The 144,179-nt window shown below is 33.3% G+C and overlaps 34 non-coding genes across 34 annotated transcripts; all 34 read right to left on the bottom strand.

Moving 5' to 3' along the window:
* Window positions 1–13,169: 13,169 nt before the first annotated feature.
* TRNAR-CCU (transfer RNA arginine (anticodon CCU)) lies at window positions 13,170–13,242 on the bottom strand. Its single transcript has one exon. It is a non-coding gene; the product is annotated as a tRNA-Arg (tRNA).
* A 14,661-nt stretch (window positions 13,243–27,903) lies between these two features.
* TRNAR-CCU (transfer RNA arginine (anticodon CCU)) lies at window positions 27,904–27,976 on the bottom strand. The gene has a single exon. It is a non-coding gene; the product is annotated as a tRNA-Arg (tRNA).
* Window positions 27,977–31,386: 3,410 nt separating this feature from the next.
* On the bottom strand, window positions 31,387–31,459 carry TRNAR-CCU (transfer RNA arginine (anticodon CCU)). Its single transcript has one exon. It is a non-coding gene; the product is annotated as a tRNA-Arg (tRNA).
* Window positions 31,460–32,886: 1,427 nt separating this feature from the next.
* On the bottom strand, window positions 32,887–32,959 carry TRNAR-CCU (transfer RNA arginine (anticodon CCU)). The gene has a single exon. It is a non-coding gene; the product is annotated as a tRNA-Arg (tRNA).
* Window positions 32,960–34,386: 1,427 nt separating this feature from the next.
* TRNAR-CCU (transfer RNA arginine (anticodon CCU)) lies at window positions 34,387–34,459 on the bottom strand. The gene has a single exon. It is a non-coding gene; the product is annotated as a tRNA-Arg (tRNA).
* Window positions 34,460–35,886: 1,427 nt separating this feature from the next.
* TRNAR-CCU (transfer RNA arginine (anticodon CCU)) lies at window positions 35,887–35,959 on the bottom strand. Its single transcript has one exon. It is a non-coding gene; the product is annotated as a tRNA-Arg (tRNA).
* A 1,427-nt stretch (window positions 35,960–37,386) lies between these two features.
* TRNAR-CCU (transfer RNA arginine (anticodon CCU)) lies at window positions 37,387–37,459 on the bottom strand. The gene has a single exon. It is a non-coding gene; the product is annotated as a tRNA-Arg (tRNA).
* A 1,427-nt stretch (window positions 37,460–38,886) lies between these two features.
* Window positions 38,887–38,959, bottom strand: TRNAR-CCU (transfer RNA arginine (anticodon CCU)). Its single transcript has one exon. It is a non-coding gene; the product is annotated as a tRNA-Arg (tRNA).
* A 1,427-nt stretch (window positions 38,960–40,386) lies between these two features.
* Window positions 40,387–40,459, bottom strand: TRNAR-CCU (transfer RNA arginine (anticodon CCU)). The gene has a single exon. It is a non-coding gene; the product is annotated as a tRNA-Arg (tRNA).
* A 1,427-nt stretch (window positions 40,460–41,886) lies between these two features.
* On the bottom strand, window positions 41,887–41,959 carry TRNAR-CCU (transfer RNA arginine (anticodon CCU)). The gene has a single exon. It is a non-coding gene; the product is annotated as a tRNA-Arg (tRNA).
* Window positions 41,960–43,386: 1,427 nt separating this feature from the next.
* On the bottom strand, window positions 43,387–43,459 carry TRNAR-CCU (transfer RNA arginine (anticodon CCU)). Its single transcript has one exon. It is a non-coding gene; the product is annotated as a tRNA-Arg (tRNA).
* Window positions 43,460–44,885: 1,426 nt separating this feature from the next.
* Window positions 44,886–44,958, bottom strand: TRNAR-CCU (transfer RNA arginine (anticodon CCU)). The gene has a single exon. It is a non-coding gene; the product is annotated as a tRNA-Arg (tRNA).
* Window positions 44,959–46,682: 1,724 nt separating this feature from the next.
* TRNAR-CCU (transfer RNA arginine (anticodon CCU)) lies at window positions 46,683–46,755 on the bottom strand. The gene has a single exon. It is a non-coding gene; the product is annotated as a tRNA-Arg (tRNA).
* Window positions 46,756–48,181: 1,426 nt separating this feature from the next.
* TRNAR-CCU (transfer RNA arginine (anticodon CCU)) lies at window positions 48,182–48,254 on the bottom strand. Its single transcript has one exon. It is a non-coding gene; the product is annotated as a tRNA-Arg (tRNA).
* Window positions 48,255–49,977: 1,723 nt separating this feature from the next.
* On the bottom strand, window positions 49,978–50,050 carry TRNAR-CCU (transfer RNA arginine (anticodon CCU)). The gene has a single exon. It is a non-coding gene; the product is annotated as a tRNA-Arg (tRNA).
* A 1,724-nt stretch (window positions 50,051–51,774) lies between these two features.
* TRNAR-CCU (transfer RNA arginine (anticodon CCU)) lies at window positions 51,775–51,847 on the bottom strand. The gene has a single exon. It is a non-coding gene; the product is annotated as a tRNA-Arg (tRNA).
* Window positions 51,848–53,273: 1,426 nt separating this feature from the next.
* On the bottom strand, window positions 53,274–53,346 carry TRNAR-CCU (transfer RNA arginine (anticodon CCU)). Its single transcript has one exon. It is a non-coding gene; the product is annotated as a tRNA-Arg (tRNA).
* Window positions 53,347–55,069: 1,723 nt separating this feature from the next.
* Window positions 55,070–55,142, bottom strand: TRNAR-CCU (transfer RNA arginine (anticodon CCU)). The gene has a single exon. It is a non-coding gene; the product is annotated as a tRNA-Arg (tRNA).
* A 1,724-nt stretch (window positions 55,143–56,866) lies between these two features.
* On the bottom strand, window positions 56,867–56,939 carry TRNAR-CCU (transfer RNA arginine (anticodon CCU)). The gene has a single exon. It is a non-coding gene; the product is annotated as a tRNA-Arg (tRNA).
* A 1,426-nt stretch (window positions 56,940–58,365) lies between these two features.
* Window positions 58,366–58,438, bottom strand: TRNAR-CCU (transfer RNA arginine (anticodon CCU)). Its single transcript has one exon. It is a non-coding gene; the product is annotated as a tRNA-Arg (tRNA).
* A 1,723-nt stretch (window positions 58,439–60,161) lies between these two features.
* Window positions 60,162–60,234, bottom strand: TRNAR-CCU (transfer RNA arginine (anticodon CCU)). Its single transcript has one exon. It is a non-coding gene; the product is annotated as a tRNA-Arg (tRNA).
* A 1,427-nt stretch (window positions 60,235–61,661) lies between these two features.
* On the bottom strand, window positions 61,662–61,734 carry TRNAR-CCU (transfer RNA arginine (anticodon CCU)). Its single transcript has one exon. It is a non-coding gene; the product is annotated as a tRNA-Arg (tRNA).
* A 1,723-nt stretch (window positions 61,735–63,457) lies between these two features.
* On the bottom strand, window positions 63,458–63,530 carry TRNAR-CCU (transfer RNA arginine (anticodon CCU)). The gene has a single exon. It is a non-coding gene; the product is annotated as a tRNA-Arg (tRNA).
* Window positions 63,531–64,957: 1,427 nt separating this feature from the next.
* Window positions 64,958–65,030, bottom strand: TRNAR-CCU (transfer RNA arginine (anticodon CCU)). The gene has a single exon. It is a non-coding gene; the product is annotated as a tRNA-Arg (tRNA).
* A 1,724-nt stretch (window positions 65,031–66,754) lies between these two features.
* Window positions 66,755–66,827, bottom strand: TRNAR-CCU (transfer RNA arginine (anticodon CCU)). Its single transcript has one exon. It is a non-coding gene; the product is annotated as a tRNA-Arg (tRNA).
* Window positions 66,828–68,254: 1,427 nt separating this feature from the next.
* TRNAR-CCU (transfer RNA arginine (anticodon CCU)) lies at window positions 68,255–68,327 on the bottom strand. The gene has a single exon. It is a non-coding gene; the product is annotated as a tRNA-Arg (tRNA).
* A 1,724-nt stretch (window positions 68,328–70,051) lies between these two features.
* On the bottom strand, window positions 70,052–70,124 carry TRNAR-CCU (transfer RNA arginine (anticodon CCU)). Its single transcript has one exon. It is a non-coding gene; the product is annotated as a tRNA-Arg (tRNA).
* A 7,278-nt stretch (window positions 70,125–77,402) lies between these two features.
* On the bottom strand, window positions 77,403–77,475 carry TRNAR-CCU (transfer RNA arginine (anticodon CCU)). The gene has a single exon. It is a non-coding gene; the product is annotated as a tRNA-Arg (tRNA).
* Window positions 77,476–80,403: 2,928 nt separating this feature from the next.
* TRNAR-CCU (transfer RNA arginine (anticodon CCU)) lies at window positions 80,404–80,476 on the bottom strand. The gene has a single exon. It is a non-coding gene; the product is annotated as a tRNA-Arg (tRNA).
* Window positions 80,477–96,545: 16,069 nt separating this feature from the next.
* On the bottom strand, window positions 96,546–96,618 carry TRNAR-CCU (transfer RNA arginine (anticodon CCU)). The gene has a single exon. It is a non-coding gene; the product is annotated as a tRNA-Arg (tRNA).
* Window positions 96,619–101,046: 4,428 nt separating this feature from the next.
* TRNAR-CCU (transfer RNA arginine (anticodon CCU)) lies at window positions 101,047–101,119 on the bottom strand. Its single transcript has one exon. It is a non-coding gene; the product is annotated as a tRNA-Arg (tRNA).
* A 23,748-nt stretch (window positions 101,120–124,867) lies between these two features.
* On the bottom strand, window positions 124,868–124,940 carry TRNAR-CCU (transfer RNA arginine (anticodon CCU)). Its single transcript has one exon. It is a non-coding gene; the product is annotated as a tRNA-Arg (tRNA).
* Window positions 124,941–127,842: 2,902 nt separating this feature from the next.
* TRNAR-CCU (transfer RNA arginine (anticodon CCU)) lies at window positions 127,843–127,915 on the bottom strand. Its single transcript has one exon. It is a non-coding gene; the product is annotated as a tRNA-Arg (tRNA).
* A 5,874-nt stretch (window positions 127,916–133,789) lies between these two features.
* TRNAR-CCU (transfer RNA arginine (anticodon CCU)) lies at window positions 133,790–133,862 on the bottom strand. The gene has a single exon. It is a non-coding gene; the product is annotated as a tRNA-Arg (tRNA).
* Between the last annotated feature and the right edge of the window lie 10,317 nt (window positions 133,863–144,179).

The raw sequence follows: 144,179 nt of genomic DNA, 5'->3' as shown, positions 1-144,179 counted from the left end.
CTTTTGCATTCCATTTTGTTGACTAACTAAAGTAATGTTTACAGTGCATATGAACCAAAGCAGCTGTGTGTACTGGTACTTAAAAACAGTCATGTTTGTGTTTTTTTTCTGCCTTCATATCAGGATGTTCAGGAAGCAGATGATAATCATTAACTGATGACATTAGAAAAAAAATTACATTTGCTCCAGGTGAGGCTTGAACTCACAACCTCAGCATTGCTCAACAGATACTGTCTTATAAGTCCTGCGCACAGACCGATTGCGCCACAGGAGCACATGGTTAAAGTGCATTATTTTTAGTTGAGTGATTATAGCATCGAGTTGACTAAGTAAATTAACTTGGTTTATTAATTTTAAATTAGTTACTTTTTAAATCCACTAAACTACTGCACCCAATACTAAAGTACCTAATAAAGACCTAATAGTGTGGACCCTCATGTTACATTGCAGCGAAACAGATTGATGCAACTCTTTTACCAATAAAGAGGTAGTCTTTTGCATTCCATTTTGTTGACTAACTAAAGTAATGTTTACAGTGCATATGAACCAAAGCAGCTGTGTGTACTGGTACTTAAAAACAGTCATGTTTGTGTTTTTTTTCTGCCTTCATATCAGGATGTTCAGGAAGCAGATGATAATCATTAACTGATGACATTAGAAAAAAAATTACATTTGCTCCAGGTGAGGCTTGAACTCACAACCTCAGCATTGCTCAACAGATACTGTCTTATAAGTCCTGCGCACAGACCGATTGCGCCACAAGAGCACATGGTCAAAACACATTATTTTTAGTTGAGTGATTTTAGCATCGAGTTGACTAAGTAAATTAATTTGGTTTATTAATTTTAATTTAGTTACTTTTTAAATCCACTAAACTACTGCACCCAATACTAAAGTACCTAATAAAAGTAATATACTAATCATAAGGTAATCAATTATATTGTGCATTTGTGTTCTTGCCCAGTTTTATGTTTCCATAGGTGTATATTGCAATGAATTCATCCCATTGTTGTACAGTTCAATATTATCAAAATTGTAAAATAATTCCTGTTTATTTATCTTAAATAATATTTGGTATAGATATATGTAACTTTAATGTTGCATAGGGAAAATATACACTATATTACCAAAAATGCAGTATCTTTAAATAAAAAAAAGTTCAATCTCACTTGTGCTCTATATTTAAAGGTAAACATTGTTTTTTTGGTCTGTAGCACCTAAATTGTCAGTAAAGTCAGTGTCCAAAGAAATATAAAAAGCAGAAAATTACCCTTTTGATGACAAGGATGAAAGGACTTCAAGAATCCATCAGCAATTGCAATAGACATTGTTATTTTGTAGCCACTCTGATATTAAATTGCAATTAAAACTTAATAGGTATGTTTTGGTATATATGGATTTTCTGCAATACCATTAAGACAGTCACCTGCATTGAAAAAAAGCATAACTTCTAGAATGAGTATGAGCAACAAAGGAACATGCATCCTAGATGGGACTTGAAGCCACTGTCCCAGGTGATAGTAAACTTTTCAGGAAACTAATCCACAATGTCATTAGGATAAATGTCTGCTTTTAGATACTGGGCCATAATTTTGCAAGCTGAACAGTTCCAGATTTTTAAGCAGATTAAAGTTTCTGGTGGAGCCGTTTGTGCAGTATGAAGCAAGAATAAAAGGAACATCTCCAAAATTATTTTAATGAAATAAAGCCTATCTCGCCAGATGGGACTTGAACACACAATCCCTGGCTTAGGAAGCCAGTGCCTTATCCATTAGGCCACTGGGGCTTAGTAACATCTTTGAGTGAAACTGATTTTTTCATTAGTATAATCATTAATTGTTGCGATATAGGAAATCCGTTTATTTGTGTTCTTTGCTTTACAAATCCCTGCATGAAATGTGATTGTACTATCCAGACCTAATAGTGTGGACCCTCATGTTACATTGCAGCGAAACAGATTGATGCAACTCTTTTACCAATAAAGAGGTAGTCTTTTGCATTCCATTTTGTTGACTAACTAAAGTAATGTTTACAGTGCATATGAACCAAAGCAGCTGTGTGTACTGGTACTTAAAAACAGTCATGTTTGTGTTTTTTTTCTGCCTTCATATCAGGATGTTCAGGAAGCAGATGATAACCATTAACTGATGACATTAGAAAAAAAATTACATTTGCTCCTACTGAGGCTTGAACTCACAACCTCAGCATTGCTCAACAGATACTGTCTTATAAGTCCTGCGCACAGACCAATTGCGCCACAGGAGCACATGGTTAAAGTGCATTATTTTTAGTTGAGTGATTTTAGCATCGAGTTGACAAAGTAAATTAACTTGGTTTATTAATTTTAAATTAGTTACTTTTTAAATCCACTAAACTACTGCACCCAATACTAAAGTACCTAATAAAGACCTAATAGTGTGGACCCTCATGTTACATTGCAGCGAAACAGATTGATGCAACTCTTTTACCAATAAAGAGGTAGTCTTTTGCATTCCATTTTGTTGACTAACTAAAGTAATGTTTACAGTGCATATGAACCAAAGCAGCTGTGTGTACTGGTACTTAAAAACAGTCATGTTTGTGTTTTTTTTCTGCCTTCATATCAGGATGTTCAGGAAGCAGATGATAATCATTAACTGATGACATTAGAAAAAAAATTACATTTGCTCCAGGTGAGACTTGAACTCACAACCTCAGCATTGCTCAACAGATACTGTCTTATAAGTCCTGCGCACAGACCGATTGCGCTACAAGAGCACATGGTCAAAACGCATTATTTTTAGTTGAGTGATTTTAGCATCGAGTTGACTAAGTAAATTAATTTGGTTTATTAATTTTAAATTAGTTACTTTTTAAATCCACTAAACTACTGCACCCAATACTAAAGTACCTAATAAAAGTAATATTCTAATCATAAGGTAATCAATTATATTGTGCATTTGTGTTCTTGCCCAGTTTTATGTTTCCATAGGTGTATATTGCAATGAATTCATGCCATTGTTGTACAGTTCAATATTATCAAAATTGTAAAATAATTCCTGTTTATTTATCTTAAATAATATTTGGTATAGATATATGTAACTTTAATGTTGCATAGGGAAAATATACACTATATTACCAAAAATGCAGTATCTTTAAATAAAAAAAAGTTCAATCTCACTTGTGCTCTATATTTAAAGGTAAACATTGTTTTTTTGGTCTGTAGCACCTAAATTGTCAGTAAAGTCAGTGTCCAAAGAAATATAAAAAGCAGAAAATTACCCTTTTGATGACAAGGATGAAAGGACTTCAAGAATCCATCAGCAATTGCAATAGACATTGTTATTTTGTAGCCACTCTGATATTAAATTGCAATTAAAACTTAATAGGTATGTTTTGGTATATATGGATTTTCTGCAATACCATTAAGACAGTCACCTGCATTGAAAAAAAGCATAACTTCTAGAATGAGTATGAGCAACAAAGGAACATGCATCCTAGATGGGACTTGAAGCCACTGTCCCAGGTGATAGTAAACTTTTCAGGAAACTAATCCACAATGTCATTAGGATAAATGTCTGCTTTTAGATACTGGGCCATAATTTTGCAAGCTGAACAGTTCCGGATTGATAAGCAGATAAAAGTTTCTGGTGGAGCCATTTGTGCAGTATGAAGCAAGAATAAAAGGAACATCTCCAAAATTATTTTAATGAAATAAACCTATCTCCCCAGATTGGACTTGAACACACAATCCCTGGCTTAAGAAGCCATTGCCTTATCCATTAGGCCACTAGGGTTTAGTAACATCTTTGAGTGAAACTGATTTTTTCATTAGTATAATCATTAATTGTTGCGATATAGGAAAGCCGTTTATTTGTGTTCTTTGCTTTACAAATCCCAGCATGAAATGTGATTGTACTATCCAAACCTAATAGTGTGGACCCTCATGTTACATTGCAGCAAAACAGATTGATGCAACTCTTTTACCAATAAAGAGGTAGTCTTTTGCATTCCATTTTGTTGACTAACTAAAGTAATGTTTACAGTGCATATGAACCAAAGCAGCTGTGTGTACTGGTACTTAAAAACAGTCATGTTTGTGTTTTTTTTCTGCCTTCATATCAGGATGTTCAGGAAGCAGATGATAATCATTAACTGATGACATTAGAAAAAAAATTACATTTGCTCCAGGTGAGGCTTGAACTCACAACCTCAGCATTGCTCAACAGATACTGTCTTATAAGTCCTGCGCACAGACCGATTGCGCCACAGGAGCACATGGTTAAAGTGCATTATTTTTAGTTGAGTGATTTTAGCATCGAGTTGACTAAGTAAATTAACTTGGTTTATTAATTTTAAATTAGTTAATTTTTTAAATCCACTAAACTACTGCACCCAATACTAAAGTACCTAATAAAGACCTAATAGTGTGGACCCTCATGTTACATTGCAGCGAAACAGATTGATGCAACTCTTTTACCAATAAAGAGGTAGTCTTTTGCATTCCATTTTGTTGACTAACTAAAGTAATGTTTACAGTGCATATGAACCAAAGCAGCTGTGTGTACTGGTACTTAAAAACAGTCATGTTTGTGTTTTTTTTCTGCCTTCATATCAGGATGTTCAGGAAGCAGATGATAATCATTAACTGATGACATTAGAAAAAAAATTACATTTTCTCCAGGTGAGGCTTGAACTCACAACCTCAGCATTGCTCAACAGATACTGTCTTATAAGTCCTGCGCACAGACCGATTGCGCCACAAGAGCACATGGTCAAAACGCATTATTTTTAGTTGAGTGATTTTAGCATCGAGTTGACTAAGTAAATTAATTTGGTTTATTAATTTTAAATTAGTTACTTTTTAAATCCTCTAAACTACTGCACCCAATACTAAAGTACCTAATAAAAGTAATATTCTAATCATAAGGTAATCAATTATATTGTGCATTTGTGTTCTTGCCCAGTTTTATGTTTCCATAGGTGTATATTGCAATGAATTCATGCCATTGTTGTACAGTTCAATATTATCAAAATTGTAAAATAATTCCTGTTTATTTATCTTAAATAATATTTGGTATAGATATATGTAACTTTAATGTTGCATAGGGAAAATATACACTATATTACCAAAAATGCAGTATCTTTAAATAAAAAAAAGTTCAATCTCACTTGTGCTCTATATTTAAAGGTAAACATTGTTTTTTTGGTCTGTAGCACCTAAATTGTCAGTAAAGTCAGTGTCCAAAGAAATATAAAAAGCAAAAAATTACCCTTTTGATGACAAGGATGAAAGGACTTCAAGAATCCATCAGCAATTGCAATAGACATTGTTATTTTGTAGCCACTCTGATATTAAATTGCAATTAAAACTTAATAGGTATGTTTTGGTATATATGGATTTTCTGCAATACCATTAAGACAGTCACCTGCATTGAAAAAAAGCATAACTTCTAGAATGAGTATGAGCAACAAAGGAACATGCATCCTAGATGGGACTTGAAGCCACTGTCCCAGGTGATAGTAAACTTTTCAGGAAACTAATCCACAATGTCATTAGGATAAATGTCTGCTTTTAGATACTGGGCCATAATTTTGCAAGCTGAACAGTTCCAGATTTTTAAGCAGATTAAAGTTTCTGGTGGAGCCGTTTGTGCAGTATGAAGCAAGAATAAAAGGAACATCTCCAAAATTATTTTAATGAAATAAAGCCTATCTCCCCAGATGGGACTTGAACACACAATCTCTGGCTTAGGAGGCCAGTACCTTATCCATTAGGCCACTGGGGCTTAGTAACATCTTTGAGTGAAACTTATTTTTTCATTAGTATAATCATTAATTGTTGCGATATAGGAAATCCGTTTATTTGTGTTCTTTGCTTTACAAATCCCTGCATGAAATGTGATTGTACTATCCAGACCTAATAGTGTGGACCCTCATGTTACATTGCAGCGAAACAGATTGATGCAACTCTTTTACCAATAAAGAGGTAGTCTTTTGCATTCCATTTTGTTGACTAACTAAAGTAATGTTTACAGTGCATATGAACCAAAGCAGCTGTGTGTACTGGTACTTAAAAACAGTCATGTTTGTGTTTTTTTTCTGCCTTCATATCAGGATGTTCAGGAAGCAGATGATAATCATTAACTGATGACATTAGAAAAAAAATTACATTTGCTCCAGGTGAGGCTTGAACTCACAACCTCAGCATTGCTCAACAGATACTCTCTTATAAGTCCTGCGCACAGACCGATTGCGCCACAGGAGAACATGGTCAAAATGCATTATTTTTAGTTGAGTGATTTTAGCATCGAGTTGACTAAGTAAATTAACTTGGTTTATTAATTTTAAATTAGTTACTTTTTAAATCCACTAAACTACTGCACCCAATACTAAAGTACCTAATAAAAGTAATATTCTAATCATAAGGTAATCAATTATATTGTGCATTTGTGTTATTGCCCAGTTTTATGTATCCATAGGTGTATATTGCAATGAATTCATGCCACTGTTGTACAGTACAACATTATCAAAATTGTAAAATAATTCCTGTTTATTTATCTTTAATAATATTTGCTATAGATATATGTAACTTTAATGTTGCATAGGGAAAATATACACTATAATATCAAAAAATGCAGTATCTTTAAATAAAAATAAGTTAAATCTCACTTGTGCTCTATATTTAAAGGTCAACATTGTTTTTTTGGTCTGAAGCACCTAAATTGTCAGTAAAGTCAGTGTCCAAAGAAATATAAAAGGCAGAAAATTACCCTTTTGATGACATGGATGAAAGGACTTCAAGAAACCCATCAGCAATTGCAATAGAAATTGTTATTTTGTAGCCACTCTGACATTAAATTGCAATTAAAACTTAATAGGTATGTTATGGTATATATGGATTTTCTGCAATACCATTAAGACAGTCACCTGAATTGAAAAAAATCATAACTTCTAGAATGAGAATGAGCAACAAAGGAACATGCATCCTAGATGGGACTTGAAGCCACTGTCCCAGGTGATAGTAAACTTTTCAGAAAACTAATCCACAATGTCATTAGGATAAATGTCTGCTTTTAGATACTGGGCCATAATTTTGCAAGCTGAACAGTTCCGGATTGATAAGCAGATAAAAGTTTCTGGTGGAGCCATTTGTGCAGTATGAAGCAAGAATGAAAGGAACATCTCCAAAATTATTTTAATGAAATAAAGCCTAGATGGGACTTGAACCCACAATCCCTGGTTAGGAGGCCAGTGCCTTATCCATTAGGCCACTGGGGATTAGTAACATCTTTGAGTGAAACTGATTTTTCATTAGTATAATCATTAATTGTTGCGATATAGGAAAGCCGTTTATTTGTGTTCTTTGCTTTACAAATCCCAGCATGAAATGTGATTGTACTATCCAGACCTAATAGTGTGGACCCTCATGTTACAGTGCAGCAAAACAGATTGATGCAACTCTTTTACCAATAAAGAGGTAGTCTTTTGCATTCCATTTTGTTGACTAACTAAAGTAATGTTTACAGTGCATATGAACCAAAGCAGCTGTGTGTACTGGTACTTAAAAACAGTAATTTTTGTGTTTTTTTTCTGCCTTCATATCAGGATGTTCAGGTAGCAGATAATAATCATTAACTGATGACATTAGAAAAAAAATTACATTTGCTCCAGGTGAGGCTTGAATTCACAACCTCTGGATTGCTCAACAGATACTGTCTTATAAGTACCACGCACAGACCGATTGCGCCACAGGAGCAAATGGACAAAGCGCTTTATTTTTAGTTGAGTGATTTTAGCATCGAGTTGACTAAGTAAATTAACTTGGTTTATTAATTTTAAATTAGTTACTTTTTAAATCCACTAAACTACTGCACCCAATACTAAAGTACCTAATAAAAGTAATATTCTAATCATAAGGTAATCAATTATATTGTGCATTTGTGTTATTGCCCAGTTTAACTGTATCCATAGGTGTATATTGCAATGAATTCATGCCACTGTTGTACAGTACAACATTATCAAAATTGTAAAATAATTCCTGTTTATTTATCTTAAATAATATTTGCTATAGATATATGTAACTTTAATGTTGCATAGGGAAAATATACACTATAATATCAAAAAATGCAGTATCTTTAAATAAAAATAAGTTAAATCTCACTTGTGCTCTATATTTAAAGGTCAACATTGTTTTTTTGGTCTGAAGCACCTAAATTGTCAGTAAAGTCAGTGTCCAAAGAAATATAAAAGGCAGAAAATTACCCTTTTGATGACATGGATGAAAGGACTTCAAGAAACCCATCAGCAATTGCAATAGAAATTGTTATTTTGTAGCCACTCTGATATTAAATTGCAATTAAAACTTAATAGGTATGTTTTGGTACATATGGATTTTCTGCAATACCATTAAGACAGTCACCTGCATTGAAAAAAAGCATAACTTCTAGAATGAGAATGAGCAACAAAGGAACATGCATCCTAGATGGGACTTGAAGCCACTGTCCAAGGTGATAGTAAACTTTTCAGAAAACTAATCCACAATGTCATTAGGATAAATGTCTGCTTTTAGATACTGGGCCATAATTTTGCAAGCTGAACAGTTCCAGATTTTTAAGCAGATTAAAGTTTCTGGTGGAGCCGTTTGTGCAGTATGAAGCAAGAATGAAAGGAACATCTCCAAAATTATTTTAATGAAATAAAGCCTATCACCCCAGATGGGACTTGAACCCACAATCCCTGGTTAGGAGGCCAGTGCCTTATCCATTAGGCCACTGGGGATTAGTAACATCTTTGAGTGAAACTGATTTTTTCATTAGTATAATCATTAATTGTTGCGATATAGGAAAGCCGTTTATTTGTGTTCTTTGCTTTACAAATCCCAGCATGAAATGTGATTGTACTATCCAGACCTAAAAGTGTGGACCCTCATGTTACAGTGCAGCAAAACAGATTGATGCAACTCTTTTACCAATAAAGAGGTAGTCTTTTGCATTCCATTTTGTTGACTAACTAAAGTAATGTTTACAGTGCATATGAACCAAAGCAGCTGTGTGTACTGGTACTTAAAAACAGTCATGTTTGTGTTTTTTTTCTGCCTTCATATCAGGATGTTCAGGAAGCAGATGATAATCATTAACTGATGACATTAGAAAAAAAATTACATTTGCTCCAGGTGAGGCTTGAACTCACAACCTCAGCATTGCTCAACAGATACTGACTTATAAGTCCTGCGCACAGACCGATTGCGCCACAGGAGCACATGGTCAAAGCGCCTTATTTTTAGTTGAGTGATTTTAGCATCGAGTTGACTAAGTAAATTAACTTGGTTTATTAATTTTAAATTAGTTACTTTTTAAATCCACTAAACTACTGCACCCAATACTAAAGTACCTAATAAAAGTAATATTCTAATCATAAGGTAATCAATTATATTGTGCATTTGTGTTATTGCCCAGTTTTATGTATCCATAGGTGTATATTGCAATGAATTCATGCCATTGTTGTACAGTTCAATATTATCAAAATTGTAAAATAATTAGTGTTTATTTATCTTAAATAATATTTGGTATAGATATATGTAACTTTAATGTTGCATAGGGAAAATATACACTATATTACTAAAAAGTGCAGTATCTTTAATTAAAAATAAGTTAAATCTCACTTGTGCTCTATATTTAAAGGTAAACATTTTTTTTTGGTCTGTAGCACCTAAATTGTCAGTAAAGTCAGTGTCCAAAGAAATGTAAAAAGCAGAAAATTACCCTTTTGATGACAAGGATGAAAGGACTTCAAGAAACCCATCAGCAATTGCAATAGACATTGTTATTTTGTAGCCACTCTGATATTAAATTGCAATTAAAACTTAATAGGTATGTTTTGGTATATATGGATTTTCTGCAATACCATTAAAATACCTGCATACCATTAAAATACCTGCATTGAAAAAAAGCATAACTTCTAGAATGAGTATGAGCAACAAAGGAACATGCATCCTAGATGGGACTTGAAGCCACTGTCCCAGGTGATAGTAATCTTTTCAGGAAACTAATCCACAATGTCATTAGGATAAATGTCTGCTTTTAGATACTGGGCCATAATTTTGCAAGCTGAACAGTTCCAGATTGTTAAGCAGATTAAAGTTTCTGGTGGAGCCATTTGTGCAGTATGAAGCAAGAATGAAAGGAACATCTCCAATATTATTAAAATGAAATAAAGCCTATCACCCCAGATGGGACTTGAACCCACAATCATTTAGGCCACTGGGGCTTAGTAACATCTTTGAGTGAAACTGATTTTTTCATTAGTATAATCATTAATTGTTGCGATATAGGAAAGCCGTTTATTTGAGTTCTTTGCTTTACAAATCCCAGCATTAAATGTGATTGTACTATCCAGACCTATAGTGTGGACCCTCATGTTACATTGCAGCAAAACAGATTGATGCAACTCTTTTACCAATAAAGAGGTAGTCTTTTGCATTCCATTTTGTTGACTAACTAAAGTAATGTTTACAGTGCATATGAACCAAAGCAGCTGTGTGTACTGGTACTTAAAAACAGTCATGTTTGTGTTTTTTTTCTGCCTTCATATCAGGATGTTCAGGAAGCAGATGATAATCATTAACTGATGACATTAGAAAAAAAATTACATTTGCTCCAGGTGAGGCTTGAACTCACAACCTCGGCATTGCTCAACAGATACTGTCTTATAAGTCCTGTGCACAGACCGATTGCGCCACAGGAGCACATGGTTAAAGCGCATTATTTTTAGTTGAGTGATTTTAGCATCGAGTTGACTAAGTAAATTAACTTGGTTTATTAATTTTAAATTAGTTACTTTTTAAATCCACTAAACTACTGCACCCAATACTAAAGTACCTAATAAAAGTAATATTCTAATCATAAGGTAATCAATTATATTGTGCATTTGTGTTATTGCCCAGTTTTATGTATCCATAGGTGTATATTGCAATGAATTCATGCCATTGTTGTACAGTTCAATATTATCAAAATTGTAAAATAATTCCTGTTTATTTATCTTAAATAATATTTGGTATAGATATATGTAACTTTAATGTTGCATAGGGAAAATATACACTATATTACCAAAAATGCAGTATCTTTAAATAAAAATAAGTTAAATCTCACTTGTGCTCTATATTTAAAGGTAAACATTGTTTTTTTGGTCTGAAGCACCTAAATTGTCAGTAAAGTCAGTGTCCAAAGAAATATAAAAGGCAGAAAATTACCCTTTTGATGACATGGATGAAAGGACTTCAAAAAACCCATCAGCAATTGCAATAGAAATTGTTATTTTGTAGCCACTCTGATATTAAATTGCAATTAAAACTTAATAGGTATGTTTTGGTATATATGGATTTTCTGCAATACCATTAAGACAGTCACCTGAATTGAAAAAAAGCATAACTTCTAGAATGAGAATGAGCAACAAAGGAACATGCATCCTAGATGGGACTTGAAGCCACTGTCCCAGGTGATAGTAAACTTTTCAGAAAACTAATCCACAATGTCATTAGGATAAATGTCTGCTTTTAGATACTGGGCCATAATTTTGCAAGCTGAACAGTTCCGGATTGATAAGCAGATAAAAGTTTCTGGTGGAGCCATTTGTGCAGTATGAAGCAAGAATGAAAGGAACATCTCCAAAATTATTTTAATGAAATAAAGCCTATCACCCCAGATGGGACTTGTAACCACAAACCCTGGCATAGGAGGCCAGTGCCGTATCCATTAGGCCACTGGGGCTTTGTAACATCTTTGAGTGAAACTGATTTTTTCGTTAGTATAATCATTAATTGTTGCGATATAGGAAAGCCGTTTATTTGTGTTCTTTGCTTTACAAATCCCAGCATGAAATGTGATTGTACTAACATGACCTAATAGTGTGGACCCTCATGTTACATTGCAGCAAAACAGATTGATGCAACTCTTTTACCAATAAAGAGGTAGTCTTTTGCATTCCATTTTGTTGACTAACTAAAGTAATGTTTACAGTGCATAAGAACCAAAGCAGCTGTGGGTACTGGTACTTAAAAACAGTCATTTTTGTGTTTTTTTCTGCCTTCATATCAGGATGTTCAGGAAACATATGATAATCATTAACTGATGACATTAGAAAAAAAATTACATTTGCTCCAGGCTTGAATTCACAACCTCAGGATTGTTCAACAGATACTGTCTTATAAGTACCGCGCACAGACCGATTGCGCCACAGGAGCACATGGACAAAGTGCTTAATTTTTAGTTGAGTGATTTTTGCATCGAGTTGACTAAGTAAATTAACTTGGTTTATTAATTTTAAATTAGTTACTTTTTAAATCCACTAAACTACTGCACCCAATACTAAAGTACCTAATAAAAGTAATATTCTAATCATAAGGTAATCAATTATATTGTGCATTTGTGTTATTGCCCAGTTTTATGTATCCATAGGTGTATATTGCAATTAATTCATGCCATTGTTGTACAGTACAATATTATCAAAATTGTAAAATAATTCCTGTCTATTTATCTTAAATAATATTTGGTATAGATATATGTAACTTTAATGTTGCATAGGGAAAATATACACTACAATACCAAAAAATGCAGTATCTTTAAATAAAAATAAGTTAAATCTCACTTGTGCTCTATATTTAAAGGTAAGCATTGTTTTTTTGGTCTGAAGCACCTAAATTGTCAGAAAAGTCAGTGTCTAAAGAAATATAAAAGGCAGAAAATTACTCTTTTGATGACATGGATGAAAGGACTTCAAGAAACCCATCAGCAATTGCAATAGAAATTGTTATTTTGTAGCCACTCTGATATTAAATTGCAATTAAAACTTAATAGGTATGTTTTGGTATATATGGATTTTCTGCAATACCATTAAGACAGTCTCCTGAATTGAAAAAAAGCATAACTTCTAGAATGAGAATGAGCAACAAAGGAACATGTATCCTAGATGGGACTTGAAGCCACTGTGCCAGGTGATAGAAAACTTTTCAGAAAACTAATCCACAATGTCATTAGGATAAATGTCTGCTTTTAGATACTGGGCCATAATTTTGCAAGCTGAACAGTTCCAGATTGATAAGCAGATAAAAGTTTCTGGTGGAGCCATTTGTGCAGTATGAAGCAAGAATGAAAGGAACATCTCCAAAATTATTTTAATGAAATAAAGCCTATCACCCCAGATGGGACTTGAACACACAATCCCTGGCTTAGGAGGCCAGTGCCTTATCCATTAGGCCACTGGGGCTCAGTAACATCTTTGAGTGAAACTGATTTTTTCATTAGTATAATCATTAATTGTTGCGATATAGGAAAGCCCTTTATTTGTGTTCTTTGCTTTACAAATCCCAGCATGAAATGTGATTGTACTATCCAGACCTAATAGTGTGGACCCTCATGTTACATTGCAGCAAAACAGATTGATGCAACTCTTTTACCAATAAAGAGGTAGTCTTTTGCATTCCATTTTGTTGACTAACTAAAGTAATGTTTACAGTGCATATGAACCAAAGCAGCTGTGTGTACTGGTACTTAAAAACAGTCATGTTTGTGTTTTTTTTCTGCCTTCATATCAGGATGTTCAGGAAGCAGATGATAATCATTAACTGATGACATTAGAAAAAAAATTACATTTGCTCCAGGTGAGGCTTGAACTCACAACCTCAGCATTGCTCAACAGATACTGTCTTATAAGTCCTGCGCACAGACCGATTGCGCCACAGGAGCACATGGTCAAAGCACATTATTTTTAGTTGAGTGATTTTAGCATCGAGTTGACTAAGTAAATTAACTTGGTTTATTAATTTTAAATTAGTTACTTTTTAAATCCACTAAACTACTGCACCCAATACTAAAGTACCTAATAAAAGTAATATTCTAATCATAAGGTAATCAATTATATTGTGCATTTGTGTTATTGCCCAGTTTTATGTATCCATAGGTGTATATTACAATGAATTCATGCCACTGTTGTACAGTACAATATTATCAAAATTGTAAAATAATTCCTGTTTATTTATCTTAAATAATATTTGCTATAGATATATGTAACTTTAATGTTGCATAGGGAAAATATACACTATAATATCAAAAAATGCAGTATCTTTAAATAAAAATAAGTTAAATCTCACTTGTGCTCTATATTTAAAGGTAAACATTGTTTTTTTGGTCTGAAGCACCTAAATTGTCAGTAAAGTCAGTGTCAAAAGAAATATAAAAGGCAGAAAATTACCCTTTTGATGACATGGATGAAAGGACTTCAAGAAACCCATCAGCAATTGCAATAGAAATTGTTATTTTGTAGCCACTCTGATATTAAATTGCAATTAAAACTTAATAGGTATGTTTTGGTACATATGGATTTTCTGCAATACCATTAAGACAGTCACCTGCATTGAAAAAAAGCATAACTTCTAGAATGAGAATGAGCAACAAAGGAACATGCATCCTAGATGGGACTTGAAACCACTGTCCAAGGTGATAGTAAACTTTTCAGAAAACTAATCCACAATGTCATTAGGATAAAAGTCTGCTTTTAGATACTGGGCCATAATTTTGCAAGCTGAACAGTTCCGGATTGATAAGCAGATAAAAGTTTCTGGTGGAGCCATTTGTGCAGTATGAAGCAAGAATAAAAGGAACATCTCCAAAATTATTTTAATGAAATAAACCTATCTCCCCAGATTGGACTTGAACACACAATCCCTGGCTTAAGAAGCCATTGCCTTATCCATTAGGCCACTAGGGTTTAGTAACATCTTTGAGTGAAACTGATTTTTTCATTAGTATAATCATTAATTGTTGCGATATAGGAAAGCCGTTTATTTGTGTTCTTTGCTTTACAAATCCCAGCATGAAATGTGATTGTACTATCCAAACCTAATAGTGTGGACCCTCATGTTACATTGCAGCAAAACAGATTGATGCAACTCTTTTACCAATAAAGAGGTAGTCTTTTGCATTCCATTTTGTTGACTAACTAAAGTAATGTTTACAGTGCATATGAACCAAAGCAGCTGTGTGTACTGGTACTTAAAAACAGTCATGTTTGTGTTTTTTTTCTGCCTTCATATCAGGATGTTCAGGAAGCAGATGATAATCATTAACTGATGACATTAGAAAAAAAATTACATTTGCTCCAGGTGAGGCTTGAACTCACTACCTCAGCATTGCTCAACAGATACTATCTTATAAGTCCTGTGCACAGACCGATTGCGCCACAGGAGCACATGGTCAAAGCGCATTATTTTTAGTTGAGTGATTTTAGCATCGAGTTGACTAAGTAAATTAACTTGGTTTATTAATTTTAAATTAGTTACTTTTTAAATCCACTAAACTACTGCACCGAATACTAAAGTACCTAATAACAGTAATATTCTAATCATAAGGTAATCAATTATATTGTGCATTTGTGTTATTGCCCAGTTTTATGTATCCATAGGTGTATATTGCAATGAATTCATGCCACTGTTGTACAGTACAATATTATCAAAATTGTAAAATAATTCCTGTTTATTTATCTTAAATAATATTTGCTATAGATATATGTAACTTTAATGTTGCATAGGGAAAATATACACTATAATATCAAAAAATGCAGTATCTTTAAATAAAAATAAGTTAAATCTCACTTGTGCTCTATATTTAAAGGTAAACATTGTTTTTTTGGTCTGAAGCACCTAAATTGTCAGTAAAGTCAGTGTTAAAAGAAATATAAAAGGCAGAAAATTACCCTTTTGATGACATGGATGAAAGGACTTCAAGAAACCCATCAGCAATTGCAATAGAAATTGTTATTTTGTAGCCACTCTGATATTAAATTGCAATTAAAACTTAATAGGTATGTTTTGGTACATATGGATTTTCTGCAATACCATTAAGACAGTCACCTGCATTGAAAAAAAGCATAACTTCTAGAATGAGAATGAGCAACAAAGGAACATGCATCCTAGATGGGACTTGAAACCACTGTCCAAGGTGATAGCAAACTTTTCAGAAAACTAATCCACAATGTCATTAGGATAAAAGTCTGCTTTTAGATACTGGGCCATAATTTTGCAAGCTGAACAGTTCCGGATTGATAAGCAGATAAAAGTTTCTGGTGGAGCCATTTGTGCAGTATGAAGCAAGAATAAAAGGAACATCTCCAAAATTATTTTAATGAAATAAAGCCTATCACCCCAGATGGGACTTGAACCCACAATCCATTAGGCCACTGGGGCTTAGTAACATCTTTGAGTGAAACTGATTTTTTCATTAGTATAATCATTAATTGTTGCGATATAGGAAAGCCGTTTATTTGAGTTCTTTGCTTTACAAATCCCAGCATTAAATGTGATTGTACTATCCAGACCTATAGTGTGGACCCTCATGTTACATTGCAGCAAAACAGATTGATGCAACTCTTTTACCAATAAAGAGGTAGTCTTTTGCATTCCATTTTGTTGACTAACTAAAGTAATGTTTACAGTGCATATGAACCAAAGCAGCTGTGTGTACTGGTACTTAAAAACAGTCATGTTTGTGTTTTTTTTCTGCCTTCATATCAGGATGTTCAGGAAGCAGATGATAATCATTAACTGATGACATTAGAAAAAAAATTACATTTGCTCCAGGTGAGGCTTGAACTCACTACCTCAGCATTGCTCAACAGATACTGTCTTATAAGTCCTGTGCACAGACCGATTGCGCCACAGGAGCACATGGTCAAAGCGCATTATTTTTAGTTGAGTGATTTTAGCATCGAGTTGACTAAGTAAATTAACTTGGTTTATTAATTTTAAATTAGTTACTTTTTAAATCCACTAAAATACTGCACCGAATACTAAAGTACCTAATAAAAGTAATATTCTAATCATAAGGTAATCAATTATATTGTGCATTTGTGTTATTGCCCAGTTTTATGTATCCATAGGTGTATATTACAATGAATTCATGCCACTGTTGTACAGTACAATATTATCAAAATTGTAAAATAATTCCTGTTTATTTATCTTAAATAATATTTGCTATAGATATATGTAACTTTAATGTTGCATAGGGAAAATATACACTATAATATCAAAAAATGCAGTATCTTTAAATAAAAATAAGTTAAATCTCACTTGTGCTCTATATTTAAAGGTAAACATTGTTTTTTTGGTCTGAAGCACCTAAATTGTCAGTAAAGTCAGTGTCAAAAGAAATATAAAAGGCAGAAAATTACCCTTTTGATGACATGGATGAAAGGACTTCAAGAAACCCATCAGCAATTGCAATAGAAATTGTTATTTTGTAGCCACTCTGATATTAAATTGCAATTAAAACTTAATAGGTATGTTTTGGTACATATGGATTTTCTGCAATACCATTAAGACAGTCACCTGCATTGAAAAAAAGCATAACTTCTAGAATGAGAATGAGCAACAAAGGAACATGCATCCTAGATGGGACTTGAAACCACTGTCCAAGGTGATAGTAAACTTTTCAGAAAACTAATCCACAATGTCATTAGGATAAAAGTCTGCTTTTAGATACTGGGCCATAATTTTGCAAGCTGAACAGTTCCGGATTGATAAGCAGATAAAAGTTTCTGGTGGAGCCATTTGTGCAGTATGAAGCAAGAATAAAAGGAACATCTCCAAAATTATTTTAATGAAATAAACCTATCTCCCCAGATTGGACTTGAACACACAATCCCTGGCTTAAGAAGCCATTGCCTTATCCATTAGGCCACTAGGGTTTAGTAACATCTTTGAGTGAAACTGATTTTTTCATTAGTATAATCATTAATTGTTGCGATATAGGAAAGCCGTTTATTTGTGTTCTTTGCTTTACAAATCCCAGCATGAAATGTGATTGTACTATCCAAACCTAATAGTGTGGACCCTCATGTTACATTGCAGCAAAACAGATTGATGCAACTCTTTTACCAATAAAGAGGTAGTCTTTTGCATTCCATTTTGTTGACTAACTAAAGTAATGTTTACAGTGCATATGAACCAAAGCAGCTGTGTGTACTGGTACTTAAAAACAGTCATGTTTGTGTTTTTTTTCTGCCTTCATATCAGGATGTTCAGGAAGCAGATGATAATCATTAACTGATGACATTAGAAAAAAAATTACATTTGCTCCAGGTGAGGCTTGAACTCACAACCTCAGCATTGCTCAACAGATACTGTCTTATAAGTCCTGCGCACAGACCGATTGCGCCACAGGAGCACATGGTTAAAGTGCATTATTTTTAGTTGAGTGATTATAGCATCGAGTTGACTAAGTAAATTAACTTGGTTTATTAATTTTAAATTAGTTACTTTTTAAATCCACTAAACTACTGCACCCAATACTAAAGTACCTAATAAAGACCTAATAGTGTGGACCCTCATGTTACATTGCAGCGAAACAGATTGATGCAACTCTTTTACCAATAAAGAGGTAGTCTTTTGCATTCCATTTTGTTGACTAACTAAAGTAATGTTTACAGTGCATATGAACCAAAGCAGCTGTGTGTACTGGTACTTAAAAACAGTCATGTTTGTGTTTTTTTTCTGCCTTCATATCAGGATGTTCAGGAAGCAGATGATAATCATTAACTGATGACATTAGAAAAAAAATTACATTTGCTCCAGGTGAGGCTTGAACTCACAACCTCAGCATTGCTCAACAGATACTGTCTTATAAGTCCTGCGCACAGACCGATTGCGCCAAAAGAGCACATGGTCAAAACACATTATTTTTAGTTGAGTGATTTTAGCATCGAGTTGACTAAGTAAATTAATTTGGTTTATTAATTTTAATTTAGTTACTTTTTAAATCCACTAAACTACTGCACCCAATACTAAAGTACCTAATAAAAGTAATATTCTAATCATAAGGTAATCAATTATATTGTGCATTTGTGTTCTTGCCCAGTTTTATGTTTCCATAGGTGTATATTGCAATGAATTCATGCCATTGTTGTACAGTTCAATATTATCAAAATTGTAAAATAATTCCTGTTTATTTATCTTAAATAATATTTGGTATAGATATATGTAACTTTAATGTTGCATAGGGAAAATATACACTATATTACCAAAAATGCAGTATCTTTAAATAAAAAAAAGTTCAATCTCACTTGTGCTCTATATTTAAAGGTAAACATTGTTTTTTTGGTCTGTAGCACCTAAATTGTCAGTAAAGTCAGTGTCCAAAGAAATATAAAAAGCAGAAAATTACCCTTTTGATGACAAGGATGAAAGGACTTCAAGAATCCATCAGCAATTGCAATAGACATTGTTATTTTGTAGCCACTCTGATATTAAATTGCAATTAAAACTTAATAGGTATGTTTTGGTATATATGGATTTTCTGCAATACCATTAAGACAGTCACCTGCATTGAAAAAAAGCATAACTTCTAGAATGAGTATGAGCAACAAAGGAACATGCATCCTAGATGGGACTTGAAGCCACTGTCCCAGGTGATAGTAAACTTTTCAGGAAACTAATCCACAATGTCATTAGGATAAATGTCTGCTTTTAGATACTGGGCCATAATTTTGCAAGCTGAACAGTTCCAGATTTTTAAGCAGATTAAAGTTTCTGGTGGAGCCGTTTGTGCAGTATGAAGCAAGAATAAAAGGAACATCTCCAAAATTATTTTAATGAAATAAAGCCTATCTCGCCAGATGGGACTTGAACACACAATCCCTGGCTTAGGAGGCCAGTGCCTTATCCATTAGGCCACTGGGGCTTAGTAACATCTTTGAGTGAAACTGATTTTTTCATTAGTATAATCATTAATTGTTGCGATATAGGAAATCCGTTTATTTGTGTTCTTTGCTTTACAAATCCCTGCATGAAATGTGATTGTACTATCCAGACCTAATAGTGTGGACCCTCATGTTACATTGCAGCGAAACAGATTGATGCAACTCTTTTACCAATAAAGAGGTAGTCTTTTGCATTCCATTTTGTTGACTAACTAAAGTAATGTTTACAGTGCATATGAACCAAAGCAGCTGTGTGTACTGGTACTTAAAAACAGTCATGTTTGTGTTTTTTTTCTGCCTTCATATCAGGATGTTCAGGAAGCAGATGATAACCATTAACTGATGACATTAGAAAAAAAATTACATTTGCTCCTACTGAGGCTTGAACTCACAACCTCAGCATTGCTCAACAGATACTGTCTTATAAGTCCTGCGCACAGACCAATTGCGCCACAGGAGCACATGGTTAAAGTGCATTATTTTTAGTTGAGTGATTTTAGCATCGAGTTGACTAAGTAAATTAACTTGGTTTATTAATTTTAAATTAGTTACTTTTTAAATCCACTAAACTACTGCACCCAATACTAAAGTACCTAATAAAGACCTAATAGTGTGGACCCTCATGTTACATTGCAGCGAAACAGATTGATGCAACTCTTTTATCAATAAAGAGGTAGTCTTTTGCATTCCATTTTGTTGACTAACTAAAGTAGTGTTTACAGTGCATATGAACCAAAGCAGCTGTGTGTACTGGTACTTAAAAACAGTCATGTTTGTGTTTTTTTTCTGCCTTCATATCAGGATGTTCAGGAAGCAGATGATAATCATTAACTGATGACATTAGAAAAAAAATTACATTTGCTCCAGGTGAGGCTTGAACTCACAACCTCAGCATTGCTCAACAGATACTGTCTTATAAGTCCTGCGCACAGACCGATTGCGCTACAAGAGCACATGGTCAAAACGCATTATTTTTAGTTGAGTGATTTTAGCATCGAGTTGACTAAGTAAATTAATTTGGTTTATTAATTTTAAATTAGTTACTTTTTAAATCCACTAAACTACTGCACCCAATACTAAAGTACCTAATAAAAGTAATATTCTAATCATAAGGTAATCAATTATATTGTGCATTTGTGTTCTTGCCCAGTTTTATGTTTCCATAGGTGTATATTGCAATGAATTCATGCCATTGTTGTACAGTTCAATATTATCAAAATTGTAAAATAATTCCTGTTTATTTATCTTAAATAATATTTGGTATAGATATATGTAACTTTAATGTTGCATAGGGAAAATATACACTATATTACCAAAAATGCAGTATCTTTAAATAAAAAAAAGTTCAATCTCACTTGTGCTCTATATTTAAAGGTAAACATTGTTTTTTTGGTCTGTAGCACCTAAATTGTCAGTAAAGTCAGTGTCCAAAGAAATATAAAAAGCAGAAAATTACCCTTTTGATGACAAGGATGAAAGGACTTCAAGAATCCATCAGCAATTGCAATAGACATTGTTATTTTGTAGCCACTCTGATATTAAATTGCAATTAAAACTTAATAGGTATGTTTTGGTATATATGGATTTTCTGCAATACCATTAAGACAGTCACCTGCATTGAAAAAAAGCATAACTTCTAGAATGAGTATGAGCAACAAAGGAACATGCATCCTAGATGGGACTTGAAGCCACTGTCCCAGGTGATAGTAAACTTTTCAGGAAACTAATCCACAATGTCATTAGGATAAATGTCTGCTTTTAGATACTGGGCCATAATTTTGCAAGCTGAACAGTTCCAGATTTTTAAGCAGATTAAAGTTTCTGGTGGAGCCGTTTGTGCAGTATGAAGCCACTAAACTACTGCACCGAATACTAAAGTACCTAATAAAAGTAATATTCTAATCATAAGGTAATCAATTATATTGTGCATTTGTGTTATTGCCCAGTTTTATGTATCCATAGGTGTATATTACAATGAATTCATGCCACTGTTGTACAGTACAATATTATCAAAATTGTAAAATAATTCCTGTTTATTTATCTTAAATAATATTTGCTATAGATATATGTAACTTTAATGTTGCATATGGAAAATATACACTATAATATCAAAAAATGCAGTATCTTTAAATAAAAATAAGTTAAATCTCACTTGTGCTCTATATTTAAAGGTAAACATTGTTTTTTTGGTCTGAAGCACCTAAATTGTCAGTAAAGTCAGTGTCAAAAGAAATATAAAAGGCAGAAAATTACCCTTTTGATGACATGGATGAAAGGACTTCAAGAAACCCATCAGCAATTGCAATAGAAATTGTTATTTTGTAGCCACTCTGATATTAAATTGCAATTAAAACTTAATAGGTATGTTTTGGTACATATGGATTTTCTGCAATACCATTAAGACAGTCACCTGCATTGAAAAAAAGCATAACTTCTAGAATGAGAATGAGCAACAAAGGAACATGCATCCTAGATGGGACTTGAAACCACTGTCCAAGGTGATAGTAAACTTTTCAGAAAACTAATCCACAATGTCATTAGGATAAAAGTCTGCTTTTAGATACTGGGCCATAATTTTGCAAGCTGAACAGTTCCGGATTGATAAGCAGATAAAAGTTTCTGGTGGAGCCATTTGTGCAGTATGAAGCAAGAATAAAAGGAACATCTCCAAAATTATTTTAATGAAATAAACCTATCTCCCCAGATTGGACTTGAACACACAATCCCTGGCTTAAGAAGCCATTGCCTTATCCATTAGGCCACTAGGGTTTAGTAACATCTTTGAGTGAAACTGATTTTTTCATTAGTATAATCATTAATTGTTGCGATATAGGAAAGCCGTTTATTTGTGTTCTTTGCTTTACAAATCCCAGCATGAAATGTGATTGTACTATCCAAACCTAATAGTGTGGACCCTCATGTTACATTGCAGCAAAACAGATTGATGCAACTCTTTTACCAATAAAGAGGTAGTCTTTTGCATTCCATTTTGTTGACTAACTAAAGTAATGTTTACAGTGCATATGAACCAAAGCAGCTGTGTGTACTGGTACTTAAAAACAGTCATGTTTGTGTTTTTTTTCTGCCTTCATATCAGGATGTTCAGGAAGCAGATGATAATCATTAACTGATGACATTAGAAAAAAAATTACATTTGCTCCAGGTGAGGCTTGAACTCACAACCTCAGCATTGCTCAACAGATACTGTCTTATAAGTCCTGCGCACAGACCGATTGCACCACAGAAGCACATGGTAAAAGTGCATTATTTTTAGTTGAGTGATTTTAGCATCGAGTTGACTAAGTAAATTAACTTGGTTTATTAATTTTAAATTAGTTACTTTTTAAATCCACTAAACTACTGCACCCAATACTAAAGTACCTAATAAAGACCTAATAGTGTGGACCCTCATGTTACATTGCAGCGAAACAGATTGATGCAACTCTTTTACCAATAAAGAGGTAGTCTTTTGCATTCCATTTTGTTGACTAACTAAAGTAATGTTTACAGTGCATATGAACCAAAGCAGCTGTGTGTACTGGTACTTAAAAACAGTCATGTTTGTGTTTTTTTTCTGCCTTCATATCAGGATGTTCAGGAAGCAGATGATAATCATTAACTGATGACATTAGAAAAAAAATTACATTTGCTCCAGGTGAGGCTTGAACTCACAACCTCAGCATTGCTCAACAGATACTGTCTTATAAGTCCTGCGCACAGACCAATTGCGCCACAAGAGCACATGGTCAAAACGCATTATTTTTAGTTGAGTGATTTTAGCATCGAGTTGACTAAGTAAATTAATTTGGTTTATTAATTTTAAATTAGTTACTTTTTAAATCCTCTAAACTACTGCACCCAATACTAAAGTACCTAATAAAAGTAATATTCTAATCATAAGGTAATCAATTATATTGTGCATTTGTGTTCTTGCCCAGTTTTATGTTTCCATAGGTGTATATTGCAATGAATTCATGCCATTGTTGTACAGTTCAATATTATCAAAATTGTAAAATAATTCCTGTTTATTTATCTTAAATAATATTTGGTATAGATATATGTAACTTTAATGTTGCATAGGGAAAATATACACTATATTACCAAAAATGCAGTATCTTTAAATAAAAAAAAGTTCAATCTCACTTGTGCTCTATATTTAAAGGTAAACATTGTTTTTTTGGTCTGTAGCACCTAAATTGTCAGTAAAGTCAGTGTCCAAAGAAATATAAAAAGCAAAAAATTACCCTTTTGATGACAAGGATGAAAGGACTTCAAGAATCCATCAGCAATTGCAATAGACATTGTTATTTTGTAGCCACTCTGATATTAAATTGCAATTAAAACTTAATAGGTATGTTTTGGTATATATGGATTTTCTGCAATACCATTAAGACAGTCACCTGCATTGAAAAAAAGCATAACTTCTAGAATGAGTATGAGCAACAAAGGAACATGCATCCTAGATGGGACTTGAAGCCACTGTCCCAGGTGATAGTAAACTTTTCAGGAAACTAATCCACAATGTCATTAGGATAAATGTCTGCTTTTAGATACTGGGCCATAATTTTGCAAGCTGAACAGTTCCAGATTTTTAAGCAGATTAAAGTTTCTGGTGGAGCCGTTTGTGCAGTATGAAGCAAGAATAAAAGGAACATCTCCAAAATTATTTTAATGAAATAAAGCCTATCTCCCCAGATGGGACTTGAACACACAATCTCTGGCTTAGGAGGCCAGTACCTTATCCATTAGGCCACTGGGGCTTAGTAACATCTTTGAGTGAAACTGATTTTTTCATTAGTATAATCATTAATTGTTGCGATATAGGAAATCCGTTTATTTGTGTTCTTTGCTTTACAAATCCCTGCATGAAATGTGATTGTACTATCCAGACCTAATAGTGTGGACCCTCATGTTACATTGCAGCGAAACAGATTGATGCAACTCTTTTACCAATAAAGAGGTAGTCTTTTGCATTCCATTTTGTTGACTAACTAAAGTAATGTTTACAGTGCATATGAACCAAAGCAGCTGTGTGTACTGGTACTTAAAAACAGTCATGTTTGTGTTTTTTTTCTGCCTTCATATCAGGATGTTCAGGAAGCAGATGATAATCATTAACTGATGACATTAGAAAAAAAATTACATTTGCTCCAGGTGAGGCTTGAACTCACAACCTCAGCATTGCTCAACAGATACTCTCTTATAAGTCCTGCGCACAGACCGATTGCGCCACAGGAGCACATGGTTAAAGTGCATTATTTTTAGTTGAGTGATTTTAGCATCGAGTTGACTAAGTAAATTAACTTGGTTTATTAATTTTAAATTAGTTACTTTTTAAATCCACTAAACTACTGCACCCAATACTAAAGTACCTAATAAAGACCTAATAGTGTGGACCCTCATGTTACATTGCAGCGAAACAGATTGATGCAACTCTTTTACCAATAAAGAGGTAGTCTTTTGCATTCCATTTTGTTGACTAACTAAAGTAATGTTTACAGTGCATATGAACCAAAGCAGCTGTGTGTACTGGTACTTAAAAACAGTCATGTTTGTGTTTTTTTTCTGCCTTCATATCAGGATGTTCAGGAAGCAGATGATAATCATTAACTGATGACATTAGAAAAAAAATTACATTTGCTCCAGGTGAGGCTTGAACTCACAACCTCAGCATTGCTCAACAGATACTGTCTTATAAGTCCTGCGCACAGACCGATTGCGCCACAAGAGCACATGGTCAAAACGCATTATTTTTAGTTGAGTGATTTTAGCATCGAGTTGACTAAGTAAATTAATTTGGTTTATTAATTTTAAATTAGTTACTTTTTAAATCCTCTAAACTACTGCACCCAATACTAAAGTACCTAATAAAAGTAATATTCTAATCATAAGGTAATCAATTATATTGTGCATTTGTGTTCTTGCCCAGTTTTATGTTTCCATAGGTGTATATTGCAATGAATTCATGCCATTGTTGTACAGTTCAATATTATCAAAATTGTAAAATAATTCCTGTTTATTTATCTTAAATAATATTTGGTATAGATATATGTAACTTTAATGTTGCATAGGGAAAATATACACTATATTACCAAAAATGCAGTATCTTTAAATAAAATAAAGTTCAATCTCACTTGTGCTCTATATTTAAAGGTAAACATTGTTTTTTTGGTCTGTAGCACCTAAATTGTCAGTAAAGTCAGTGTCCAAAGAAATATAAAAAGCAAAAAATTACCCTTTTGATGACAAGGATGAAAGGACTTCAAGAATCCATCAGCAATTGCAATAGACATTGTTATTTTGTAGCCACTCTGATATTAAATTGCAATTAAAACTTAATAGGTATGTTTTGGTATATATGGATTTTCTGCAATACCATTAAGACAGTCACCTGCATTGAAAAAAAGCATAACTTCTAGAATGAGTATGAGCAACAAAGGAACATGCATCCTAGATGGGACTTGAAGCCACTGTCCCAGGTGATAGTAAACTTTTCAGGAAACTAATCCACAATGTCATTAGGATAAATGTCTGCTTTTAGATACTGGGCCATAATTTTGCAAGCTGAACAGTTCCAGATTTTTAAGCAGATTAAAGTTTCTGGTGGAGCCGTTTGTGCAGTATGAAGCAAGAATAAAAGGAACATCTCCAAAATTATTTTAATGAAATAAAGCCTATCTCCCCAGATGGGACTTGAACACACAATCTCTGGCTTAGGAGGCCAGTACCTTATCCATTAGGCCACTGGGGCTTAGTAACATCTTTGAGTGAAACTGATTTTTTCATTAGTATAATCATTAATTGTTGCGATATAGGAAATCCGTTTATTTGTGTTCTTTGCTTTACAAATCCCTGCATGAAATGTGATTGTACTATCCAGACCTAATAGTGTGGACCCTCATGTTACATTGCAGCGAAACAGATTGATGCAACTCTTTTACCAATAAAGAGGTAGTCTTTTGCATTCCATTTTGTTGACTAACTAAAGTAATGTTTACAGTGCATATGAACCAAAGCAGCTGTGTGTACTGGTACTTAAAAACAGTCATGTTTGTGTTTTTTTTCTGCCTTCATATCAGGATGTTCAGGAAGCAGATGATAATCATTAACTGATGACATTAGAAAAAAAATTACATTTGCTCCAGGTGAGGCTTGAACTCACAACCTCAGCATTGCTCAACAGATACTCTCTTATAAGTCCTGCGCACAGACCGATTGCGCCACAGGAGAACATGGTCAAAACGCATTATTTTTAGTTGAGTGATTTTAGCATCGAGTTGACTAAGTAAATTAACTTGGTTTATTAATTTTAAATTAGTTACTTTTTAAATCCACTAAACTACTGCACCCAATACTAAAGTACCTAATAAAAGTAATATTCTATTCATAAGGTAATCAATTATATTGTGCATTTGTGTTATTGCCCAGTTTTATGTTTCCATAGGTGTATATTGCAATGAATTCATGCCATTGTTGTACAGTTCAATATTATCAAAATTGTAAAATAATTCCTGTTTATTTATCTTAAATAATATTTGGTATAGATATATGTAACTTTAATGTTGCATAGGGAAAATATACACTATATTACCAAAAATGCAGTATCTTTAAATAAAAAAAAGTTCAATCTCACTTGTGCTCTATATTTAAAGGTAAACATTGTTTTTTTGGTCTGTAGCACCTAAATTGTCAGTAAAGTCAGTGTCCAAAGAAATATAAAAAGCAGAAATTTACCCTTTTGATGACAAGGATGAAAGGACTTCAAGAAACCCATCAGCAATTGCAATAGACATTGTTATTTTGTAGCCACTCTGATATTAAATTGCAATTAAAACTTAATAGGTATGTTTTGGTATATATGGATTTTCTGCAATACCATTAAGACAGTCACCTGCATTGAAAAAAAGCATAACTTCTAGAATGAGTATGAGCAACAAAGGAACATGCATCCTAGATGGGACTTGAAGCCACTGTCCCAGGTGATAGTAAACTTTTCAGGAAACTAATCCACAATGTCATTAGGATAAATGTCTGCTTTTAGATACTGGGCCATAATTTTGCAAGCTGAACAGTTCCAGATTGTTAAACAGATTAAAGTTTCTGGTGGAGCCGTTTGTGCAGTATGAAGCAAGAATAAAAGGAACATCTCAAAAATTATTTTAATGAAATAAAGCCTATCTCCCCAGATGGGACTTGAACCCACAATCCCTGGCTTAGGAGGCCAGTGCCTTATCCATTAGGCCACTAGGGTTTAGTAACATCTTTGAGTGAAACTGATTTTTTCATTAGTATAATCATTAATTGTTGCGATATAGGAAAGCCGTTTATTTGTGTTCTTTGCTTTACAAATCCCAGCATGAAATGTGATTGTACTATCCAAACCTAATAGTGTGGACCCTCATGTTACATTGCAGCAAAACAGATTGATGCAACTCTTTTACCAATAAAGAGGTAGTCTTTTGCATTCCATTTTGTTGACTAACTAAAGTAATGTTTACAGTGCATATGAACCAAAGCAGCTGTGTGTACTGGTACTTAAAAACAGTCATGTTTGTGTTTTTTTTCTGCCTTCATATCAGGATGTTCAGGAAGCAGATGATAATCATTAACTGATGACATTAGAAAAAAAATTACATTTGCTCCAGGTGAGGCTTGAACTCACAACCTCAGCATTGCTCAACAGATACTGTCTTATAAGTCCTGCGCACAGACCGATTGCGCCACAGGAGCACATGGTTAAAGTGCATTATTTTTAGTTGTGTGATTTTAGCATCGAGTTGACTAAGTAAATTAACTTGGTTTATTAATTTTAAATTAGTTACTTTTTAAATCCACTAAACTACTGCACCCAATACTAAAGTACCTAATAAAGACCTAATAGTGTGGACCCTCATGTTACATTGCAGCGAAACAGATTGATGCAACTCTTTTACCAATAAAGAGGTAGTCTTTTGCATTCCATTTTGTTGACTAACTAAAGTAATGTTTACAGTGCATATGAACCAAAGCAGCTGTGTGTACTGGTACTTAAAAACAGTCATGTTTGTGTTTTTTTTCTGCCTTCATATCAGGATGTTCAGGAAGCAGATGATAATCATTAACTGATGACATTAGAAAAAAAATTACATTTGCTCCAGGTGAGGCTTGAACTCACAACCTCAGCATTGCTCAACAGATACTGTCTTATAAGTCCTGTGCACAGACCGATTGCGCCACAAGAGCACATGGTCAAAACGCATTATTTTTAGTTGAGTGATTTTAGCATCGAGTTGACTAAGTAAATTAACTTTTTTATTAATTTTAAATTAGTTACTTTTTAAATCCACTAAACTACTGCACCCAATACTAAAGTACCTAATAAAAGTAATATTCTAATCATAAGGTAATCAATTATATTGTGCATTTGTGTTCTTGCCCAGTTTTATGTTTCCATAGGTGTATATTGCAATGAATTCATGCCATTGTTGTACAGTTCAATATTATCAAAATTGTAAAATAATTCCTGTTTATTTATCTTAAATAATATTTGGTATAGATATATGTAACTTTAATGTTGCATAGGGAAAATATACACTATATTACCAAAAATGCAGTATCTTTAAATAAAAAAAAGTTCAATCTCACTTGTGCTCTATATTTAAAGGTAAACATTGTTTTTTTGGTCTGTAGCACCTAAATTGTCAGTAAAGTCAGTGTCCAAAGAAATATAAAAAGCAGAAATTTACCCTTTTGATGACAAGGATGAAAAGACTTCAAGAAACCCATCAGCAATTGCAATAGACATTGTTATTTTGTAGCCACTCTGATATTAAATTGCAATTAAAACTTAATAGGTATGTTTTGGTATATATGGATTTTCTGCAATACCATTAAGACAGTCACCTGCATTGAAAAAAAGCATAACTTCTAGAATGAGTATGAGCAACAAAGGAACATGCATCCTAGATGGGACTTGAAGCCACTGTCCCAGGTGATAGTAAACTTTTCAGGAAACTAATCCACAATGTCATTAGGATAAATGTCTGCTTTTAGATACTGGGCCATAATTTTGCAAGCTGAACAGTTCCAGATTGTTAAACAGATTTAAGTTTCTGGTGGAGCCGTTTGTGCAGTATGAAGCAAGAATAAAAGGAACATCTCCAAAATTATTTTAATGAAATAAAGCCTATCTCCCCAGATGGGACTTGAACCCACAATCCCTGGCTTAGGAGGCCAGTGCCTTATCCATTAGGGCTTAGTAACATCTTTGAGTGAAACTGATTTTTTCATTAGTATAATCATTAATTGTTGCGATATAGGAAATCCGTTTATTTGTGTTCTTTGCTTTACAAATCCCTGCGTGAAATGTGATTGTACTATCCAGACCTAATAGTGTGGACCCTCATGTTACATTGCAGCGAAACAGATTGATGCAACTCTTTTACCAATAAAGAGGTAGTCTTTTGCATTCCATTTTGTTGACTAACTAAAGTAATGTTTACAGTGCATATGAACCAAAGCAGCTGTGTGTACTGGTACTTAAAAACAGTCATGTTTGTGTTTTTTTTCTGCCTTCATATCAGGATGTTCAGGAAGCAGATGATAATAATTAACTGATGACATTAGAAAAAAAATTACATTTGCTCCAGGTGAGGCTTGAACTCACAACCTCAGCATTGCTCAACAGACACTCTCTTATAAGTCCTGCGCACAGACCGATTGCGCCACAAGAGCACATGGTCAAAACGCATTATTTTTAGTTGAGTGATTTTAGCATCGAGTTGACTAAGTAAATTAACTTGGTTTATTAATTTTAAATTAGTTACTTTTTAAATCCACTAAACTACTGCACCCAATACTAAAGTACCTAATAAAAGTAATATTCTAATCATAAGGTAATCAATTATATTGTGCATTTGTGTTCTTGCCCAGTTTTATGTTTCCATAGGTGTATATTGCAATGAATTCATGCCATTGTTGTACAGTTCAATATTATCAAAATTGTAAAATAATTCCTGTTTATTTATCTTAAATAATATTTGGTATAGATATATGTAACTTTAATGTTGCATAGGGAAAATATACACTATATTACCAAAAATGCAGTATCTTTAAATAAAAAAAAGTTCAATCTCACTTGTGCTCTATATTTAAAGGTAAACATTGTTTTTTTGGTCTGTAGCATCTAAATTGTCAGTAAAGTCAGTGTCCAAAGAAATATAAAAAGCAGAAAATTACCCATTTGATGACAAGGATGAAAGGACTTCAAGAAACCCATCAGCAATTGCAATAGACATTGTTATTTTGTAGCCACTCTGATATTAAATTGCAATTAAAACTTAATAGGTATGTTTTGGTATATATGGATTTTCTGCAATACCATTAAGACAGTCACCTGCATTGAAAAAAAGCATAACTTCTAGAATGAGTATGAGCAACAAAGGAACATGCATCCTAGATGGGACTTGAAGCCACTGTCCCAGGTGATAGTAAACTTTTCAGGAAACTAATCCACAATGTCATTAGGATAAATGTCTGCTTTTAGATACTGGGCCATAATTTTGCAAGCTGAACAGTTCCAGATTTTTAAGCAGATTAAAGTTTCTGGTGGAGCCGTTTGTGCAGTATGAAGCAAGAATAAAAGGAACATCTCCAAAATTATTTTAATGAAATAAAGCCTATCACCCCAGATGGGACTTGAACCCACAATCCCTGGCTTAGGAGGCCAGTGCCTTATCCATTAGGCCACTGGGGCTTAGTAACATCTTTGAGTGAAACTGATTTTTTCATTAGTATAATCATTAATTGTTGCGATATAGGAAATCCGTTTATTTGTGTTCTTTGCTTTACAAATCCCTGAATGAAATGTGATTGTACTATCCAGACCTAATAGTGTGGACCCTCATGTTACATTGCAGCGAAACAGATTGATGCAACTCTTTTACCAATAAAGAGGTAGTCTTTTGCATTCCATTTTGTTGACTAACTAAAGTAATGTTTACAGTGCATATGAACCAAAGCAGCTGTGTGTACTGGTACTTAAAAACAGTCATGTTTGTGTTTTTTTTCTGCCTTCATATCAGGATGTTCAGGAAGCAGATGATAATCATTAACTGATGACATTAGAAAAAAAATTACATTTGCTCCAGGTGAGGCTTGAACTCACAACCTCAGCATTGCTCAACAGATACTGTCTTATAAGTCCTGCGCACAGACCGATTGCGCCACAAGAGCACATGGTCAAAATGCATTATTTTTAGTTGAGTGATTTTAGCATCGAGTTGACTAAGTAAATTAACTTGGTTTATTAATTTTAAATTAGTTACTTTTTAAATCCACTAAACTACTGCACCCAATACTAAAGTACCTAATAAAAGTAATATTCTAATCATAAGGTAATCAATTATATTGTGCATTTGTGTTCTTGCCCAGTTTTATGTTTCCATAGGTGTATATTGCAATGAATTCATGCCATTGTTGTACAGTTCAATATTATCAAAATTGTAAAATAATTCCTGTTTATTTATCTTAAATAATATTTGGTATAGATATATGTAACTTTAATGTTGCATAGGGAAAATATACACTATATTACCAAAAATGCAGTATCTTTAAATAAAAAAAAGTTCAATCTCACTTGTGCTCTATATTTAAAGGTAAACATTGTTTTTTTGGTCTGTAGCACCTAAATTGTCAGTAAAGTCAGTGTCCAAAGAAATATAAAAAGCAGAAAATTACCCTTTTGATGACAAGGATGAAAGGACTTCAAGAAACCCATCAGCAATTGCAATAGACATTGTTATTTTGTAGCCACTCTGATATTAAATTGCAATTAAAACTTAATAGGTATGTTTTGGTATATATGGATTTTCTGCAATACCATTAAGACAGTCACCTGCATTGAAAAAAAGCATAACTTCTAGAATGAGTATGAGCAACAAAGGAACATGCATCCTAGATGGGACTTGAAGCCACTGTCCCAGGTGATAGTAAACTTTTCAGGAAACTAATCCACAATGTCATTAGGATAAATGTCTGCTTTTAGATACTGGGCCATAATTTTGCAAGCTGAACAGTTCCAGATTTTTAAGCAGATTAAAGTTTCTGGTGGAGCCGTTTGTGCAGTATGAAGCAAGAATAAAAGGAACATCTCCAAAATTATTTTAATGAAATAAAGCCTATCACCCCAGATGGGACTTGAACCCACAATCCCTGGCTTAGGAGGCCAGTGCCTTATCCATTAGGCCACTGGGGCTTAGTAACATCTTTGAGTGAAACTGATTTTTTCATTAGTATAATCATTAATTGTTGCGATATAGGAAATCCGTTTATTTGTGTTCTTTGCTTTACAAATCCCTGAATGAAATGTGATTGTACTATCCAGACCTAATAGTGTGGACCCTCATGTTACATTGCAGCGAAACAGATTGATGCAACTCTTTTACCAATAAAGAGGTAGTCTTTTGCATTCCATTTTGTTGACTAACTAAAGTAATGTTTACAGTGCATATGAACCAAAGCAGCTGTGTGTACTGGTACTTAAAAACAGTCATGTTTGTGTTTTTTTTCTGCCTTCATATCAGGATGTTCAGGAAGCAGATGATAATCATTAACTGATGACATTAGAAAAAAAATTACATTTGCTCCAGGTGAGGCTTGAACTCACAACCTCAGCATTGCTCAACAGATACTGTCTTATAAGTCCTGCGCACAGACCGATTGCGCCACAAGAGCACATGGTCAAAATGCATTATTTTTAGTTGAGTGATTTTAGCATCGAGTTGACTAAGTAAATTAACTTGGTTTATTAATTTTAAATTAGTTACTTTTTAAATCCACTAAACTACTGCACCCAATACTAAAGTACCTAATAAAAGTAATATTCTAATCATAAGGTAATCAATTATATTGTGCATTTGTGTTCTTGCCCAGTTTTATGTTTCCATAGGTGTATATTGCAATGAATTCATGCCATTGTTGTACAGTTCAATATTATCAAAATTGTAAAATAATTCCTGTTTATTTATCTTAAATAATATTTGGTATAGATATATGTAACTTTAAATTTGCATAGGGAAAATATACATTATATTACCAAAAATGCAGTATCTTTAAATAAAAAAAAGTTCAATCTCACTTGTGCTCTATATTTAAAGGTAAACATTGTTTTTTTGGTCTGTAGCACCTAAATTGTCAGTAAAGTCAGTGTCCAAAGAAATATAAAAAGCAGAAAATTACCCTTTTGATGACAAGGATGAAAGGACTTCAAGAAACCCATCAGCAATTGCAATAGACATTGTTATTTTGTAGCCACTCTGATATTAAATTGCAATTAAAACTTAATAGGTATGTTTTGGTATATATGGATTTTCTGCAATACCATTAAGACAGTCACCTGCATTGAAAAAAAGCATAACTTCTAGAATGAGTATGAGCAACAAAGGAACATGCATCCTAGATGGGACTTGAAGCCACTGTCCCAGGTGATAGTAAACTTTTCAGGAAACTAATCCACAATGTCATTAGGATAAATGTCTGCTTTTAGATACTGGGCCATAATTTTGCAAGCTGAACAGTTCCAGATTTTTAAGCAGATTAAAGTTTCTGGTGGAGCCGTTTGTGCAGTATGAAGCAAGAATAAAAGGAACATCTCCAAAATTATTTTAATGAAATAAAGCCTATCACCCCAGATGGGACTTGAACCCACAATCCCTGGCTTAGGAGGCCAGTGCCTTATCCATTAGGCCACTGGGGCTTAGTAACATCTTTGAGTGAAACTGATTTTTTCATTAGTATAATCATTAATTGTTGCGATATAGGAAATCCGTTTATTTGTGTTCTTTGCTTTACAAATCCCTGAATGAAATGTGATTGTACTATCCAGACCTAATAGTGTGGACCCTCATGTTACATTGCAGCGAAACAGATTGATGCAACTCTTTTACCAATAAAGAGGTAGTCTTTTGCATTCCATTTTGTTGACTAACTAAAGTAATGTTTACAGTGCATATGAACCAAAGCAGCTGTGTGTACTGGTACTTAAAAACAGTCATGTTTGTGTTTTTTTTCTGCCTTCATATCAGGATGTTCAGGAAGCAGATGATAATCATTAACTGATGACATTAGAAAAAAAATTACATTTGCTCCAGGTGAGGCTTGAACTCACAACCTCAGCATTGCTCAACAGATACTGTCTTATAAGTCCTGCGCACAGACCGATTGCGCCACAAGAGCACAAGGTCAAAACGCATTATTTTTAGTTGAGTGATTTTAGCATCGAGTTGACTAAGTAAATTAACTTGGTTTATTAATTTTAAATTAGTTACTTTTTAAATCCACTAAACTACTGCACCCAATACTAAAGTACCTAATAAAAGTAATATTCTAATCATAAGGTAATCAATTATATTGTGCATTTGTGTTCTTGCCCAGTTTTATGTTTCCATAGGTGTATATTGCAATGAATTCATGCCATTGTTGTACAGTTCAATATTATCAAAATTGTAAAATAATTCCTGTTTATTTATCTTAAATAATATTTGGTATAGATATATGTAACTTTAATGTTGCATAGGGAAAATATACACTATATTACCAAAAATGCAGTATCTTTAAATAAAAAAAAGTTCAATCTCACTTGTGCTCTATATTTAAAGGTAAACATTGTTTTTTTGGTCTGTAGCACCTAAATTGTCAGTAAAGTCAGTGTCCAAAGAAATATAAAAAGCAGAAAATTACCCTTTTGATGACAAGGATGAAAGGACTTCAAGAAACCCATCAGCAATTGCAATAGACATTGTTATTTTGTAGCCACTCTGATATTAAATTGCAATTAAAACTTAATAGGTATGTTTTGGTATATATGGATTTTCTGCAATACCATTAAGACAGTCACCTGCATTGAAAAAAAGCATAACTTCTAGAATGAGTATGAGCAACAAAGGAACATGCATCCTAGATGGGACTTGAAGCCACTGTCCCAGGTGATAGTAAACTTTTCAGGAAACTAATCCACAATGTCATTAGGATAAATGTCTGCTTTTAGATACTGGGCCATAATTTTGCAAGCTGAACAGTTCCAGATTTTTAAGCAGATTAAAGTTTCTGGTGGAGCCGTTTGTGCAGTATGAAGCAAGAATAAAAGGAACATCTCCAAAATTATTTTAATGAAATAAAGCCTATCACCCCAGATGGGACTTGAACCCACAATCCCTGGCTTAGGAGGCCAGTGCCTTATCCATTAGGCCACTGGGGCTTAGTAACATCTTTGAGTGAAACTGATTTTTTCATTAGTATAATCATTAATTGTTGCGATATAGGAAATCCGTTTATTTGTGTTCTTTGCTTTACAAATCCCTGAATGAAATGTGATTGTACTATCCAGACCTAATAGTGTGGACCCTCATGTTACATTGCAGCGAAACAGATTGATGCAACTCTTTTACCAATAAAGAGGTAGTCTTTTGCATTCCATTTTGTTGACTAACTAAAGTAATGTTTACAGTGCATATGAACCAAAGCAGCTGTGTGTACTGGTACTTAAAAACAGTCATGTTTGTGTTTTTTTTCTGCCTTCATATCAGGATGTTCAGGAAGCAGATGATAATCATTAACTGATGACATTAGAAAAAAAATTACATTTGCTCCAGGTGAGGCTTGAACTCACAACCTCAGCATTGCTCAACAGATACTGTCTTATAAGTCCTGCGCACAGACCGATTGCGCCACAAGAGCACAAGGTCAAAACGCATTATTTTTAGTTGAGTGATTTTAGCATCGAGTTGACTAAGTAAATTAACTTGGTTTATTAATTTTAAATTAGTTACTTTTTAAATCCACTAAACTACTGCACCCAATACTAAAGTACCTAATAAAAGTAATATTCTAATCATAAGGTAATCAATTATATTGTGCATTTGTGTTCTTGCCCAGTTTTATGTTTCCATAGGTGTATATTGCAATGAATTCATGCCATTGTTGTACAGTTCAATATTATCAAAATTGTAAAATAATTCCTGTTTATTTATCTTAAATAATATTTGGTATAGATATATGTAACTTTAATGTTGCATAGGGAAAATATACACTATATTACCAAAAATGCAGTATCTTTAAATAAAAAAAAGTTCAATCTCACTTGTGCTCTATATTTAAAGGTAAACATTGTTTTTTTGGTCTGTAGCACCTAAATTGTCAGTAAAGTCAGTGTCCAAAGAAATATAAAAAGCAGAAAATTACCCTTTTGATGACAAGGATGAAAGGACTTCAAGAAACCCATCAGCAATTGCAATAGACATTGTTATTTTGTAGCCACTCTGATATTAAATTGCAATTAAAACTTAATAGGTATGTTTTGGTATATATGGATTTTCTGCAATACCATTAAGACAGTCACCTGCATTGAAAAAAAGCATAACTTCTAGAATGAGTATGAGCAACAAAGGAACATGCATCCTAGATGGGACTTGAAGCCACTGTCCCAGGTGATAGTAAACTTTTCAGGAAACTAATCCACAATGTCATTAGGATAAATGTCTGCTTTTAGATACTGGGCCATAATTTTGCAAGCTGAACAGTTCCAGATTTTTAAGCAGATTAAAGTTTCTGGTGGAGCCGTTTGTGCAGTATGAAGCAAGAATAAAAGGAACATCTCCAAAATTATTTTAATGAAATAAAGCCTATCACCCCAGATGGGACTTGAACCCACAATCCCTGGCTTAGGAGGCCAGTGCCTTATCCATTAGGCCACTGGGGCTTAGTAACATCTTTGAGTGAAACTGATTTTTTCATTAGTATAATCATTAATTGTTGCGATATAGGAAATCCGTTTATTTGTGTTCTTTGCTTTACAAATCCCTGAATGAAATGTGATTGTACTATCCAGACCTAATAGTGTGGACCCTCATGTTACATTGCAGCGAAACAGATTGATGCAACTCTTTTACCAATAAAGAGGTAGTCTTTTGCATTCCATTTTGTTGACTAACTAAAGTAATGTTTACAGTGCATATGAACCAAAGCAGCTGTGTGTACTGGTACTTAAAAACAGTCATGTTTGTGTTTTTTTTCTGCCTTCATATCAGGATGTTCAGGAAGCAGATGATAATCATTAACTGATGACATTAGAAAAAAAATTACATTTGCTCCAGGTGAGGCTTGAACTCACAACCTCAGCATTGCTCAACAGATACTGTCTTATAAGTCCTGCGCACAGACCGATTGCGCCACAAGAGCACATGGTCAAAATGCATTATTTTTAGTTGAGTGATTTTAGCATCGAGTTGACTAAGTAAATTAACTTGGTTTATTAATTTTAAATTAGTTACTTTTTAAATCCACTAAACTACTGCACCCAATACTAAAGTACCTAATAAAAGTAATATTCTAATCATAAGGTAATCAATTATATTGTGCATTTGTGTTCTTGCCCAGTTTTATGTTTCCATAGGTGTATATTGCAATGAATTCATGCCATTGTTGTACAGTTCAATATTATCAAAATTGTAAAATAATTCCTGTTTATTTATCTTAAATAATATTTGGTATAGATATATGTAACTTTAAATTTGCATAGGGAAAATATACATTATATTACCAAAAATGCAGTATCTTTAAATAAAAAAAAGTTCAATCTCACTTGTGCTCTATATTTAAAGGTAAACATTGTTTTTTTGGTCTGTAGCACCTAAATTGTCAGTAAAGTCAGTGTCCAAAGAAATATAAAAAGCAGAAAATTACCCTTTTGATGACAAGGATGAAAGGACTTCAAGAAACCCATCAGCAATTGCAATAGACATTGTTATTTTGTAGCCACTCTGATATTAAATTGCAATTAAAACTTAATAGGTATGTTTTGGTATATATGGATTTTCTGCAATACCATTAAGACAGTCACCTGCATTGAAAAAAAGCATAACTTCTAGAATGAGTATGAGCAACAAAGGAACATGCATCCTAGATGGGACTTGAAGCCACTGTCCCAGGTGATAGTAAACTTTTCAGGAAACTAATCCACAATGTCATTAGGATAAATGTCTGCTTTTAGATACTGGGCCATAATTTTGCAAGCTGAACAGTTCCAGATTTTTAAGCAGATTAAAGTTTCTGGTGGAGCCGTTTGTGCAGTATGAAGCAAGAATAAAAGGAACATCTCCAAAATTATTTTAATGAAATAAAGCCTATCACCCCAGATGGGACTTGAACCCACAATCCCTGGCTTAGGAGGCCAGTGCCTTATCCATTAGGCCACTGGGGCTTAGTAACATCTTTGAGTGAAACTGATTTTTTCATTAGTATAATCATTAATTGTTGCGATATAGGAAATCCGTTTATTTGTGTTCTTTGCTTTACAAATCCCTGCATGAAATGTGATTGTACTATCCAGACCTAATAGTGTGGACCCTCATGTTACATTGCAGCGAAACAGATTGATGCAACTCTTTTACCAATAAAGAGGTAGTCTTTTGCATTCCATTTTGTTGACTAACTAAAGTAATGTTTACAGTGCATATGAACCAAAGCAGCTGTGTGTACTGGTACTTAAAAACAGTCATGTTTGTGTTTTTTTTCTGCCTTCATATCAGGATGTTCAGGAAGCAGATGATAATCATTAACTGATGACATTAGAAAAAAAATTACATTTGCTCCAGGTGAGGCTTGAACTCACAACCTCAGCATTGCTCAACAGATACTGTCTTATAAGTCCTGCGCACAGACCGATTGCGCCACAAGAGCACAAGGTCAAAACGCATTATTTTTAGTTGAGTGATTTTAGCATCGAGTTGACTAAGTAAATTAACTTGGTTTATTAATTTTAAATTAGTTACTTTTTAAATCCACTAAACTACTGCACCCAATACTAAAGTACCTAATAAAAGTAATATTCTAATCATAAGGTAATCAATTATATTGTGCATTTGTGTTCTTGCCCAGTTTTATGTTTCCATAGGTGTATATTGCAATGAATTCATGCCATTGTTGTACAGTTCAATATTATCAAAATTGTAAAATAATTCCTGTTTATTTATCTTAAATAATATTTGGTATAGATATATGTAACTTTAATGTTGCATAGGGAAAATATACACTATATTACCAAAAATGCAGTATCTTTAAATAAAAAAAAGTTCAATCTCACTTGTGCTCTATATTTAAAGGTAAACATTGTTTTTTTGGTCTGTAGCACCTAAATTGTCAGTAAAGTCAGTGTCCAAAGAAATATAAAAAGCAGAAAATTACCCTTTTGATGACAAGGATGAAAGGACTTCAAGAAACCCATCAGCAATTGCAATAGACATTGTTATTTTGTAGCCACTCTGATATTAAATTGCAATTAAAACTTAATAGGTATGTTTTGGTATATATGGATTTTCTGCAATACCATTAAGACAGTCACCTGCATTGAAAAAAAGCATAACTTCTAGAATGAGTATGAGCAACAAAGGAACATGCATCCTAGATGGGACTTGAAGCCACTGTCCCAGGTGATAGTAAACTTTTCAGGAAACTAATCCACAATGTCATTAGGATAAATGTCTGCTTTTAGATACTGGGCCATAATTTTGCAAGCTGAACAGTTCCAGATTTTTAAGCAGATTAAAGTTTCTGGTGGAGCCGTTTGTGCAGTATGAAGCAAGAATAAAAGGAACATCTCCAAAATTATTTTAATGAAATAAAGCCTATCACCCCAGATGGGACTTGAACCCACAATCCCTGGCTTAGGAGGCCAGTGCCTTATCCATTAGGCCACTGGGGCTTAGTAACATCTTTGAGTGAAACTGATTTTTTCATTAGTATAATCATTAATTGTTGCGATATAGGAAATCCGTTTATTTGTGTTCTTTGCTTTACAAATCCCTGAATGAAATGTGATTGTACTATCCAGACCTAATAGTGTGGACCCTCATGTTACATTGCAGCGAAACAGATTGATGCAACTCTTTTACCAATAAAGAGGTAGTCTTTTGCATTCCATTTTGTTGACTAACTAAAGTAATGTTTACAGTGCATATGAACCAAAGCAGCTGTGTGTACTGGTACTTAAAAACAGTCATGTTTGTGTTTTTTTTCTGCCTTCATATCAGGATGTTCAGGAAGCAGATGATAATCATTAACTGATGACATTAGAAAAAAAATTACATTTGCTCCAGGTGAGGCTTGAACTCACAACCTCAGCATTGCTCAACAGATACTGTCTTATAAGTCCTGCGCACAGACCGATTGCGCCACAAGAGCACATGGTCAAAATGCATTATTTTTAGTTGAGTGATTTTAGCATCGAGTTGACTAAGTAAATTAACTTGGTTTATTAATTTTAAATTAGTTACTTTTTAAATCCACTAAACTACTGCACCCAATACTAAAGTACCTAATAAAAGTAATATTCTAATCATAAGGTAATCAATTATATTGTGCATTTGTGTTCTTGCCCAGTTTTATGTTTCCATAGGTGTATATTGCAATGAATTCATGCCATTGTTGTACAGTTCAATATTATCAAAATTGTAAAATAATTCCTGTTTATTTATCTTAAATAATATTTGGTATAGATATATGTAACTTTAAATTTGCATAGGGAAAATATACATTATATTACCAAAAATGCAGTATCTTTAAATAAAAAAAAGTTCAATCTCACTTGTGCTCTATATTTAAAGGTAAACATTGTTTTTTTGGTCTGTAGCACCTAAATTGTCAGTAAAGTCAGTGTCCAAAGAAATATAAAAAGCAGAAAATTACCCTTTTGATGACAAGGATGAAAGGACTTCAAGAAACCCATCAGCAATTGCAATAGACATTGTTATTTTGTAGCCACTCTGATATTAAATTGCAATTAAAACTTAATAGGTATGTTTTGGTATATATGGATTTTCTGCAATACCATTAAGACAGTCACCTGCATTGAAAAAAAGCATAACTTCTAGAATGAGTATGAGCAACAAAGGAACATGCATCCTAGATGGGACTTGAAGCCACTGTCCCAGGTGATAGTAAACTTTTCAGGAAACTAATCCACAATGTCATTAGGATAAATGTCTGCTTTTAGATACTGGGCCATAATTTTGCAAGCTGAACAGTTCCAGATTTTTAAGCAGATTAAAGTTTCTGGTGGAGCCGTTTGTGCAGTATGAAGCAAGAATAAAAGGAACATCTCCAAAATTATTTTAATGAAATAAAGCCTATCACCCCAGATGGGACTTGAACCCACAATCCCTGGCTTAGGAGGCCAGTGCCTTATCCATTAGGCCACTGGGGCTTAGTAACATCTTTGAGTGAAACTGATTTTTTCATTAGTATAATCATTAATTGTTGCGATATAGGAAATCCGTTTATTTGTGTTCTTTGCTTTACAAATCCCTGCATGAAATGTGATTGTACTATCCAGACCTAATAGTGTGGACCCTCATGTTACATTGCAGCGAAACAGATTGATGCAACTCTTTTACCAATAAAGAGGTAGTCTTTTGCATTCCATTTTGTTGACTAACTAAAGTAATGTTTACAGTGCATATGAACCAAAGCAGCTGTGTGTACTGGTACTTAAAAACAGTCATGTTTGTGTTTTTTTTCTGCCTTCATATCAGGATGTTCAGGAAGCAGATGATAATCATTAACTGATGACATTAGAAAAAAAATTACATTTGCTCCAGGTGAGGCTTGAACTCACAACCTCAGCATTGCTCAACAGATACTGTCTTATAAGTCCTGCGCACAGACCGATTGCGCCACAAGAGCACAAGGTCAAAACGCATTATTTTTAGTTGAGTGATTTTAGCATCGAGTTGACTAAGTAAATTAACTTGGTTTATTAATTTTAAATTAGTTACTTTTTAAATCCACTAAACTACTGCACCCAATACTAAAGTACCTAATAAAAGTAATATTCTAATCATAAGGTAATCAATTATATTGTGCATTTGTGTTCTTGCCCAGTTTTATGTTTCCATAGGTGTATATTGCAATGAATTCATGCCATTGTTGTACAGTTCAATATTATCAAAATTGTAAAATAATTCCTGTTTATTTATCTTAAATAATATTTGGTATAGATATATGTAACTTTAATGTTGCATAGGGAAAATATACACTATATTACCAAAAATGCAGTATCTTTAAATAAAAAAAAGTTCAATCTCACTTGTGCTCTATATTTAAAGGTAAAAATTGTTTTTTTGGTCTGTAGCACCTAAATTGTCAGTAAAGTCAGTGTCCAAAGAAATATAAAAAGCAGAAAATTACCCTTTTGATGACAAGGATGAAAGGACTTCAAGAAACCCATCAGCAATTGCAATAGACATTGTTATTTTGTAGCCACTCTGATATTAAATTGCAATTAAAACTTAATAGGTATGTTTTGGTATATATGGATTTTCTGCAATACCATTAAGACAGTCACCTGCATTGAAAAAAAGCATAACTTCTAGAATGAGTATGAGCAACAAAGGAACATGCATCCTAGATGGGACTTGAAGCCACTGTCCCAGGTGATAGTAAACTTTTCAGGAAACTAATCCACAATGTCATTAGGATAAATGTCTGCTTTTAGATACTGGGCCATAATTTTGCAAGCTGAACAGTTCCAGATTTTTAAGCAGATTAAAGTTTCTGGTGGAGCCGTTTGTGCAGTATGAAGCAAGAATAAAAGGAACATCTCCAAAATTATTTTAATGAAATAAAGCCTATCACCCCAGATGGGACTTGAACCCACAATCCCTGGTTTAGGAGGCCAGTGCCTTATCCATTAGGCCACTGGGGCTTAGTAACATCTTTGAGTGAAACTGATTTTTTCATTAGTATAATCATTAATTGTTGCGATATAGGAAATCCGTTTATTTGTGTTCTTTGCTTTACAAATCCCTGCATGAAATGTGATTGTACTATCCAGACCTAATAGTGTGGACCCTCATGTTACATTGCAGCGAAACAGATTGATGCAACTCTTTTACCAATAAAGAGGTAGTCTTTTGCATTCAATTTTGTTGACTAACTAAAGTAATGTTTACAGTGCATATGAACCAAAGCAGCTGTGTGTACTGGTACTTAAAAACAGTCATGTTTGTGTTTTTTTTCTGCCTTCATATCAGGATGTTCAGGAAGCAGATGATAATCATTAACTGATGACATTAGAAAAAAAATTACATTTGCTCCAGGTGAGGCTTGAACTCACAACCTCAGCATTGCTCAACAGATACTGTCTTATAAGTCCTGCGCACAGACCGATTGCGCCACAAGAGCACATGGTCAAAACGCATTATTTTTAGTTGAGTGATTTTAGCATCGAGTTGACTAAGTAAATTAACTTTTTTATTAATTTTAAATTAGTTACTTTTTAAATCCACTAAACTACTGCACCCAATACTAAAGTACCTAATAAAAGTAATATTCTAATCATAAGGTAATCAATTATATTGTGCATTTGTGTTCTTGCCCAGTTTTATGTTTCCATAGGTGTATATTGCAATGAATTCATGCCACTGTTGTACAGTTCAATATTATCAAAATTGTAAAATAATTCCTGTTTATTTATCTTAAATAATATTTGGTATAGATATATGTAACTTTAATGTTGCATAGGGAAAATATACACTATATTACCAAAAATGCAGTATCTTTAAATAAAAAAAAGTTCAATCTCACTTGTGCTCTATATTTAAAGGTAAACATTGTTTTTTTGGTCTGTAGCACCTAAATTGTCAGTAAAGTCAGTGTCCAAAGAAATATAAAAAGCAGAAAATTACCCTTTTGATGACAAGGATGAAAAGACTTCAAGAAACCCATCAGCAATTGCAATAGACATTGTTATTTTGTAGCCACTCTGATATTAAATTGCAATTAAAACTTAATAGGTATGTTTTGGTATATATGGATTTTCTGCAATACCATTAAGACAGTCACCTGCATTGAAAAAAAGCATAACTTCTAGAATGAGTATGAGCAACAAAGGAACATGCATCCTAGATGGGACTTGAAGCCACTGTCCCAGGTGATAGTAAACTTTTCAGGAAACTAATCCACAATGTCATTAGGATAAATGTCTGCTTTTAGATACTGGGCCATAATTTTGCAAGCTGAACAGTTCCAGATTTTTAAGCAGATTAAAGATTCTGGTGGAGCCGTTTGTGCAGTATGAAGCAAGAATAAAAGGAACATCTCCAAAATTATTTTAATGAAATAAAGCCTATCACCCCAGATGGGACTTGAACCCACAATCCCTGGCTTAGGAGGCCAGTGCCTTATCCATTAGGCCACTGGGGCTTAGTAACATCTTTGAGTGAAACTGATTTTTTCATTAGTATAATCATTAATTGTTGCGATATAGGAAATCCGTTTATTTGTGTTCTTTGCTTTACAAATCCCTGCATGAAATGTGATTGTACTATCCAGACCTAATAGTGTGGACCCTCATGTTACATTGCAGCGAAACAGATTGATGCAACTCTTTTACCAATAAAGAGGTAGTCTTTTGCATTCCATTTTGTTGACTAACTAAAGTAATGTTTACAGTGCATATGAACCAAAGCAGCTGTGTGTACTGGTACTTAAAAACAGTACAGTTCAATATTATCAAAATTGTAAAATAATTCCTGTTTATTTATCTTAAATAATATTTGGTATAGATATCCGTTTATTTGTGTTCTTTGCTTTACAAATCCCTGCATGAAATGTGATTGTACTATCCAGACCTAATAGTGTGGACCCTCATGTTACATTGCAGCAAAACAGATTGATGCAACTCTTTTACCAATAAAGAGGTAGTCTTTTGCATTCCATTTTGTTGACTAACTAAAGTAATGTTTACAGTGCATATGAACCAAAGCAGCTGTGTGTACTGGTACTTAAAAACAGTCATGATTGTGTTTTTTTTCTGCCTTCATATCAGGATGTTCAGGAAGCAGATGATAATCATTAACTGATGACATTAGAAAAAAAATTACATTTGCTCCAGGTGAGGCTTGAACTCACAACCTCAGCATTGCTCAACAGATACTGTCTTATAAGTCCTGCGCACAGACCGATTGCGCCACAAGAGCACATGGTCAAAATGCATTATTTTTAGTTGAGTGATTTTAGCATCAAGTTGACTAAGTAAATTAACTTGGTTTATTAATTTTAAATTAGTTACTTTTTAAATCCACTAAACTACTGCACCCAATACTAAAGTACCTAATAAAAGTAATATTCTAATCATAAGGTAATCAATTATATTGTGCATTTGTGTTCTTGCCCAGTTTTATGTTTCCATAGGTGTATATTGCAATGAATTCATGCCATTGTTGTACAGTTCAATATTATCAAAATTGTAAAATAATTCCTGTTTATTTATCTTAAATAATATTTGGTATAGATATATGTAACTTTAATGTTGCATAGGGAAAATATACACTATATTACCAAAAATGCAGTATCTTTAAATAAAAAAAAGTTCAATCTCACTTGTGCTCTATATTTAAAGGTAAACATTGTTTTTTTGGTCTGTAGCACCTAAATTGTCAGTAAAGTCAGTGTCCAAAGAAATATAAAAAGCAGAAAATTACCCTTTTGATGACAAGGATGAAAGGACTTCAAGAAACCCATCAGCAATTGCAATAGACATTGTTATTTTGTAGCCACTCTGATATTAAATTGCAATTAAAACTTAATAGGTATGTTTTGGTATATATGGATTTTCTGCAATACCATTAAGACAGTCACCTGCATTGAAAAAAAGCATAACTTCTAGAATGAGTATGAGCAACAAAGGAACATGCATCCTAGATGGGACTTGAAGCCACTGTCCCAGGTGATAGTAAACTTTTCAGGAAACTAATCCACAATGTCATTAGGATAAATGTCTGCTTTTAGATACTGGGCCATAATTTTGCAAGCTGAACAGTTCCAGATTTTTAAGCAGATTAAAGTTTCTGGTGGAGCCGTTTGTGCAGTATGAAGCAAGAATAAAAGGAACATCTCCAAAATTATTTTAATGAAATAAAGCCTATCACCCCAGATGGGACTTGAACCCACAATCCCTGGCTTAGGAGGCCAGTGCCTTATCCATTAGGCCACTGGGGCTTAGTAACATCTTTGAGTGAAACTGATTTTTTCATTAGTATAATCATTAATTGTTGCGATATAGGAAATCCGTTTATTTGTGTTCTTTGCTTTACAAATCCCTGCATGAAATGTGATTGTACTATCCAGACCTAATAGTGTGGACCCTCATGTTACATTGCAGCGAAACAGATTGATGCAACTCTTTTACCAATAAAGAGGTAGTCTTTTGCATTCAATTTTGTTGACTAACAAAAGTAATGTTTACAGTGCATATGAACCAAAGCAGCTGTGTGTACTGGTACTTAAAAACAGTCATGTTTGTGTTTTTTTTCTGCCTTCATATCAGGATGTTCAGGAAGCAGATGATAATCATTAACTGATGACATTAGAAAAAAAATTACATTTGCTCCAGGTGAGGCTTGAACTCACAACCTCAGCATTGCTCAACAGATACTGTCTTATAAGTCCTGCGCACAGACCGATTGCGCCACAAGAGCACATGGTCAAAACGCATTATTTTTAGTTGAGTGATTTTAGCATCGAGTTGACTAAGTAAATTAACTTTTTTATTAATTTTAAATTAGTTACTTTTTAAATCCACTAAACTACTGCACCCAATACTAAAGTACCTAATAAAAGTAATATTCTAATCATAAGGTAATCAATTATATTGTGCATTTGTGTTCTTGCCCAGTTTTATGTTTCCATAGGTGTATATTGCAATGAATTCATGCCATTGTTGTACAGTTCAATATTATCAAAATTGTAAAATAATTCCTGTTTATTTATCTTAAATAATATTTGGTATAGATATATGTAACTTTAATGTTGCATAGGGAAAATATACACTATATTACCAAAAATGCAGTATCTTTAAATAAAAAAAAGTTCAATCTCACTTGTGCTCTATATTTAAAGGTAAACATTGTTTTTTTGGTCTGTAGCACCTAAATTGTCAGTAAAGTCAGTGTCCAAAGAAATATAAAAAGCAGAAAATTACCCTTTTGATGACAAGGATGAAAGGACTTCAAGAAACCCATCAGCAATTGCAATAGACATTGTTATTTTGTAGCCACTCTGATATTAAATTGCAATTAAAACTTAATAGGTATGTTTTGGTATATATGGATTTTCTGCAATACCATTAAGACAGTCACCTGCATTGAAAAAAAGCATAACTTCTAGAATGAGTATGAGCAACAAAGGAACATGCATCCTAGATGGGACTTGAAGCCACTGTCCCAGGTGATAGTAAACTTTTCAGGAAACTAATCCACAATGTCATTAGGATAAATGTCTGCTTTTAGATACTGGGCCATAATTTTGCAAGCTGAACAGTTCCAGATTTTTAAGCAGATTAAAGTTTCTGGTGGAGCCGTTTGTGCAGTATGAAGCAAGAATAAAAGGAACATCTCCAAAAATATTTTAATGAAATAAAGCCTATCACCCCAGATGGGACTTGAACCCACAATCCCTGGCTTAGGAGGCCAGTGCCTTATCCATTAGGCCACTGGGGCTTAGTAACATCTTTGAGTGAAACTGATTTTTTCATTAGTATAATCATTAATTGTTGCGATATAGGAAATCCGTTTATTTGTGTTCTTTGCTTTACAAATCCCTGCATGAAATGTGATTGTACTATCCAGACCTAATAGTGTGGACCCTCATGTTACATTGCAGCGAAACAGATTGATGCAACTCTTTTACCAATAAAGAGGTAGTCTTTTGCATTCCATTTTGTTGACTAACTAAAGTAATGTTTACAGTGCATATGAACCAAAGCAGCTGTGTGTACTGGTACTTAAAAACAGTACAGTTCAATATTATCAAAATTGTAAAATAATTCCTGTTTATTTATCTTAAATAATATTTGGTATAGATATCCGTTTATTTGTGTTCTTTGCTTTACAAATCCCTGCATGAAATGTGATTGTACTATCCAGACCTAATAGTGTGGACCCTCATGTTACATTGCAGTGAAACAGATTGATGCAACTCTTTTACCAATAAAGAGGTAGTCTTTTGCATTCCATTTTGTTGACTAACTAAAGTAATGTTTACAGTGCATATGAACCAAAGCAGCTGTGTGTACTGGTACTTAAAAACAGTCATGTTTGTGTTTTTTTTCTGCCTTCATATCAGGATGTTCACGAAGCAGATGATAATCATTAACTGATGACATTAGAAAAAAAATTACATTTGCTCCTGGTGAGGCTTGAACTCACAACCTCAGCATTGCTCAACAGATACTGTCTTATAAGTCCTGCGCACAGACCGATTGCGCCACAAGAGCACATGGTCAAAACGCATTATTTTTAGTTGAGTGATTTTAGCATCGAGTTGACTAAGTAAATTAACTTTTTTATTAATTTTAAATTAGTTACTTTTTAAATCCACTAAACTACTGCACCCAATACTAAAGTACCTAATAAAAGTAATATTCTAATCATAAGGTAATCAATTATATTGTGCATTTGTGTTCTTGCCCAGTTTTATGTTTCCATAGGTGTATATTGCAATGAATTCATGCCATTGTTGTACAGTTCAATATTATCAAAATTGTAAAATAATTCCTGTTTATTTATCTTAAATAATATTTGGTATAGATATATGTAACTTTAATGTTGCATAGGGAAAATATACACTATATTACCAAAAATGCAGTATCTTTAAATAAAAAAAAGTTAAATCTCACTTGTGCTCTATATTTAAAGGTAAACATTGTTTTTTTGGTCTGTAGCACCTAAATTGTCAGTAAAGTCAGTGTCCAAAGAAATATAAAAAGCAGAAAATTACCCTTTTGATGACAAGGATGAAAAGACTTCAAGAAACCCATCAGCAATTGCAATAGACATTGTTATTTTGTAGCCACTCTGATATTAAATTGCAATTAAAACTTAATAGGTATGTTTTGGTATATATGGATTTTCTGCAATACCATTAAGACAGTCACCTGCATTGAAAAAAAGCATAACTTCTAGAATGAGTATGAGCAACAAAGGAACATGCATCCTAGATGGGACTTGAAGCCACTGTCCCAGGTGATAGTAAACTTTTCAGGAAACTAATCCACAATGTCATTAGGATAAATGTCTGCTTTTAGATACTGGGCCATAATTTTGCAAGCTGAACAGTTCCAGATTTTTAAGCAGATTAAAGTTTCTGGTGGAGCCGTTTGTGCAGTATGAAGCAAGAATAAAAGGAACATCTCCAAAATTATTTTAATGAAATAAAGCCTATCACCCCAGATGGGACTTGAACCCACAATCCCTGGCTTAGGAGGCCAGTGCCTTATCCATTAGGCCACTGGGGCTTAGTAACATCTTTGAGTGAAACTGATTTTTTCATTAGTATAATCATTAATTGTTGCGATATAGGAAATCCGTTTATTTGTGTTCTTTGCTTTACAAATCCCTGCATGAAATGTGATTGTACTATCCAGACCTAATAGTGTGGACCCTCATGTTACATTGCAGCGAAACAGATTGATGCAACTCTTTTACCAATAAAGAGGTAGTCTTTTGCATTCCATTTTGTTGACTAACTAAAGTAATGTTTACAGTGCATATGAACCAAAGCAGCTGTGTGTACTGGTACTTAAAAACAGTACAGTTCAATATTATCAAAATTGTAAAATAATTCCTGTTTATTTATCTTAAAAAATATTTGGTATAGATATCCGTTTATTTGTGTTCTTTGCTTTACAAATCCCTGCATGAAATGTGATTGTACTATCCAGACCTAATAGTGTGGACCCTCATGTTACATTGCAGCAAAACAGATTGATGCAACTCTTTTACCAATAAAGAGGTAGTCTTTTGCATTCCATTTTGTTGACTAACTAAAGTAATGTTTACAGTGCATATGAACCAAAGCAGCTGTGTGTACTGGTACTTAAAAACAGTCATGATTGTGTTTTTTTTCTGCCTTCATATCAGGATGTTCAGGAAGCAGATGATAATCATTAACTGATGACATTAGAAAAAAAATTACATTTGCTCCAGGTGAGGCTTGAACTCACAACCTCAGCATTGCTCAACAGATACTGTCTTATAAGTCCTGCGCACAGACCGATTGCGCCACAAGAGCACATGGTCAAAATGCATTATTTCTAGTTGAGTGATTTTAGCATCAAGTTGACTAAGTAAATTAACTTGGTTTATTAATTTTAAATTAGTTACTTTTTAAATCCACTAAACTACTGCACCCAATACTAAAGTACCTAATAAAAGTAATATTCTAATCATAAGGTAATCAATTATATTGTGCATTTGTGTTCTTGCCCAGTTTTATGTTTCCATAGGTGTATATTGCAATGAATTCATGCCATTGTTGTACAGTTCAATATTATCAAAATTGTAAAATAATTCCTGTTTATTTATCTTAAATAATATTTGGTATAGATATATGTAACTTTAATGTTGCATAGGGAAAATATACACTATATTACCAAAAATGCAGTATCTTTAAATAAAAAAAAGTTCAATCTCACTTGTGCTCTATATTTAAAGGTAAACATTGTTTTTTTGGTCTGTAGCACCTAAATTGTCAGTAAAGTCAGTGTCCAAAGAAATATAAAAAGCAGAAAATTACCCTTTTGATGACAAGGATGAAAGGACTTCAAGAAACCCATCAGCAATTGCAATAGACATTGTTATTTTGTAGCCACTCTGATATTAAATTGCAATTAAAACTTAATAGGTATGTTTTGGTATATATGGATTTTCTGCAATACCATTAAGACAGTCACCTGCATTGAAAAAAAGCATAACTTCTAGAATGAGTATGAGCAACAAAGGAACATGCATCCTAGATGGGACTTGAAGCCACTGTCCCAGGTGATAGTAAACTTTTCAGGAAACTAATCCACAATGTCATTAGGATAAATGTCTGCTTTTAGATACTGGGCCATAATTTTGCAAGCTGAACAGTTCCAGATTTTTAAGCAGATTAAAGTTTCTGGTGGAGCCGTTTGTGCAGTATGAAGCAAGAATAAAAGGAACATCTCCAAAATTATTTTAATGAAATAAAGCCTATCACCCCAGATGGGACTTGAACCCACAATCCCTGGCTTAGGAGGCCAGTGCCTTATCCATTAGGCCACTGGGGCTTAGTAACATCTTTGAGTGAAACTGATTTTTTCATTAGTATAATCATTAATTGTTGCGATATAGGAAATCCGTTTATTTGTGTTCTTTGCTTTACAAATCCCTGCATGAAATGTGATTGTACTATCCAGACCTAATAGTGTGGACCCTCATGTTACATTGCAGCGAAACAGATTGATGCAACTCTTTTACCAATAAAGAGGTAGTCTTTTGCATTCAATTTTGTTGACTAACAAAAGTAATGTTTACAGTGCATATGAACCAAAGCAGCTGTGTGTACTGGTACTTAAAAACAGTCATGTTTGTGTTTTTTTTCTGCCTTCATATCAGGATGTTCAGGAAGCAGATGATAATCATTAACTGATGACATTAGAAAAAAAATTACATTTGCTCCAGGTGAGGCTTGAACTCACAACCTCAGCATTGCTCAACAGATACTGTCTTATAAGTCCTGCGCACAGACCGATTGCGCCACAAGAGCACATGGTCAAAACGCATTATTTTTAGTTGAGTGATTTTAGCATCGAGTTGACTAAGTAAATTAACTTTTTTATTAATTTTAAATTAGTTACTTTTTAAATCCACTAAACTACTGCACCCAATACTAAAGTACCTAATAAAAGTAATATTCTAATCATAAGGTAATCAATTATATTGTGCATTTGTGTTCTTGCCCAGTTTTATGTTTCCATAGGTGTATATTGCAATGAATTCATGCCATTGTTGTACAGTTCAATATTATCAAAATTGTAAAATAATTCCTGTTTATTTATCTTAAATAATATTTGGTATAGATATATGTAACTTTAATGTTGCATAGGGAAAATATACACTATATTACCAAAAATGCAGTATCTTTAAATAAAAAAAAGTTCAATCTCACTTGTGCTCTATATTTAAAGGTAAACATTGTTTTTTTGGTCTGTAGCACCTAAATTGTCAGTAAAGTCAGTGTCCAAAGAAATATAAAAAGCAGAAAATTACCCTTTTGATGACAAGGATGAAAGGACTTCAAGAAACCCATCAGCAATTGCAATAGACATTGTTATTTTGTAGCCACTCTGATATTAAATTGCAATTAAAACTTAATAGGTATGTTTTGGTATATATGGATTTTCTGCAATACCATTAAGACAGTCACCTGCATTGAAAAAAAGCATAACTTCTAGAATGAGTATGAGCAACAAAGGAACATGCATCCTAGATGGGACTTGAAGCCACTGTCCCAGGTGATAGTAAACTTTTCAGGAAACTAATCCACAATGTCATTAGGATAAATGTCTGCTTTTAGATACTGGGCCATAATTTTGCAAGCTGAACAGTTCCAGATTTTTAAGCAGATTAAAGTTTCTGGTGGAGCCGTTTGTGCAGTATGAAGCAAGAATAAAAGGAACATCTCCAAAAATATTTTAATGAAATAAAGCCTATCACCCCAGATGGGACTTGAACCCACAATCCCTGGCTTAGGAGGCCAGTGCCTTATCCATTAGGCCACTGGGGCTTAGTAACATCTTTGAGTGAAACTGATTTTTTCATTAGTATAATCATTAATTGTTGCGATATAGGAAATCCGTTTATTTGTGTTCTTTGCTTTACAAATCCCTGCATGAAATGTGATTGTACTATCCAGACCTAATAGTGTGGACCCTCATGTTACATTGCAGCGAAACAGATTGATGCAACTCTTTTACCAATAAAGAGGTAGTCTTTTGCATTCCATTTTGTTGACTAACTAAAGTAATGTTTACAGTGCATATGAACCAAAGCAGCTGTGTGTACTGGTACTTAAAAACAGTACAGTTCAATATTATCAAAATTGTAAAATAATTCCTGTTTATTTATCTTAAATAATATTTGGTATAGATATCCGTTTATTTGTGTTCTTTGCTTTACAAATCCCTGCATGAAATGTGATTGTACTATCCAGACCTAATAGTGTGGACCCTCATGTTACATTGCAGTGAAACAGATTGATGCAACTCTTTTACCAATAAAGAGGTAGTCTTTTGCATTCCATTTTGTTGACTAACTAAAGTAATGTTTACAGTGCATATGAACCAAAGCAGCTGTGTGTACTGGTACTTAAAAACAGTCATGTTTGTGTTTTTTTTCTGCCTTCATATCAGGATGTTCACGAAGCAGATGATAATCATTAACTGATGACATTAGAAAAAAAATTACATTTGCTCCTGGTGAGGCTTGAACTCACAACCTCAGCATTGCTCAACAGATACTGTCTTATAAGTCCTGCGCACAGACCGATTGCGCCACAAGAGCACATGGTCAAAACGCATTATTTTTAGTTGAGTGATTTTAGCATCGAGTTGACTAAGTAAATTAACTTTTTTATTAATTTTAAATTAGTTACTTTTTAAATCCACTAAACTACTGCACCCAATACTAAAGTACCTAATAAAAGTAATATTCTAATCATAAGGTAATCAATTATATTGTGCATTTGTGTTCTTGCCCAGTTTTATGTTTCCATAGGTGTATATTGCAATGAATTCATGCCATTGTTGTACAGTTCAATATTATCAAAATTGTAAAATAATTCCTGTTTATTTATCTTAAATAATATTTGGTATAGATATATGTAACTTTAATGTTGCATAGGGAAAATATACACTATATTACCAAAAATGCAGTATCTTTAAATAAAAAAAAGTTAAATCTCACTTGTGCTCTATATTTAAAGGTAAACATTGTTTTTTTGGTCTGTAGCACCTAAATTGTCAGTAAAGTCAGTGTCCAAAGAAATATAAAAAGCAGAAAATTACCCTTTTGATGACAAGGATGAAAAGACTTCAAGAAACCCATCAGCAATTGCAATAGACATTGTTATTTTGTAGCCACTCTGATATTAAATTGCAATTAAAACTTAATAGGTATGTTTTGGTATATATGGATTTTCTGCAATACCATTAAGACAGTCACCTGCATTGAAAAAAAGCATAACTTCTAGAATGAGTATGAGCAACAAAGGAACATGCATCCTAGATGGGACTTGAAGCCACTGTCCCAGGTGATAGTAAACTTTTCAGGAAACTAATCCACAATGTCATTAGGATAAATGTCTGCTTTTAGATACTGGGCCATAATTTTGCAAGCTGAACAGTTCCAGATTTTTAAGCAGATTAAAGTTTCTGGTGGAGCCGTTTGTGCAGTATGAAGCAAGAATAAAAGGAACATCTCCAAAATTATTTTAATGAAATAAAGCCTATCACCCCAGATGGGACTTGAACCCACAATCCCTGGCTTAGGAGGCCAGTGCCTTATCCATTAGGCCACTGGGGCTTAGTAACATCTTTGAGTGAAACTGATTTTTTCATTAGTATAATCATTAATTGTTGCGATATAGGAAATCCGTTTATTTGTGTTCTTTGCTTTACAAATCCCTGCATGAAATGTGATTGTACTATCCAGACCTAATAGTGTGGACCCTCATGTTACATTGCAGCGAAACAGATTGATGCAACTCTTTTACCAATAAAGAGGTAGTCTTTTGCATTCCATTTTGTTGACTAACTAAAGTAATGTTTACAGTGCATATGAACCAAAGCAGCTGTGTGTACTGGTACTTAAAAACAGTACAGTTCAATATTATCAAAATTGTAAAATAATTCCTGTTTATTTATCTTAAAAAATATTTGGTATAGATATCCGTTTATTTGTGTTCTTTGCTTTACAAATCCCTGCATGAAATGTGATTGTACTATCCAGACCTAATAGTGTGGACCCTCATGTTACATTGCAGCAAAACAGATTGATGCAACTCTTTTACCAATAAAGAGGTAGTCTTTTGCATTCCATTTTGTTGACTAACTAAAGTAATGTTTACAGTGCATATGAACCAAAGCAGCTGTGTGTACTGGTACTTAAAAACAGTCATGATTGTGTTTTTTTTCTGCCTTCATATCAGGATGTTCAGGAAGCAGATGATAATCATTAACTGATGACATTAGAAAAAAAATTACATTTGCTCCAGGTGAGGCTTGAACTCACAACCTCAGCATTGCTCAACAGATACTGTCTTATAAGTCCTGCGCACAGACCGATTGCGCCACAAGAGCACATGGTCAAAATGCATTATTTCTAGTTGAGTGATTTTAGCATCAAGTTGACTAAGTAAATTAACTTGGTTTATTAATTTTAAATTAGTTACTTTTTAAATCCACTAAACTACTGCACCCAATACTAAAGTACCTAATAAAAGTAATATTCTAATCATAAGGTAATCAATTATATTGTGCATTTGTGTTCTTGCCCAGTTTTATGTTTCCATAGGTGTATATTGCAATGAATTCATGCCATTGTTGTACAGTTCAATATTATCAAAATTGTAAAATAATTCCTGTTTATTTATCTTAAATAATATTTGGTATAGATATATGTAACTTTAATGTTGCATAGGGAAAATATACACTATATTACCAAAAATGCAGTATCTTTAAATAAAAAAAAGTTCAATCTCACTTGTGCTCTATATTTAAAGGTAAACATTGTTTTTTTGGTCTGTAGCACCTAAATTGTCAGTAAAGTCAGTGTCCAAAGAAATATAAAAAGCAGAAAATTACCCTTTTGATGACAAGGATGAAAGGACTTCAAGAAACCCATCAGCAATTGCAATAGACATTGTTATTTTGTAGCCACTCTGATATTAAATTGCAATTAAAACTTAATAGGTATGTTTTGGTATATATGGATTTTCTGCAATACCATTAAGACAGTCACCTGCATTGAAAAAAAGCATAACTTCTAGAATGAGTATGAGCAACAAAGGAACATGCATCCTAGATGGGACTTGAAGCCACTGTCCCAGGTGATAGTAAACTTTTCAGGAAACTAATCCACAATGTCATTAGGATAAATGTCTGCTTTTAGATACTGGGCCATAATTTTGCAAGCTGAACAGTTCCAGATTTTTAAGCAGATTAAAGTTTCTGGTGGAGCCGTTTGTGCAGTATGAAGCAAGAATAAAAGGAACATCTCCAAAATTATTTTAATGAAATAAAGCCTATCACCCCAGATGGGACTTGAACCCACAATCCCTGGCTTAGGAGGCCAGTGCCTTATCCATTAGGCCACTGGGGCTTAGTAACATCTTTGAGTGAAACTGATTTTTTCATTAGTATAATCATTAATTGTTGCGATATAGGAAATCCGTTTATTTGTGTTCTTTGCTTTACAAATCCCTGCATGAAATGTGATTGTACTATCCAGACCTAATAGTGTGGACCCTCATGTTACATTGCAGCGAAACAGATTGATGCAACTCTTTTACCAATAAAGAGGTAGTCTTTTGCATTCAATTTTGTTGACTAACAAAAGTAATGTTTACAGTGCATATGAACCAAAGCAGCTGTGTGTACTGGTACTTAAAAACAGTCATGTTTGTGTTTTTTTTCTGCCTTCATATCAGGATGTTCAGGAAGCAGATGATAATCATTAACTGATGACATTAGAAAAAAAATTACATTTGCTCCAGGTGAGGCTTGAACTCACAACCTCAGCATTGCTCAACAGATACTGTCTTATAAGTCCTGCGCACAGACCGATTGCGCCACAAGAGCACATGGTCAAAACGCATTATTTTTAGTTGAGTGATTTTAGCATCGAGTTGACTAAGTAAATTAACTTTTTTATTAATTTTAAATTAGTTACTTTTTAAATCCACTAAACTACTGCACCCAATACTAAAGTACCTAATAAAAGTAATATTCTAATCATAAGGTAATCAATTATATTGTGCATTTGTGTTCTTGCCCAGTTTTATGTTTCCATAGGTGTATATTGCAATGAATTCATGCCATTGTTGTACAGTTCAATATTATCAAAATTGTAAAATAATTCCTGTTTATTTATCTTAAATAATATTTGGTATAGATATATGTAACTTTAATGTTGCATAGGGAAAATATACACTATATTACCAAAAATGCAGTATCTTTAAATAAAAAAAAGTTCAATCTCACTTGTGCTCTATATTTAAAGGTAAACATTGTTTTTTTGGTCTGTAGCACCTAAATTGTCAGTAAAGTCAGTGTCCAAAGAAATATAAAAAGCAGAAAATTACCCTTTTGATGACAAGGATGAAAGGACTTCAAGAAACCCATCAGCAATTGCAATAGACATTGTTATTTTGTAGCCACTCTGATATTAAATTGCAATTAAAACTTAATAGGTATGTTTTGGTATATATGGATTTTCTGCAATACCATTAAGACAGTCACCTGCATTGAAAAAAAGCATAACTTCTAGAATGAGTATGAGCAACAAAGGAACATGCATCCTAGATGGGACTTGAAGCCACTGTCCCAGGTGATAGTAAACTTTTCAGGAAACTAATCCACAATGTCATTAGGATAAATGTCTGCTTTTAGATACTGGGCCATAATTTTGCAAGCTGAACAGTTCCAGATTTTTAAGCAGATTAAAGTTTCTGGTGGAGCCGTTTGTGCAGTATGAAGCAAGAATAAAAGGAACATCTCCAAAAATATTTTAATGAAATAAAGCCTATCACCCCAGATGGGACTTGAACCCACAATCCCTGGCTTAGGAGGCCAGTGCCTTATCCATTAGGCCACTGGGGCTTAGTAACATCTTTGAGTGAAACTGATTTTTTCATTAGTATAATCATTAATTGTTGCGATATAGGAAATCCGTTTATTTGTGTTCTTTGCTTTACAAATCCCTGCATGAAATGTGATTGTACTATCCAGACCTAATAGTGTGGACCCTCATGTTACATTGCAGCGAAACAGATTGATGCAACTCTTTTACCAATAAAGAGGTAGTCTTTTGCATTCCATTTTGTTGACTAACTAAAGTAATGTTTACAGTGCATATGAACCAAAGCAGCTGTGTGTACTGGTACTTAAAAACAGTACAGTTCAATATTATCAAAATTGTAAAATAATTCCTGTTTATTTATCTTAAATAATATTTGGTATAGATATCCGTTTATTTGTGTTCTTTGCTTTACAAATCCCTGCATGAAATGTGATTGTACTATCCAGACCTAATAGTGTGGACCCTCATGTTACATTGCAGTGAAACAGATTGATGCAACTCTTTTACCAATAAAGAGGTAGTCTTTTGCATTCCATTTTGTTGACTAACTAAAGTAATGTTTACAGTGCATATGAACCAAAGCAGCTGTGTGTACTGGTACTTAAAAACAGTCATGTTTGTGTTTTTTTTCTGCCTTCATATCAGGATGTTCACGAAGCAGATGATAATCATTAACTGATGACATTAGAAAAAAAATTACATTTGCTCCTGGTGAGGCTTGAACTCACAACCTCAGCATTGCTCAACAGATACTGTCTTATAAGTCCTGCGCACAGACCGATTGCGCCACAAGAGCACATGGTCAAAACGCATTATTTTTAGTTGAGTGATTTTAGCATCGAGTTGACTAAGTAAATTAACTTTTTTATTAATTTTAAATTAGTTACTTTTTAAATCCACTAAACTACTGCACCCAATACTAAAGTACCTAATAAAAGTAATATTCTAATCATAAGGTAATCAATTATATTGTGCATTTGTGTTCTTGCCCAGTTTTATGTTTCCATAGGTGTATATTGCAATGAATTCATGCCATTGTTGTACAGTTCAATATTATCAAAATTGTAAAATAATTCCTGTTTATTTATCTTAAATAATATTTGGTATAGATATATGTAACTTTAATGTTGCATAGGGAAAATATACACTATATTACCAAAAATGCAGTATCTTTAAATAAAAAAAAGTTAAATCTCACTTGTGCTCTATATTTAAAGGTAAACATTGTTTTTTTGGTCTGTAGCACCTAAATTGTCAGTAAAGTCAGTGTCCAAAGAAATATAAAAAGCAGAAAATTACCCTTTTGATGACAAGGATGAAAAGACTTCAAGAAACCCATCAGCAATTGCAATAGACATTGTTATTTTGTAGCCACTCTGATATTAAATTGCAATTAAAACTTAATAGGTATGTTTTGGTATATATGGATTTTCTGCAATACCATTAAGACAGTCACCTGCATTGAAAAAAAGCATAACTTCTAGAATGAGTATGAGCAACAAAGGAACATGCATCCTAGATGGGACTTGAAGCCACTGTCCCAGGTGATAGTAAACTTTTCAGGAAACTAATCCACAATGTCATTAGGATAAATGTCTGCTTTTAGATACTGGGCCATAATTTTGCAAGCTGAACAGTTCCAGATTTTTAAGCAGATTAAAGTTTCTGGTGGAGCCGTTTGTGCAGTATGAAGCAAGAATAAAAGGAACATCTCCAAAATTATTTTAATGAAATAAAGCCTATCACCCCAGATGGGACTTGAACCCACAATCCCTGGCTTAGGAGGCCAGTGCCTTATCCATTAGGCCACTGGGGCTTAGTAACATCTTTGAGTGAAACTGATTTTTTCATTAGTATAATCATTAATTGTTGCGATATAGGAAATCCGTTTATTTGTGTTCTTTGCTTTACAAATCCCTGCATGAAATGTGATTGTACTATCCAGACCTAATAGTGTGGACCCTCATGTTACATTGCAGCGAAACAGATTGATGCAACTCTTTTACCAACAAAGAGGTAGTCTTTTGCATTCCATTTTGTTGACTAACTAAAGTTATGTTTACAGTGCATATGAACCAAAGCAGCTGTGTGTACTGGTACTTAAAAACAGTCATGTTTGTGTTTTTTTTCTGCCTTCATATCAGGATGTTCAGGAAGCAGATGATAATCATTAACTGATGACATTAGAAAAAAAATTACATTTGCTCCAGGTGAGGCTTGAACTCACAACCTCAGCATTGCTCAACAGATACTCTCTTATAAGTCCTGCGCACAGACCGATTGCGCCACAGGAGCACATGGTCAAAATGCATTATTTTTAGTTGAGTGATTTTAGCATCGAGTTGACTAAGTAAATTAACTTGGTTTATTAATTTTAAATTAGTTACTTTTTAAATCCACTAAACTACTGCACTCAATACTAAAGTACCTAATAAAAGTAATATTCTAATCATAAGGTAATCAATTATATTGTGCATTTGTGTTATTGCCCAGTTTTATGTTTCCATAGGTGTATATTGCAATGAATTCATGCCATTGTTGTACAGTTCAATATTATCAAAATTGTAAAATAATTCCTGTTTATTTATCTTAAATAATATTTGGTATAGATATATGTAACTTTAATGTTGCATAGGGAAAATATACACTATATTACCAAAAATGCAGTATCTTTAAATAAAAAAAAGTTCAATCTCACTTGTGCTCTATATTTAAAGGTAAACATTGTTTTTTTGGTCTGTAGCACCTAAATTGTCAGTAAAGTCAGTGTCCAAAGAAATATAAAAAGCAGAAAATTACCCTTTTGATGACAAGGATGAAAGGACTTCAAGAAACCCATCAGCAATTGCAATAGACATTGTTATTTTGTAGCCACTCTGATATTAAATTGCAATTAAAACTTAATAGGTATGTTTTGGTATATATGGATTTTCTGCAATACCATTAAGACAGTCACCTGCATTGAAAAAAAGCATAACTTCTAGAATGAGTATGAGCAACAAAGGAACATGCATCCTAGATGGGACTTGAAGCCACTGTCCCAGGTGATAGTAAACTTTTCAGGAAACTAATCCACAATGTCATTAGGATAAATGTCTGCTTTTAGATACTGGGCCATAATTTTGCAAGCTGAACAGTTCCAGATTTTTAAGCATATTAAAGTTTCTGGTGGAGCCGTTTGTGCAGTATGAAGCAAGAATAAAAGGAACATCTCCAAAAATATTTTAATGAAATAAAGCCTATCACCCCAGATGGGACTTGAACCCACAATCCCTGGCTTAGGAGGCCAGTGCCTTATCCATTAGGCCACTGGGGCTTAGTAACATCTTTGAGTGAAACTGATTTTTTCATTAGTATAATCATTAATTGTTGCGATATAGGAAATCCGTTTATTTGTGTTCTTTGCTTTACAAATCCCTGCATGAAATGTGATTGTACTATCCAGACCTAATAGTGTGGACCCTCATGTTACATTGCAGCGAAACAGATTGATGCAACTCTTTTACCAATAAAGAGGTAGTCTTTTGCATTCCATTTTGTTGACTAACTAAAGTAATGTTTACAGTGCATATGAACCAAAGCAGCTGTGTGTACTGGTACTTAAAAACAGTACAGTTCAATATTATCAAAATTGTAAAATAATTCCTGTTTATTTATCTTAAATAATATTTGGTATAGATATCCGTTTATTTGTGTTCTTTGCTTTACAAATCCCTGCATGAAATGTGATTGTACTATCCAGACCTAATAGTGTGGACCCTCATGTTACATTGCAGTGAAACAGATTGATGCAACTCTTTTACCAATAAAGAGGTAGTCTTTTGCATTCCATTTTGTTGACTAACTAAAGTAATGTTTACAGTGCATATGAACCAAAGCAGCTGTGTGTACTGGTACTTAAAAACAGTCATGTTTGTGTTTTTTTTCTGCCTTCATATCAGGATGTTCACGAAGCAGATGATAATCATTAACTGATGACATTAGAAAAAAAATTACATTTGCTCCTGGTGAGGCTTGAACTCACAACCTCAGCATTGCTCAACAGATACTGTCTTATAAGTCCTGCGCACAGACCGATTGCGCCACAAGAGCACATGGTCAAAACGCATTATTTTTAGTTGAGTGATTTTAGCATCGAGTTGACTAAGTAAATTAACTTTTTTATTAATTTTAAATTAGTTACTTTTTAAATCCACTAAACTACTGCACCCAATACTAAAGTACCTAATAAAAGTAATATTCTAATCATAAGGTAATCAATTATATTGTGCATTTGTGTTCTTGCCCAGTTTTATGTTTCCATAGGTGTATATTGCAATGAATTCATGCCATTGTTGTACAGTTCAATATTATCAAAATTGTAAAATAATTCCTGTTTATTTATCTTAAATAATATTTGGTATAGATATATGTAACTTTAATGTTGCATAGGGAAAATATACACTATATTACCAAAAATGCAGTATCTTTAAATAAAAAAAAGTTAAATCTCACTTGTGCTCTATATTTAAAGGTAAACATTGTTTTTTTGGTCTGTAGCACCTAAATTGTCAGTAAAGTCAGTGTCCAAAGAAATATAAAAAGCAGAAAATTACCCTTTTGATGACAAGGATGAAAAGACTTCAAGAAACCCATCAGCAATTGCAATAGACATTGTTATTTTGTAGCCACTCTGATATTAAATTGCAATTAAAACTTAATAGGTATGTTTTGGTATATATGGATTTTCTGCAATACCATTAAGACAGTCACCTGCATTGAAAAAAAGCATAACTTCTAGAATGAGTATGAGCAACAAAGGAACATGCATCCTAGATGGGACTTGAAGCCACTGTCCCAGGTGATAGTAAACTTTTCAGGAAACTAATCCACAATGTCATTAGGATAAATGTCTGCTTTTAGATACTGGGCCATAATTTTGCAAGCTGAACAGTTCCAGATTTTTAAGCAGATTAAAGTTTCTGGTGGAGCCGTTTGTGCAGTATGAAGCAAGAATAAAAGGAACATCTCCAAAATTATTTTAATGAAATAAAGCCTATCACCCCAGATGGGACTTGAACCCACAATCCCTGGCTTAGGAGGCCAGTGCCTTATCCATTAGGCCACTGGGGCTTAGTAACATCTTTGAGTGAAACTGATTTTTTCATTAGTATAATCATTAATTGTTGCGATATAGGAAATCCGTTTATTTGTGTTCTTTGCTTTACAAATCCCTGCATGAAATGTGATTGTACTATCCAGACCTAATAGTGTGGACCCTCATGTTACATTGCAGCGAAACAGATTGATGCAACTCTTTTACCAACAAAGAGGTAGTCTTTTGCATTCCATTTTGTTGACTAACTAAAGTTATGTTTACAGTGCATATGAACCAAAGCAGCTGTGTGTACTGGTACTTAAAAACAGTCATGTTTGTGTTTTTTTTCTGCCTTCATATCAGGATGTTCAGGAAGCAGATGATAATCATTAACTGATGACATTAGAAAAAAAATTACATTTGCTCCAGGTGAGGCTTGAACTCACAACCTCAGCATTGCTCAACAGATACTCTCTTATAAGTCCTGCGCACAGACCGATTGCGCCACAGGAGCACATGGTCAAAATGCATTATTTTTAGTTGAGTGATTTTAGCATCGAGTTGACTAAGTAAATTAACTTGGTTTATTAATTTTAAATTAGTTACTTTTTAAATCCACTAAACTACTGCACTCAATACTAAAGTACCTAATAAAAGTAATATTCTAATCATAAGGTAATCAATTATATTGTGCATTTGTGTTATTGCCCAGTTTTATGTTTCCATAGGTGTATATTGCAATGAATTCATGCCATTGTTGTACAGTTCAATATTATCAAAATTGTAAAATAATTCCTGTTTATTTATCTTAAATAATATTTGGTATAGATATATGTAACTTTAATGTTGCATAGGGAAAATATACACTATATTACCAAAAATGCAGTATCTTTAAATAAAAAAAAGTTCAATCTCACTTGTGCTCTATATTTAAAGGTAAACATTGTTTTTTTGGTCTGTAGCACCTAAATTGTCAGTAAAGTCAGTGTCCAAAGAAATATAAAAAGCAGAAAATTACCCTTTTGATGACAAGGATGAAAGGACTTCAAGAAACCCATCAGCAATTGCAATAGACATTGTTATTTTGTAGCCACTCTGATATTAAATTGCAATTAAAACTTAATAGGTATGTTTTGGTATATATGGATTTTCTGCAATACCATTAAGACAGTCACCTGCATTGAAAAAAAGCATAACTTCTAGAATGAGTATGAGCAACAAAGGAACATGCATCCTAGATGGGACTTGAAGCCACTGTCCCAGGTGATAGTAAACTTTTCAGGAAACTAATCCACAATGTCATTAGGATAAATGTCTGCTTTTAGATACTGGGCCATAATTTTGCAAGCTGAACAGTTCCAGATTTTTAAGCAGATTAAAGTTTCTGGTGGAGCCGTTTGTGCAGTATGAAGCAAGAATAAAAGGAACATCTCCAAAATTATTTAAATGAAATAAAGCCTATCACCCCAGATGGGACTTGAACCCACAATCCCTGGCTTAGGAGGCCAGTGCCTTATCCATTAGGCCACTGGGGCTTAGTAACATCTTTGAGTGAAACTGATTTTTTCATTAGTATAATCATTAATTGTTGCGATATAGGAAATCCGTTTATTTGTGTTCTTTGCTTTACAAATCCCTGCATGAAATGTGATTGTACTATCCAGACCTAATAGTGTGGACCCTCATGTTACATTGCAGCGAAACAGATTGATGCAACTCTTTTACCAATAAAGAGGTAGTCTTTTGCATTCCATTTTGTTGACTAACTAAAGTAATGTTTACAGTGCATATGAACCAAAGCAGCTGTGTGTACTGGTACTTAAAAACAGTACAGTTCAATATTATCAAAATTGTAAAATAATTCCTGTTTATTTATCTTAAATAATATTTGGTATAGATATCCCTTTATTTGTGTTCTTTGCTTTACAAATCCCTGCATGAAATGTGATTGTACTATCCAGACCTAATAGTGTGGACCCTCATGTTACATTGCAGCGAAACAGATTGATGCAACTCTTTTACCAATAAAGAGGTAGTCTTTTGCATTCCATTTTGTTGACTTACTAAAGTAATGTTTACAGTGCATATGAACCAAAGCAGCTGTGTGTACTGGTACTTAAAAACAGTCATGTTTGTGTTTTTTTTCTGCCTTCATATCAGGATGTTCAGGAAGCAGATGATAATCATTAACTGATGACATTAGAAAAAAAATTACATTTGCTCCAGGTGAGGCTTGAACTCACAACCTCAGCATTGCTCAACAGATACTGTCTTATAAGTCCTGCGCACAGACCGATTGCGCCACAAGAGCACATGGTCAAAACGCATTATTTTTAGTTGAGTGATTTTAGCATCGAGTTGACTAAGTAAATTAACTTGGTTTATTAATTTTAAATTAGTTACTTTTTAAATCCACTAAACTACTGCACCCAATACTAAAGTACCTAATAAAAGTAATATTCTAATCATAAGGTAATCAATTATATTGTGCATTTGTGTTCTTGCCCAGTTTTATGTTTCCATAGGTGTATATTGCAATGAATTCATGCCATTGTTGTACAGTTCAATATTATCAAAATTGTAAAATAATTCCTGTTTATTTATCTTAAATAATATTTGGTATAGATATATGTAACTTTAATGTTGCATAGGGAAAATATACACTATATTACCAAAAATGCAGTATCTTTAAATAAAAAAAAGTTAAATCTCACTTGTGCTCTATATTTAAAGGTAAACATTGTTTTTTTGGTCTGTAGCACCTAAATTGTCAGTAAAGTCAGTGTCCAAAGAAATATTAAAAGCAGAAAATTACCCTTTTGATGACAAGGATGAAAAGACTTCAAGAAACCCATCAGCAATTGCAATAGACATTGTTATTTTGTAGCCACTCTGATATTAAATTGCAATTAAAACTTAATAGGTATGTTTTGGTATATATGGATTTTCTGCAATACCATTAAGACAGTCACCTGCATTGAAAAAAAGCATAACTTCTAGAATGAGTATGAGCAACAAAGGAACATGCATCCTAGATGGGACTTGAAGCCACTGTCCCAGGTGATAGTAAACTTTTCAGGAAACTAATCCACAATGTCATTAGGATAAATGTCTGCTTTTAGATACTGGGCCATAATTTTGCAAGCTGAACAGTTCCAGATTTTTAAGCAGATTAAAGTTTCTGGTGGAGCCGTTTGTGCAGTATGAAGCAAGAATAAAAGGAACATCTCCAAAATTATTTTAATGAAATAAAGCCTATCACCCCAGATGGGACTTGAACCCACAATCCCTGGCTTAGGAGGCCAGTGCCTTATCCATTAGGCCACTGGGGCTTAGTAACATCTTTGAGTGAAACTGATTTTTTCATTAGTATAATCATTAATTGTTGCGATATAGGAAATCCGTTTATTTGTGTTCTTTGCTTTACAAATCCCTGCATGAAATGTGATTGTACTATCCAGACCTAATAGTGTGGACCCTCATGTTACATTGCAGCGAAACAGATTGATGCAACTCTTTTACCAACAAAGAGGTAGTCTTTTGCATTCCATTTTGTTGACTAACTAAAGTTATGTTTACAGTGCATATGAACCAAAGCAGCTGTGTGTACTGGTACTTAAAAACAGTCATGTTTGTGTTTTTTTTCTGCCTTCATATCAGGATGTTCAGGAAGCAGATGATAATCATTAACTGATGACATTAGAAAAAAAATTACATTTGCTCCAGGTGAGGCTTGAACTCACAACCTCAGCATTGCTCAACAGATACTCTCTTATAACTCCTGCGCACAGACCGATTGCGCCACAGGAGCACATGGTCAAAATGCATTATTTTTAGTTGAGTGATTTTAGCATCGAGTTGACTAAGTAAATTAACTTGGTTTATTAATTTTAAATTAGTTACTTTTTAAATCCACTAAACTACTGCACTCAATACTAAAGTACCTAATAAAAGTAATATTCTAATCATAAGGTAATCAATTATATTGTGCATTTGTGTTATTGCCCAGTTTTATGTTTCCATAGGTGTATATTGCAATGAATTCATGCCATTGTTGTACAGTTCAATATTATCAAAATTGTAAAATAATTCCTGTTTATTTATCTTAAATAATATTTGGTATAGATATATGTAACTTTAATGTTGCATAGGGAAAATATACACTATATTACCAAAAATGCAGTATCTTTAAATAAAAAAAAGTTCAATCTCACTTGTGCTCTATATTTAAAGGTAAACATTGTTTTTTTGGTCTGTAGCACCTAAATTGTCAGTAAAGTCAGTGTCCAAAGAAATATAAAAAGCAGAAAATTACCCTTTTGATGACAAGGATGAAAGGACTTCAAGAAACCCATCAGCAATTGCAATAGACATTGTTATTTTGTAGCCACTCTGATATTAAATTGCAATTAAAACTTAATAGGTATGTTTTGGTATATATGGATTTTCTGCAATACCATTAAGACAGTCACCTGCATTGAAAAAAAGCATAACTTCTAGAATGAGTATGAGCAACAAAGGAACATGCATCCTAGATGGGACTTGAAGCCACTGTCCCAGGTGATAGTAAACTTTTCAGGAAACTAATCCACAATGTCATTAGGATAAATGTCTGCTTTTAGATACTGGGCCATAATTTTGCAAGCTGAACAGTTCCAGATTTTTAAGCAGATTAAAGTTTCTGGTGGAGCCGTTTGTGCAGTATGAAGCAAGAATAAAAGGAACATCTCCAAAATTATTTTAATGAAATAAAGCCTATCACCCCAGATGGGACTTGAACCCACAATCCCTGGCTTAGGAGGCCAGTGCCTTATCCATTAGGCCACTGGGGCTTAGTAACATCTTTGAGTGAAACTGATTTTTTCATTAGTATAATCATTAATTGTTGCGATATAGGAAATCCGTTTATTTGTGTTCTTTGCTTTACAAATCCCTGCATGAAATGTGATTGTACTATCCAGACCTAATAGTGTGGACCCTCATGTTACATTGCAGCGAAACAGATTGATGCAACTCTTTTACCAATAAAGAGGTAGTCTTTTGCATTCCATTTTGTTGACTAACTAAAGTAATGTTTACAGTGCATATGAACCAAAGCAGCTGTGTGTACTGGTACTTAAAAACAGTACAGTTCAATATTATCAAAATTGTAAAATAATTCCTGTTTATTTATCTTAAATAATATTTGGTATAGATATCCCTTTATTTGTGTTCTTTGCTTTACAAATCCCTGCATGAAATGTGATTGTACTATCCAGACCTAATAGTGTGGACCCTCATGTTACATTGCAGCGAAACAGATTGATGCAACTCTTTTACCAATAAAGAGGTAGTCTTTTGCATTCCATTTTGTTGACTAACTAAAGTAATGTTTACAGTGCATATGAACCAAAGCAGCTGTGTGTACTGGTACTTAAAAACAGTCATGTTTGTGTTTTTTTTCTGCCTTCATATCAGGATGTTCAGGAAGCAGATGATAATCATTAACTGATGACATTAGAAAAAAAATTACATTTGCTCCAGGTGAGGCTTGAACTCACAACCTCAGCATTGCTCAACAGATACTGTCTTATAAGTCCTGCGCACAGACCGATTGCGCCACAAGAGCACATGGTCAAAACGCATTATTTTTAGTTGAGTGATTTTAGCATCGAGTTGACTAAGTAAATTAACTTGGTTTATTAATTTTAAATTAGTTACTTTTTAAATCCACTAAACTACTGCACCCAATACTAAAGTACCTAATAAAAGTAATATTCTAATCATAAGGTAATCAATTATATTGTGCATTTGTGTTCTTGCCCAGTTTTATGTTTCCATAGGTGTATATTGCAATGAATTCATGCCATTGTTGTACAGTTCAATATTATCAAAATTGTAAAATAATTCCTGTTTATTTATCTTAAATAATATTTGGTATAGATATATGTAACTTTAATGTTGCATAGGGAAAATATACACTATATTACCAAAAATGCAGTATCTTTAAATAAAAAAAAGTTCAATCTCACTTGTGCTCTATATTTAAAGGTAAACATTGTTTTTTTGGTCTGTAGCACCTAAATTGTCAGTAAAGTCAGTGTCCAAAGAAATATAAAAAGCAGAAATTTACCCTTTTGATGACAAGGATGAAAAGACTTCAAGAAACCCATCAGCAATTGCAATAGACATTGTTATTTTGTAGCCACTCTGATATTAAATTGCAATTAAAACTTAATAATTATGTTTTGGTATATATGGATTTTCTGCAATACCATTAAGACAGTCACCTGCATTGAAAAAAAGCATAACTTCTAGAATGAGTATGAGCAACAAAGGAACATGCATCGTAGATGGGACTTGAAGCCACTGTCCCAGGTGATAGTAAACTTTTCAGGAAACTAATCCACAATGTCATTAGGATAAATGTCTGCTTTTAGATACTGGGCCATAATTTTGCAAGCTGAACAGTTCCAGATTTTTAAGCAGATTAAAGTTTCTGGTGGAGCCGTTTGTGCAGTATGAAGCAAGAATAAAAGGAACATCTACAAAATTATTTTAATGAAATAAAGCCTATCACCCCAGATGGGACTTGAACCCACAATCGCTGGCTTAGGAGGCCAGTGCCTTATCCATTAGGCCACTGGGGCTTAGTAACATCTTTGAGTGAAACTGATTTTTTCATTAGTATAATCATTAATTGTTGCGATATAGGAAATCCGTTTATTTGTGTTCTTTGCTTTACAAATCCCTGCATGAAATGTGATTGTTAAGCAGATTAAAGTATCTGGTGGAGCCATTTGTGCAGTATGAAGCAAGAATAAAAGGAACATCTCCAAAATTATTTTAATGAAATGTTGCGATATAGGAAAGCCGTTTATTTGTGTTCTTTGCTTTACAAATCCCAGCATGAAATGTGATTGTACTATCCAGACCTAATAGTGTGGACCCTCATGTTACATTGCAGCAAAACAGATTGATGCAACTCTTTTACCAATAAAGAGGTAGTCTTTTGCATTCCATTTTGTTGACTAACTAAAGTAATGTTTACAGTGCATATGAACCAAAGCAGCTGTGTGTACTGGTACTTAAAAACAGTCATGTTTGTGTTTTTTTTCTGCCTTCATATCAGGATGTTCAGGAAGCAGATGATAATCATTAACTGATGACATTAGAAAAAAAATTACATTTGCTCCAGGTGATGCTTGAACTCACAACCTCAGCATTGCTCAACAGATACTGTCTTATAAGTCCTGCGCACAGACCGATTGCGCCACAGGAGCACATGGTCAAAGCACATTATTTTTAGTTGAGTGATTTTAGCATCGAGTTGACTAAGTAAATTAACTTGGTTTATTAATTTTAAATTAGTTACTTTTTAAATCCACTAAACTACTGCACCCAATTCTAAAGTACCTAATAAAAGTAATATTCTAATCATAAGGTAATCAATTATATTGTGCATTTGTGTTATTGCCCAGTTTTATGTATCCATAGGTGTATATTGCAATGAATTCATGCCATTGTTGTACAGTTCAATATTATCAAAATTGTAAAATAATTAGAGTTAATTTATCTTAAATAATATTTGGTATAGATATATGAAACTTTAATGTTGCATAGGGAAAATATACACTATATTACCAAAAAGTGCAGTATCTTTAAATAAAAATAAGTTAAATCTCACTTGTGCTCTATATTTAAAGGTAAACATTGTTTTTTTGGTCTGTAGCACCTAAATTGTCAGTAAAGTCAGTGTCCAAAGAAATATAAAATGCAGAAAATTACCCTTTTGATGACAAGGATGAAAGGACTTCAAGAAACCCATCAGCAATTGCAATAGACATTGTTATTTTGTAGCCACTCTGATATTAAATTGCAATTAAAACTTAATAGGTATGTTTTGGTATATATGGATTTTCTGCAATACCATTAAGACAGTCACCTGCATTGAAAAAAAGCATAACTTCTAGAATGAGTATGAGCAACAAAGGAACATGCATCCTAGATGGGACTTGAAGCCACTGTCCCAGGTGATAGTAAACTTTTCAGGAAACTAATCCACAATGTCATTAGGATAAATGTCTGCTTTTAGATACTGGGCCATAATTTTGCAAACTGAACAGTTCCAGATTGTTAAGCAGATTAAAGTATCTGGTGGAGCCATTTGTGCAGTATGAAGCAAGAATAAAAGGAACATCTCCAAAATTATTTTAATGAAATGTTGCGATATAGGAAAGCCGTTTATTTGTGTTCTTTGCTTTACAAATCCCAGCATGAAATGTGATTGTACTATCCAGACCTAATAGTGTGGACCCTCATGTTACATTGCAGCAAAACAGATTGATGCAACTCTTTTACCAATAAAGAGGTAGTCTTTTGCATTCCATTTTGTTGACTAACTAAAGTAATGTTTACAGTGCATATGAACCAAAGCAGCTGTGTGTACTGGTACTTAAAAACCGTCATGTTTGTGTTTTTTTTCTGCCTTCATATCAGGATGTTCAGGAAGCAGATGATAATCATTAACTGATGACATTAGAAAAAAAATTACATTTGCTCCAGGTGATGCTTGAACTCACAACCTCAGCATTGCTCAACAGATACTGTCTTATAAGTCCTGCGCACAGACCGATTGCGCCACAGGAGCACATGGTCAAAGCACATTATTTTTAGTTGAGTGATTTTAGCATCGAGTTGACTAAGTAAATTAACTTGGTTTATTAATTTTAAATTAGTTACTTTTTAAATCCACTAAACTACTGCACCCAATTCTAAAGTACCTAATAAAAGTAATATTCTAATCATAAGGTAATCAATTATATTGTGCATTTGTGTTATTGCCCAGTTTTATGTATCCATAGGTGTATATTGCAATGAATTCATGCCATTGTTGTACAGTTCAATATTATCAAAATTGTAAAATAATTAGAGTTTATTTATCTTAAATAATATTTGGTATAGATATATGAAACTTTAATGTTGCATAGGGAAAATATACACTATATTACCAAAAAGTGCAGTATCTTTAAATAAAAATAAGTTAAATCTCACTTGTGCTCTATATTTAAAGGTAAACATTGTTTTTTTGGTCTGTAGCACCTAAATTGTCAGTAAAGTCAGTGTCCAAAGAAATATAAAATGCAGAAAATTACCCTTTTGATGACAAGGATGAAAGGACTTCAAGAAACCCATCAGCAATTGCAATAGACATTGTTATTTTGTAGCCACTCTGATATTAAATTGCAATTAAAACTTAATAGGTATGTTTTGGTATATATGGATTTTCTGCAATACCATTAAGACAGTCACCTGCATTGAAAAAAAGCATAACTTCTAGAATGAGTATGAGCAACAAAGGAACATGCATCCTAGATGGGACTTGAAGCCACTGTCCCAGGTGATAGTAAACTTTTCAGGAAACTAATCCACAATGTCATTAGGATAAATGTCTGCTTTTAGATACTGGGCCATAATTTTGCAAACTGAACAGTTCCAGATTGTTAAGCAGATTAAAGTATCTGGTGGAGCCATTTGTGCAGTATGAAGCAAGAATAAAAGGAACATCTCCAAAATTATTTTAATGAAATGTTGCGATATAGGAAAGCCGTTTATTTGTGTTCTTTGCTTTACAAATCCCAGCATGAAATGTGATTGTACTATCCAGACCTAATAGTGTGGACCCTCATGTTACATTGCAGCAAAACAGATTGATGCAACTCTTTTACCAATAAAGAGGTAGTCTTTTGCATTCCATTTTGTTGACTAACTAAAGTAATGTTTACAGTGCATATGAACCAAAGCAGCTGTGTGTACTGGTACCTTAAAAACAGTCATGTTTGTGTTTTTTTTCTGCCTTCATATCAGGATGTTCAGGAAGCAGATGATAATCATTAACTGATGACATTAGAAAAAAAATTACATTTGCTCCAGGTGATGCTTGAACTCACAACCTCAGCATTGCTCAACAGATACTGTCTTATAAGTCCTGCGCACAGACCGATTGCGCCACAGGAGCACATGGTCAAAGCGCATTATTTTTAGTTGAGTGATTTTAGCATCGAGTTGACTAAGTAAATTAACTTGGTTTATTAATTTTAAATTAGTTACTTTTTAAATCCACTAAACTACTGCACCCAATTCTAAAGTACCTAATAAAAGTAATATTCTAATCATAAGGTAATCAATTATATTGTGCATTTGTGTTATTGCCCAGTTTTATGTATCCATAGGTTTATATTGCAATGAATTCATGCCATTGTTGTACAGTTCAATATTATCAAAATTGTAAAATAATTAGAGTTTATTTATCTTAAATAATATTTGGTATAGATATATGAAACTTTAATGTTGCATAGGGAAAATATACACTATATTACCAAAAAGTGCAGTATCTTTAATTAAAAATAAGTTAAATCTCACTTGTGCTCTATATTTAAAGGTAAACATTGTTTTTTTGGTCTGTAGCACCTAAATTGTCAGTAAAGTCAGTGTACAAAGAAATATAAAAAGCAGAAAATTACCCTTTTGATGACAAGGATGAAAGGACTTCAAGAAACCCATCAGCAATTGCAATAGACATTGTTATTTTGTAGCCACTCTGATATTAAATTGCAATTAAAACTTAATAGGTATGTTTTGGTATATATGGATTTTCTGCAATACCATTAAGACAGTCACCTGCATTGAAAAAAAGCATAACTTCTAGAATGAGTATGAGCAACAAAGGAACATGCATCCTAGAAGGGACTTGAAGCCACTGTCCCAAGTGATAGTAAACTTTTCTGGAAACTAATCCACAATGTCATTAGGATAAATGTCTGCTTTTAGATACTGGGCCATAATTTTGCAAGCTGAACAGTTCCAGATTGTTAAGCAGATTAAAGTTTCTGGTGGAGCCATTTGTGCAGTATGAAGCAAGAATGAAAGGAACATCTCCAATATTATTTTAATGAAATAAAGCCTATCACCCCAGATGGGACTTGAACCCACAATCCATTAGGCCACTGGGGCTTAGTAACATCTTTGAGTGAAACTGATTTTTTCATTAGTATAATCATTAATTGTTGCGATATAGGAAAGCCGTTTATTTGTGTTCTTTGCTTTACAAATCCCAGCATGAAATGTGATTGTACTATCCAGACCTAATAGTGTGGACCCTCATGTTACATTGCAGCAAAACAGATTGATGCAACTCTTTTACCAATAAAGAGGTAGTCTTTTGCATTCCATTTTGTTGACTAACTAAAGTAATGTTTACAGTGCATATGAATCAAAGCAGCTGTACTTAAAAACAGTCATGTTTGTGTTTTTTTTCTGCCTTCATATCAGGATGTTCAGGAAGCAGATGATAATCATTAACTGATGACATTAGAAAAAAAATTACATTTGCTCCAGGTGATGCTTGAACTCACAACCTCAGCATTGCTCAACAGATACTGTCTTATAAGTCCTGCGCACAGACCGATTGTGCCACAGGAGCACATGGTCATGCGCAATATTTTTAGTTGAGTGATTTTAGCATCGAGTTGACTAAGTAAATTAACTTGGTTTATTAATTTTAAATTAGTTACTTTTTAAATCCACTAAACTACTGCACCCAATACTAAAGTACCTAATAAAAGTAATATTCTAATCATAAGGTAATCAATTATATTGTGCATTTGTGTTATTGCCCAGTTTTATGTTTCCATAGGTGTATATTGCAATGAATTCATGCCATTGTTGTACAGTTCAATATTATCAAAATTGTAAAATAATTCCTGTTTATTTATCTTAAATAATATTTGGTATAGATATATGTAACTTTAATGTTGCATAGGGAAAATATACACTATATTACCAAAAATGCAGTATCTTTAAATAAAAAAAAGTTGAATCTCACTTGTGCTCTATATTTAAAGGTAAACATTGTTTTTTTGGTCTGTAGCACCTAAATTGTCAGTAAAGTCAGTGTCCAAAGAAATATAAAAAGCAGAAAATTACCCTTTTGATGACAAGGATGAAAGGACTTCAAGAAACCCATCAGCAATTGCAATAGACATTGTTATTTTGTAGCCACTCTGATATTAAATTGCAATTAAAACTTAATAGGTATGTTTTGGTATATATGGATTTTCTGCAATACCATTAAGACAGTCACCTGCATTGAAAAAAAGCATAACTTCTAGAATGAGTATGAGCAACAAAGGAACATGCATCCTAGATGGGACTTGAAGCCACTGTCCCAGGTGATAGTAAACTTTTCAGGAAACGAATCCACAATGTCATTAGGATAAATGTCTGCTTTTAGATACTGGGCCATAATTTTGCAAACTGAACAGTTCCAGATTGTTAAGCAGATTAAAGTATCTGGTGGAGCCATTTGTGCAGTATGAAGCAAGAATAAAAGGAACATCTCCAAAATTATTTTAATGAAATAAAGCCTATCTCCCCAGATGGGACTTGAACCCACAATCCCTGGCTTAGGAGGCCAGTGTCTTATCCATTAGGCAACTGGGGCTTAGTAACATCGTTCAGTGAAACTGATTTTTTCATTAGTTTAATCATTAATTGTTGCGATATAGGAAAGCCGTTTATTTGTGTTCTTTGCTTTACAAATCCCAGCATGAAATGTGATTGTACTATCCAGACCTAATAGTGTGGACCCTCATGTTACATTGCAGCAAAACAGATTGATGCAACTCTTTTACCAATAAAGAGGTAGTCTTTTGCATTCCATTTTGTTGACTAACTAAAGTAATGTTTACAGTGCATATGAACCAAAGCAGCTGTGTGTACTGGTACTTAAAAACAGTCATGTTTGTGTTTTTTTTCTGCCTTCATATCAGGATGTTCAGGAAGCAGATGATAATCATTAACTGATGACATTAGAAAAAAAATTACATTTGCTCCAGGTGATGCTTGAACTCACAACCTCAGCATTGCTCAACAGATACTATCTTATAAGTCCTGCGCACAGACCGATTGCGCCACAGGAGCACATGGTCAAAGCGCATTATTTTTAGTTGAGTGATTTTAGCATCGAGTTGACTAAGTAAATTAACTTGGTTTATTAATTTTAAATTAGTTACTTTTTAAATCCACTAAACTACTGCACCCAATGCTAAAGTACCTAATAAAAGTAATATTCTAATCATAAGGTAATCAATTATATTGTGCATTTGTGTTATTGCCCAGTTTTATGTATCCATAGGTGTATATTGCAATGAATTCATGCCATTGTTGTACAGTTCAATATTATCAAAATTGTAAAATAATTCCTGTTTATTTATCTTAAATAAAATTTGGTATAGATATATGAAACTTTAATGTTGCATATGGAAAATATACACTATACTACCAAAAATGCAGTATCTTTAAATAAAAATAAGTTAAATCTCACTTGTGCTCTATATTTAAAGGTAAACATTGTTTTTTTGGTCTGTAGCACCTAAATTGTCAGTAAAGTCAGTGTACAAAGAAATATAAAAAGCAGAAAATTACCCTTTTGATGACAAGGATGAAAGGACTTCAAGAAACCCATCAGCAATTGCAATAGACATTGTTATTTTGTAGCCACTCTGATATTAAATTGCAATTAAAACTTAATAGGTATGTTTTGGTATATATGGATTTTCTGCAATACCATTAAGACAGTCACCTGCATTGAAAAAAAGCATAACTTCTAGAATGAGTATGAGCAACAAAGGAACATGCATCCTAGATGGGACTTGAAGCCACTGTCCCAGGTGATAGTAAACTTTTCAGGAAACTAATCCACAATGTCATTAGGATAAATGTCTGCTTTTAGATACTGGGCCATAATTTTGCAAGCTGAACAGTTCCAGATTGTTAAACAGATTAAAGTTTCTGGTGGAGCCGTTTGTGCAGTATGAAGCAAGAATAAAAGGAACATCTCAAAATTTTTTTAATGAAATAAAGCCTATCTCCCCAGATGGGACTTGAACCCACAATCCCTGGCTTAGGAGGCCAGTGCCTTATCCATTAGGCCACTGGGGCTTAGTAACATCTTTGAGTGAAACTGATTTTTTCATTAGTATAATCATTAATTGTTGCGATATAGGAAATCCGTTTATTTGTGTTCTTTGCTTTACAAATCCCTGCATGAAATGTGATTGTACTATCCAGACCTAATAGTGTGGACCCTCATGTTACATTGCAGCGAAACAGATTGATGCAACTCTTTTACCAATAAAGAGGTAGTCTTTTGCATTCCATTTTGTTGACTAACTAAAGTAATGTTTACAGTGCATATGAACCAAAGCAGCTGTGTGTACTGGTACCTTAAAAACAGTCATGTTTGTGTTTTTTTTCTGCCTTCATATCAGGATGTTCAGGAAGCAGATGATAATCATTAACTGTTGACATTAGAAAAAAAATTACATTTGCTCCAGGTGAGGCTTGAACTCACAACCTCAGCATTGCTCATCAGATACTGTCTTATAAGTCCTGCGCACAGACCGATTGCGCCACAGGGGCACATGGTCAAAGCGCATTATTTTTAGTTGAGTGATTTTAGCATCGAGTTGACTAAGTAAATTAACTTGGTTTATTAATTTTAAATTAGTTACTTTTTAAATCCACTAAACTACTGCACCCAATACTAAAGTACCTAATAAAAGTAATATTCTAATCATAAGGTAATCAATTATATTGTGCATTTGTGTTATTGCCCAGTTTTATGTATCCATAGGTGTATATTGCAATGAATTCATGCCATTGTTGTACAGTTCAATATTATCAAAATTGTAAAATAATTCCTGTTTATTTATCTTAAATAATATTTGGTATAGATATATGTAACTTTAATGTTGCATAGGGAAAATATACACTATACTACCAAAAATGCAGTATCTTTAAATAAAAATAAGTTAAATCTCACTTGTGCTCTATATTTAAAGGTAAACATTGTTTTTTTGGTCTGTAGCACCTAAATTGTCAGTAAAGTCAGTGTCCAAAGAAATATAAAATGCAGAAAATTACCCTTTTGATGACAAGGATGAAAGGACTTCATGAAACCCATCAGCAATTGCAATAGACATTGTTATTTTGTAGCCACTCTGATATTAAATTGCAATTAAAACTTAATAGGTATGTTTTGGTATATATGGATTTTCTGCAATACCATTAAGACAGTCACCTGCATTGAAAAAAAGCATAACTTCTAGAATGAGTATGAGCAACAAAGGAACATGCATCCTAGATGGGACTTGAAGCCACTGTCCCAGGTGATAGTAAACTTTTCAGGAAACTAATCTACAATGTCATTAGGATAAATGTCTGCTTTTAGATACTGGGCCATAATTTTGCAAGCTGAACAGTTCCAGATTGTTAAGCAGATTAAAGTTTCTGGTGGAGCCATTTGTGCAGTATGAAGCAAGAATAAAAGGAACATCTCCAAAATTATTTTAATGAAATAAAGCCTATCTCCCCAGATGGGACTTGAACCCACAATCCCTGGCTTATGAGGCCAGTGTCTTATCCATTAGGCAACTGGGGCTTAGTAACATCGTTGAGTGAAACTGATTTTTTCATTAGTTTAATCATTAATTGTTGCGATATAGGAAAGCCGTTTATTTGTGTTCTTTGCTTTACAAATCCCAGCATGAAATGTGATTGTACTATCCAGACCTAATAGTGTGGACCCTCATGTTACATTGCAGCAAAACAGATTGATGCAACTCTTTTACCAATAAAGAGGTAGTCTTTTGCATTCCATTTTGTTGACTAACTAAAGTAATGTTTACAGTGCATATGAACCAAAGCAGCTGTGTGTACTGGTACTTAAAAACAGTCATGTTTGTGTTTTTTTTCTGCCTTCATATCAGGATGTTCAGGAAGCAGATGATAATCATTAACTGATGACATTAGAAAAAAAATTACATTTTCTCCAGGTGATGCTTGAACTCACAACCTCAGCATTGCTCAACAGATACTGTCTTATAAGTCCTGCGCACAGACCGATTGCGCCACAGGAGCACATGGTCAAAGCACATTATTTTTAGTTGAGTGATTTTAGCATCGAGTTGACTAAGTAAATTAACTTGGTTTATTAATTTTAAATTAGTTACTTTTTAAATCCACTAAACTACTGCACCCAATGCTAAAGTACCTAATAAAAGTAATATTCTAATCATAAGGTAATCAATTATATTGTGCATTTGTGTTATTGCCCAGTTTTATGTATCCATAATTGTATATTGCAATGAATTCATGCCATTGTTGTACAGTTCAATAATATCAAAATTGTAAAATAATTCCTGTTTATTTATCTTAAATAATATTTGGTATAGATATATGAAACTTTAATATTGCATAGGGAAAATATACACTATATTACCAAAAATGCAGTATCTTTAAATAAAAATAAGTTAAATCTCACTTGTGCTCTATATTTAAAGGTAAACATTGTTTTTTTGGTCTGTAGCACCTAAATTGTCAGTAAAGTCAGTGTCCAAAGAAATATAAAAAGCAGAAAATTACCCTTTTGATGACAAGGATGAAAGGACTTCAAGAAACCCATCAGCAATTGCAATAGACATTGTTATTTTGTAGCCACTCTGATATTAAATTGCAATTAAAACTTAATAGGTATGTTTTGGTATATATGGATTTTCTGCAATACCATTAAGACAGTCACCTGAATTGAAAAAAAGCATAACTTCTAGAATGAGAATGAGCAACAAAGGAACATGCATCCTAGATGGGCCTTGAAGCCACTATCCCAGGTGATAGTAAACTTTTCAGAAAACTAATCCACAATGTCATTAGGATAAATGTCTGCTTTTAGATACTGGGCCATAATTTTGCAAGCTGAACAGTTCCGGATTGATAAGCAGATAAAAGTTTCTGGTGGAGCCATTTGTGCAGTATGAAGCAAGAATAAAAGGAACATCTCCAAAATTATTTTAATGAAATAAAGCCTATCACCCCAGATGGGACTTGAACCCACAATCCCTGGCTTAGGAGGCCAGTGCCTTATCCATTAGGCCACTGGGGCTTAGTAACATCTTTGAGTGAAACTGATTTTTTCATTAGTATAATCATTAATTGTTGCGATATAGGAAAGCCGTTTATTTGTGTTCTTTGCTTTACAAATCCCAGCATGAAATGTGATTGTACTATCCAGACCTAATAGTGTGGACCCTCATGTTACATTGCAGCAAAACAGATTGATGCAACTCTTTTACCAATAAAGAGGTAGTCTTTTGCATTCCATTTTGTTGACTAACTAAAGTAATGTTTACAGTGCATATGAACCAAAGCAGCTGTGTGTACTGGTACCTTAAAAACAGTCATGTTTGTGTTTTTTTTCTGCCTTCATATCAGGATGTTCAGGAAGCAGATGATAATCATTAACTGTTGACATTAGAAAAAAAATTACATTTGCTCCAGGTGAGGCTTGAACTCACAACTTCAGCATTGCTCATCAGATACTGTCTTATAAGTCCTGCGCACAGACCGATTGCGCCACAGGAGCACATGGTCAAAGCGCATTATTTTTAGTTGAGTGATTTTAGCATCGAGTTGACTAAGTAAATTAACTTGGTTTATTAATTTTAAATTAGTTACTTTTTAAATCCACTAAACTACTGCACACAATTCTAAAGTACCTAATAAAAGTAATATGCTAATCATAAGGTAATCAATTATATTGTGCATTTGTGTTATTGCCCAGTTTTATGTATCCATAGGTGTATATTGCAATGAATTCATGCCATTGTTGTACAGTTCAATATTATCAAAATTGTAAAATAATTCCTGTTTATTTATCTTAAATAATATTTGGTATAGATATATGTAACTTTAATGTTGCATAGGGAAAATATACACTATATTACCAAAAATGCAGTATCTTTAAATAAAAATAAGTTAAATCTCACTTGTGCTCTATATTTAAAGGTAAACATTGTTTTTTTGGTCTGTAGCACCTAAATTGTCAGTAAAGTCAGTGTCCAAAGAAATATAAAATGCAGAAAATTACCCTTTTGATGACAAGGATGAAAGGACTTCAAGAAACCCATCAGCAATTGCAATATACATTGTTATTTTGTAGCCACTCTGATATTAAATTGCAATTAAAACTTAATAGGTATGTTTTGGTATATATATATGGATTTTCTGCAATACCATTAAGACAGTCACCTGCATTGAAAAAAAGCATAACTTCTAGAATGAGTATGAGCAACAAAGGAACATGCATCCTAGATGGGACTTGAAGCCACTGTCCCAGGTGATAGTAAACTTTTCAGGAAACGAATCCACAATGTCATTAGGATAAATGTCTGCTTTTAGATACAGGGCCATAATTTTGCAAACTGAACAGTTCCAGATTGTTAAGCAGATTAAAGTATCTGGTGGAGCCATTTGTGCAGTATGAAGCAAGAATAAAAGGAACATCTCCAAAATTATTTTAATGAAATGTTGCGATATAGGAAAGCCGTTTATTTGTGTTCTTTGCTTTACAAATCCCAGCATGAAATGTGATTGTACTATCCAGACCTAATAGTGTGGACCCTCATGTTACATTGCAGCAAAACAGATTGATGCAACTCTTTTACCAATAAAGAGGTAGTCTTTTGCATTCCATTTTGTTGACTAACTAAAGTAATGTTTACAGTGCATATGAACCAAAGCAGCTGTGTGTACTAGTACTTAAAAACAGTCATGTTTGTGTTTTTTTTCTGCCTTCATATCAGGATGTTCAGGAAGCAGATGATAATCATTAACTGATGACATTAGAAAAAAAATTACATTTGCTCCAGGTGATGCTTGAACTCACAACCTCAGCATTGCTCAACAGATACTGTCTTATAAGTCCTGCGCACAGACCGATTGCGCCACAGGAGCACATGGTCAAAGCGCATTATTTTTAGTTGAGTGATTTTAGCATCGAGTTGACTAAGTAAATTAACTTGGTTTATTAATTTTAAATTAGTTACTTTTTAAATCCACTAAGCTACTGCACCCAATTCTAAAGTACCTAATAAAAGTAATATTCTAATCATAAGGTAATCAATTATATTGTGCATTTGTGTTATTGCCCAGTTTTATGTATCCATAGGTGTATATTGCAATGAATTCATGCCATTGTTGTACAGTTCAATATTATCAAAATTGTAAAATAATTCCTGTTTATTTATCTTAAATAATATTTGGTATAGATATATGTAACTTTAATGTTGCATAGGGAAAATATACACTATACTACCAAAAATGCAGTATCTTTAAATAAAAATAAGTTAAATCTCACTTGTGCTCTATATTTAAAGGTAAACATTGTTTTTTTGGTCTGTAGCACCTAAATTGTCAGTAAAGTCAGTGTCCAAAGAAATATAAAATGCAGAAAATTACCCTTTTGATGACAAGGATGAAAGGACTTCATGAAACCCATCAGCAATTGCAATAGACATTGTTATTTTGTAGCCACTCTGATATTAAATTGCAATTAAAACTTAATAGGTATGTTTTGGTATATATGGATTTTCTGCAATACCATTAAGACAGTCACCTGCATTGAAAAAAAGCATAACTTCTAGAATGAGTATGAGCAACAAAGGAACATGCATCCTAGATGGGACTTGAAGCCACTGTCCCAGGTGATAGTAAACTTTTCAGGAAACTAATCTACAATGTCATTAGGATAAATGTCTGCTTTTAGATACTGGGCCATAATTTTGCAAGCTGAACAGTTCCAGATTGTTAAGCAGATTAAAGTTTCTGGTGGAGCCATTTGTGCAGTATGAAGCAAGAATAAAAGGAACATCTCCAAAATTATTTTAATGAAATAAAGCCTATCTCCCCAGATGGGACTTGAACCCACAATCCCTGGCTTATGAGGCCAGTGTCTTATCCATTAGGCAACTGGGGCTTAGTAACATCGTTGAGTGAAACTGATTTTTTCATTAGTTTAATCATTAATTGTTGCGATATAGGAAAGCCGTTTATTTGTGTTCTTTGCTTTACAAATCCCAGCATGAAATGTGATTGTACTATCCAGACCTAATAGTGTGGACCCTCATGTTACATTGCAGCAAAACAGATTGATGCAACTCTTTTACCAATAAAGAGGTAGTCTTTTGCATTCCATTTTGTTGACTAACTAAAGTAATGTTTACAGTGCATATGAACCAAAGCAGCTGTGTGTACTGGTACTTAAAAACAGTCATGTTTGTGTTTTTTTTCTGCCTTCATATCAGGATGTTCAGGAAGCAGATGATAATCATTAACTGATGACATTAGAAAAAAAATTACATTTGCTCCAGGTGATGCTTGAACTCACAACCTCAGCATTGCTCAACAGATACTGTCTTATAAGTCCTGCGCACAGACCGATTGTGCCACAGGAGCACATGGTCAAAGCGCAATATTTTTAGTTGAGTGATTTTAGCATCGAGTTGACTAAGTAAATTAACTTGGTTTATTAATTTTAAATTAGTTACTTTTTAAATCCACTAAACTACTGCACCCAATACTAAAGTACCTAATAAAAGTAATATTCTAATCATAAGGTAATCAATTATATTGTGCATTTGTGTTATTGCCCAGTTTTATGTATCCATAGGTGTATATTGCAATGAATTCATGCCATTGTTGTACAGTTCAATATTATCAAAATTGTAAAATAATTAGTGTTTATTTATCTTAAATAATATTTGGTATAGATATATGTAACTTTAATGTTGCATAGGGAAAATATACACTATATTACCAAAAAGTGCAGTATCTTTAATTAAAAATAAGTTAAATCTCACTTGTGCTCTATATTTAAAGGTAAACATTGTTTTTTTGGTCTGTAGCACCTAAATTGTCAGTAAAGTCAGTGTCCAAAGAAATATAAAAAGCAGAAAATTACCCTTTTGATGACAAGGATGAAAGGACTTCAAGAAACCCATCAGCAATTGCAATAGACATTGTTATTTTGTAGCCACTCTGATATTAAATTGCAATTAAAACTTAATAGGTATGTTTTGGTATATATGGATTTTCTGCAATACCATTAAGACAGTCACCTGCATTGAAAAAAAGCATAACTTCTAGAATGAGTATGAGCAACAAAGGAACATGCATCCTAGATGTGACTTGAAGCCACTGTCCCAGGTGATAGTAAACTTTTCAGGAAACTAATCCACAATGTCATTAGGATAAATGTCTGCTTTTAGATACTGGGCCATAATTTTGCAAGCTGAACAGTTCCAGATTGTTAAGCAGATTAAAGTTTCTGGTGGAGCCATTTGTGCAGTATGAAGCAAGAATAAAAGGAACATCTCCAAAATTATTTTAATGAAATAAAGCCTATCTCCCCAGATGGGACTTAAACCCACAATCCCTGGCTTAGGAGGCCAGTGTCTTATCCATTAGGCCACTGGGGCTTAGTAACATCTTTGAGTGAAACTGATTTTTTCATTAGTATAATCATTAATTGTTGCGATATAGGAAAGCTGTTTATTTGTGTTCTTTGCTTTACAAATCCCAGCATGAAATGTGATTGTACTATCCAGACCTAATAGTGTGGACCCTCATGTTACAGTGCAGCAAAACAGATTGATGCAACTCTTTTACCAATAAAGAGGTAGTCTTTTGCATTCCATTTTGTTGACTAACTAAAGTAATGTTTAAAGTGCATATGAACCAAATCAGCTGTGTGTACTGGTACTTAAAAACAGTCATGTTTGTGTTTTTTTTCTGCCTTCATATCAGGATGTTCAGGAAGCAGATGATAATCATTAACTGATGACAATAGAAAAAAAATTACATTTGCTCCAGGTGAGGCTTGAACTCACAACCTCAGCATTGCTCAACAGATACTGTCTTATAAGTCCTGTGCACAGACCGATTGCACCACAGGAGCACATGGTCAAAGCTCTTTATTTTTAGTTGAGTGATTTTAGCATCGAGTTGACTAAGTAAATTAACTTGGTTTATTAATTTTAAATTAGTTACTTTTTAAATCCACTAAAATACTGCACCCAATTCTAAAGTACCTAATAAAAGTAATATTCTAATCATAAGGTAATCAATTATATTGTGCATTTGAGTTATTGCCCAGTTTTATGTATCCATAGGTGTATATTGCAATGAATTCATGCCATTGTTGTACAGTTCAATATTATCAAAATTGTAAAATAATTAGTGTTTATTTATCTTAAATAATATTTGGTATAGATATATGTAACTTTAATGTTGCATAGGGAAAATATACACTATACTACCAAAAATGCAGTATCTTTAAATAAAAATAAGTTAAATCTCACTTGTGCTCTATATTTAAAGGTAAACATTGTTTTTTTGGTCTGTAGCACCTAAATTGTCAGTAAAGTCAGTGTCCAAAGAAATATAAAAAGCAGAAAATTAACCTTTTGATGACAAGGATGAAAGGACTTCAAGAAACCCATCAGCAATTGCGATAGACATTGTTATTTTGTAGCCACTCTGATATTAAATTGCAATTAAAACTTAATAGGTATGTTTTGGTATATATGGATTTTCTGCAATACCATTAAGACAGTCACCTGCATTGAAAAAAAGCATAACTTCTAGAATGAGTATGAGCAACAAAGGAACATGCATCCTAGATGGGACTTGAAGCTACTGTCCCAGGTGATAGTAAACTTTTCAGGAAACTAATCCACAATGTCATTAGGATAAATGTCTGCTTTTAGATACTGGGCCATAATTTTGCAAGTTGAACAATTCCAGATTGTTAAGCAGATTAAAGTTTCTGGTGGAGCCATTTGTGCAGTATGAAGCAAGAATGAAAGGAACATCTCCAATACTATTTTAATGAAATAAAGCCTATCACCCCAGATGGGACTTGAAACCACAATCCATTAGGCCACTGGGGCTTAGTAACATCTTTGAGTGAAACTGATTTTTTCATTAGTATAATCATTAATTGTTGCGATATAGGAAAGCCATTTATTTGTGTTCTTTGCTTTACAAATCCCAGCATGAAATGTGATTGTACTATCCAGACCTAATAGTGTGGACCCTCATGTTACATTGCAGCAAAACAGTTTGATGCAACTCTTTTACCAATAAAGAGGTAGTCTTTTGCATTCCATTTTGTTGACTAACTAAAGTAATGTTTAAAGTGCATATGAACCAAAGCAGCTGTGTGTACTGGTACTTACAAACAGTCATGTTTGTGTTTTTTTTCTGCCTTCATATCAGGATGTTCAGGAAGCAGATGATAATCATTAATCATTTGCTCCAGGTGAGGCTTGAACTCACAACCTCAGCATTGCTCAACAGATACTGTCTTATAAGTCCTGCGCACAGACCGATTGCGCCACAGGAGCACATGGTCAAAGCGCATTATTTTTAGTTGAGTGATTTTAGCATCGAGTTGACTAAGTAAATTAACTTGGTTTATTAATTTTAAATTAGTTACTTTTTAAATCCACTAAACTACTGCACCCAATTCTAAAGTACCTAATATAAGTAATATTCTAATCATAAGGTAATCAATTATATTGTGCATTTGAGTTATTGCCCAGTTTTATGTATCCATAGGTGTATATTGCAATGAATTCATGCCATTGTTGTACAGTTCAATATTATCAAAATTGTAAAATAATTAGTGTTTATTTATCTTAAATAATATTTGGTATAGATATATGTAACTTTAATGTTGCATAGGGAAAATATACACTATACTACCAAAAATGCAGTATCTTTAAATAAAAATAAGTTAAATCTCACTTGTGCTCGATATTTAAAGGTAAACATTGTTTTTTTGGTCTGTAGCACCTAAATTGTCAGTAAAGTCAGTGTCCAAAGAAATATAAAAAGCAGAAAATTAACCTTTTGATGACAAGGATGAAAGGACTTCAAGAAACCCATCAGCAATTGCGATAGACATTGTTATTTTGTAGCCACTCTGATATTAAATTGCAATTAAAACTTAATAGGTATGTTTTGGTATATATGGATTTTCTGCAATACCATTAAGACAGTCACCTGCATTGAAAAAAAGCATAACTTCTAGAATGAGTATGAGCAACAAAGGAACATGCATCCTAGATGGGACTTGAAGCTACTGTCCCAGGTGATAGTAAACTTTTCAGGAAACTAATCCACAATGTCATTAGGATAAATGTCTGCTTTTAGATACTGGGCCATAATTTTGCAAGTTGAACAATTCCAGATTGTTAAGCAGATTAAAGTTTCTGGTGGAGCCATTTGTGCAGTATGAAGCAAGAATGAAAGGAACATCTCCAATACTATTTTAATGAAATAAAGCCTATCACCCCAGATGGGACTTGAAACCACAATCCATTAGGCCACTGGGGCTTAGTAACATCTTTGAGTGAAACTGATTTTTTCATTAGTATAATCATTAATTGTTGCGATATAGGAAAGCCATTTATTTGTGTTCTTTGCTTTACAAATCCCAGCATGAAATGTGATTGTACTATCCAGACCTAATAGTGTGGACCCTCATGTTACATTGCAGCAACACAGATTGATGCAACTCTTTTACCAATAAAGAGGAAGTCTTTTGCATTCCATTTTGTTGACTAACTAAAGTAATGTTTAAAGTGCATATGAACCAAATCAGCTGTGTGTACTGGTACTTAAAAACAGTCATGTTTGTGTTTTTTTTCTGCCTTCATATCAGGATGTTCAGGAAGCAGATGATAATCATTAACTGATGACAATAGAAAAAAAATTACATTTGCTCCAGGTGAGGCTTGAACTCACAACCTCAGCATTGCTCAACAGATACTGTTTTATAAGTCCTGTGCACAGACCGATTGCACCACAGGAGCACATGGTCAAAGCTCATTATTTTTAGTTGAGTGATTTTAGCATCGAGTTGACTAAGTAAATTAGCTTGGTTTATTAATTTTAAATTAGTTACTTTTTAAATCCACTAAACTACTGCACCCAATACTAAAGTACCTAATAAAAGTAATATTCTAATCATAAGGTAATCAATTATATTGTGCATTTGAGTTATTGCCCAGTTTTATGTATCCATAGGTGTATATTGCAATGAATTCATGCCATTGTTGTACAGTTCAATATTATCAAAATTGTAAAATAATTAGTGTTTATTTATCTTAAATAATATTTGGTATAGATATATGTAACTTTAATGTTGCATAGGGAAATATACACTATACTACCAAAAATGCAGTATCTTTAAATAAAAATAAGTTAAATCTCACTTGTGCTCTATATTTAAAGGTAAACATTGTTTTTTTGGTCTGTAGCACCTAAATTGTCAGTAAAGTCAGTGTCCAAAGAAATATAAAAAGCAGAAAATTAACCTTTTGATGACAAGGATGAAAGGACTTCAAGAAACCCATCAGCAATTGCGATAGACATTGTTATTTTGTAGCCACTCTGATATTAAATTGCAATTAAAACTTAATAGGTATGTTTTGGTATATATGGATTTTCTGCAATACCATTAAGACAGTCACCTGCATTGAAAAAAAGCATAACTTCTAGAATGAGTATGAGCAACAAAGGAACATGCATCCTAGATGGGACTTGAAGCTACTGTCCCAGGTGATAGTAAACTTTTCAGGAAACTAATCCACAATGTCATTAGGATAAATGTCTGCTTTTAGATACTGGGCCATAATTTTGCAAGTTGAACAATTCCAGATTGTTAAGCAGATTAAAGTTTCTGGTGGAGCCATTTGTGCAGTATGAAGCAAGAATGAAAGGAACATCTCCAATACTATTTTAATGAAATAAAGCCTATAACCCCAGATGGGACTTGAAACCACAATCCATTAGGCCACTGGGGCTTAGTAACATCTTTGAGTGAAACTGATTTTTTCATTAGTATAATCATTAATTGTTGCGATATAGGAAAGCCATTTATTTGTGTTCTTTGCTTTACAAATCCCAGCATGAAATGTGATTGTACTATCCAGACCTAATAGTGTGGACCCTCATGTTACATTGCAGCAAAACAGTTTGATGCAACTCTTTTACCAATAAAGAGGTAGTCTTTTGCATTCCATTTTGTTGACTAACTAAAGTAATGTTTAAAGTGCATATGAACCAAAGCAGCTGTGTGTACTGGTACTTAAAAACAGTCATGTTTGTGTTTTTTTTCTGCCTTCATATCAGGATGTTCAGGAAGCAGATGATAATCATTAACTGATGACATTAGAAAAAAAATTACATTTGCTCCAGGTGAGGCTTGAACTCACAACCTCAGCATTGCTCAACAGATACTGTCTTATAAGTCCTGCGCACAGACCGATTGCGCCACAGGAGCACATGGTCAAAGCGCATTATTTTTAGTTGAGTGATTTTAGCATCGAGTTGACTAAGTAAATTAACTTGGTTTATTAATTTTAAATTAGTTACTTTTTAAATCCACTAAACTACTGCACCCAATACTAAAGTACCTAATAAAAGTAATATTCTAATCATAAGGTAATCAATTATATTGTGCATTTGTGTTATTGCCCAGTTTTATGTATCCATAGGTGTATATTGCAATGAATTCATGCCATTGTTGTACAGTTCAATATTATCAAAATTGTAAAATAATTAGTGTTTATTTATCTTAAATAATATTTGGTATACATATATGTAACTTTAATGTTGCATAGGGAAAATATACACTATACTACCAAAAATGCAGTATCTTTAAATAAAAATAAGTTAAATCTCACTTGTGCTCTATATTTAAAGGTAAACATTGTTTTTTTGGTCTGTAGCACCTAAATTGTCAGTAAAGTCAGTGTCCAAAGAAATATAAAAAGCAGAAAATTAACCTTTTGATGACAAGGATGAAAGGACTTCAAGAAACCCATCAGCAATTGCGATAGACATTGTTATTTTGTAGCCACTCTGATATTAAATTGCAATTAAAACTTAATAGGTATGTTTTGGTATATATGGATTTTCTGCAATACCATTAAGACAGTCACCTGCATTGAAAAAAAGCATAACTTCTAGAATGAGTATGAGCAACAAAGGAACATGCATCCTAGATGGGACTTGAAGCTACTGTCCCAGGTGATAGTAAACTTTTCAGGAAACTAATCCACAATGTCATTAGGATAAATGTCTGCTTTTAGATACTGGGCCATAATTTTGCAAGTTGAACAATTCCAGATTGTTAAGCAGATTAAAGTTTCTGGTGGAGCCATTTGTGCAGTATGAAGCAAGAATGAAAGGAACATCTCCAATACTATTTTAATGAAATAAAGCCTATCACCCCAGATGGGACTTGAAACCACAATCCATTAGGCCACTGGGGCTTAGTAACATCTTTGAGTGAAACTGATTTTTTCATTAGTATAATCATTAATTGTTGCGATATAGGAAAGCCATTTATTTGTGTTCTTTGCTTTACAAATCCCAGCATGAAATGTGATTGTACTATCCAGACCTAATAGTGTGGACCCTCATGTTACATTGCAGCAAAACAGTTTGATGCAACTCTTTTACCAATAAAGAGGTAGTCTTTTGCATTCCATTTTGTTGACTAACTAAAGTAATGTTTAAAGTGCATATGAACCAAAGCAGCTGTGTGTACTGGTACTTACAAACAGTCATGTTTGTGTTTTTTTTCTGCCTTCATATCAGGATGTTCAGGAAGCAGATGATAATCATTAATCATTTGCTCCAGGTGAGGCTTGAACTCACAACCTCAGCATTGCTCAACAGATACTGTCTTATAAGTCCTGCGCACAGACCGATTGCGCCACAGGAGCACATGGTCAAAGCGCATTATTTTTAGTTGAGTGATTTTAGCATCGAGTTGACTAAGTAAATTAACTTGGTTTATTAATTTTAAATTAGTTACTTTTTAAATCCACTAAACTACTGCACCCAATTCTAAAGTACCTAATATAAGTAATATTCTAATCATAAGGTAATCAATTATATTGTGCATTTGAGTTATTGCCCAGTTTTATGTATCCATAGGTGTATATTGCAATGAATTCATGCCATTGTTGTACAGTTCAATATTATCAAAATTGTAAAATAATTAGTGTTTATTTATCTTAAATAATATTTGGTATAGATATATGTAACTTTAATGTTGCATAGGGAAAATATACACTATACTACCAAAAATGCAGTATCTTTAAATAAAAATAAGTTAAATCTCACTTGTGCTCGATATTTAAAGGTAAACATTGTTTTTTTGGTCTGTAGCACCTAAATTGTCAGTAAAGTCAGTGTCCAAAGAAATATAAAAAGCAGAAAATTAACCTTTTGATGACAAGGATGAAAGGACTTCAAGAAACCCATCAGCAATTGCGATAGACATTGTTATTTTGTAGCCACTCTGATATTAAATTGCAATTAAAACTTAATAGGTATGTTTTGGTATATATGGATTTTCTGCAATACCATTAAGACAGTCACCTGCATTGAAAAAAAGCATAACTTCTAGAATGAGTATGAGCAACAAAGGAACATGCATCCTAGATGGGACTTGAAGCTACTGTCCCAGGTGATAGTAAACTTTTCAGGAAACTAATCCACAATGTCATTAGGATAAATGTCTGCTTTTAGATACTGGGCCATAATTTTGCAAGTTGAACAATTCCAGATTGTTAAGCAGATTAAAGTTTCTGGTGGAGCCATTTGTGCAGTATGAAGCAAGAATGAAAGGAACATCTCCAATACTATTTTAATGAAATAAAGCCTATCACCCCAGATGGGACTTGAAACCACAATCCATTAGGCCACTGGGGCTTAGTAACATCTTTGAGTGAAACTGATTTTTTCATTAGTATAATCATTAATTGTTGCGATATAGGAAAGCCATTTATTTGTGTTCTTTGCTTTACAAATCCCAGCATGAAATGTGATTGTACTATCCAGACCTAATAGTGTGGACCCTCATGTTACATTGCAGCAACACAGATTGATGCAACTCTTTTACCAATAAAGAGGAAGTCTTTTGCATTCCATTTTGTTGACTAACTAAAGTAATGTTTAAAGTGCATATGAACCAAATCAGCTGTGTGTACTGGTACTTAAAAACAGTCATGTTTGTGTTTTTTTTCTGCCTTCATATCAGGATGTTCAGGAAGCAGATGATAATCATTAACTGATGACAATAGAAAAAAAATTACATTTGCTCCAGGTGAGGCTTGAACTCACAACCTCAGCATTGCTCAACAGATACTGTTTTATAAGTCCTGTGCACAGACCGATTGCACCACAGGAGCACATGGTCAAAGCTCATTATTTTTAGTTGAGTGATTTTAGCATCGAGTTGACTAAGTAAATTAGCTTGGTTTATTAATTTTAAATTAGTTACTTTTTAAATCCACTAAACTACTGCACCCAATACTAAAGTACCTAATAAAAGTAATATTCTAATCATAAGGTAATCAATTATATTGTGCATTTGAGTTATTGCCCAGTTTTATGTATCCATAGGTGTATATTGCAATGAATTCATGCCATTGTTGTACAGTTCAATATTATCAAAATTGTAAAATAATTAGTGTTTATTTATCTTAAATAATATTTGGTATAGATATATGTAACTTTAATGTTGCATAGGGAAATATACACTATACTACCAAAAATGCAGTATCTTTAAATAAAAATAAGTTAAATCTCACTTGTGCTCTATATTTAAAGGTAAACATTGTTTTTTTGGTCTGTAGCACCTAAATTGTCAGTAAAGTCAGTGTCCAAAGAAATATAAAAAGCAGAAAATTAACCTTTTGATGACAAGGATGAAAGGACTTCAAGAAACCCATCAGCAATTGCGATAGACATTGTTATTTTGTAGCCACTCTGATATTAAATTGCAATTAAAACTTAATAGGTATGTTTTGGTATATATGGATTTTCTGCAATACCATTAAGACAGTCACCTGCATTGAAAAAAAGCATAACTTCTAGAATGAGTATGAGCAACAAAGGAACATGCATCCTAGATGGGACTTGAAGCTACTGTCCCAGGTGATAGTAAACTTTTCAGGAAACTAATCCACAATGTCATTAGGATAAATGTCTGCTTTTAGATACTGGGCCATAATTTTGCAAGTTGAACAATTCCAGATTGTTAAGCAGATTAAAGTTTCTGGTGGAGCCATTTGTGCAGTATGAAGCAAGAATGAAAGGAACATCTCCAATACTATTTTAATGAAATAAAGCCTATAACCCCAGATGGGACTTGAAACCACAATCCATTAGGCCACTGGGGCTTAGTAACATCTTTGAGTGAAACTGATTTTTTCATTAGTATAATCATTAATTGTTGCGATATAGGAAAGCCATTTATTTGTGTTCTTTGCTTTACAAATCCCAGCATGAAATGTGATTGTACTATCCAGACCTAATAGTGTGGACCCTCATGTTACATTGCAGCAAAACAGTTTGATGCAACTCTTTTACCAATAAAGAGGTAGTCTTTTGCATTCCATTTTGTTGACTAACTAAAGTAATGTTTAAAGTGCATATGAACCAAAGCAGCTGTGTGTACTGGTACTTAAAAACAGTCATGTTTGTGTTTTTTTTCTGCCTTCATATCAGGATGTTCAGGAAGCAGATGATAATCATTAACTGATGACATTAGAAAAAAAATTACATTTGCTCCAGGTGAGGCTTGAACTCACAACCTCAGCATTGCTCAACAGATACTGTCTTATAAGTCCTGCGCACAGACCGATTGCGCCACAGGAGCACATGGTCAAAGCGCATTATTTTTAGTTGAGTGATTTTAGCATCGAGTTGACTAAGTAAATTAACTTGGTTTATTAATTTTAAATTAGTTACTTTTTAAATCCACTAAACTACTGCACCCAATACTAAAGTACCTAATAAAAGTAATATTCTAATCATAAGGTAATCAATTATATTGTGCATTTGTGTTATTGCCCAGTTTTATGTATCCATAGGTGTATATTGCAATGAATTCATGCCATTGTTGTACAGTTCAATATTATCAAAATTGTAAAATAATTAGTGTTTATTTATCTTAAATAATATTTGGTATACATATATGTAACTTTAATGTTGCATAGGGAAAATATACACTATACTACCAAAAATGCAGTATCTTTAAATAAAAATAAGTTAAATCTCACTTGTGCTCTATATTTAAAGGTAAACATTGTTTTTTTGGTCTGTAGCACCTAAATTGTCAGTAAAGTCAGTGTCCAAAGAAATATAAAAAGCAGAAAATTACCTTTTTGATGACAAGGATGAAAGGACTTCAAGAAACCCATCAGCAATTGCAAAAGACATTGTTATTTTGTAGCCACTCTGATATTAAATTGCAATTAAAACTTAATAGGTATGTTTTGGTATATATGGATTTTCTGCAATACCATTAAGACAGTCACCTGCATTGAAAAAAAGCATAACTTCTAGAATGAGTATGAGCAACAAAGGGACATGCATCCTAGATGGGACTTGAAGCCACTGTCCCAGGTGATAGTAAACTTTTCAGGAAACTAATCCACAATGTCATTAGGATAAATGTCTGCTTTTAGATACTGGGCCATAATTTTGCAAGCTGAACAGTTCCAGATTGTTAAGCAGATTAAAGTTTCTGGTGGAGCCATTTGTGCAGTATGAAGCAAGAATAAAAGGAACATCTCCAAAATTATTTTAATGAAATAAAGCCTATCTCCCCAGATGGGACTTGAACCCACAATCCCTTATCCATTAGGCCACTGGGGCTTAGTAACATCTTTGAGTGAAACTGATTTTTTCATTAGTATAATCATTAATTGTTGCGATATAGGAAAGCCGTTTATTTGTGTTCTTTGCTTTACAAATCCCAGCATGAAATGTGATTGTACTATCCAGACCTAATAGTGTGGACCCTCATGTTACATTGCAGCAAAACAGATTGATGCAACTCTTTTACCAATAAAGAGGTAGTCTTTTGCATTCCATTTTGTTGACTAACTAAAGTAATGTTTACAGTGCATATGAACCAAAGCAGCTGTGTGTACTGGTACTTAAAAACAGTCATGTTTGTGTTTTTTTTCTGCCTTCATATCAGGATGTTCAGGAAGCAGATGATAATCATTAACTGATGACATTAGAAAAAAAATTACATTTGCTCCAGGTGAGGCTTGAACTCACAACCTCAGCATTGCTCAACAGATACTGTCTTATAAGTCCTGCGCACAGACCGATTGCGCCACAGGAGCACATGGTCAAAGCACATTATTTTTAGTTGAGTGATTTTAGCATCGAGTTGACTAAGTAAATTAACTTGGTTTATTAATTTTAAATTAGTTACTTTTTAAATCCACTAAACTACTGCACCCAATACTAAAGTACCTAATAAAAGTAATATTCTAATCATAAGGTAATCAATTATATTGTGCATTTGTGTTATTGCCCAGTTTTATGTATCCATAGGTGTATATTGCAATGAATTCATGCCATTGTTGTACAGTTCAATATTATCAAAATTGTAAAATAATTAGTGTTTATTTATCTTAAATAATATTTGGTATAGATATATGTAACTTTAATGTTGCATAGGGAAAATATACACTATACTACCAAAAATGCAGTATCTTTAAATAAAAATAAGTTAAATCTCACTTGTGCTCTATATTTAAAGGTAAACATTGTTTTTTTGGTCTGAAGCACCTAAATTGTCAGTAAAGTCAGTGTCCAAAGAAATATAAAAGGCTGAAAATTACCCTTTTGATGACATGGATGAAAGGACTTCAAGAAACCCATCAGCAATTGCAATAGAAATTGATATTTTGTAGCCACTCTGATATTAAATTGCAATTAAAACTTAATAGGTATGTTTTGGTATATATGGATTTTCTGCAATACCATTAAGACAGTCACCTGAATTGAAAAAAAGCATAACTTCTAGAATGAGAATGAGCAACAAAGGAACATGCATCCTAGATGGGCCTTGAAGCCACTATCCCAGGTGATAGTAAACTTTTCAGAAAACTAATCCACAATGTCATTAGGATAAATGTCTGCTTTTAGATACTGGGCCATAATTTTGCAAGCTGAACAGTTCCAGATTTTTAAGCAGATTAAAGTTTCTGGTGGAGCCGTTTGTGCAGTATGAAGCAAGAATAAAAGGAACATCTCCAAAATTATTTTAATGAAATAAAGCCTATCACCCCAGATGGGACTTGAACCCACAATCCCTGGCTTAGGAGGCCAGTGCCTTATCCATTAGGCCACTGGGGATTAGTAACATCTTTGAGTGAAACTGATTTTTTCATTAGTATAATCATTAATTGTTGCGATATAGGAAAGCCGTTTATTTGTGTTCTTTGCTTTACAAATCCCAGCATGAAATGTGATTGTACTATCCAGACCTAATAGTGTGGACCCTCATGTTACATTGCAGCAAAACAGATTGATGCAACTCTTTTACCAATAAAGAGGTAGTCTTTTGCATTCCATTTTGTTGACTAACTAAAGTAATGTTTACAGTGCATATGAACCAAAGCAGCTGTGTGTACTGGTACTTAAAAACAGTCATGATTGTGTTTTTTTTCTGCCTTCATATCAGGATGTTCAGGAAGCAGATGATAATCATTAACTGATGACATTAGAAAAAAATTACATTTGCTCCAGGTGAGGCTTGAACTCACAACCTCAGCATTGCTCAACAGATACTGTCTTATAAGTCCTGCGCACAGACCGATTGCGCCACAGGAGCACATGGTCAAAGCGCATTATTTTTAGTTGAGTGATTTTAGCATCGAGTTGACTAAGTAAATTAACTTGGTTTATTAATTTTAAATTAGTTACTTTTTAAATCCACTAAACTACTGCACCCAATACTAAAGTACCTAATAAAAGTAATATTCTAATCATAAGGTAATCAATTATATTGTGTATTTGTGTTATTGCCCAGTTTTATGTATCCATAGGTGTATATTGCAATGAATTCATGCCATTGTTGTACAGTTCAATATTATCAAAATTGTAAAATAATTCCTGTTTATTTATCTTAAATAATATTTGGTATAGATATATGTAACATTAATGTTGCATAGGGAAAATATACACTATATTACCAAAAATGCAGTATCTTTAAATAAAAATAAGTTAAATCTCACTTGTGCTCTATATTTAAAGGTAAACATTGTTTTTTTGGTCTGTAGCACCTAAATTGTCAGTAAAGTCAGTGTCCAAAGAAATATAAAAAGCAGAAAATTACCCTTTTGATGACAAGGATGAAAGGACTTCAAGAAACCCATGAGCAATTGAAATAGAAATTGTTATTTTGTAGCCACTCTGATATTAAATTGCAATTAAAACTTAATAGGTATGTTTTGGTATATATGGATTTTCTGCAATACCATTAAGACAGTCACCTGCATTGAAAAAAAGCATAACTTCTAGAATGAGTATGAGCAACAAAGGAACATGCATCCTAGATGGGACTTGAAGCCACTGTCCCAGGTGATAGTAAACTTTTCAGGAAACTAATCCACAATGTCATTTGGATAAATGTCTGCTTTTAGATACTGGGCCATAATTTTGCAAGCTGAACAGTTCCAGATTGTTAAGCAGATTAAAGTTTCTGGTGGAGCCATTTGTGCAGTATGAAGCAAGAATAATAAGAACATCTCCAAAATTATTTTAATGAAATAAAGCCTATCACCCCAGATGGGACTTGAACCCACAATCCCTGGCTTAGGAGGCTAGAGCCTTATCCATTAGGCCACTGGGGATTAGTAATGTCTTTGAGTGAAACTGATTTTTTCATTAGTATAATCATTAATTGTTGCGATATAGGAAAGCCGTTTATTTGTGCTCTTTGCTTTACAAATCCCAGCATGAAATGTGATTGTACGATCCAGACCTAATAGTGTGGACCCTCATGTTACATTGCAGCAAAACAGATTGATGCAACTCTTTTACCAATAAAGAGGTAGTCTTTTGCATTCCATTTTGTTGACTAACTAAAGTAATGTTTACAGTGCATATGAACCAAAGCAGCTGTGTGTACTGGTACTTAAAAACAGTCATGTTTGTGTTTTTTTTCTGCCTTTATATCAGGATGTTCAGGAAGCAGATGATAATCATTAACTGATGACATTAGAAAAAAAATTACATTTGCTCCAGGTGAGGCTTGAACTCACAACCTCAGCATTGCTCAACAGATACTGTCTTATAAGTCCTGCGCACAGACCGATTGCGCCACAGGAGCACATGGTCAAAGCGCATTATTTTTAGTTGCGTGATTTTAGCATCGAGTTGACTAAGTAAATTAACTTTGTTTATTAATTTTAAATTAGTTACTTTTTAAATCCACTAAACTACTGCACCCAATACTAAAGTACCTAATAAAAGTAATATTCTAATCATAAGGTAATCAATTATATTGTGTATTTGTGTTATTGCCCAGTTTTATGTATCCATAGGTGTATATTGCAATGAATTCATGCCATTGTTGTACAGTTCAATATTATCAAAATTGTAAAATAATTCCTGTTTATTTATCTTAAATAATATTTGGTATAGATATATGTAACATTAATGTTGCATAGGGAAAATATACACTATATTACCAAAAATGCAGTATCTTTAAATAAAAATAAGTTAAATCTCACTTGTGCTCTATATTTAAAGGTAAACATTGTTTTTTTGGTCTGTAGCACCTAAATTGTCAGTAAAGTCAGTGTCCAAAGAAATATAAAAAGCAGAAAATTACCCTTTTGATGACAAGGATGAAAGGACTTCAAGAAACCCATGAGCAATTGAAATAGAAATTGTTATTTTGTAGCCACTCTGATATTAAATTGCAATTAAAACTTAATAGGTATGTTTTGGTATATATGGATTTTCTGCAATACCATTAAGACAGTCACCTGCATTGAAAAAAAGCATAACTTCTAGAATGAGTATGAGCAACAAAGGAACATGTATCCTAGATGGGACTTGAAGCCACTGTCCCAGGTGATAGTAAACTTTTCAGGAAACTAATCCACAATGTCATTTGGATAAATGTCTGCTTTTAGATACTGGGCCATAATTTTGCAAGCTGAACAGTTCCAGATTGTTAAACAGATTAAAGTTTCTGGTGGAGCCATTTGTGCAGTATGAAGCAAGAATAAAAGGAACATCTCCAAAATTATTTTAATGAAATAAAGCCTATCTCCCCAGATGGGACTTGAACCCACAATCCCTGGCTTAGGAGGCCAGTGTCTTATCCATTAGGCCACTGGGGCTTAGTAACATCTTTGAGTGAAACTGATTTTTTCATTAGTATAATCATTAATTGTTGCGATATAGGAAAGCCGTTTATTTGTGTTCTTTGCTTTACAAATCCCAGCATGAAATGTGATTGTACTATCCAGACCTAATAGTGTGGACCCTCATGTTACATTGCAGCAAAACAGATTGATGCAACTCTTTTACCAATAAAGAGGTAGTCTTTTGCATTCCATTTTGTTGACTAACTAAAGTAATGTTTACAGTGCATATGAACCAAAGCAGCTGTGTGTACTGGTACCTTAAAAACAGTCATGTTTGTGTTTTTTTTCTGCCTTCATATCAGGATGTTCAGGAAGCAGATGATAATCATTAACTGTTGACATTAGAAAAAAGATTACATTTGCTCCAGGTGAGGCTTGAATTCACAACCTCAGGATTGCTCAACAGATACTGTCTTATAAGTACCGCGCACAGACTGATTGCGCCACAGGAGCACATGGACAAAGCGCTTTATTTTTATTTGAGTGATTTTAGCATCGAGTTGACTAAGTAAATTAGCTTGGTTTATTAATTTTAAATTAGTTACTTTTTAAATCCACTAAACTACTGCACCCAATACTAAAGTACCTAATAAAAGTAATATTCTAATCATAAGGTAATCAATTATATTGTGCATTTGAGTTATTGCCCAGTTTTATGTATCCATAGGTGTATATTGCAATGAATTCATGCCATTGTTGTACAGTTCAATATTATCAAAATTGTAAAATAATTAGTGTTTATTTATCTTAAATAATATTTGGTATAGATATATGTAACTTTAATGTTGCATATCGAAAATATACACTATATTACCAAAAAGTGCAGTATCTTTAATTAAAAATAAGTTAAATCTCACTTGTGCTCTATATTTAAAGGTAAACATTGTTTTTTTGGTCTGTAGCACCTAAATTGTCAGTAAAGTCAGTGTCCAAAGAAATATAAAAAGCAGAAAATTACCCTTTTGATGACAAGGATGAAAGGACTTCAAGAAACCCATCAGCAATTGAAATAGAAATTGTTATTTTGTAGCCACTCTGATATTAAATTGCAATTAAAACTTAATAGGTATGTTTTGGTATATATGGATTTTCTGCAATACCATTAAGACAGTCACCTGCATTGAAAAAAAGCATAACTTCTAGAATGAGTATGAGCAACAAAGGAACATGCATCCTAGATGGGACTTGAAGCCACTGTCCCAGGTGATAGTAAACTTTTCAGGAAACTAATCCACAATGTCATTTGGATAAATGTCTGCTTTTAGATACTGGGCCATAATTTTGCAAGCTGAACAGTTCCAGATTGTTAAGCAGATTAAAGTTTCTGGTGGAGCCATTTGTGCAGTATGAAGCAAGAATAAAAGGAACATCTCCAAAATTATTTTAATGAAATAAAGCCTATCACCCCAGATGGGACTTGAACCCACAATCCCTGGCTTAGGAGGCCAGTGTCTTATCCATTAGGCCACTGGGGCTTAGTAACATCTTTGAGTGAAACTGATTTTTTCATTAGTATAATCATTAATTGTTGCGATATAGGAAAGCCGTTTATTTGTGTTCTTTGCTTTACAAATCCCAGCATGAAATGTGATTGTACTATCCAGACCTAATAGTGTGGACCCTCATGTTACATTGCAGCAAAACAGATTGATGCAACTCTTTTACCAATAAAGAGGTAGTCTTTTGCATTCCATTTTGTTGACTAACTAAAGTAATGTTTACAGTGCATATGAACCAAAGCAGCTGTGTGTACTGGTACCTTAAAAACAGTCATGTTTGTGTTTTTTTTCTGCCTTCATATCAGGATGTTCAGGAAGCAGATGATAATCATTAACTGTTGTCATTAGAAAAAAGATTACAATTGCTCCAGGTGAGGCTTGAATTCACAACCTCATGATTGCTCAACAGATACTGTCTTATAAGTACCGCGCACAGACTGATTGCGCCACAGGAGCACATGGACAAAGCGCTATATTTTTAGTTGAGTGATTTTAGCATCGAGTTGACTAAGTAAATTAGCTTGGTTTATTAATTTTAAATTAGTTACTTTTTAAATCCACTAAACTACTGCACCCAATACTAAAGTACCTAATAAAAGTAATATTCTAATCATAAGGTAATCAATTATATTGTGCATTTGAGTTATTGACCAGTTTTATGTATCCATAGGTGTATATTGCAATGAATTCATGCCATTGTTGTACAGTTCAATATTATCAAAATTGTAAAATAATTAGTGTTTATTTATCTTAAATAATATTTGGTATAGATATATGTAACTTTAATGTTGCATATCGAAAATATACACTATATTACCAAAAAGTGCAGTATCTTTAATTAAAAATAAGTTAAATCTCACTTGTGCTCTATATTTAAAGGTAAACATTGTTTTTTTGGTCTGTATCACCTAAATTGTCAGTAAAGTCAGTGTCCAAAGAAATATAAAAAGCAGAAAATTACCCTTTTGATGACAAGGATGAAAGGACTTCAAGAAACCCATCAGCAATTGCAATAGACATTGTTATTTTGTAGCCACTCTGATATTAAATTGCAATTAAAACTTAATAGGTATGTTTTGGTATATATGGATTTTCTGCAATACCATGAAGACAGTCACCTGCATTGAAAAAAAGCATAACTTCTAGAATGAGTATGAGCAACAAAGGAACATGCATCCTAGATGGGACTTGAAGCCACTGTCCCAGGTGATAGTAAACTTTTCAGGAAACTAATCCACAATGTCATTAGGATAAATGTCTGCTTTTAGATACTGGGCCATAATTTTGCAAGCTGAACAGTTCCAGATTGTTAAGCAGATTAAAGTTTCTGGTGGAGCCATTTGTGCAGTATGAAGCAAGAATAAAAGGAACATCTACAAAATTATTTGAATGAAATAACGCCTATCTCCCCAGATGGGACTTGAACCCACAATCCCTGGCTTAGGAGGCCAGTATCTTATCCATTAGGCCACTGGGGCTTAGTAACATCTTTGAATGAAACTGATTTTTTCATTAGTATAATCATTAATTGTTGCGATATAGGAAAGCCGTTTATTTGTGTTCTTTGCTTTACAAATCCCAGCATGAAATGTGATTGTACTATCCAGACCTAATAGTGTGGACCCTCATGTTACATTGCAGCAAAACAGATTGATGCAACTCTTTTACCAATAAAGAGGTAGTCTTTTGCATTCCATTTTGTTGACTAACTAAAGTAATGTTTACAGTGCATATGAACCAAAGCAGCTGTGTGTACTGGTACCTTAAAAACAGTCATGTTTGTGTTTTTTTTCTGCCTTCATATCAGGATGTTCAGGAAGCAGATGATAATCATTAACTGTTGTCATTAGAAAAAAGATTACAATTGCTCCAGGTGAGGCTTGAATTCACAACCTCATGATTGCTCAACAGATACTGTCTTATAAGTACCGCGCACAGACTGATTGCGCCACAGGAGCACATGGACAAAGCGCTATATTTTTAGTTGAGTGATTTTAGCATCGAGTTGACTAAGTAAATTAGCTTGGTTTATTAATTTTAAATTAGTTACTTTTTAAATCCACTAAACTACTGCACCCAATACTAAAGTACCTAATAAAAGTAATATTCTAATCATAAGGTAATCAATTATATTGTGCATTTGAGTTATTGACCAGTTTTATGTATCCATAGGTGTATATTGCAATGAATTCATGCCATTGTTGTACAGTTCAATATTATCAAAATTGTAAAATAATTAGTGTTTATTTATCTTAAATAATATTTGGTATAGATATATGTAACTTTAATGTTGCATATCGAAAATATACACTATATTACCAAAAAGTGCAGTATCTTTAATTAAAAATAAGTTAAATCTCACTTGTGCTCTATATTTAAAGGTAAACATTGTTTTTTTGGTCTGTATCACCTAAATTGTCAGTAAAGTCAGTGTCCAAAGAAATATAAAAAGCAGAAAATTACCCTTTTGATGACAAGGATGAAAGGACTTCAAGAAACCCATCAGCAATTGCAATAGACATTGTTATTTTGTAGCCACTCTGATATTAAATTGCAATTAAAACTTAATAGGTATGTTTTGGTATATATGGATTTTCTGCAATACCATGAAGACAGTCACCTGCATTGAAAAAAAGCATAACTTCTAGAATGAGTATGAGCAACAAAGGAACATGCATCCTAGATGGGACTTGAAGCCACTGTCCCAGGTGATAGTAAACTTTTCAGGAAACTAATCCACAATGTCATTAGGATAAATGTCTGCTTTTAGATACTGGGCCATAATTTTGCAAGCTGAACAGTTCCAGATTGTTAAGCAGATTAAAGTTTCTGGTGGAGCCATTTGTGCAGTATGAAGCAAGAATAAAAGGAACATCTACAAAATTATTTGAATGAAATAACGCCTATCTCCCCAGATGGGACTTGAACCCACAATCCCTGGCTTAGGAGGCCAGTATCTTATCCATTAGGCCACTGGGGCTTAGTAACATCTTTGAATGAAACTGATTTTTTCATTAGTATAATCATTAATTGTTGCGATATAGGAAAGCCGTTTATTTGTGTTCTTTGCTTTACAAATCCCAGCATGAAATGTGATTGTACTATCCAGACCTAATAGTGTGGACCCTCATGTTACATTGCAGCAAAACAGATTGATGCAACTCTTTTACCAATAAAGAGGTAGTCTTTTGCATTCCATTTTGTTGACTAACTAAAGTAATGTTTACAGTGCATATGAACCAAAGCAGCTGTGTGTACTGGTACTTAAAAACAGTCATGTTTGTGTTTTTTTTCTGCCTTCATATCAGGATGTTCAGGAAGCAGATGATAATCATTAACTGATGACATTAGAAAAAAAATTACATTTGTTCCAGGTGAGGCTTGAACTCACAACCTCAGCATTGCTGAACAGATACTGTCTTATAAGTCCTGCGCACAGACCGATTGTGCCACAGGAGCACATGGTCAAAGTGCATTATTTTTAGTTGAGTGATTTTAGCATCGAGTTGACTAAGTAAATTAACTTGGTTTATTAATTTTAAATTAGTTACTTTTTAAATCCACTAAACTACTGCACCCAATTCTAAAGAACCTAATAAAAGTAATATTCTAATCATAAGGTAATCAATTATATTGTGCATTTGAGATATTGCCCAGTTTTATGTATCCATAGGTGTATATTGCAATGAATTCATGCCATTGTTGTACAGTTCAATATTATCAAAATTGTAAAATAATTACTGTTCATTTATCTTAAATAATATTTGGTATAGATATATGTAACTTTAATGTTGCATATCGAAAATATACACTATATTACCAAAAAGTGCAGTATCTTTAATTAAAAATAAGTTAAATCTCACTTGTGCTCTATATTTAAAGGTAAACATTGTTTTTTTGGTCTGTAGCACCTAAATTGTCAGTAAAGTCAGTGTCCAAAGAAATATAAAAAGCAGAAAATTACCCTTTTGATGACAAGGATGAAAGGACTTCAAGAAACCCATCAGCAATTGCAATAGACATTGTTATTTTGTAGCCACTCTGATATTAAATTGCAATTAAAACTTAATAGGTATGTTTTGGTATATATGGATTTTCTGCAATACCATTAAGACAGTCACCTGCATTGAAAAAAAGCATAACTTCTAGAATGAGTATGAGCAACAAAGGAACATGCATCCTAGATGGGACTTGAAGCCACTGTCCCAGGTGATAGTAAACTTTTCAGGAAACTAATCCACAATGTCATTAGGATAAATGTCTGCTTCTAGATACTGGGCCATAATTTTGCAAGCTGAACAGTTCCAGATTGTTAAGCAGATTAAAGTTTCTGGTGGAGCCATTTGTGCAGTATGAAGCAAGAATAAAAGGAACATCTACAAAATTATTTGAATGAAATAACGCCTATCTCCCCAGATGGGACTTGAACCCACAATCCATTAGGCCACTGGGGCTTAGTAACATCTTTGAGTGAAACTGATTTTTTCATTAGTATAATCATTAATTGTTGTGATATAGGAAAGCCGTTTATTTGTGTTCTTTGCTTTACAAATTCCAGCATGAAATGTGATTGTACTATCCAGACCTAATAGTGTGGACCCTCATGTTACATTGCAGCAAAACAGATTGATGCAACTCTTTTACCAATAAAGAGGTAGTCTTTTGCATTCCATTTGATTTACTAACTAAAGTAATGTTTACAGTGCATATGAACCAAAGCAGCTGTGTGTACTGGTACTTAAAAACAGTCATGTTTGTGTTTTTTTTCTGCCTTCATATCAGGATGTTCAGGAAGCAGATGATAATCATTAACTGATGACATTAGAAAAAAAATTACATTTGCTCCAGGTGAGGCTTGAACTCACAACCTCAGCATTGCTCAACAGATACTGTCTTATAAGTCCTGCGCACAGACCGATTGCGCCACAGGAGCACATGGTCAAAGTGCATTATTTTTAGTTGAGTGATTTTAGCATCGAGTTGACTAAGTAAATTAACTTGGTTTATTAATTTTAAATTAGTTACTTTTTAAATCCACTAAACTACTGCACCCAATTCTAAAGAACCTAATAAAAGTAATATTCTAATCATAAGGTAATCAATTATATTGTGCATTTGAGATATTGCCCAGTTTTATGTATCCATAGGTGTATATTGCAATGAATTCATGCCATTGTTGTACAGTTCAATATTATCAAAATTGTAAAATAATTACTGTTCATTTATCTTAAATAATATTTGGTATAGATATATGTAACTTTAATGTTGCATATCGAAAATATGCACTATATTACCAAAAAGTGCAGTATCTTTAATTAAAAATAAGTTAAATCTCACTTGTGCTCTATATTTAAAGGTAAACATTGTTTTTTTGGTCTGTAGCACCTAAATTGTCAGTAAAGTCAGTGTCCAAAGAAATATAAAAAGCAGAAAATTACCCTTTTGATGACAAGGATGAAAGGACTTCAAGAAACCCATCAGCAATTGCAATAGACATTGTTATTTTGTAGCCACTCTGATATTAAATTGCAATTAAAACTTAATAGGTATGTTTTGGTATATATGGATTTTCTGCAATACCATTAAGACAGTCACCTGCATTGAAAAAAAGCATAACTTCTAGAATGAGTATGAGCAACAAAGGAACATGCATCCTAGATGGGACTTGAAGCCACTGTCCCAGGTGATAGTAAACTTTTCAGGAAACTAATCCACAATGTCATTAGGATAAAAGTCTGCTTTTAGATACTGGGCCATAATTTTGCAAGCTGAACAGTTCCAGATTGTTAAGCAGATTAAAGTTTCTAGTGGAGCCATTTGTGCAGTATGAAGCAAGAATAAAAGGAACATCTACAAAATTATTTGAATGAAATAACACCTATCTCCTCAGATGGGACTTGAACCCACAATCCCTGGCTTAGGAGGCCAGTATCTTATCCATTAGGCCACTGCGGCTTAGTAACATCTTTGAGTGAAACTGATTTTTTCATTAGTATAATCATTAATTGTTGCGATATAGGAAAGCCGTTTATTTGTGTTCTTTGCTTTACAAATCCCAGCATGAAATGTGATTGTACTATCCAGACCTAATAGTGTGGACCCTCATGTTACATTGCAGCAAAACAGATTGATGCAACTCTTTTACCAATAAAGAGGTAGTCTTTTGCATTCCATTTTGTTGACTAACTAAAGTAATGTTTACAGTGCATATGAACCAAAGCAGCTGTGTGTACTGGTACTTAAAAACAGTCATGTTTGTGTTTTTTTTCTGCCTTCATATCAGGATGTTCAGGAAGCAGATGATAATCATTAACTGATGACATTAGAAAAAAAATTACATTTGCTCCAGGTGAGGCTTGAACTCACAACCTCAGCATTGCTGAACAGATACTGTCTTATAAGTCCTGCGCACAGACCGATTGCGCCACAGGAGCACATGGTCAAAGCGCATTATTTTTAGTTGAGTGATTTTAGCATCGAGTTGACTAAGTAAATTAACTTGGTTTATTAATTTTAAATGAGTTACTTTTTAAATCCACTAAACTACTGCACCCAATTCTAAAGTACCTAATAAAAGTAATATTCTAATCATAAGGTAATCAATTATATTGTGCATTTGAGTTATTGCCCAGTTTTATGTATCCATAGGTGTATATTGCAATGAATTCATGCCATTGTTGTACAGTTCAATATTATCAAAATTTTAAAATAATTCCTGTTTATCTATCTTAAATAATATTTGGTATAGATATATGAAACTTTAATGTTGCATAGGGAAAATATACACTATATTACCAAAAATGCAGTATCTTTAAATAAAAATAAGTTAAATCTCACTTGTGCTCTATATTTAAAGGTAAACATTGTTTTTTTGGTCTGTAGCACCTAAATTGTCAGTAAAGTCAGTGTCCAAAGAAATATAAAAAGCAGAAAATTACCCTTTTGATGACAAGGATGAAAGGACTTCAAGAAACCCATCAGCAATTGCAATAGACATTGTTATTTTGTAGCCACTCTGATATTAAATTGCAATTAAAACTTAATAGGTATGTTTTGGTATATATGGATTTTCTGCAATACCATTAAGACAGTCACCTGCATTGAAAAAAAGCATAACTTCTAGAATGAGTATGAGCAACAAAGGAACATGCATCCTAGATGGGACTTGAAGCCACTGTCCCAGGTGATAGTAAACTTTTCAGGAAACTAATCCACAATGTCATTAGGATAAATGTCTGCTTTTAGATACTGGGCCATAATTTTGCAAGTTGAACAATTCCAGATTGTTAAGCAGATTAAAGTTTCTGGTGGAGCCATTTGTGCAGTATGAAGCAAGAATGAAAGGAACATCTCCAATACTATTTTAATGAAATAAAGCCTATAACCCCAGATGGGACTTGAAACCACAATCCATTAGGCCACTGGGGCTTAGTAACATCTTTGAGTGAAACTGATTTTTTCATTAGTATAATCATTAATTGTTGTGATATAGGAAAGCCGTTTATTTGTGTTCTTTGCTTTACAAATTCCAGCATGAAATGTGATTGTACTATCCAGACCTAATAGTGTGGACCCTCATGTTACATTGCAGCAAAACAGATTGATGCAACTCTTTTACCAATAAAGAGGTAGTCTTTTGCATTCCATTTGATTTACTAACTAAAGTAATGTTTACAGTGCATATGAACCAAAGCAGCTGTGTGTACTGGTACTTAAAAACAGTCATGTTTGTGTTTTTTTTCTGCCTTCATATCAGGATGTTCAGGAAGCAGATGATAATCATTAACTGATGACATTAGAAAAAAAATTACATTTGCTCCAGGTGAGGCTTGAACTCACAACCTCAGCATTGCTCAACAGATACTGTCTTATAAGTCCTGCGCACAGACCGATTGCACCACAGGAGCACATGGTCAAAGTGCATTATTTTTAGTTGAGTGATTTTAGCATCGAGTTGACTAAGTAAATTAACTTGGTTTATTAATTTTAAATTAGTTACTTTTTAAATCCACTAAACTACTGCACCCAATTCTAAAGAACCTAATAAAAGTAATATTCTAATCATAAGGTAATCAATTATATTGTGCATTTGAGATATTGCCCAGTTTTATGTATCCATAGGTGTATATTGCAATGAATTCATGCCATTGTTGTACAGTTCAATATTATCAAAATTGTAAAATAATTACTGTTCATTTATCTTAAATAATATTTGGTATAGATATATGTAACTTTAATGTTGCATATCGAAAATATACACTATATTACCAAAAAGTGCAGTATCTTTAATTAAAAATAAGTTAAATCTCACTTGTGCTCTATATTTAAAGGTAAACATTGTTTTTTTGGTCTGTAGCACCTAAATTGTCAGTAAAGTCAGTGTCCAAAGAAATATAAAAAGCAGAAAATTACCCTTTTGATGACAAGGATGAAAGGACTTCAAGAAACCCATCAGCAATTGCAATAGACATTGTTATTTTGTAGCCACTCTGATATTAAATTGCAATTAAAACTTAATAGGTATGTTTTGGTATATATGGATTTTCTGCAATACCATTAAGACAGTCACCTGCATTGAAAAAAAGCATAACTTCTAGAATGAGTATGAGCAACAAAGGAACATGCATCCTAGATGGGACTTGAAGCCACTGTCCCAGGTGATAGTAAACTTTTCAGGAAACTAATCCACAATGTCATTAGGATAAATGTCTGCTTTTAGATACTGGGCCATAATTTTGCAAGCTGAACAGTTCCAGATTGTTAAGCAGATTAAAGTTTCTGGTGGAGCCATTTGTGCAGTATGAAGCAAGAATAAAAGGAACATCTACAAAATTATTTGAATGAAATAACGCCTATCTCCCCAGATGGGACTTGAACCCACAATCCCTGGCTTAGGAGGCCAGTATCTTATCCATTAGGCCACTGGGGCTTAGTAACATCTTTGAGTGAAACTGATTTTTTCATTAGTATAATCATTAATTGTTGCGATATAGGAAAGCCGTTTATTTGTGTTCTTTGCTTTACAAATCCCAGCATGAAATGTGATTGTACTATCCAGACCTAATAGTGTGGACCCTCATGTTACATTGCAGCAAAACAGATTGATGCAACTCTTTTACCAATAAAGAGGTAGTCTTTTGCATTCCATTTTGTTGACTAACTAAAGTAATGTTTACAGTGCATATGAACCAAAGCAGCTGTGTGTACTGGTACTTAAAAACAGTCATGTTTGTGTTTTTTTTCTGCCTTCATATCAGGATGTTCAGGAAGCAGATGATAATCATTAACTGATGACATTAGAAAAAAAATTACATTTGCTCCAGGTGAGGCTTGAACTCACAACCTCAGCATTGCTGAACAGATACTGTCTTATAAGTCCTGCGCACAGACCGATTGCGCCACAGGAGCACATGGTCAAAGCGCATTATTTTTAGTTGAGTGATTTTAGCATCGAGTTGACTAAGTAAATTAACTTGGTTTATTAATTTTAAATGAGTTACTTTTTAAATCCACTAAACTACTGCACCCAATTCTAAAGTACCTAATAAAAGTAATATTCTAATCATAAGGTAATCAATTATATTGTGCATTTGAGTTATTGCCCAGTTTTATGTATCCATAGGTGTATATTGCAATGAATTCATGCCATTGTTGTACAGTTCAATATTATCAAAATTTTAAAATAATTCCTGTTTATCTATCTTAAATAATATTTGGTATAGATATATGAAACTTTAATGTTGCATAGGGAAAATATACACTATATTGCCAAAAATGCAGTATCTTTAAATAAAAATAAGTTAAATCTCACTTGTGCTCTATATTTAAAGGTAAACATTGTTTTTTTGGTCTGTAGCACCTAAATTGTCAGTAAAGTCAGTGTCCAAAGAAATATAAAAAGCAGAAAATTACCCTTTTGATGACAAGGATGAAAGGACTTCAAGAAACCCATCAGCAATTGCAATAGACATTGTTATTTTGTAGCCACTCTGATATAAAATTGCAATTAAAACTTAATAGGTATGTTTTGGTATATATGGATGTTCTGCAATACCATTAAGACAGTCATCTGCATTGAAAAAAAGCATAACTTCTAGAATGAGTATGAGCAACAAAGGAACATGCATCCTAGATGGGACTTGAAGCCACTGTCCCAGGTGATAGTAAACTTTTCAGGAAACTAATCCACAATGTCATTAGGATAAATGTCTGCTTTTAGATACTGGGCCATAATTTTGCAAGCTGAACAGTTCCAGATTGTTAAGCAGATTAAAGTTTCTGGTGGAGCCATTTGTGCAGTATGAAGCAAGAATAAAAGGAACATCTCCAAAATTATTTTAATGAAATAAAGCCTATCTCCCAAGATGGGACTTGAACCCACAATCCCTGGCTTAGGAGGCCAGTGTCTTATCCATTAGGCCACTGGGACTTAGTAACATCTTTGAGTGAAACTGATTTTTTCATTAGTATAATCATTAATTGTTGCGATATAGGAAAGCCGTTTATTTGTGTTCTTTGCTTTACAAATTCCAGCATGAAATGTGATTGTACTATCCAGACCTAATAGTGTGGACCCTCATGTTACATTGCAGCAAAACAGATTGATGCAACTCTTTTACCAATAAAGAGGTAGTCTTTTGCATTCCATTTGATTGACTAACTAAAGTAATGTTTACAGTGCATATGAACCAAAGCAGCTGTGTGTACTGGTACTTAAAAACAGTCATGTTTGTGTTTTTTTTCTGCCTTCATATCAGGATGTTCAGGAAGCAGATGATAATCATTAACTGATGACATTAGAAAAAAAATTACATTTGCTCCAGGTGAGGCTTGAACTCACAACCTCAGCATTGCTCAACAGATACTGTCTTATAAGTCCTGCGCACAGACCGATTGCGCCACAGGAGCACATGGTCAAAGTGCATTATTTTTAGTTGAGTGATTTTAGCATCGAGTTGACTAAGTAAATTAACTTGGTTTATTAATTTTAAATTAGTTACTTTTTAAATCCACTAAACTACTGCACCCAATACTAAAGTACCTAATAAAAGTAATATTCTAATCATAAGGTAATCAATTATATTGTGCATTTGTGTTATTGCCCAGTTTTATGTATCCATAGGTGTATATTGCAATGAATTCATGCCATTGTTGTACAGTTCAATATTATCAAAATTGTAAAATAATTAGTGTTTATTTATCTTAAATAATATTTGGTATAGATATATGTAACTTTAATGTTGCATATGGAAAATATACACTATATTACCAAAAAGTGCAGTATCTTTAATTAAAAATAAGTTAAATCTCACTTGTGCTCTATATTTAAAGGTAAACATTGTTTTTTTGGTCTGTAGCACCTAAATTGTCAGTAAAGTCAGTGTCCAAAGAAATATAAAAAGCAGAAAATTACCCATTTGATGACAAGGATGAAAGGACTTCAAGAAACCCATCAGCAATTGCAATAGACATTGTTATTTTGTAGCCACTCTGATATTAAATTGCAATTAAAACTTAATAGGTATGTTTTGGTATATATGGATTTTCTGCAATACCATTAAGACAGTCACCTGCATTGAAAAAAAGCATAACTTCTAGAATGAGTATGAGCAACAAAGGAACATGCATCCTAGATGGGACTTGAAGCCACTGTCCCAAGTGATAGTAAACTTTTCTGGAAACTAATCCACAATGTCATTAGGATAAATGTCTGCTTTTAGATACTGGGCCATAATTTTGCAAGCTGAACAGTTCCAGATTGTTAAGCAGATTAAAGTTTCTGGTGGAGCCATTTGTGCAGTATGAAGCAAGAATGAAAGGAACATCTCCAATATTATTTTAATGAAATAAAGCCTATCACCCCAGATGGGACTTGAACCCACAATCCATTAGGCCACTGGGGCTTAGTAACATCTTTGAGTGAAACTGATTTTTTCATTAGTATAATCATTAATTGTTGCGATATAGGAAAGCCGTTTATTTGTGTTCTTTGCTTTACAAATTCCAGCATGAAATGTGATTGTACTATCCAGACCTAATAGTGTGGACCCTCATGTTACATTGCAGCAAAACAGATTGATGCAACTCTTTTACCAATAAAGAGGTAGTCTTTTGCATTCCATTTGATTGACTAACTAAAGTAATGTTTACAGTGCATATGAACCAAAGCAGCTGTGTGTACTGGTACTTAAAAACAGTCATGTTTGTGTTTTTTTTCTGCCTTCATATCAGGATGTTCAGGAAGCAGATGATAATCATTAACTGATGACATTAGAAAAAAAATTACATTTGCTCCAGGTGAGGCTTGAACTCACAACCTCAGCATTGCTCAACAGATACTGTCTTATAAGTCCTGCGCACAGACCGATTGCGCCACAGGAGCACATGGTCAAAGTGCATTATTTTTAGTTGAGTGATTTTAGCATCGAGTTGACTAAGTAAATTAACTTGGTTTATTAATTTTAAATTAGATACTTTTTAAATCCACTAAACTACTGCACCCAATACTAAAGTACCTAATAAAAGTAATATTCTAATCATAAGGTAATCAATTATATTGTGCATTTGTGTTATTGCCCAGTTTTATGTATCCATAGGTGTATATTGCAATGAATTCATGCCATTGTTGTACAGTTCAATATTATCAAAATTGTAAAATAATTAGTGTTTATTTATCTTAAATAATATTTGGTATAGATATATGTAACTTTAATGTTGCATATGGAAAATATACACTATATTACCAAAAAGTGCAGTATCTTTAATTAAAAATAAGTTAAATCTCACTTGTGCTCTATATTTAAAGGTAAACTTTGTTTTTTTGGTCTGTAGCACCTAAATTCTCAGTAAAGTCAGTGTCCAAAGAAATATAAAAAGCAGAAAATTACCCTTTTGATGACAAGGATGAAAGGACTTCAAGAAACCCATCAGCAATTGCAATAGACATTGTTATTTTGTAGCCACTCTGATATTAAATTGCAATTAAAACTTAATAGGTATGTTTTGGTATATATGGATTTTCTGCAATACCATTAAGACAGTCACCTGCATTGAAAAAAAGCATAACTTCTAGAATGAGTATGAGCAACAAAGGAACATGCATCCTAGATGGGACTTGAAGCCACTGTCCCAAGTGATAGTAAACTTTTCTGGAAACTAATCCACAATGTCATTAGGATAAATGTCTGCTTTTAGATACTGGGCCATAATTTTGCAAGCTGAACAGTTCCAGATTGTTAAACAGATTAAAGTTTCTGGTGGAGCCATTTGTGCAGTATGAAGCAAGAATGAAAGGAACATCTCCAATATTATTTTAATGAAATAAAGCCTATCACCCCAGATGGGACTTGAACCCACAATCCATTAGGCCACTGGGGCTTAGTAACATCTTTGAGTGAAACTGATTTTTTCATTAGTATAATCATTAATTGTTGCGATATAGGAAAGCCGTTTATTTGTGTTCTTTGCTTTACAAATCCCAGCATGAAATGTGATTGTACTATCCAGACCTAATAGTGTGGACCCTCATGTTACATTGCAGCAAAACAGATTGATGCAACTCTTTTACCAATAAAGAGGTAGTCTTTTGCATTCCATTTTGTTGACTAACTAAAGTAATGTTTACAGTGCATATGAACCAAAGCAGCTGTGTGTACTGGTACTTAAAAACAGTCATGTTTGTGTTTTTTTTCTGCCTTCATATCAGGATGTTCAGGAAGCAGATGATAATCATTAACTGATGACATTAGAAAAAAAATTACATTTGCTCCAGGTGAGGCTTGAACTCACAACCTCAGCAATGCTCAACAGATACTGTCTTATAAGTCCTGCGCACAGACCGATTGCGCCACAGGAGCACATGGTCAAAGTGCATTATTTTTAGTTGAGTGATTTTAGCATCGAGTTGACTAAGTAAATTAACTTGGTTTATTAATTTTAAATTAGTTACTTTTTAAATCCACTAAACTAATGCACCCAATACTAAAGTTCCTAATAAAAGTAATATTCTAATCATAAGGTAATCAATTATATTGTGCATTTGTGTTATTGCCCAGTTTTATGTATCCATAGGTGTATATTGCAATGAATTCATGCCATTGTTGTACAGTTCAATATTATCAAAATTGTAAAATAATTAGTGTTTATTTATCTTAAATAATATTTGGTATAGATATATGTAACTTTAATGTTGCATATGGAAAATATACACTATATTACCAAAAAGTGCAGTATCTTTAATTAAAAATAAGTTAAATCTCACTTGTGCTCTATATTTAAAGGTAAACATTGTTTTTTGGTCTGTAGCACCTAAATTGTCAGTAAAGTCAGTGTCCAAAGAAATATAAAAAGCAGAAAATTACCCTTTTGATGACAAGGATGAAAGGACTTCAAGAAACCCATCAGCAATTGCAATAGACATTGTTATTTTGTAGCCACTCTGATATTAAATTGCAATTAAAACTTAATAGGTATGTTTTGGTATATATGGATTTTCTGCAATACCATTAAGACAGTCACCTGCATTGAAAAAAAGCATAACTTCTAGAATGAGTATGAGCAACAAAGGAACATGCATCCTAGATGGGACTTGAAGCCACTGTCCCAAGTGATAGTAAACTTTTCTGGAAACTAATCCACAATGTCATTAGGATAAATGTCTGCTTTTAGATACTGGGCCATAATTTTGCAAGCTGAACAGTTCCAGATTGTTAAACAGATTAAAGTTTCTGGTGGAGCCATTTGTGCAGTATGAAGCAAGAATGAAAGGAACATCTCCAATATTATTTTAATGAAATAAAGCCTATCACCCCAGATGGGACTTGAACCCACAATCCATTAGGCCACTGGGGCTTAGTAACATCTTTGAGTGAAACTGATTTTTTCATTAGTATAATCATTAATTGTTGCGATATAGGAAAGCCGTTTATTTGTGTTCTTTGCTTTACAAATCCCAGCATGAAATGTGATTGTACTATCCAGACCTAATAGTGTGGACCCTCATGTTACATTGCAGCAAAACAGATTGATGCAACTCTTTTACCAATAAAGAGGTAGTCTTTTGCATTCCATTTTGTTGACTAACTAAAGTAATGTTTAAAGTGCATATGAACCAAAGCAGCTGTGTGTACTGGTACCTTAAAAACAGTCATGTTTGTGTTTTTTTTCTGCCTTCATATCAGGATGTTCAGGAAGCAGATGATAATCATTAACTGTTGACATTAGAAAAAAAATTACATTTGCTCCAGGTGAGGCTTGAATTCACAACCTCAGGATTGCTCAACAGATACTGTCTTATAAGTACCGCGCACAGACCGATTGCGGCACAGAGCACATGGTCAAAGCGCATTATTTTTAGTTGAGTGATTTTAGCATCGAGTTGACTAAGTAAGTTAACTTGGTTTATTAATTTTAAATTAGTTACTTTTTAAATCCACTAAACTACTGCACCCAATACTAAAGTACCTAATAAAAGTAATATTCTAATCATAATTAATCAATTATATTGTGCATTGGTGTTATTGCCCAGTTTTATGTATCCATAGGTGTATATTGCAATGAATTCATGCCATTGTTGTACAGTTCAATATTATCAAAATTGTAAAATAATTCCTGTTTATCTATCTTAAATAATATTTGGTATAGATATATGAAACTTTAATGTTGCATAGGGAAAATATACACTATATTACCAAAAATGCAGTATCTTTAAATAAAAATAAATTAAATCTCACTTGTGCTCAATATTTAAAGGTAAACATTGTTTTTTTGGTCTGTAGCACCTAAATTGTCAGTAAAGTCAGTGTCCAAAGAAATATAAAAAGCAGAAAATTACCCTTTTGATGACAAGGATGAAAGGACTTCAAGAAACCCATCAGCAATTGCAATAGACATTGTTATTTTGTAGCCACTCTGATATTAAATTGCAATTAAAACTTAATAGGTATGTTTTGGTATATATGGATTTTCTGCAATACCATTAAGACAGTCACCTGCATTGAAAAAAAGCATAACTTCTAGAATGAGTATGAGCAACAAAGGAACATGCATCCTAGATGGGACTTGAAGCCACTGTCCCAGGTGATAGTAAACTTTTCAGGAAACTAATCCACAATGTCATTAGGATAAATGTCTGCTTTTAGATACTGGGCCATAATTTTGCAAGCTGAACAGTTCCAGATTGTTAAGCAGATTAAAGTTTCTGGTGGAGCCATTTGTGCAGTATGAAGCAAGAATAAAAGGAACATCTACAAAATTATTTGAATGAAATAACGCCTATCTCCCCAGATGGGACTTGAACCCACAATCCCTGGCTTAGGAGGCCAGTATCTTATCCATTAGGCCACTGGGGCTTAGTAACATCTTTGAGTGAAACTGATTTTTTCATTAGTATAATCATTAATTGTTGCGATATAGGAAAGCCGTTTATTTGTGTTCTTTGCTTTACAAATTCCAGCATGAAATGTGATTGTACTATCCAGACCTAATAGTGTGGACCCTCATGTTACATTGCAGCAAAACAGATTGATGCAACTCTTTTACCAATAAAGAGGTAGTCTTTTGCATTCCATTTGATTGACTAACTAAAGTAATGTTTACAGTGCATATGAACCAAAGCAGCTGTGTGTACTGGTACTTAAAAACAGTCATGTTTGTGTTTTTTTTCTGCCTTCATATCAGGATGTTCAGGAAGCAGATGATAATCATTAACTGATGACATTAGAAAAAAAATTACATTTGCTCCAGGTGAGGCTTGAACTCACAACCTCAGCATTGCTCAACAGATACTGACTTATAAGTCCTGCACACAGACCGATTGCGCCACAGGAGCACATGGTCAAAGTGCATTATTTTTAGTTGAGTGATTTTAGCATCGAGTTGACTAAGTAAATTAACTTGGTTTATTAATTTTAAATTAGTTACTTTTTAAATCCACTAAACTACTGCACCCAATACTAAAGTACCTAATAAAAGTAATATTCTAATCATAAGGTAATCAATTATATTGTGCATTTGTGTTATTGCCCAGTTTTATGTATCCATAGGTGTATATTGCAATGAATTCATGCCATTGTTGTACAGTTCAATATTATCAAAATTGTAAAATAATTAGTGTTTATTTATCTTAAATAATATTTGGTATAGATATATGTAACTTTAATGTTGCATATGGAAAATATACACTATATTACCAAAAAGTGCAGTATCTTTAATTAAAAATAAGTTAAATCTCACTTGTGCTCTATATTTAAAGGTAAACATTGTTTTTTTGGTCTGTAGCACCTAAATTCTCAGTAAAGTCAGTGTCCAAAGAAATATAAAAAGCAGAAAATTACCCTTTTGATGACAAGGATGAAAGGACTTCAAGAAACCCATCAGCAATTGCAATAGACATTGTTATTTTGTAGCCACTCTGATATTAAATTGCAATTAAAACTTAATAGGTATGTTTTGGTATATATTGATTTTCTGCAATACCATTAAGACAGTCACCTGCATTGAAAAAAAGCATAACTTCTAGAATGAGTATGAGCAACAAAGGAACATGCATCCTAGATGGGACTTGAAGCCACTGTCCCAAGTGATAGTAAACTTTTCTGGAAACTAATCCACAATGTCATTAGGATAAATGTCTGCTTTTAGATACTGGGCCATAATTTTGCAAGCTGAACAGTTCCAGATTGTTAAACAGATTAAAGTTTCTGGTGGAGCCATTTGTGCAGTATGAAGCAAGAATGAAAGGAACATCTCCAATATTATTTTAATGAAATAAAGCCTATCACCCCAGATGGGACTTGAACCCACAATCCATTAGGCCACTGGGGCTTAGTAACATCTTTGAGTGAAACTGATTTTTTCATTAGTATAATCATTAATTGTTGCGATATAGGAAAGCCGTTTATTTGTGTTCTTTGCTTTACAAATCCCAGCATGAAATGTGATTGTACTATCCAGACCTAATAGTGTGGACCCTCATGTTACATTGCAGCAAAACAGATTGATGCAACTCTTTTACCAATAAAGATGTAGTCTTTTGCATTCCATTTTGTTGACTAACTAAAGTAATGTTTACAGTGCATATGAACCAAAGCAGCTGTGTGTACTGGTACTTAAAAACAGTCATGTTTGTGTTTTTTTTCTGCCTTCATATCAGGATGTTCAGGAAGCAGATGATAATCATTAACTGATGACATTAGAAAAAAAATTACATTTGCTCCAGGTGAGGCTTGAACTCACAACCTCAGCAATGCTCAACAGATACTGTCTTATAAGTCCTGCGCACAGACCGATTGCACCACAGGAGCACATGGTCAAAGTGCATTATTTTTAGTTGAGTGATTTTAGCATCGAGTTGACTAAGTAAATTAAATTGGTTTATTAATTTTAAATTAGTTACTTTTTAAATCCACTAAACTACTGCACCCAATACTAAAGTACCTAATAAAAGTAATATTCTAATCATAAGGTAATCAATTATATTGTGCATTTGTGTTATTGCCCAGTTTTATGTATCCATAGGTGTATATTGCAATGAATTCATGCCATTGTTGTATAGTTCAATATTATCAAAATTGTAAAATAATAAGTGTTTATTTATCTTAAATAATATTTGGTATAGATATATGTAACTTTAATGTTGCATATGGAAAATATACACTATATTACCAAAAAGTGCAGTATCTTTAATTAAAAATAAGTTAAATCTCACTTGTGCTCTATATTTAAAGGTAAACATTGTTTTTTGGTCTGTAGCACCTAAATTGTCAGTAAAGTCAGTGTCCAAAGAAATATAAAAAGCAGAAAATTACCCTTTTGATGACAAGGATGAAAGGACTTCAAGAAACCCATCAGCAATTGCAATAGACATTGTTATTTTGTAGCCACTCTGATATTAAATTGCAATTAAAACTTAATAGGTATGTTTTGGTATATATGGATTTTCTGCAATACCATTAAGACAGTCACCTGCATTAAAAAAAAGCATAACTTCTAGAATGAGTATGAGCAACAAAGGAACATGCATCCTAGATGGGACTTGAAGCCACTGTCCCAAGTGATAGTAAACTTTTCTGGAAACTAATCCACAATGTCATTAGGATAAATGTCTGCTTTTAGATACTGGGCCATAATTTTGCAAGCTGAACAGTTCCAGATTGTTAAACAGATTAAAGTTTCTGGTGGAGCCATTTGTGCAGTATGAAGCAAGAATGAAAGGAACATCTCCAATATTATTTTAATGAAATAAAGCCTATCACCCCAGATGGGACTTGAACCCACAATCCATTAGGCCACTGGGGCTTAGTAACATCTTTGAGTGAAACTGATTTTTTCATTAGTATAATCATTAATTGTTGCGATATAGGAAAGCCGTTTATTTGTGTTCTTTGCTTTACAAATCCCAGCATGAAATGTGATTGTACTATCCAGACCTAATAGTGTGGACCCTCATGTTACATTGCAGCAAAACAGATTGATGCAACTCTTTTACCAATAAAGAGGTAGTCTTTTGCATTCCATTTTGTTGACTAACTAAAGTAATGTTTACAGTGCATATGAACCAAAGCAGCTGTGTGTACTGGTACTTAAAAACAGTCATGTTTGTGTTTTTTTTCTGCCTTCATATCAGGATGTTCAGGAAGCAGATGATAATCATTAACTGTTGACATTAGAAAAAAAATTACATTTGCTCCAGGTGAGGCTTGAACTCACAACCTCAGCATTGCTCAACAGATACTGTCTTATAAGTCCTGCGCACAGACCGATTGCGCAACAGGAGCACATGGTCAAAGCGCATTATTTTTAGTTGAGTGATTTTAGCATCGAGTTGACTAAGTAAATTAACTTGGTTTATTAATTTTAAATTAGTTACTTTTTAAATCCACTAAACTACTGCACCCAATACTAAAGTACCTAATAAAAGTAATATTCTAATCATAAGGTAATCAATTATATTGTGTATTTGTGTTATTGCCCAGTTTTATGTATCCATAGGTGTATATTGCAATGAATTCATGCCATTGTTGTACAGTTCAATATTATCAAAATTGTAAAATAATTCCTGTTTATTTATCTTAAATAATATTTGGTATAGATATATGTAACATTAATGTTACATAGGGAAAATATACACTATATTACCAAAAATGCAGTATCTTTAAATAAAAATAAGTTAAATCTCACTTGTGCTCTATATTTAAAGGTAAACATTGTTTTTTTGGTCTGTAGCACCTAAATTGTCAGTAAAGTCAGTGTCCAAAGAAATATAAAAAGCAGAAAATTACCCTTTTGATGACAAGGATGAAAGGACTTCAAGAAACCCATCAGCAATTGCAATAGAAATTGTTATTTTGTAGCCACTCTGATATTAAATTGCAATTAAAACTTAATAGGTATGTTTTGGTATATATGGATTTTCTGCAATACCATTAAGACAGTCACCTGCATTGAAAAAAAGCATAACTTCTAGAATGAGTATGAGCAACAAAGGAACATGCATCCTAGATGGGACTTGAAGCCACTGTCCCAGGTGATAGTAAACTTTTCAGGAAACTAATCCACAATGTCATTTGGATAAATGTCTGCTTTTAGATACTGGGCCATAATTTTGCAAGCTGAACAGTTCCAGATTGTTAAGCAGATTAAAGTTTCTGGTGGAGCCATTTGTGCAGTATGAACCAAGAATAAAAGGAACATCTCCAAAATTATTTTAATGAAATAAAGCCTATCTCCCCAGATGGGACTTGAACCCACAATCCCTGGCTTAGGAGGCCAGTGTCTTATCCATTAGGCAACTGGGGCTTAGTAACATCTTTGAGTGAAACTGATTTTTTCATTAGTATAATCATTAATTGTTGCGATATAGGAAAGCCGTTTATTTGTGTTCTTTGCTTTACAAATCCCAGCATGAAATGTGATTGTACTGTCCAGACCTAATAGTGTGGACCCTCATGTTACATTGCAGCAAAACAGATTGATGCAACTCTTTTACCAATAAAGAGGTAGTCTTTTGCATTCCATTTTGTTGACTAACTAAAGTAATGTTTACAGTGCATATGAACCAAAGCAGCTGTGTGTACTGGTACTTAAAAACAGTCATGTTTGTGTTTTTTTTCTGCCTTCATATCAGGATGTTCAGGAAGCAGATGATAATCATTAACTGATGACATTAGAAAAAAAATTACATTTGCTCCAGGTGAGGCTTGAACTCACAACCTCAGCATTGCTCAACAGATACTGTCTTATAAGTCCTGCGCACAGACCGATTGCGCAACAGGAGCACATGGTCAAAGCACATTATTTTTAGTTGAGTGATTTTAGCATCGAGTTGACTAAGTAAATTAACTTGGTTTATTAATTTTAAATTAGTTACTTTTTAAATCCACTAAACTACTGCACCCAATACTAAAGTACCTAATAAAAGTAATATTCTAATCATAAGGTAATCAATTATATTGTGTATTTGTGTTATTGCCCAGTTTTATGTATCCATAGGTGTATATTGCAATGAATTCATGCCATTGTTGTACAGTTCAATATTATCAAAATTGTAAAATAATTCCTGTTTATTTATCTTAAATAATATTTGGTATAGATATATGTAACATTAATGTTACATAGGGAAAATATACACTATATTACCAAAAATGCAGTATCTTTAAATAAAAATAAGTTAAATCTCACTTGTGCTCTATATTTAAAGGTAAACATTGTTTTTTTGGTCTGTAGCACCTAAATTGTCAGTAAAGTCAGTGTCCAAAGAAATATAAAAAGCAGAAAATTACCCTTTTGATGACAAGGATGAAAGGACTTCAAGAAACCCATCAGCAATTGCAATAGAAATTGTTATTTTGTAGCCACTCTGATATTAAATTGCAATTAAAACTTAATAGGTATGTTTTGGTATATATGGATTTTCTGCAATACCATTAAGACAGTCACCTGCATTGAAAAAAAGCATAACTTCTAGAATGAGTATGAGCAACAAAGGAACATGCATCCTAGATGGGACTTGAAGCCACTGTCCCAGGTGATAGTAAACTTTTCAGGAAACTAATCCACAATGTCATTAGGATAAATGTCTGCTTTTAGATACTGGGCCATAATTTTGCAAGCTGAACAGTTCCAGATTGTTAAGCAGATTAAAGTTTCTGGTGGAGCCATTTGTGCAGTATGAACCAAGAATAAAAGGAACATCTCCAAAATTATTTTAATGAAATAAAGCCTATCTCCCCAGATGGGACTTGAACCCACAATCCCTGGCTTAGGAGGCCAGTGTCTTATCCATTAGGCAACTGGGGCTTAGTAACATCTTTGAGTGAAACTGATTTTTTCATTAGTATAATCATTAATTGTTGCGATATAGGAAAGCCGTTTATTTGTGTTCTTTGCTTTACAAATCCCAGCATGAAATGTGATTGTACTGTCCAGACCTAATAGTGTGGACCCTCATGTTACATTGCAGCAAAACAGATTGATGCAACTCTTTTACCAATAAAGAGGTAGTCTTTTGCATTCCATTTTGTTGACTAACTAAAGTAATGTTTACAGTTCATATGAACAAAAACAGCTGTGTGTACTGGTACCTTAAAAACAGTCATGTTTGTGTTTTTTTTCTGCCTTCATATCAGGATGTTCAGGAAGCAGATGATAATCATTAACTGTTGACATTAGAAAAAAAATTACATTTGCTCCAGGTGAGGCTTGAATTCTCAACCTCAGGATTGCTCAACAGATACTGTCTTATAAGTACCGCGCACAGACTGATTGCGCCACAGGAGCACATGGACAAAGCGCTTTATTTTTAGTTGAGTGATTTTAGCATCGAGTTGACTAAGTAAATTAGCTTGGTTTATTAATTTTAAATTAGTTACTTTTTAAATCCACTAAACTACTGCACCCAATACTAAAGTACCTAATAAAAGTAATATTCTAATCATAAGGTAATCAATTATATTGTGTATTTGTGTTATTGCCCAGTTTTATGTATCCATAGGTGTATATTGCAATGAATTCATGCCATTGTTGTACAGTTCAATATTATCAAAATTGTAAAATAATTCCTGTTTATTTATCTTAAATAATATTTGGTATAGATATATGTAACATTAATGTTGCATAGGGAAAATATACACTATATTACCAAAAATGCAGTATCTTTAAATAAAAATAAGTTAAATCTCACTTGTGCTCTATATTTAAAGGTAAACATTGTTTTTTTGGTCTGTAGCACCTAAATTGTCAGTAAAGTCAGTGTCCAAAGAAATATAAAAAGCAGAAAATTACCCTTTTGATGACAAGGATGAAAGTACTTCAAGAAACCCATCAGCAATTGCAATAGAAATTGTTATTTTGTAGCCACTCTGATATTAAATTGCAATTAAAACTTAATAGGTATGTTTTGGTATATATGGATTTTCTGCAATACCATTAAGACAGTCACCTGAATTGAAAAAAAGCATAACTTCTAGAATGAGAATGAGCAACAAAGGAACATGCATCCTAGATGGGCCTTGAAGCCACTATCCCAGGTGATAGTAAACTTTTCAGAAAACATATCCACAATGTCATTAGGATAAATGTCTGCTTTTAGATACTGGGCCATAATTTTGCAAGCTGAACAATTCCAGATTGTTAAGCAGATTCAAGTTTCTGGTGGAGCCATTTGTGCAGTACGAAGCAAGAATGAAAGGAACATCTCCAATATTATTTTAATGAAATAAAGCCTATCACCCCAGATGGGACTTGAACCCACAATCCCTGGCTTAGGAGGCCAGTGCCTTATCCATTAGGCCACTGGGGCTTAGTAACATCTTTGAGTGAAACTGGTTTTTTCATTAGTATAATCATTAATTGTTGCGATATAGGAAAGCCGTTTATTTGTGTTCTTTGCTTTACAAATCCCAGCATGAAATGTGATTGTACTATCCAGACCTAATAGTGTGGACCCTCATGTTACATTGCAGCAAAACAGATTGATGCAACTCTTTTACCAATAAAGAGGTAGTCTTTTGCATTCCATTTTGTTGACTAACTAAAGTAATGTTTACAGTGCATATGAACCAAAGCAGCTGTGTGTACTGGTACTTAAAAACAGTCATGTTTGTGTTTTTTTTCTGCCTTCATATCAGGATGTTCAGGAAGCAGATGATAATCATTAACTGATGACATTAGAAAAAAAATTACATTTGCTCCAGGTGAGGCTTGAACTCACAACCTCAGCATTGTTCAACAGCTACTGTCTTATAAGTCCTGCGCACAGACCGATTGCGCCACAGGAGCACATGGTCAAAGGGCATTATTTTTAGTTGAGTGATTTTAGCATCGAGTTGACTAAGTAAATTAACTTGGTTTATTAATTTTAAATTAGTTACTTTTTAAATCCACTAAACTACTGCACCCAATACTAAAGTACCTAATAAAAGTAATATTCTAATCATAAGGTAATCAATTATATTGTGTATTTGTGTTATTGCCCAGTTTTATGTATCCATAGGTGTATATTGCAATGAATTCATGCCATTGTTGTACAGTACAATATTATCAAAATTGTAAAATAATTCCTGTTTATTTATCTTAAATAATATTTGGTATACATATATGTAACTTTAATGTTGCATAGGGAAAATATACACTCTAATACCAAAAAATGCAGTATCTTTAAATAAAAATAAGTTAAATCTCACTTGTGCTCTATATTTAAAGGTAAACATTGTTTTTTTGGTCTGAAGCACCTAAATTGTCAGTAAAGTCAGTGTCCAAAGAAATATAAAAGGCAGAAAATTACCCTTTTGATGACATGGATGAAAGGACTTCAAGAAACCCATCAGCAATTGTAATAGAAATTGTTATTTTGTAGCCACTCTGATATTAAATTGCAATTAAAACTTAATAGGTATGTTTTGGTATATATGGATTTTCTGCAATACCATTAAGACAGTCACCTGAATTGAAAAAAAGCATAACTTCTAGAATGAGAATGAGCAACAAAGGAACATGCATCCTAGATGGGACTTGAAGCCACTGTCCCAGGTGATAGTAAACTTTTCAGAAAACTAATCCACAATGTCATTAGGATGAATGTCTGCTTTTAGATACTGGGCCATAATTTTGCAAGCTGAACAGTTCCGGATTGATAAGCAGATAAAAGTTTCTGGTGGAGCCATTTGTGCAGTATGAAGCAAGAATAAAAGGAACATCTCCAAAATTATTTTAATGAAATAAAGCCTATCACCCCAGATGGGACTTGAAACCACAATCCATTAGGCCACTGGGGCTTAGTAACATCTTTGAGTGAAACTGATTTTTTCATTAGTATAATCATTAATTGTTGCGATATAGGAAAGCCGTTTATTTGTGTTCTTTGCTTTACAAATCCCAGCATGAAATGTGATTGTACTATCCACACCTAATAGTGTGAACCCTCATGTTACATTGCAGCAAAACAGATTGATGCAACTCTTTTACCAATAAAGAGGTAGTCTTTTGCATTCCATTTTGTTGACTAACTAAAGTAATGTTTACAGTGCATATGAACCAAAGCAGCTGTGTGTACTGGTACCTTAAAAACAGTCATGTTTGTGTTTTTTTTCTGCCTTCATATCAGGATGTTCAGGAAGCAGATGATAATCATTAACTGATGACATTAGAAAAAAAATTACATTTGCTCCAGGTGAGGCTTGAACTCACAACCTCAGCATTGCTCAACAGATACTGTCTTATAAGTCCTGCGCACAGACCGATTGCGCCACAGGAGCACATGGTCAAAGCGCATTATTTTTAGTTGAGTGATTTTAGCATCGAGTTGACTAAGTAAATTAACTTGGTTTATTAATTTTAAATTAGTTACTTTTTAAATCCACTAAACTACTGCACCCAATACTAAAGTACCTAATAAAAGTAATATTCTAATCATAAGGTAATCAATTATATTGTGTATTTGTGTTATTGCCCAGTTTTATGTATCCATAGGTGTATATTGCAATGAATTCATGCCATTGTTGTACAGTTCAATATTATCAAAATTGTAAAATAATTAGTGTTTATTTATCTTAAATAATATTTGGTATAGATATATGTAACATTAATGTTGCATAGGGAAAATATACACTATATTACCAAAAATGCAGTATCTTTAAATAAAAATAAGTTAAATCTCACTTGTGCTCTATATTTAAAGGTAAACATTGTTTTTTTGGTCTGTAGCACCTAAATTGTCAGTAAAGTCAGTGTCCAAAGAAATATAAAAAGCAGAAAATTACCCTTTTGATGACAAGGATGAAAGGACTTCAAGAAACCCATCAGCAATTGCAATAGAAATTGTTATTTTGTAGCCACTCTGATATTAAATTGCAATTAAAACTTAATAGGTATGTTTTGGTATATATGGATTTTCTGCAATACCATTAAGACAGTCACCTGAATTGAAAAAAAGCATAACTTCTAGAATGAGAATGAGCAACAAAGGAACATGCATCCTAGATGGGCCTTGAAGCCACTATCCCAGGTGATAGTAAACTTTTCAGAAAACTAATCCACAATGTCATTAGGATAAATGTCTGCTTTTAGATACTGGGCCATAATTTTGCAAGCTGAACAATTCCAGATTGTTAAGCAGATTCAAGTTTCTGGTGGAGCCATTTGTGCAGTACGAAGCAAGAATGAAAGGAACATCTCCAATATTATTTTAATGAAATAAAGCCTATCACCCCAGATGGGACTTGAACCCACAATCCCTGGCTTAGGAGGCCAGTGCCTTATCCATTAGGCCACTGGGGCTTAGTAACATCTTTGAGTGAAACTGGTTTTTTCATTAGTATAATCATTAATTGTTGCGATATAGGAAAGCCGTTTATTTGTGTTCTTTGCTTTACAAATCCCAGCATGAAATGTGATTGTACTATCCAGACCTAATAGTGTGGACCCTCATGTTACATTGCAGCAAAACAGATTGATGCAACTCTTTTACCAATAAAGAGGTAGTCTTTTGCATTCCATTTTGTTGACTAACTAAAGTAATGTTTACAGTGCATATGAACCAAAGCAGCTGTGTGTACTGGTACTTAAAAACAGTCATGTTTGTGTTTTTTTTCTGCCTTCATATCAGGATGTTCAGGAAGCAGATGATAATCATTAACTGATGACATTAGAAAAAAAATTACATTTGCTCCAGGTGAGGCTTGAACTCACAACCTCAGCATTGCTCAACAGATACTGTCTTATAAGTCCTGCGCACAGACCGATTGCGCCACAGGAGCACATGGTCAAAGTGCATTATTTTTAGTTGAGTGATTTTAGCATCGAGTTGACTAAGTAAATTAACTTGGTTTATTAATTTTAAATTAGTTACTTTTTAAATCCACTAAACTAATGCACCCAATACTAAAGTCCCTAATAAAAGTAATATTCTAATCATAAGGTAATCAATTATATTGTGCATTTGTGTTATTGCCCAGTTTTATGTATCCATAGGTGTATATTGCAATGAATTCATGCCATTGTTGTACAGTTCAATATTATCAAAATTGTCAAATAATTAGTGTTTATTTATCTTAAATAATATTTGGTATAGATATATGTAACTTTAATGTTACATATGGAAAATATACACTATATTACCAAAAAGTGCAGTATCTTTAATTAAAAATAAGTTAAATCTCACTTGTGCTCTATATTTAAAGGTAAACATTGTTTTTTGGTCTGTAGCACCTAAATTGTCAGTAAAGTCAGTGTCCAAAGAAATATAAAAAGCAGAAAATTACCCTTTTGATGACAAGGATGAAAGGACTTCAAGAAACCCATCAGCAATTGCAATAGACATTGTTATTTTGTAGCCACTCTGATATTAAATTGCAATTAAAACTTAATAGGTATGTTTTGGTATATATGGATTTTCTGCAATACCATTAAGACAGTCACCTGCATTGAAAAAAAGCATAACTTCTAGAATGAGTATGAGCAACAAAGGAACATGCATCCTAGATGGGACTTGAAGCCACTGTCCCAAGTGATAGTAAACTTTTCTGGAAACTAATCCACAATGTCATTAGGATAAATGTCTGCTTTTAGATACTGGGCCATAATTTTGCAAGCTGAACAGTTCCAGATTGTTAAACAGATTAAAGTTTCTGGTGGAGCCATTTGTGCAGTATGAAGCAAGAATGAAAGGAACATCTCCAATATTATTTTAATGAAATAAAGCCTATCACCCCAGATGGGACTTGAACCCACAATCCATTAGGCCACTGGGGCTTAGTAACATCTTTGAGTGAAACTGATTTATTCATTAGTATAATCATTAATTGTTGCGATATAGGAAAGCCGTTTATTTGTGTTCTTTGCTTTACAAATCCCAGCATGAAATGTGATTGTACTATCCAGACCTAATAGTGTGGACCCTCATGTTACATTGCAGCAAAACAGATTGATGCAACTCTTTTACCAATAAAGAGGTAGTCTTTTGCATTCCATTTTGTTGACTAACTAAAGTAATGTTTAAAGTGCATATGAACCAAAGCAGCTGTGTGTACTGGTACCTTAAAAACAGTCATGTTTGTGTTTTTTTTCTGCCTTCATATCAGGATGTTCAGGAAGCAGATGATAATCATTAACTGTTGACATTAGAAAAAAAATTACATTTGCTCCAGGTGAGGCTTGAATTCACAACCTCAGGATTGCTCAACAGATACTGTCTTATAAGTACCGCGCACAGACCGATTGCGGCACAGAGCACATGGTCAAAGCGCATTATTTTTAGTTGAGTGATTTTAGCATCGAGTTGACTAAGTAAGTTAACTTGGTTTATTAATTTTAAATTAGTTACTTTTTAAATCCACTAAACTACTGCACCCAATACTAAAGTACCTAATAAAAGTAATATTCTAATCATAATTAATCAATTATATTGTGCATTGGTGTTATTGCCCAGTTTTATGTATCCATAGGTGTATATTGCAATGAATTCATGCCATTGTTGTACAGTTCAATATTATCAAAATTGTAAAATAATTCCTGTTTATCTATCTTAAATAATATTTGGTATAGATATATGAAACTTTAATGTTGCATAGGGAAAATATACACTATATTACCAAAAATGCAGTATCTTTAAATAAAAATAAGTTAAATCTCACTTGTGCTCAATATTTAAAGGTAAACATTGTTTTTTTGGTCTGTAGCACCTAAATTGTCAGTAAAGTCAGTGTCCAAAGAAATATAAAAAGCAGAAAATTACCCTTTTGATGACAAGGATGAAAGGACTTCAAGAAACCCATCAGCAATTGCAATAGACATTGTTATTTTGTAGCCACTCTGATATTAAATTGCAATTAAAACTTAATAGGTATGTTTTGGTATATATGGATTTTCTGCAATACCATTAAGACAGTCACCTGCATTGAAAAAAAGCATAACTTCTAGAATGAGTATGAGCAACAAAGGAACATGCATCCTAGATGGGACTTGAAGCCACTGTCCCAGGTGATAGTAAACTTTTCAGGAAACTAATCCACAATGTCATTAGGATAAATGTCTGCTTTTAGATACTGGGCCATAATTTTGCAAGCTGAACAGTTCCAGATTGTTAAGCAGATTAAAGTTTCTGGTGGAGCCATTTGTGCAGTATGAAGCAAGAATAAAAGGAACATCTACAAAATTATTTGAATGAAATAACGCCTATCTCCCCAGATGGGACTTGAACCCACAATCCCTGGCTTAGGAGGCCAGTATCTTATCCATTAGGCCACTGGGGCTTAGTAACATCTTTGAGTGAAACTGATTTTTTCATTAGTATAATCATTAATTGTTGCGATATAGGAAAGCCGTTTATTTGTGTTCTTTGCTTTACAAATTCCAGCATGAAATGTGATTGTACTATCCAGACCTAATAGTGTGGACCCTCATGTTACATTGCAGCAAAACAGATTGATGCAACTCTTTTACCAATAAAGAGGTAGTCTTTTGCATTCCATTTGATTGACTAACTAAAGTAATGTTTACAGTGCATATGAACCAAAGCAGCTGTGTGTACTGGTACTTAAAAACAGTCATGTTTGTGTTTTTTTTCTGCCTTCATATCAGGATGTTCAGGAAGCAGATGATAATCATTAACTGATGACATTAGAAAAAAAATTACATTTGCTCCAGGTGAGGCTTGAACTCACAACCTCAGCATTGCTCAACAGATACTGACTTATAAGTCCTGCACACAGACCGATTGCGCCACAGGAGCACATGGTCAAAGTGCATTATTTTTAGTTGAGTGATTTTAGCATCGAGTTGACTAAGTAAATTAAATTGGTTTATTAATTTTAAATTAGTTACTTTTTAAATCCACTAAACTACTGCACCCAATACTAAAGTACCTAATAAAAGTAATATTCTAATCATAAGGTAATCAATTATATTGTGCATTTGTGTTATTGCCCAGTTTTATGTATCCATAGGTGTATATTGCAATGAATTCATGCCATTGTTGTACAGTTCAATATTATCAAAATTGTAAAATAATTAGTGTTTATTTATCTTAAATAATATTTGGTATACATATATGTAACTTTAATGTTGCATAGGGAAAATATACACTCTAATACCAAAAAATGCAGTATCTTTAAATAAAAATAAGTTAAATCTCACTTGTGCTCTATATTTAAAGGTAAACATTGTTTTTTTGGTCTGAAGCACCTAAATTGTCAGTAAAGTCAGTGTCCAAAGAAATATAAAAGGCAGAAAATTACCCTTTTGATGACATGGATGAAAGGACTTCAAGAAACCCATCAGCAATTGTAATAGAAATTGTTATTTTGTAGCCACTCTGATATTAAATTGCAATTAAAACTTAATAGGTATGTTTTGGTATATATGGATTTTCTGCAATACCATTAAGACAGTCACCTGAATTGAAAAAAAGCATAACTTCTAGAATGAGAATGAGCAACAAAGGAACATGCATCCTAGATGGGACTTGAAGCCACTGTCCCAGGTGATAGTAAACTTTTCAGAAAACTAATCCACAATGTCATTAGGATGAATGTCTGCTTTTAGATACTGGGCCATAATTTTGCAAGCTGAACAGTTCCGGATTGATAAGCAGATAAAAGTTTCTGGTGGAGCCATTTGTGCAGTATGAAGCAAGAATAAAAGGAACATCTCCAAAATTATTTTAATGAAATAAAGCCTATCACCCCAGATGGGACTTGAAACCACAATCCATTAGGCCACTGGGGCTTAGTAACATCTTTGAGTGAAACTGATTTTTTCATTAGTATAATCATTAATTGTTGCGATATAGGAAAGCCGTTTATTTGTGTTCTTTGCTTTACAAATCCCAGCATGAAATGTGATTGTACTATCCACACCTAATAGTGTGAACCCTCATGTTACATTGCAGCAAAACAGATTGATGCAACTCTTTTACCAATAAAGAGGTAGTCTTTTGCATTCCATTTTGTTGACTAACTAAAGTAATGTTTACAGTGCATATGAACCAAAGCAGCTGTGTGTACTGGTACCTTAAAAACAGTCATGTTTGTGTTTTTTTTCTGCCTTCATATCAGGATGTTCAGGAAGCAGATGATAATCATTAACTGATGACATTAGAAAAAAAATTACATTTGCTCCAGGTGAGGCTTGAACTCACAACCTCAGCATTGCTCAACAGATACTGTCTTATAAGTCCTGCGCACAGACCGATTGCGCCACAGGAGCACATGGTCAAAGCGCATTATTTTTAGTTGAGTGATTTTAGCATCGAGTTGACTAAGTAAATTAACTTGGTTTATTAATTTTAAATTAGTTACTTTTTAAATCCACTAAACTACTGCACCCAATACTAAAGTACCTAATAAAAGTAATATTCTAATCATAAGGTAATCAATTATATTGTGTATTTGTGTTATTGCCCAGTTTTATGTATCCATAGGTGTATATTGCAATGAATTCATGCCATTGTTGTACAGTTCAATATTATCAAAATTGTAAAATAATTAGTGTTTATTTATCTTAAATAATATTTGGTATAGATATATGTAACATTAATGTTGCATAGGGAAAATATACACTATATTACCAAAAATGCAGTATCTTTAAATAAAAATAAGTTAAATCTCACTTGTGCTCTATATTTAAAGGTAAACATTGTTTTTTTGGTCTGTAGCACCTAAATTGTCAGTAAAGTCAGTGTCCAAAGAAATATAAAAAGCAGAAAATTACCCTTTTGATGACAAGGATGAAAGGACTTCAAGAAACCCATCAGCAATTGCAATAGAAATTGTTATTTTGTAGCCACTCTGATATTAAATTGCAATTAAAACTTAATAGGTATGTTTTGGTATATATGGATTTTCTGCAATACCATTAAGACAGTCACCTGAATTGAAAAAAAGCATAACTTCTAGAATGAGAATGAGCAACAAAGGAACATGCATCCTAGATGGGCCTTGAAGCCACTATCCCAGGTGATAGTAAACTTTTCAGAAAACTAATCCACAATGTCATTAGGATAAATGTCTGCTTTTAGATACTGGGCCATAATTTTGCAAGCTGAACAATTCCAGATTGTTAAGCAGATTCAAGTTTCTGGTGGAGCCATTTGTGCAGTACGAAGCAAGAATGAAAGGAACATCTCCAATATTATTTTAATGAAATAAAGCCTATCACCCCAGATGGGACTTGAACCCACAATCCCTGGCTTAGGAGGCCAGTGCCTTATCCATTAGGCCACTGGGGCTTAGTAACATCTTTGAGTGAAACTGGTTTTTTCATTAGTATAATCATTAATTGTTGCGATATAGGAAAGCCGTTTATTTGTGTTCTTTGCTTTACAAATCCCAGCATGAAATGTGATTGTACTATCCAGACCTAATAGTGTGGACCCTCATGTTACATTGCAGCAAAACAGATTGATGCAACTCTTTTACCAATAAAGAGGTAGTCTTTTGCATTCCATTTTGTTGACTAACTAAAGTAATGTTTACAGTGCATATGAACCAAAGCAGCTGTGTGTACTGGTACTTAAAAACAGTCATGTTTGTGTTTTTTTTCTGCCTTCATATCAGGATGTTCAGGAAGCAGATGATAATCATTAACTGATGACATTAGAAAAAAAATTACATTTGCTCCAGGTGAGGCTTGAACTCACAACCTCAGCATTGCTCAACAGATACTGTCTTATAAGTCCTGCGCACAGACCGATTGCGCCACAGGAGCACATGGTCAAAGTGCATTATTTTTAGTTGAGTGATTTTAGCATCGAGTTGACTAAGTAAATTAACTTGGTTTATTAATTTTAAATTAGTTACTTTTTAAATCCACTAAACTAATGCACCCAATACTAAAGTCCCTAATAAAAGTAATATTCTAATCATAAGGTAATCAATTATATTGTGCATTTGTGTTATTGCCCAGTTTTATGTATCCATAGGTGTATATTGCAATGAATTCATGCCATTGTTGTACAGTTCAATATTATCAAAATTGTCAAATAATTAGTGTTTATTTATCTTAAATAATATTTGGTATAGATATATGTAACTTTAATGTTACATATGGAAAATATACACTATATTACCAAAAAGTGCAGTATCTTTAATTAAAAATAAGTTAAATCTCACTTGTGCTCTATATTTAAAGGTAAACATTGTTTTTTGGTCTGTAGCACCTAAATTGTCAGTAAAGTCAGTGTCCAAAGAAATATAAAAAGCAGAAAATTACCCTTTTGATGACAAGGATGAAAGGACTTCAAGAAACCCATCAGCAATTGCAATAGACATTGTTATTTTGTAGCCACTCTGATATTAAATTGCAATTAAAACTTAATAGGTATGTTTTGGTATATATGGATTTTCTGCAATACCATTAAGACAGTCACCTGCATTGAAAAAAAGCATAACTTCTAGAATGAGTATGAGCAACAAAGGAACATGCATCCTAGATGGGACTTGAAGCCACTGTCCCAAGTGATAGTAAACTTTTCTGGAAACTAATCCACAATGTCATTAGGATAAATGTCTGCTTTTAGATACTGGGCCATAATTTTGCAAGCTGAACAGTTCCAGATTGTTAAACAGATTAAAGTTTCTGGTGGAGCCATTTGTGCAGTATGAAGCAAGAATGAAAGGAACATCTCCAATATTATTTTAATGAAATAAAGCCTATCACCCCAGATGGGACTTGAACCCACAATCCATTAGGCCACTGGGGCTTAGTAACATCTTTGAGTGAAACTGATTTATTCATTAGTATAATCATTAATTGTTGCGATATAGGAAAGCCGTTTATTTGTGTTCTTTGCTTTACAAATCCCAGCATGAAATGTGATTGTACTATCCAGACCTAATAGTGTGGACCCTCATGTTACATTGCAGCAAAACAGATTGATGCAACTATTTTACCAATAAAGAGGTAGTCTTTTGCATTCCATTTTGTTGACTAACTAAAGTAATGTTTAAAGTGCATATGAACCAAAGCAGCTGTGTGTACTGGTACCTTAAAAACAGTCATGTTTGTGTTTTTTTTCTGCCTTCATATCAGGATGTTCAGGAAGCAGATGATAATCATTAACTGTTGACATTAGAAAAAAAATTACATTTGCTCCAGGTGAGGCTTGAATTCACAACCTCAGGATTGCTCAACAGATACTGTCTTATAAGTACCGCGCACAGACCGATTGCGGCACAGAGCACATGGTCAAAGCGCATTATTTTTAGTTGAGTGATTTTAGCATCGAGTTGACTAAGTAAGTTAACTTGGTTTATTAATTTTAAATTAGTTACTTTTTAAATCCACTAAACTACTGCACCCAATACTAAAGTACCTAATAAAAGTAATATTCTAATCATAATTAATCAATTATATTGTGCATTGGTGTTATTGCCCAGTTTTATGTATCCATAGGTGTATATTGCAATGAATTCATGCCATTGTTGTACAGTTCAATATTATCAAAATTGTAAAATAATTCCTGTTTATCTATCTTAAATAATATTTGGTATAGATATATGAAACTTTAATGTTGCATAGGGAAAATATACACTATATTACCAAAAATGCAGTATCTTTAAATAAAAATAAGTTAAATCTCACTTGTGCTCAATATTTAAAGGTAAACATTGTTTTTTTGGTCTGTAGCACCTAAATTGTCAGTAAAGTCAGTGTCCAAAGAAATATAAAAAGCAGAAAATTACCCTTTTGATGACAAGGATGAAAGGACTTCAAGAAACCCATCAGCAATTGCAATAGACATTGTTATTTTGTAGCCACTCTGATATTAAATTGCAATTAAAACTTAATAGGTATGTTTTGGTATATATGGATTTTCTGCAATACCATTAAGACAGTCACCTGCATTGAAAAAAAGCATAACTTCTAGAATGAGTATGAGCAACAAAGGAACATGCATCCTAGATGGGACTTGAAGCCACTGTCCCAGGTGATAGTAAACTTTTCAGGAAACTAATCCACAATGTCATTAGGATAAATGTCTGCTTTTAGATACTGGGCCATAATTTTGCAAGCTGAACAGTTCCAGATTGTTAAGCAGATTAAAGTTTCTGGTGGAGCCATTTGTGCAGTATGAAGCAAGAATAAAAGGAACATCTACAAAATTATTTGAATGAAATAACGCCTATCTCCCCAGATGGGACTTGAACCCACAATCCCTGGCTTAGGAGGCCAGTATCTTATCCATTAGGCCACTGGGGCTTAGTAACATCTTTGAGTGAAACTGATTTTTTCATTAGTATAATCATTAATTGTTGCGATATAGGAAAGCCGTTTATTTGTGTTCTTTGCTTTACAAATTCCAGCATGAAATGTGATTGTACTATCCAGACCTAATAGTGTGGACCCTCATGTTACATTGCAGCAAAACAGATTGATGCAACTCTTTTACCAATAAAGAGGTAGTCTTTTGCATTCCATTTGATTGACTAACTAAAGTAATGTTTACAGTGCATATGAACCAAAGCAGCTGTGTGTACTGGTACTTAAAAACAGTCATGTTTGTGTTTTTTTTCTGCCTTCATATCAGGATGTTCAGGAAGCAGATGATAATCATTAACTGATGACATTAGAAAAAAAATTACATTTGCTCCAGGTGAGGCTTGAACTCACAACCTCAGCATTGCTCAACAGATACTGACTTATAAGTCCTGCACACAGACCGATTGCGCCACAGGAGCACATGGTCAAAGTGCATTATTTTTAGTTGAGTGATTTTAGCATCGAGTTGACTAAGTAAATTAAATTGGTTTATTAATTTTAAATTAGTTACTTTTTAAATCCACTAAACTACTGCACCCAATACTAAAGTACCTAATAAAAGTAATATTCTAATCATAAGGTAATCAATTATATTGTGCATTTGTGTTATTGCCCAGTTTTATGTATCCATAGGTGTATATTGCAATGAATTCATGCCATTGTTGTACAGTTCAATATTATCAAAATTGTAAAATAATTAGTGTTTATTTATCTTAAATAATATTTGGTATAGATATATGTAACTTTAATGTTGCATATGGAAAATATACACTATATTACCAAAAAGTGCAGTATCTTTAATTAAAAATAAGTTAAATCTCACTTGTGCTCTATATTTAAAGGTAAACATTGTTTTTTTGGTCTGTAGCACCTAAATTCTCAGTAAAGTCAGTGTCCAAAGAAATATAAAAAGCAGAAAATTACCCTTTTGATGACAAGGATGAAAGGACTTCAAGAAACCCATCAGCAATTGCAATAGACATTGTTATTTTGTAGCCACTCTGATATTAAATTGCAATTAAAACTTAATAGGTATGTTTTGGTATATATGGATTTTCTGCAATACCATTAAGACAGTCACCTGCATTGAAAAAAAGCATAACTTCTAGAATGAGTATGAGCAACAAAGGAACATGCATCCTAGATGGGACTTGAAGCCACTGTCCCAGGTGATAGTAAACTTTTCAGGAAACTAATCCACAATGTCATTAGGATAAATGTCTGCTTTTAGATACTGGGCCATAATTTTGCAAGCTGAACAATTCCAGATTGTTAAGCAGATTAAAGTTTCTGGTGGAGCCTTTTGTGCAGTATGAAGCAAGAATGAAAGGAACATCTCCAATATTATTTTAATGAAATAAAGCCTATCACCCCAGATGGGACTTGAAACCACAATCCATTAGGCCACTGGGGCTTAGTAACATCTTTGAGTGAAACTGATTTTTTCATTAGTATAATCATTAATTGTTGCGATATAGGAAAGCCGTTTATTTGTGTTCTTTGCTTTACAAATCCCAGCATGAAATGTGATTGTACTATCCACACCTAATAGTGTGAACCCTCATGTTACATTGCAGCAAAACAGATTGATGCAACTCTTTTACCAATAAAGAGGTAGTCTTTTGCATTCCATTTTGTTGACTAACTAAAGTAATGTTTACAGTGCATATGAACCAAAGCAGCTGTGTGTACTGGTACCTTAAAAACAGTCATGTTTGTGTTTTTTTTCTGCCTTCATATCAGGATGTTCAGGAAGCAGATGATAATCATTAACTGATGACATTAGAAAAAAAATTACATTTGCTCCAGGTGAGGCTTGAACTCACAACCTCAGCATTGCTCAACAGATACTGTCTTATAAGTCCTGCGCACAGACCGATTGCGCCACAGGAGCACATGGTCAAAGCGCATTATTTTTAGTTGAGTGATTTTAGCATCGAGTTGACTAAGTAAATTAACTTGGTTTATTAATTTTAAATTAGTTACTTTTTAAATCCACTAAACTAATGCACCCAATACTAAAGTCCCTAATAAAAGTAATATTCTAATCATAAGGTAATCAATTATATTGTGCATTTGTGTTATTGCCCAGTTTTATGTATCCATAGGTGTATATTGCAATGAATTCATGCCATTGTTGTACAGTTCAATATTATCAAAATTGTAAAATAATTAGTGTTTATTTATCTTAAATAATATTTGGTATAGATATATGTAACTTTAATGTTGCATATGGAAAATATACACTATATTACCAAAAAGTGCAGTATCTTTAATTAAAAATAAGTTAAATCTCACTTGTGCTCTATATTTAAAGGTAAACATTGTTTTTTGGTCTGTAGCACCTAAATTGTCAGTAAAGTCAGTGTCCAAAGAAATATAAAAAGCAGAAAATTACCCTTTTGATGACAAGGATGAAAGGACTTCAAGAAACCCATCAGCAATTGCAATAGACATTGTTATTTTGTAGCCACTCTGATATTAAATTGCAATTAAAACTTAATAGGTATGTTTTGGTATATATGGATTTTCTGCAATACCATTAAGACAGTCACCTGCATTGAAAAAAAGCATAACTTCTAGAATGAGTATGAGCAACAAAGGAACATGCATCCTAGATGGGACTTGAAGCCACTGTCCCAAGTGATAGTAAACTTTTCTGGAAACTAATCCACAATGTCATTAGGATAAATGTCTGCTTTTAGATACTGGGCCATAATTTTGCAAGCTGAACAGTTCCAGATTGTTAAACAGATTAAAGTTTCTGGTGGAGCCATTTGTGCAGTATGAAGCAAGAATGAAAGGAACATCTCCAATATTATTTTAATGAAATAAAGCCTATCACCCCAGATGGGACTTGAACCCACAATCCATTAGGCCACTGGGGCTTAGTAACATCTTTGAGTGAAACTGATTTATTCATTAGTATAATCATTAATTGTTGCGATATAGGAAAGCCGTTTATTTGTGTTCTTTGCTTTACAAATCCCAGCATGAAATGTGATTGTACTATCCAGACCTAATAGTGTGGACCCTCATGTTACATTGCAGCAAAACAGATTGATGCAACTCTTTTACCAATAAAGAGGTAGTCTTTTGCATTCCATTTTGTTGACTAACTAAAGTAATGTTTAAAGTGCATATGAACCAAAGCAGCTGTGTGTACTGGTACCTTAAAAACAGTCATGTTTGTGTTTTTTTTCTGCCTTCATATCAGGATGTTCAGGAAGCAGATGATAATCATTAACTGTTGACATTAGAAAAAAAATTACATTTGCTCCAGGTGAGGCTTGAATTCACAACCTCAGGATTGCTCAACAGATACTGTCTTATAAGTACCGCGCACAGACCGATTGCGGCACAGAGCACATGGTCAAAGCGCATTATTTTTAGTTGAGTGATTTTAGCATCGAGTTGACTAAGTAAGTTAACTTGGTTTATTAATTTTAAATTAGTTACTTTTTAAATCCACTAAACTACTGCACCCAATACTAAAGTACCTAATAAAAGTAATATTCTAATCATAATTAATCAATTATATTGTGCATTGGTGTTATTGCCCAGTTTTATGTATCCATAGGTGTATATTGCAATGAATTCATGCCATTGTTGTACAGTTCAATATTATCAAAATTGTAAAATAATTCCTGTTTATCTATCTTAAATAATATTTGGTATAGATATATGAAACTTTAATGTTGCATAGGGAAAATATACACTATATTACCAAAAATGCAGTATCTTTAAATAAAAATAAGTTAAATCTCACTTGTGCTCAATATTTAAAGGTAAACATTGTTTTTTTGGTCTGTAGCACCTAAATTGTCAGTAAAGTCAGTGTCCAAAGAAATATAAAAAGCAGAAAATTACCCTTTTGATGACAAGGATGAAAGGACTTCAAGAAACCCATCAGCAATTGCAATAGACATTGTTATTTTGTAGCCACTCTGATATTAAATTGCAATTAAAACTTAATAGGTATGTTTTGGTATATATGGATTTTCTGCAATACCATTAAGACAGTCACCTGCATTGAAAAAAAGCATAACTTCTAGAATGAGTATGAGCAACAAAGGAACATGCATCCTAGATGGGACTTGAAGCCACTGTCCCAGGTGATAGTAAACTTTTCAGGAAACTAATCCACAATGTCATTAGGATAAATGTCTGCTTTTAGATACTGGGCCATAATTTTGCAAGCTGAACAGTTCCAGATTGTTAAGCAGATTAAAGTTTCTGGTGGAGCCATTTGTGCAGTATGAAGCAAGAATAAAAGGAACATCTACAAAATTATTTGAATGAAATAACGCCTATCTCCCCAGATGGGACTTGAACCCACAATCCCTGGCTTAGGAGGCCAGTATCTTATCCATTAGGCCACTGGGGCTTAGTAACATCTTTGAGTGAAACTGATTTTTTCATTAGTATAATCATTAATTGTTGCGATATAGGAAAGCCGTTTATTTGTGTTCTTTGCTTTACAAATTCCAGCATGAAATGTGATTGTACTATCCAGACCTAATAGTGTGGACCCTCATGTTACATTGCAGCAAAACAGATTGATGCAACTCTTTTACCAATAAAGAGGTAGTCTTTTGCATTCCATTTGATTGACTAACTAAAGTAATGTTTACAGTGCATATGAACCAAAGCAGCTGTGTGTACTGGTACTTAAAAACAGTCATGTTTGTGTTTTTTTTCTGCCTTCATATCAGGATGTTCAGGAAGCAGATGATAATCATTAACTGATGACATTAGAAAAAAAATTACATTTGCTCCAGGTGAGGCTTGAACTCACAACCTCAGCATTGCTCAACAGATACTGACTTATAAGTCCTGCACACAGACCGATTGCGCCACAGGAGCACATGGTCAAAGTGCATTATTTTTAGTTGAGTGATTTTAGCATCGAGTTGACTAAGTAAATTAAATTGGTTTATTAATTTTAAATTAGTTACTTTTTAAATCCACTAAACTACTGCACCCAATACTAAAGTACCTAATAAAAGTAATATTCTAATCATAAGGTAATCAATTATATTGTGCATTTGTGTTATTGCCCAGTTTTATGTATCCATAGGTGTATATTGCAATGAATTCATGCCATTGTTGTACAGTTCAATATTATCAAAATTGTAAAATAATTAGTGTTTATTTATCTTAAATAATATTTGGTATAGATATATGTAACTTTAATGTTGCATATGGAAAATATACACTATATTACCAAAAAGTGCAGTATCTTTAATTAAAAATAAGTTAAATCTCACTTGTGCTCTATATTTAAAGGTAAACATTGTTTTTTTGGTCTGTAGCACCTAAATTCTCAGTAAAGTCAGTGTCCAAAGAAATATAAAAAGCAGAAAATTACCCTTTTGATGACAAGGATGAAAGGACTTCAAGAAACCCATCAGCAATTGCAATAGACATTGTTATTTTGTAGCCACTCTGATATTAAATTGCAATTAAAACTTAATAGGTATGTTTTGGTATATATGGATTTTCTGCAATACCATTAAGACAGTCACCTGCATTGAAAAAAAGCATAACTTCTAGAATGAGTATGAGCAACAAAGGAACATGCATCCTAGATGGGACTTGAAGCCACTGTCCCAGGTGATAGTAAACTTTTCAGGAAACTAATCCACAATGTCATTAGGATAAATGTCTGCTTTTAGATACTGGGCCATAATTTTGCAAGCTGAACAATTCCAGATTGTTAAGCAGATTAAAGTTTCTGGTGGAGCCTTTTGTGCAGTATGAAGCAAGAATGAAAGGAACATCTCCAATATTATTTTAATGAAATAAAGCCTATCACCCCAGATGGGACTTGAAACCACAATCCATTAGGCCACTGGGGCTTAGTAACATCTTTGAGTGAAACTGATTTTTTCATTAGTATAATCATTAATTGTTGCGATATAGGAAAGCCGTTTATTTGTGTTCTTTGCTTTACAAATCCCAGCATGAAATGTGATTGTACTATCCACACCTAATAGTGTGAACCCTCATGTTACATTGCAGCAAAACAGATTGATGCAACTCTTTTACCAATAAAGAGGTAGTCTTTTGCATTCCATTTTGTTGACTAACTAAAGTAATGTTTACAGTGCATATGAACCAAAGCAGCTGTGTGTACTGGTACCTTAAAAACAGTCATGTTTGTGTTTTTTTTCTGCCTTCATATCAGGATGTTCAGGAAGCAGATGATAATCATTAACTGATGACATTAGAAAAAAAATTACATTTGCTCCAGGTGAGGCTTGAACTCACAACCTCAGCATTGCTCAACAGATACTGTCTTATAAGTCCTGCGCACAGACCGATTGCGCCACAGGAGCACATGGTCAAAGCGCATTATTTTTAGTTGAGTGATTTTAGCATCGAGTTGACTAAGTAAATTAACTTGGTTTATTAATTTTAAATTAGTTACTTTTTAAATCCACTAAACTAATGCACCCAATACTAAAGTCCCTAATAAAAGTAATATTCTAATCATAAGGTAATCAATTATATTGTGCATTTGTGTTATTGCCCAGTTTTATGTATCCATAGGTGTATATTGCAATGAATTCATGCCATTGTTGTACAGTTCAATATTATCAAAATTGTAAAATAATTAGTGTTTATTTATCTTAAATAATATTTGGTATAGATATATGTAACTTTAATGTTGCATATGGAAAATATACACTATATTACCAAAAAGTGCAGTATCTTTAATTAAAAATAAGTTAAATCTCACTTGTGCTCTATATTTAAAGGTAAACATTGTTTTTTGGTCTGTAGCACCTAAATTGTCAGTAAAGTCAGTGTCCAAAGAAATATAAAAAGCAGAAAATTACCCTTTTGATGACAAGGATGAAAGGACTTCAAGAAACCCATCAGCAATTGCAATAGACATTGTTATTTTGTAGCCACTCTGATATTAAATTGCAATTAAAACTTAATAGGTATGTTTTGGTATATATGGATTTTCTGCAATACCATTAAGACAGTCACCTGCATTGAAAAAAAGCATAACTTCTAGAATGAGTATGAGCAACAAAGGAACATGCATCCTAGATGGGACTTGAAGCCACTGTCCCAAGTGATAGTAAACTTTTCTGGAAACTAATCCACAATGTCATTAGGATAAATGTCTGCTTTTAGATACTGGGCCATAATTTTGCAAGCTGAACAGTTCCAGATTGTTAAACAGATTAAAGTTTCTGGTGGAGCCATTTGTGCAGTATGAAGCAAGAATGAAAGGAACATCTCCAATATTATTTTAATGAAATAAAGC

The sequence above is a fragment of the Taudactylus pleione genome, unplaced genomic scaffold (genome assembly GCF_031769625.1).
Source record: "Taudactylus pleione unplaced genomic scaffold, aTauple2 ptg000473l, whole genome shotgun sequence".
Classification (NCBI taxonomy): Eukaryota; Metazoa; Chordata; class Amphibia; order Anura; family Myobatrachidae; genus Taudactylus; species Taudactylus pleione.
The sequence above is the reverse complement of the archived record's forward strand: the minus strand, read 5'-3'. Positions and strand labels throughout refer to the sequence as shown.